The sequence below is a fragment of the Adelges cooleyi genome, unplaced genomic scaffold (assembly GCF_023614345.1).
Source record: "Adelges cooleyi isolate 19-005CV unplaced genomic scaffold, UGA_ACOO_1.1 ACOO_flye_CR_arks_rails_tigmint_CR_PRNA_30, whole genome shotgun sequence".
Lineage (NCBI taxonomy): Eukaryota > Metazoa > Arthropoda > Insecta > Hemiptera > Adelgidae > Adelges > Adelges cooleyi.
In genome coordinates, this window is record NW_026095971.1 from 19,109,796 (window position 1) to 19,212,765 (window position 102,970).

Consider the following 102,970-nt stretch of genomic DNA (forward strand, 5'->3'; position numbering starts at 1 on the left):
CCTTTCCATAAATTAAATTAAAATTAAAAATACCTCCCCAACAATTTACAACTGAAATTATTATTATTACTACTTACAGGTAATGTAATATTGTACCTATGTTTCGACTATCAAAATCATATAAAATGAGTTTATATTGTATTGTTATGTATATACAATAAGAAAAACTACAACTTGAATATTTTGAATCGCTTATCCTTAAAATATGTTTTTTTCAGCTTGCTTAAGTAAACAGTGTAATAAAACATTTTTTTCTAAGAATACTTATGAAAAAAAATATATAAGTTAATATATGTAAGTTTTTAGCATGAAAAACTAGGTGGCTAAGGGAAGCTTTTTTTAAATTAAGCAAAATGACGGCCTCTGAAAGTTTATGTATGTATTTTAAGGGAAAAAGCGCTCATTTATTGTTTATAAAACCACAAATTATTGATCCTTTGATTAAGCATTAGTTTTTCATGCCTAGAATATGCTGTACACATTTCATTGGAATCCGTCGAGTGGTAAAATTTAGCACTTCCTCTAATATTATATACCACAATATAATAACCACTATCGTCTAAAAAATGTTCACTAGGCGAGTGTCTTTATGATTAAAATAATTTAAAGCACACTGAAAATATATACAATATTCTAAAAAAAAAAAAAATTAAAAAGGAAAAAAAAAAAGAGTACAATTTAATGATGTACTTAACGTTATTATGGTAAGGACACTTTTCCTAATGTTAGAAGTTGTGAAGATACATTTCGAATTTTTTCTACTCCCTTTATTATAATAATTGTAAGAGTATAATATAATCTAATTTTGTATGTTAAGTCCATTACCCCTTCCTTTCAATCAACGGCTTGTGTAACTCTCAGTCCAAGGGCGGACTGGGCTTAGAACGGTGGGTAAAAAAAGATTTCTACCCTAAAAGAATTAAAATAAAAATCAATATGATAAAACGTATCAGATCCAGATGTACCCCGTCGGACTATGATATATATTAAACGGCGGGACTTTACCTATTATACTTGTACGTGTCGCTTTTTTAGCGAATTCAATAGAGACTGATGCGGGCCTTTATTAAATTAAACACTATTATTATTTATTTATGTATTTTGCTCGGAGGGAGCGAGAAATAAATTGAAAAAAAAAGGAAATGTATAATATAATATTTCGAATATAAAAAACGGCACATTACAATAATAACAAGTAATGTAATATTATTATATACAAATGAACGGCAATCACCTTTGGCCAAACCGTGCTTACCGTGTAGGTAATAATAATATAGGTATACACGGGAGTGCTACGTGGCTGCGTGCGTTTTTTTAACTGTTTAACGCCGAATAAAACATCAGCTACGACGTACATGTACATTTATACTTAGGCCAACGCATAGACACACACGTGTATAATATATTTATATATATATGTATAGGGAAAACGGCAAACAATAAAAGTGACAAATTTATGAGCCGCCCGGACCCCTTTCCGCGCGGCGACCACGACCGACGACTCCGCCGAAACTTCTTCCTTTGTCTCCACTTACTCACTCTCACCCCGCCGAGCCAATAAATTACACCGCTCTTTTTCTCGTCATCTCTCCCTTTTACCCGCACCTCCCCTCCGGGGCCGCGCCACCCCTTGCCCCGAAACCTTCCCCGGCCGTGTGCTCGTCCTCGTCTCCGACCTTAACTACCGGCGGCGGCGGCGGCGTGCACGGGGGGGGGGGTGTCGCCCATAGAGCGCAATTTTTTGGTAATTATCATATTGGATTGGCCGGCATTCACTGTACACGGCGTGGCTCTAACCCTGCGCCCCCGGGCGGTGCCCTCGTAATTCATAAATTTACGACCCGACCGTCATACGCTGCCAACTCCGGGATTTATGTCCAACGATTGGCGACGTTTCTTCCCATCGCCGGTAGTACGGTTCACCCCGCCGTACGCGCGTGTACCTACCTACCTACCTATCTATCTACTCTATCTCTTTCTCGTTTGAAAGGCAAGAAAAATACTATACCGACACACAAACGAGTAACACAGTATAACGACTTCCGATTGATGGTTATTGTCTACAAAACAGCTCTGCACTTAACCGCAGTGCGTGCAGTGTGCTAACTACGCGTCTTAAAATGTGTCAACCGGTAGTTGCCCTAAACGGAGTAGGTAATTTACTATACTCTACTGACTATACTTGTCTGTGTTTGATGTCAGTGCAGATTATTTACACTACTTTTCCACGATTTATTCGAATAATTTGTTTTATAATAATTAATATTTTATTAATAACATTGATACAAAAATTGTCTTCCTATATATATTTACTGGTTTTATGTAAATGTAGTACATAAAAAATGGTAGTACTTAAAAAAAGCACTTACAAACTTTTCAAGTATTAAAATAGGTTTAAGAGGACGTCATACATCAACCCCCATTTGAGTTAGGGATAGGAAATTTTTCGCAAATTCTTAACTTTATCTTAGTCCTATCGTCGGCTTTTTATTTTACTATTAACCCAACATTCACATTATTCATTTAAATTCTGACATTTTTTTAACTCTTTTACCGCTGCTTGTAAATTAGAAAACTTATTAACAACCTCCGACCCCTACAAGTTTTTTCAATATTAATTAATTACAATATCGATTGATTAATTTTTAAACATCAGAGCAGTGGGACACTCCTAGGTAGGTACTTAATTAAATGTAAAGTTTAAAGGTCACACTTTTAGATTCTTGGGCGCAAACCCACATTCAATCATTGGGAGTGCTTAAGCTCTACAATTAGCAATATATACCTTATAAGTATACCTACATAGAAATATTGGGGTTGCTAAACCGTTGTATAGAGGCGTACCTGTTGTTACCCCTGAGCTTTGTACCTACCTATGTTTCAGATTATTTAATTTATCAAAATCGAAAGAAAACAGCTGTCAAACGGTCTTATCCTGCGGACGTTCTGTGTGCCATTCGGAAGTCGGTTTTCAAGAACTATGAACTATGGATTTAGACTTGCTAGAATTGGATATTAATGACAAAGTATCGCAGCACGAATATTGTACTACATACCTATTATACATACGACCGAATGTGTGTGTAAACTCGAGTTATAGCCAAATCGAATAATGCAGTATTACAATAATTAATTCCGGAAACGGAATTGCAGATGTGTCACACACGCACAACATGGCCGGTATAGGAAATTAAACTTAACGGCGTCCAAATCCAACCCCTTATCCGCATTAATACAGTTTATTGTAATTTATTTTCATTTTTAACGAAGAGAAAAATAATAATACCAACGTTTATAAATCATAATTACGGCGTTGCCTGAATCGTATAAAATAATAAAAGACATGTTTGATACTTATACTCGTTTAATTTATAAGCGTTTACCCGTTCGCTAATTTATTATTATTATTATTAATTTTTTTTTTACAGAGGGTATATCGTATATTGTTTTTATAGTGAAATATTTTACACAAAAAAAAAAACGGTACCATTGTTCCTATCGAAAGCGACAACATAATATAAGGGAACATTCATTGTTGCCAATAATTTAATTACATTAGTTTAGATGTCTTGCAAGTGTTGTGTGTTGTGGTAAAATACAGCAAAGCAGTCGAGGACTGTCCGTAAATCGAATAGCTACTAACTGAGCAAGTGGTTTGAAAAAATTAAACATTGGGTCTTGGGTATGACGAGAAGGTTATTTTTTTTTACCAAATTCCATTAAGGCGATTGAAAGCGGGATCACTCCTACTTAGGATAGTAGTCGACATTTTGACTAGTTTTTTGGTCTAAAGTACCATAAAAATGGCGTTTAGAGTTAAAAATAATACCTATTGAAGCTTATGCAAATTAATCTGTAAATAAAATGACATTTATTAAAACCCTCTTTTTTCTTAAATATTGCCTATGTAGTACTCCTTAAAACCCGTCCGCTTTCAATCAGCTTAAGCTTTAATCGTTTAGTTTTATTTGTTCCCACAATATCACATTGCAGACTTATAAAAAATATTTCCAATAAGCTAAGTATATAAACTAAAATAACTGTAGTTATATAGGTAACTAAGGTTTTAAGTAATTATATATACTTTTACATGTGATAAGTGTAACGCTCAAAGCGTTATCGACTAATACCTCAAAAGCTTTTATAGGATAATTAATGGCACATTTAGTAGTCCAATGATTAAACTTGACAAAGACTTGGCTTAAATACATTTTCAAAAGTTTGATTTTTCTTAAAACATGTTGGTTAGATAAAGACTGGGGATTGAAATAAAGATTGTCTTGAATTTATTTATTAAATATAATATAATAAAATATTAATTTCAAATCCCACGTTAACAGTAATATTTATTCTATATGGTTACAACGTTTACATTAAATAAATAGGTACATCATTAACAAGGATTTTTTTTTTTTTTTAATAGGGGGAGGGAGTGAAAATATTTACATCCCAAACTATAGTTACTGAAATCGTCCATCGTCGCTTAATTTTGTCTTGTGGAGCTTTAACAGGAATCTGTATCTTCACCATTTTTCTGGGAGCTTTTTACACCTTCATGTTGTGCATTTGGTTGCATCTGGAAAGAACAAGCGCGGCATAAGCATGATAAACCTGTATTAAGTATCGCAGGTACAGGTCACCGGCGTCTGTCACTATTCAGTTTTACTTGTTGGCATAATATTTTATAACGAAGACACCCGTCTTATACCTATTAAGACATACTCTGGCGGGCACGAATCCGTGATAGAAACCCCAGATAACGGTGCCACGATGGCCGTAGGTCGACACTTGGATCATGACCGTTCGGTTTAATTGGCGTGTACTATCCGGTATGTGTGTATGGTAGTTATTATTATGCTAAACACGATCTGGCTTGTGGCTTCAAAAATATATGCTATAAATCTTGACCACGATCGAAAGTTGAAACCCAATTTTATGGTATAACAAACGAATTTCATATTTTGGCAGAGAAAATTAGTCAGTTAGCTTACCACCCCTAGCTCACCTCCCCCCGGGTACATTACTTATTAAGAACCATTAAAGTATAGGTTACCAAATAATAGAGATTGAACTCGACCGTCGACTATGACAAAAATATGGCGAATCATCCCCCCACTCCCGGGGGGTGATAGCCGGTAGTTCTTTAATTCCATTTGGCAGTAGGGGGTGAGGGGAGGTAGAGTAGATAGAATAAAATATATTCGGTGGGTCGTGCACATGTTTTATAATCTGATCGACTAACGAATCGTAGAACGCTGCTTAATGGGTTGTTTATTTTTTTTTTTTTAAGTAAAAAACCATTTACGTCTAAAAAAAAAACCGTCGGCTATCCGCTTGGAAGTCGTTCGACAAGAAATATATATATATATATATTTTTCTTTTTCGAATTTATGATATCGCGCTGTCGTCCGTCACACAGTTTTAGTCCTAGGTATATATATATATATATATATATATATATATGTTGTATTAACCTATATGGGTTGCGCGTATGTGAGTATAATGAAAGTTTTTTTTATTTTTTTATTTTATATAAAGGGCCGCTTCTTCTCGCCGTTGACTGTGGTTTGCACTTAGTCCGACCGAACATAAAGATGCCAACGCGCTCACCCCACGGCTGTGTATAAGATGCCGGGACAAGACGACAAGAGCGGCACGGACGCGTGGGTCTGGCCAGGCTTCTCGATTATACCGTTTTTTATTTGTATTTTTTATACACACACATACGAGATCCTTACAGCGCAGCGCACATACTACACATATTATAATCCTCTGCCCCGTGCTAAGTTATTGCCTCCTTATTCATTATCGGTCTCCATTATCGGCCCGTAAACAATGCGTCAATATTGTCAACGTCTTGAATACACATTATATAAGATATTATATTATATTGTATATAATATATATATATATTGTATTCGCATCTCTTTGCCCACGTCTCTCAAAGCACCGTCGATAAGTGCGGGATAAGTTAGGGGAAGTCGTGTGATCAACAGTTTCCACTCGTTGGTTCTAGTCCAGCCTAATATACAGGGTGTTCAGGACATCATTGCCCAACCGATTGTTTGATGATATCTAAAGTTTTTGTGATACTTATTGTATTGACCTACTATTCATTCGACAATCAATTTTATACATTTTGTTCTCTAATTTTCAATGATATATTTGGATTATTGATTATCATTTTCGTGGGAAACTTGCTGGATCGAAAAAACGATTAAACTATATAATTTAGATTTAGAAACCGGTTTTGAAAAAAAATAACTATTTCGATTTGAATACATTGTTGAACATATTTTATCCGTCAAAAAGTAAAAATATAATTTGTTCCATTACTCAAAACACTTAATTGCACCGTCCTTGGAAGCCTTGTACGTTCCCTATTAAAGAAAACATTTTAAGAATCAGTTTTACATAAACTCCTTTAAATGAAAGTGGTGAAATATATTTTTGTGTTAAAACACAAAAAAACCAAAACAAAAATGATTTACTCTGTGGTCCTTAATGGATTTGGGGCAGGTCAAAACTTTTGCCTCACTCTTTGAAAAACTGAATTGATCATCGATAAATATGTATGTAGACAAGTACCAGTATTTGTATTATAGAGATTCCTATAATGAAACGTCATTGGACAAACAAGCGAGGTCAGGAGCTGGCTGTTAGTTCTAAAATTATAGTATATAATTTAATTCTGTGGATTACCAAGTACTAACAGGAACATAATATTATTGTCCATCGTTTCAAGTTCTGTCCAGTAATAAAATGTGGAGTCGCAGACGTCCAAAAATAATTTTGACTCGACTGGCACGTCATGTCATTACGATTTTAAGAATATAATACATTACTTTGTATATAAATGTTTGACAATATAATATTGTATAGTCGTAAAAAATTAACTTTGGTCCCGACAAAACTGGATTCAGCCCAAATTGTCAAAAATACATTTACACTATTATAAGTTGTACGTGTTCAAGTACCTCCAAGAAGATTATAACAAGACATTCTACAGCTACTTTTATTGCTTGTCGCCGTTAAATCGTAGTGTTATTAATAAAACTCTTCTTACAGTAAAGTACAATAATTATACTACTAAAACTACTTTTATTGAGTTCTATCAGGACACACACTGTGTGTAATACAAGTTCTGTTACAAGCTATAAATGAATAATAAACACTTCAATAGTAGTAACACTCTGTAGTTAGTACAAAACTATTTGGGTAATATTGTACATTATACGACAAAATATAATATGTTTAACAGTTTTATCTGAAGATTATTTAACACCCTAATAGAGTAACGTATAAATGTATTTCAATAATTTAGTTTTTTTTTTAACTGAGAACTAACTACCTAAAGTTTGATTTGGAAAATTTATAATAATTTATATTATGACAAACAAAAATAAGATTAATTTTATAATTATATATAGAGTAGGGCTAGGATGTAGTAGCATTGATAAAAATTAACAAACACAATGAAACATTTTTGTTTACAAATAAATGAGTTTCCTCTATGTGGAGTTACAAAAGGTACAAATGATGTTTCTTGTTTTTGATTGTATACCAATAGTAATATGTCTTAAGTTCAAATTGAAATTTGCTACTTCCCATGATACGTTACTATGATTGAATAAATTGCGTAATAATATGATGTAAAAATATTTTTTTTATAAACTGTCATGGAATATCTTAGAGAAATAACATCTAAATTTTTGTTTAATTAAATATATATATTTCGAATAAACTATTTGGTAAAATTTAACAAAAATAATTATTACAATATTTGAAGATAACATTATAATTCAACATTAAATAAAAAAAATTAACAAATTATATAAAAACAAAGAGTAAATGTAATATAAAACAAAACAATATTTTAACAATTCAAGTGGCTATTAAGTATTAATTTGTAACATAAGGCGTATTAGCAATATATATAATTGTAATATAATTTAAATGAAATTCGTTGTTAATTTGTTTTTGTTCATTTTAATATTTCATGTGGCACATATTTTACCCTGGTTATAACTAATTGTGAACTTCTCACATTTAAACAGACTTTAATTGTTTCACACTTATGTATGTTAAATTCGTTAAAACCGAATTTACTATTCTATTTGAAATTTGTTAATGAAAATTGACACTATCTAAATTCTTATAATTGTATACAACAGTATATTGTATGCAGTTGGGTTATCATTGTAAATCTATGAATAAATATATCTATCTATCTATCTATATATCTATGAATAACTTAGTAAATGTTTTAAACTGTAACTATTTTATATTAGTTTATATTATATAGTATACTATTTTTTTAAATAATATTTATGAATACACGTTTTGTTTGTTACTGCAGTAACTTTTTAGCCAATAGCATTATAACAAGATTTAATTATATTAAATAAACATTTGATTTTCTAGCCTAATAATACGTTAGCAATAAAGCATACGATATTGAATAAATACTGTTGGCCAAAGCCTAAATGAAATTTTGAACTTATATAATAAAAGGTGATCAAAATTACAAACAAGTTTGCTCAAAACTCCTTCAACAATAATATAACGAAACAATCAAATAAATTAAACAATTTTAAATTTAACACTAACCAAAAATATATGGGTGTTTGTAAATAATGTAATATATTAATTAGTTAAAAATTCAAAAGTTTGTCATGGATTGAGATAATACTAAACTTTGATTTTAACCAACGACGAGGGCAGTCAAACACTTTTTGTAATCTCCAGACGTGTCATCCTGTAACAAAAATATAAATATAAATATTGCAAAACCCTCTAAACAACTTTTGTTAGTATCTCGTAAATCAGTGGCATGCACAATCTACTGAGAAGTAATTTAGTTGTTGGTTTTTGTTGCATACGACTAAAAATAAGGTTTAATTTGCCTACAAATATTCGTTCAAGCAACAAAGAAAAAATAATATTGCAAACAAACGACCCCGTTAATGCAAAACACCTTAGTTGAAATTAAAAATTCCTTGTTAATTAATGTTATTAACCTCTTTAACATTATCGTTCTTCTGTTACTTTTAATATTAGTAATCCAAAAAATATATATATATATTGGACTTGCATAAACAGTCGATAAATAGTATTAATTTTTGTATATTAACATTACTCATGTTAGCATTTTGTCTCTCCTCATTTTTTTAATTTAGTGATAAAAGGCTTATGAATGTTAGCTCAAAAACTTTACTATCTTTATCTTATAAAATTACTTAGGCTTATGATCTATGGGTAGGAATTTTTAAATCAAAAAGGAAAATATATTTTATTATTAATTATATATTGAGTAATTTCAATGTTAATGTGATCACTGACTCTACCAATGGCATTTAATGTGTTAAGTTACATAAATTTTGACTGCAACCAAAAAAAAGAAAGGCATTATTAATAGCAATTGCTATTAATAATGCCTTTCTTTTTAATAATAATAATAATTATGTGTGATATTTTTTTTTTATCAAATAGATGGATTACTTCTGAATCAACATGCCTGGAACTTACCATAAATGTATCCGACTGTTATTTCCCATAGATAAATAAGAAACAAAAGGATGTAATATTATTATTTTTTGCCTACTCAATTTGTTATCTACTATGCAACTATAATCAACTACAAATAGACATCCCACGTACTGGTATAAACATTGACACAAATTAGTCATTTTTGGCTCTTAGAAATTTAGAATATAAAGCCTTACAGGTGCCAAGCTGACCTTGAGTATAAGAGATTGAGAACTAGACAGTAGAGAAATACGTTTTCAAAATTTGTATATTGCTATGAACTATTTATGTGTAGTAATTCAGTGGTATAATTCATGATAGTTATATTAAGATTTTAGACTGAACACCACAACAACAAATATTATTTAGTTAACTCTTCATTAGGCGGATGGTCTATGGTTGTAGCTCAGTCACACTATGAAATGTGACCGAAAATCATGCGACTAACAGAGGGCTCAAATGAACAGAAATATAATTGAAAAACCGCAATTCTTACCGCAATGTCGGCTTCCAGTGATTTACCATACAAAGACATATAAGCATTCTTGATGTCGACCATATCAATTTCGCAACGAGTAGCAACAATTCTGATCAACGCTCTATCGTCGGTTCCAAATCCAGCCAAACTTTCGTGCAAACGTTTAGCAAAGAAAGCACTCTTGTCCCTCACAGATTTAACTAAAATATAAAATTTGTTACACTTAAAATATAACAACGGTAATGTATAACTCACCAATAGCTCTGAGTCCGCTTTCAATGTCCCCACTGAATTCGTTCTTAATAACATCTTCGAAATCTCGTCCAACCAAACGGTGATATTCTAAAAATACTTGTGTTAATTGAGTGTAGCTACGACTACATAACACCATGTTGAATGTCGACTCATCAGTTCCCAGTTGAAGTTCCCCTATAAAATAAAAATAAAAATAGTTAAGAATATAAAAATTGTAATATTGTTTCTTTGAATATAACACAGATATTTTTATGGTTAATACAAATAATAAGCATACCAGCTTTCAGTAAGTTCTGAGCGTCTACTTGGGCCGATGCGACATCAACAGCAGTACTTTCAGAACGACGTCCTTGACATAACGAAACTAAAAGGCGACGGAAACTTCCAGATGTTTCTCCGTGAAGATCATTTTCCAAATCACTTCCAAAAACTTTAATTTTAAAATTATTATTAAATTTTCCATGTAATAAAAAATATATCATGCATAAATTGCAAAAATTGTTTTTTTACGTCTGTGATAAGCCGATTTGATGTTCAGAATTTCAGAGTTAGAAGCAGTGCATATGATTTCAACGACTGTTTCTTCATTTGTTCCAACACCATCCATAGCATTATGCAATTCCTTTGCTAGATAATCATAAGTGGGAGTCATGAGAGCAACTACCAAGTCCTCTAACTTGTCACCCAATTCACTTTTTAAATCCGAAATTAAATCCTTAAATAAAACAAATATGCAATATTACTCTCATTAGCCTCTCGCCATTTATTAAAAAGGCAAAAGCTTTCATGTTGGTCTCTTACTATAAATAAACCCACTTGAAATAGATTGATATTTTAATGTAGAAAAAAAACTATACTTTGGTAATGATTTTTTTTTTTTTTAATACATACTTTTCCATACATAGTCTTGAAATGCATAGCAATTTCTTGCCTTTGAGCATTGACTCTATGAGCCAATACATTGATGATTGCCTTTTCATCGGTTCCAAAGCCTTTCATTGCCTTACGCAATATTTCAGCATCTTGGCGAGCATCAAAGGGATTAGCTGGGCGAACAGTTGGATTAGCCTAAAACAATATAAAGTTCAAATTGAATTCTAAAACTTTTACATAAAATTGTTAAACGAATAACAACAAAAAATATCATACCATTAAAAACTATTTTAACTGAAAAGGTATTGTTACAAGGGCTGCAAAAACAAAGCACTAATAAGTTATAAACTCCTAAATGACAAACCACAATTGGATAAGTTGCATTTATAAAATTAGACTATTATAAGCATGATAGTGATTTCTGGAAAATGTACTATTTAATATTGTTTAATACTGATCTTACTTATATAGAAAATTTAAGCAGTTGTACAGCAATGATTATAGAAACCTCACCTTTTTAGAGACTTGCGAGCTACCCACTGGTTGATAATGAGCAGGACTTGTCATAGGTGGATACTGTGCTCGGGGTGGAACTTGATGACCAGCTCCAAAACCACCAGCAGTCACATTCGGATAAGAAGACGGCACTTGTTGTGAGCCAGGATATCCGGCTTGTGGTGGGTACCCTGCAGCTTGAGGTAGATATCCAGGAGCTGGTGTAGACCCGGGTAATGCGGATGGATACCCTGCAGACTGGGGTGGATATCCAGGAGCTGGTGGATATGCAGATGGATAGGGTTGACTTGGGGCATACTGACCGGGTTGTTGTGGCGGGTATTGACCAGGTTGTTGAGGCGGGTATTGACCAGGTTGTTGGGGCGGGTATTGACCAAATGGTTGGGAAGGATATGCACCAGGCTGAGGAGCATAACCTGGCTGAGAGGGATACGGACTAGTTTGTGGATAGCCAGATGTTGGTGGGTAGCCTGTAGGGTTAGACGGTAATGGCTGTTGCGCTCCAGGTTGGCCAGGGTATCCCTAACAATAAAAATAGACTTATATAATCAAATACTTAGTATTTATGGAACAAACTACTTAATATACTACCAAATATTAATTATAAGCACACAAACATACAGATTGATCCACTACGGACTTGTTAAATTAAAAAAATTAAATTTATATTTATTTATGTATGTTGCTCATAATTAGTTTTAATATTTATAAATGTATTAGCTTTTTCGTTTCCCTTATAGATACATAATATTATTTTAACACATATTATATTTACCTGATTGTTTGGTGGGTATCCTGGATAACTCATAATAATAACAATAATGTATTTCTCGCACAATTAATAAGGACAGTCCAATTGACTGAAAACCCAAAATATCACAATAACAACGAAGTGGATAAGATCCGATTCACGGTATTCTGTATGCGAGTTGGTTTACTTATATAATTATAAAACTAGTACTCATTAATATAATAGTCTTGAACGTTAAACGTTTGTTGATCGTTTATCAGAAAACTGAACAGAGTAGATAACAATGACTATATTATAATGACTAATGACGGTATTCTTGAAATAGTGGTCTGCCGTCTGTGGGGGGCGAACCGCGAAGTAAGGATGGGCCGAACAATCGACATACCATAGTATCGATAACTATAACATAAAATATCGATATATTTTAATATTTACAACAGCTGGATGATAGTATCGATATATTTGTACCGTACGCCAATTCCTAATATTCTCACCACAAACTATCTTAGTTCGTGTTTCTCACAATATAGTATCAGGTATCTACGTACGTATAGTAGGCCAAAATCGATAGTGAGCTATCGATATTTTTGTTATTGCTATCGATTTAATAATAGCATGTCGATACCAAAAGCAAATTTTCATTTATTCTGTGCCAAAAGTATCGATATTTCACCATCGTCTTTGCCCCACCTGTAAATGCTGTTTATTTTATAGTTACTTTGTACAGAATGAATCATCAAAGCTTAAGACGGAAGACACTACTTTTTTTTTTAAATAATCGCAGTTCTGTAGTTTTCCTTCTTGGAGACACTCGAGTTTATGTTGTCTTACAATATTAGACAATATTCAATTTTTTTATCTTGTTTATTTTTTCTAGAGCTCTATCAATTTTCAACATTTAAATGATAACGAATATATTTAATTACTTTTTTGAAATTAAGATTAATTTGCCGAAAATGATGACTGTAGGAAGGATGGAGTGTAGTATTATTTATAACTATCCACATTACTCTGCCGCACCCCACCCCTCCCGTCATTAATTTGAAACTTAAATAACGTTAAAATAAAACAAAAATAAGACAATTACTTGGTCCTGTTGCCTCACTAGAAAGTAATGTAAAAAAACATTATTTTGTTAACAAGAAAACATAAGCACATATTTTATAATAAGTTAAAGGCGGATTTTGTTGTGTATAAACATTGATAAAACTAACAAACACAATAAAACAATTTTGTATACAAAATAATGGAAAAAAAGTTTCCTTTCTTGTGGGGGATACACAAAATGTTAATGATATTTTATATCATAATAGTACTACGTTTTATGTTTAAATTGTATTTGCTACTTCCCATGATACGTTACTATGATTGAATAAATTGCATAATAATATGATGTAAAAATATTTTCTTTATAAACTGTAATGGAATATCTTAGAAAAATGACATCTGAATTTTCGTTTAATTAAATATATATATTTTGAATAAACTATTTGGTAAAATTTAACAAGAATAATTATTACAATATTTGAAGATAACATAATAAATCACATTTAAGTACAAAAAATAAACAATTTATAAAAACACAGAGTAAATGTAATATAAAATAAAACAATATTTTAACAATTCAAGTATTAAAGATTAGTTTGTAACATAAGGCGTCTTATTTAAAAATTGTAATATAATTTAATTGAAATTCATTGTTAATTTTAATATTTCATGTGGCACATATTTTACCCTGATTATAACTAACTGTGAACTTTACACATACAGACTTTAATTGTTTCACAGTTGTGTTAAATTCATGGAAACAAAATTTATAATTCTATTTGTGATTTGTTAATGAAAATTGACACTATTTAAATTCTTATAATTGTATACACCAGTATATTGTATGCAGTTGGGTTATTATTGTAAATCTATGAACAAATATTTATAATATAGTAAATTTGTTAAACACAATAAGTTGTTGTTGTAACTGAGTACAACAGCAAGTGTTATAATTTAGAATATCTTAAATTATCAACAAGAATATACTATTTTTTTTAAACAAAATTAATAAACATATATTTTTTTGTTACTGCAGAAACTTTTAGCCAATAGCATTATAACAAGATTTAATTATATTAAATAAACATTTGATTTACGACCCTAACAATATGTTAAGAATAAAACACACAAATTCGAATAAATACTGATGGTTAAAGCCCAAATGCAACTCCTTAGTTATATAATAAAATGTCTTTAACAATATAATAATGAAACAATCATAATATATGGGTGCTGGTAATAATGAAATACATTAATTAGAAAAAAATTCAGTGTTTAATATCGATTGAGGTAATATTAAATTTTGATTTTAACCAACGACGAGGGCAGTCAAACACTTTTTGTAATCTCCAGACGTGTCATCCTGTAACAAAAATATAAATAAATATTGCAAAACTCTCTTAACAACTATTTTAGTATATTCTAAATCAGTAGCATTCAAATTCTACCGAGGTACAATTTGTTTTTGATCCATAGGGTCACCCGATAATATTATCAGGTAATAAATAAAACTGACTAAAAAAAAAAATGTTTTTCATTTCTTAAGTTACTACAATTTAAACAACAAAATTGAATAACTTCACAAGGCGGGACTTCTAGGATCATTCACTCAACCAATGGCATCAAATTTGTTGTTACTTAAATTTCGACAGCAAACAAAAAATAAATAAATGCATTACTTATTGCAATATTGTGTGATAAATTTGTTTTTGTATCAAACCACAGATGGGTTACTTCAGAAACAACCTGCCTATAACTTACCATAAATGTATCAGACTGTTATTTGCCCATCAATAAATAAGAAACAAAATTATGCAAATATTTTTTTTTTTTCTACTAAATTTGTTGTCTACTATTCAACTATACCAACTACACATAGATAGCCTTACAAGGAAAATCAGCAGTAAAATTGTATAACTAGTGCACAAATAAAAAATGTTGGAGGGGGGCTCTTTTAGATTTAGAATGTGAAGCCCTTTTTAGTTGCCAGACTGACATTGAGTATAAGGAATTAGGAGCCAGACAGTATAGAATCACGGTTTCTAATTTTTATACTTCTATAAGCTATTTATGTGTAGTGATTTAATGATATAACTGATAATAGTTATATTAAGATGTTAGAAAGAACACAACAAAAAAGATTATTTAGTTCACAATTGATCACAAATAAATTGAAAACCCATATTTCTTACCGCAATGTCGGCTTCCAGTGATTTACCATACAAAGACATATAAGCATTCTTTATGTCAACCATATCAATTTCGCAGCGAGTAGCAACAATTCTAATCAACGCTCTATCGTTGGTTCCAAATCCAGCCATACTTTCGTGCAAACGTTTAGCAAAGAAAGTACTCTTGTCTCTCACAGATTTAACTAAAAAATAAATTAAAAAATAAAATGTGTTCACACTTAAAATATAACAACCGTAATGTATAACTCACCAATAGCTTTTAGTCCGCTTTCAATGTCCCCACTGAATTCACTTTTAATAACATCTTCAAAGTCTCGTCCGGTCAAACGGTGATATTCTAAAAATACTTGTTGTAATTGAGTGTAACTACGAGTACATAACACCATGTTGAATGCTGACTCGTCAGTTCCAAGTTGAAGTTCACCTATATATTTAAAGAAAACAGTTAAAAGTATTAAAATTGTAATATTTCTATTTTGTTATAAACACAAATACTTTTATGATAAATAAAAAATATATGTATACCAGCTGACAGTAAATTCTGAGCATCTACTTGGGCCGATGCGACGTCAACAGCAGTATTTTCAGAACGACGTCCTTGACATAACGAAACTAAGAGTCTACGGAAACTTCCAGACGTTTCTCCGCGAAGATCTTTTTCCAAATCGCTTCCGAAAACTTTAATTTTAAAATTATTATTAAATATTCTATGTAATAAAAAATGTATCATGCACAAATTTCAAAAATGTTTTTTACGTCTATGATAAGCCGATTTGATGTTAAGAATTTCAGAGTTAGAAGCGGTGCAAATAATTTCAATGACTGTTTCTTCATTTGTTCCAACACCTTCCATGGCATAACGCAATTCCTTTGCTAGATAATCAAAAGTGGGAGTCATGAGAGCTACTACCAAGTCTTCAAACTTTCCACTCAATTCACTCTTCAAATCCGAAATTAAATCCTAAAATAAAAAAAATGATGTAAAAATTAACATTAATCTCATTAGCCTGTAGACAAAAAAAATACAAAAGCCATTAAATGAAGAAAAATAAATTTTAATACTTTGAATGCTAATAGTTATAATTTTTTTAATTTATAAGTATTTTTTTCTTTTAATACATACTTTTCCATACATAGTCTTGAAATGCACAGCAATATCTTGCCTTTGAGCATTGACTCTATGAGCCAATACATTGATGATTGCCTTTTCATCGGTTCCAAAGCCTTTCATTGCCTTACGCAATATTTCAGCATCTCGTTGAGCATCAAAGGGGTTAGCTGGGCGAACAGTTGGATTAGCCTAAAAACAATATAAATTTCAAATTGAATTCTAAAATTTTTACATAAAATTGTTAAACGAATAATAATATTATAACAACAAAAAATATTATACCATTACTTATTTAGAACTATTTTAACTGAAAAGGTATTGTTACTAGGGCTGCAAACACAAAACACTAATATGTTATAAACTCCTAAATGACATACTACAAATGAATAAGTTGCATTTACAAAATTAGACTTGTAAAAGCAAAAAAGGGCGTTTTCAAAACATGCACTTTAACGATAACTAACAAAGTAGTTAATTATTTTAAATAGATATTATCATCAAAACAAGGACATGCAATAATTAATTTAGCTAATGGAAAAATACAATAAATGATTATTCAACACTAATGGAATTATTTTAATTAAATAACGATATATGAAAATGGTTTAAAAATAAATCTTAGAAATAGATAAATTTTTTATTGATTATGAATTTACAGTCATGTTTTTTTAGCTATCAAGTAATTTTTTATTTATATGGTGTGTCCTGGGGAAGAGGATTTATGCTGCGCTGACTTTCTGTTATCTTCTATACCAGTTGAGTGGCTATTTCTTTCTTCAGATGAATGCCCATCTAGCGAGAGAAATGGCCAGGGACTGAGATTAAAACTACACCTAGTGGTCTAGAAGCACTGTCGCGTTAATCCTCTTCGCCACGGCATCATACTATCAAGTATACTAATCAATAATTTATTTATAAATTATTAATATAGCTTACATAATAATATACCCATAACATAAATTATATAATATGAAAAATAAACATTACTAAATAATTCAAACACTAGCTCAGCTTCTTAGGATAGTTTTAAAAATGTATTATTTAAAATTGTTTAGCATTGATCGTACCACATAGAACATTTAAGTAGTTGTAAAACAAATGATTACAGAATCCTCACCTTTTTAGGGACTGGTGAGCTACCCACTGGTTGATAATGAGCAGGAGTAGTTATGGGTGGATACTGTGCTTGGGGTGGAAGTTGATGACCAGCTCCAAAACCACCAGCAGTCATATTTGGATAAGAAGACGGCAGTTGTTGTGAGCCAGGATATCCGGCTTGTGGTGGATACCCTGCAGGTTGGGATGGATATCCAGGAGCTGGTGTAGGCCCGGGTAATGTGGATGGGTACCCTGCAGACTGGGGTGGATATCCAGGAGCTGGTGGATATGCAGATGGATAGGGTTGACTTGGGGCATACTGACCGGGTTGTTGTGGCGGGTATTGACCAGGTTGTTGTGGTGGGTATTGACCGAATGGCTGAGAAGGATATGCACTAGGTTGAGGAGGATAACCAGGCTGAGAGGGGTACGGATTAGTTTGTGGATAGCCAGATGTTGGTGGGTAGCCTGTAGGGTTAGACGGATATGGCTGTTGCGCTCCAGGTTGGCCAGGGTATCCCTAACAAAAAAATACACTTTTATAATTAAATACTTAGTATTTATGGAAACATATTACTTTATAAACTAACAAATAATAATTATAAATACACAAACATACAGGTTGATCCACTAACTATGGACTTGTAAAAAAATTTATATTTATTTAATATGTATGTTGACAAAAAAAAAAAACCTCGTAATTTATCAAATAGTACTAAAAAATTAACTCTTTTAAATTATTACAAAAAAAAAAAACTTCAAAAGATTGTTGTTTTTAGGTATATTAGGAATATCATTAAAAGAACAAAAAAAATAATCTGGACCATAACCTGATTTATTGTGTTTAGTAAAATATTATCTCAAGATCAAACTTTTTAAACTAATGTTGGTTGAAAACATTTTTTCTTATAAACATGTACATTTAAAGAGATAGAAATGGGGGGAGCAGAAAGAGATGATGATGAGTGATACAGGAAGAAACTTGATGTGTCATACAAGATGAATCATAAATTAAGTCCTTGAAAATTCTATAGTCTGTATACTACCTCCACATAGAATATCGAAAACAATTTTAATTGTATAATTGTACATTGCATAATAATAGATTTTCATATAGATTTGTCATTTGATAATTAAATAGTATTCACAAATGTTTTTTAAAGTTATATTCATGACTAAATAAACAGGCTCGATTGCTAGATTACAAAATTTACCGTTTGTTGCTTATTTGCCCCAGTCATGGTTCATGTTATTATGTTTTAACTTATAACTGAATGATGTTATAACTTATAATGAGGAATTAACATGGTAAAATACTTCTTTTCTAAGTATGCAATGTTTTTTCTGTGTGGTATTATCTAGCAACCATGTCTGTTTGTTTAGTCATGGATATACTCATAACTAGGTATGGTAAAAAAGATTATAGTTCACCAAGAATAGTCATACTAGAAGAGAGCTGTTTCATTACTTGAATAATATACTTACATTAAAAATATTAGCTTTTCAATATTATTTGTTTACACATTGAGTATAAATTTTGTTTGTAAAGTCCATACATTTTTTAAAAGATTGTTTACAGTTTTAGAAAATACATATACTATCACAGAATAGATACTGCGCAAAAGTTTCTAAAACCTTGATTGTAAAATATTAAACATTAACAAGTTACTAAACAACTTAATTTGATCTAGAAAATATTTACTTTGCAGTGCTTAAAGACACACTCCATATTGTAAATTATTATTTACATTCTTAGACATTTATTTGTATTTATACCCTTATTTTTTTAATTATTACTAAATTAGTGTAATTTTTTTATTTAATTAGTTTTACTTTAATTATTATTTTACATGATTTTCCAATATTCGAGAATTATTATTAGTATTATGTACTGCTATAGAACACTACTCTACTATTCCAACACTATTTCCATCCCTTATGAATTTATATAATTATAAATTATTAGTGTTACTATACTACTACAATCATAATATATAAATAATATATTAGTACTGGTAAGTATACTATGTCATATGACAACCCATCTATTGGGCAGTTCCTAACTAGCTGGAGCCAACGTGTTAAGGCTATTAGGTATTTTGATAACTTTCGGTATACATGGGATAGTTATCAAAATATTAGTATTTCAACACATTAAATATTTAACACATTCAGCCAACACAATTTTATTTCAATTATAACCAATGAATTTTCTAAGTGTTGAATATTTTATTTAAATAATGTATTGGAACTACATATTTGATTATATGTATTAGTGTCAATATTATAAATGTAATAGTTTTTATAGTAGGTAAAAAAAAAAAAAAAAATGGTAGCTCTTTAGTTCCCTTATTGATACATAATATAAATTTAATAAATATATAATAGAATTATATTTACCTGATTGTGTGGTGGGTATCCTGGATAACTCATAGTAACAATAATAACACAAAATTATTTCTCAAACAATTAATAAGGACAGCCACAATAATAACGAAGTGGATAATAGTATAATATTCGACTTGCGGCACTTATTCAATAAAAAAAAAATTTAAGTGAATCGGTTTACTCATATAATTATTGCAGGTACTGATTAATATTAGGTCGTCGTCACTATTCACGTTTGCGGTTTGACGTTTGTTTATCAGAAAACTTAACAGGTTGATGACTAATAAATTGACCATGGTTATCTACTCGGACAGCTGTTTTTTTTGTAAATTGAGAGGCGAACCGCGAAGGCAGCAGCTGTTCTCGCATGCGTCATGCCATGGAAGTAGAATATAATATATTCCTAAATGGTTCTGCACTGAAACCATGGTTGCGGTTACAGTTGAACCATACAATCTACAGAACATATGATATTTTGTTGATAGAAATTGATTACGGTTGCGGAGCGAAGCCGAACTTGTGTGTATTATAAATGTGTTGTGTTTTGGGCGGAGTCCTTTTAGCGGTGCCAGTATTAACTATTAATTTTCTCGGGTCGTTGTGAATGATATATTTTTCTTGTAATCATCCAATTCAATTATTCCAACGGCGTTCGACAAAATAAACCGAAAATGAGATTGCGGTCAGTAATAGGATACACGTTTTTCGGATCAGCGTCCACACTAATATCGTTTTTGATACTGTTCTACTTGTTGACTGGAAAGGGCGAACAGATCAGTATAGGATGGTTTTTGGCCAACACTTCTCCGTATATGTGGGCTGTACTCGGCATATCCCTTGCAGTGTCACTGTCAGTTGTTGGCGCAGCTCTCGGAATACATACAACAGGCGTGAGTATCGTCGGCGGAGGAGTGAAAGCGCCACGCATCAAAACTAAAAACTTGATCTCGGTCATCTTCTGTGAGGCCGTTGCTATTTATGGACTCATCACGGCCATCGTCATGTCCGGACAACTGGAATCATTCACAGACAATGCAGACACTTTAGATTCAATAAGAGAACAAAATTGGACGGCCGGTTACTTAATATTTGCGGCTGGTTTAAGCGTGGGCTTAGTAAATTTATTCTGTGGAATCGCTGTTGGCGTTGTGGGTTCCGGTGCCGCATTGGCAGACGCTGCCAATTCTTCACTTTTTGTTAAAATCTTAATTGTTGAAATCTTTGGAAGTGCTATTGGTCTCTTTGGCCTGATAGTTGGAATTTACATTGTTTCCAAGGTGAAGATGGGTGATAAATAAACTTTGACTACATGTGTATTTGTATTAATTATATTTATATTAAAAAAAACTTGTATAACAATTAGATGTTTTGGAATATGTTAAAATCTTCCAATAGTATCAATCTTCAGTTATTGTTATATCATTTTAGTACATATAATTTAAAAAGTTCCACTCACTCATAAAAATAGAAATCATTATGTAAGTTATCATTTTGTTACTTGTGTATAATTTATTTTTGTAAAATAGTTGTACCTATTAATGTGAGTTTTGAAAAATTATTTTTAAATAAACTTAATTATCTTTTACTTATGCTCTGTTTCAAAAATAGTTATAATGTTTTGGTTTGCTTGTAATCCTTTACTTTGTAGATAATTAACGATGTGGTAGAGTAATGTTTTAATAGTTTAATAATCCTATGCGTTATAATTATATTTGTTTTGTCAAAGTTGATAAATTAAACTTGGATAAAACATCATAAATTCTACATTAAACACAAACTTGCACTTTTATGTAAAAAAAAAAAAAAACATTCCATGTGTTCGTATATGAATAAAAATCATTATTTAACTCTAAAAATTGGTTTATTTTTTGTCTTATATTTATTACATAATATTAATTACTCGTAATATACAACTAAATGTATTACAAAATGAGATTTACATTTTCCAATATTTCTTGTACATACAAATTTAAAATGCAAACAATAATTAGTTGCTAAAATCATTTATATATATAAAAAAAAAAACTAATAAACAAATATAGGAAAACTTGTTTTAATACAAATTAATTATGTCCTATTTCATTAATCGATCTTGTAGTTTTGTCAAATATTTGTTTACCAGTTGGGAATGCATCTTTTTTACTTAAGACAACTTTTTTATGAGCGTGGGAAAGGTATCCTCGAAGTGTGCCTCTGTAAATTAAATTAACCAATAAAGACTGTGCTTGGTCAAAATTTGTTTCTGGATCATCGAACTTCCTGAGAATGGCAGCAATTTGTTCTACGGGGATAATGTGGTTTTTGGCAATAAGAAAGCTGAAAAAAAAGTTGACAATTTTTTTTGTAAGTTTTATAATTGTACAAGAATTTAAATTAGTAATAATGGTCACTTACAATTTTTTTAGTAGGTTTCTGTATACAAGATTTAACAATTTTTGTAGGACTAAGTAAACCCCACATTTCATATAGTATACTTCGTTGGTATCTATACATTCTCTGAACTTTCTAACATTGCCCATTTTCAAGTAATCCGACAGTTCACCAAATAATTCCAAATCGTATTTTTTTAGAAGACTTTTCGACGGCATTACACCCTATAATACATGAAATATTAAGAAATCTCATCAACACAGGATTATTTATTTAATAGGGGTAATATAAAACATTTACTATACCTGTAACATATTTAAAGGTATTAATTTCTTTAGTATTAGTTTTTTGTTTTTTACTGAACACTTGTGGCAGCTTTCAAATGCTAGTGTCAAATTTTCTCGCGCTAAAATATTAATTGACGATTAATTATTTGGTACAGTACAGAACATATTGTATTGTATTTTTAAAGTAAAACACATTTCTATTAGTATAATATAAACATATTACACACAATAACAGTTACACAGAAAATAAATATTATAATGAACCTAGTTATTTAGAAGTTGCTTTACGATTTGAGAAAAGTAAGAACTACAAGTTATGATAAGTGCTATTTGTATACGTTGTTTATAAAACTAACCATCGTTAAATTTCCCTTCAAAAATTTCCTTGCATCCAGTAAAGTAGTAGAACGTCACAAAATGGGCTACAGGAAAAATATTTTTGTCGGGGCACATGAAAATAGTTTTAGTTAGGCCAGTGGTCAAATGAAACTTCTTGATTTTATGATATACTTGTAACATTTGATTGACTATAAACATTATTGTCCAGCGTTTAGTAAGGCGCGAAGGAGCCCGACTGAAAACATTTCAATAATTACGATATCAACAAAAGAATAAAATAACCGTTTTTTGTTTTATTTTTAAAAGACTTACATGTCTCCAGAACAAATGCGAAAATACATCATCATCACATCGATAAACTTTTTTTGAAAATCGTTATATCTCTCTAACTTGATATTTTTTTTTGTAGAGTCAAATTTATCATAAGCATTCAAGAGATATCTCAGATCCACACAAATCTAAAATAATTTTTATTGCTATAAGTCAACTAGACATAATTTAATTGTTAAGGAAAATATTACTGTATTAGCAAGTGGAACCATCCAATTTTCATTTTCCGAAGTTTGAAGATATTTAACAATATTTTGCAAAATTGCCAACTGTCCTTTAAATGCTTCATCGTATTTTTGTTCTTCGATTGATTTTAATACACTGTAAATAATTTATTTTTTAATAATTGAATACAATGTACACTTTATTAATACATTATATTAACTAACAACACAAATTATTTTTTAATAAACAGCTAGTAAATTATAATATTAGTAATAATGTAAATAGAGTTTAAAACTGAGACTTAAGCATATTATAGTGATATCTGTTTTGATACAATATCATATTAAAAATTTAGAAAACATATTATTAGTTTGGAAGCAGACCACAATGTTTCTCAACATTAGAAAAAGTTAAACAACTTGCTGTAATTTTATAGAACTATTTATGATATACATATACACTTTGACATAACACTATAAAACGTTTCATTAACAACATTACTCATTCGATATGATCTTATCATGTTTATAGTAAAAAATGTTAAAACATCTTCTCCCTTGTAGGATAAATACTCTTATTTTTAATAAGTTTAGGAGGAAAGAAGTACGAAATATTAACAATTAACATTCACAACAATGAGCAAATCTTAACAACAGCTCAATTGATCTTCAAAACAAATCAGTGATGTCCAAGAATAGTTATAGACAATCTCTCAATGTCAACTTGATGTTAAACCTAACCTACCTAACTGAACCGATTCTCGAGTTTGATGCTGCGAATAAAATATCTTCTTGGTTACAGGATGTCGAAAAAATAAAATAATTTCATGTAACAGTGGAACACACTTATATCTTACTTTAAATGTAGTATAATTTCATTTTCAAAATCTAGCTCATTTTCTTCTGCAATTTTTTGTAGGTAATCAACACTGTTTTTTTCGTTCCATTTTTTTGATGGATTATTTCTTAGCGAAAAGAAATTCTGTGTACAATAAGTATTATTGTAATAGTTGTTCATGTAAAATGATTAAAATTAAAATGTATAATTACCGCCAATTCGGAGCTATTTTCATCATTATAAAATGTGGTTGTCTAAAATAAATAAAGGTATATAGTTTTCAATGTTATATTAATTAAAAGCTGACTAAAATCAATAATTTTTACCGATAAAACATAATCCTTCGTGTACATAATGATATTTTAATTTTTGTTTTTTAGCATAAATTGCAGAATTTTAACCATAGATCAACATGTTACAAATTTTGTAAACCAAATGAAAGGAAATCAATTTTTTTCCTAATTATAGTAGTGTTTATTTGAAATGAAATGTTGAACTGTTAGAAAATTTTAAATATGATAGGTATAATATGATTTCTTAATTTTTATCAAGTCGGCCCGAAAAATTCCCTTGCAGTTTGATAAGAATGAATAAGAAACAAAAACAGGGGTTCATAAAACGATGAATAAAAATAGTTTACAAATACCGGTTTATTTCATCAAGTAAAATCATTACATATAAGCGCGCCAATTTCAAATTTTTATAATTATTACAGAAATATGTATAATAGGTATTTATGTTTTTTAATTTTCTATAATGGTAATACAGGATGATCATTTTATCGTGAACCACTCAATATCTCATAGGGTTTTAATAAGAAATTAAATTTTTTTTTCATATTATTTTTATACAATGTGATCTCAAAATTGTTAGTACATTATTTTCAATTAAAAAAGTTTATGAAATGTATGGGTTACCATAAGTTTCAAAAGTTGCTATCAAAAAAACTATGTTGGAAGTAAAATAATTACTTGAGTTAAATTTAAGAAAAGATATATATTTGTATTAATGACTTAACATTAGATTTTAAGACTTCAATATTCTCAGAGGTGGTATTGAAGAACTATTATTTCTGAAAGTGACAAAATTGTTTAATTTTGGTAATTCGAAAGATAGCCCTCCCCTGAATCAAAATCCTGGCAACACCAACTGTTTTAATTTAGGTGAAACTGTGAGTGTGATTGGGATTCTATATTGTACCAATAGATAGTTTTACATCATCATTGTGAATCGAGTGTTTAAAAATACACTCGTTAAACTATGACTATATTTATCATAAAATATGTTTTATAAAATGGCACGCACAAAATAATATATCTGCACATATAGTACAGAAAACGTTATACTACAAAAATTTAACAAAATTACTTATCCACACTGAGACGAGGTACAAAAAGTACATATTAAGTATACATTCGCTATGAATCATCTTTAACGGTTTGTTTTTTTTTATCAAAAACTAGTGTTTTTTTCGCTTTTGGTTTGGTTGTTTGCGTAGGTAACATATTCGAATGTTTGAACTATTTTCTTGCATGACCGTAGAACTCTGATTTCCAATAACCTTATATAGTGAATAACTTTCTACATTTTTTCTACATTAAGATTTTAGATATTATTCTATTAAATAATTATACTATTGTAGACATTTACAATTATTATTATTACTTAATATTACATTTAATTTGATTGTATAGAAACAATACTGTTTTCTTAACTGCGACATATTTTATAAATGTATAAATATAATAATAACAACCAAACATTTAACCACCTACCAAAAAAAAAGATGAAGGGAGGGAAGTGCCCCCCTCTCCTTTGCCATCCTGGGTTTGCCTTTGTACTAAGGATGATTCTTTAAGGTCTTAACCTTAGAAGACATTATTTTCACGGAAAATATTAATATACCGAACATTACTTTTTCCAATACTTGAATCAAGTACATATATTAATAAATTAATGACCGTTTGTTATCTGCTACTCGTACTTAAGTAAATAACTTTAAAACTGTTTATTCAAAATCGGTTATCGACCAGTCAATATTTTTAGCAAATTATGCTTAACTTAAAAACTCAACAAAATATAAACGTTACTATTTAAGTTTCAAAAGTTGATAAAGCTCTAGAAAATACTAAAAAATATTTGAATTTCAATGTTGTTGTATATAATAATAAAGCAAAAACAAAAATGTTTTCAAAAAGAAACACTACAGAGTGTCAATTATTTTAAGAGTTAACTAGTGTAGGGCGTTAAAAAAAATCACCTGGTATGTAACCCCTTTCATAAACAAACATGACATTTCTTCCTTTCCTTAATAAATAACAGAAAACTGAACATTACGAGAAACATACAAATTACTTCTTAACTTTTTTATGACCGATTTGACTAATGTATTGTGCTAAATTATTAAAATGTTTATTAACATTATAAAACAAACTCAAAAGAACAACTTAGTCGTCAAAACTTATAATTAATTTTTTTTTTTTATACAAATTGGCCTAACCTAACCTAACTACTCTTAAACGATCTATAATTGGTCTATTATATAGATTAAACGTATGTTTTTTTATTATAAAAACATTTTGTAAAAAAAACCTTTTAATTTTCAAATAATAAATAATACAATTTTGCCTGTGGGCTGAGGGTCATAATAATAACCCTCAGGTAATAATGACTTATGATTATGATCTGTTCGGAGAATTATAGATGACACTTCATTAGTAAACTCTACTCTCGATTCAAGAGAATCTTTATTCACTGATAAATATAACAGTTTTACATAATACCGATAATTCGTAAAGTTTTTATGAATTTTTGTTTGTGCCAGCCAAAAACATATTTTTTAAATGTACATTTGTTTCAGATATTACAAATTATTTCTCAAAATAATATTATGATCACAAAAATATTAAGTACATTCGATGAACATTTCATACATAAATTTTAATAGGAATAAATAATTAATTGATTATTTAATTATTTAATTGTGTAATTGCTGAAGATTTATTAAATATAATACATGTAATAAAATAGTTGTGTGTATATTTTTATAAATTTTCCTTACACATACTCACAAAAAGTCAGTGTGTTAAATGTTATACACGCCTATATTTCAATATTATCAGTAACTATAAGAGATAATAAGTCGTTTTCAAGTTTATTGTAAAAAGCTTTTCAAAAAGATACAAAATATAAATTTTATCTAATTGTAAATTCATCTTTGGTTACGCAGATCTCTGTAACCGATTAACGGATATTATTACTTCAGTCTTGTTACTTGTTAGAATCATCTTAGCACGTAGAAGTGCAGTAAAGAGTTTTAGAACTTTATTCATTTTATACAGATCCTTAGAGTTGTATATAATAAGTAAATAAAATGTTGAAACGTATAAATAAAAATATTATTCATATATATATATTTTTTTAATTATTCTATTAGAGACCCGTTTTGCGCATCGCAAGTTAAATTTTTAAAGTAAATAAATAAGTTAACAAAACTTATGGTACGTGATACTAGGCGTAGGCACGTTATTAACGTTAATGAACGGTATTAGGATATCCTGATGTTCCAGGACGGGCTTTTGCGTTAGTTGTACTTCGAACCTATTAAATAGTTTGTTTATCTCTTTTCGTAATTTTTAATGTTTTATTCGATATTTTGAAAACATTTCTTCTATTTTCTAGATGGTAGTTAGTAATTAAGTACTAACTAGTACTAATTGTGGCTACTAGTTTAATAATTCAATGTTATTTACTATAAATTCGAGAAAATGTTTTCTATTACAATTTGATGCAAGCTAATTAATTAGTCCTTTCCTTCACTTTATCACCTAGTGTTATGTTAGTAAATCCAAAATTGTATAATCAAGCCTAGTACTAAATTAATATATGACTTAATAAGTTACCGGAAAAGCAACTATTTATTAACTTGAATATCGAAAGCAAATTTTATAAGAATCTAAATGGCGTATTTCGGTTGATGTTGGTTTCAACCAATTAGGTTCAAGATTTGTACCCGTGTATGCCTATTAAACGACACAACATAATGGCGGTACTATTATTATTAAATATAACCAATTAATAGTATAGTATTCAACCTATCTAGATCACGAGTATATTATATTTTCGGTATGAATAACAAAAACACATTTTGTTATTTTCATATTATGATGCATAGGCTGTGGCTTTTAAAACACTTGTCTATGAAGAGCTTGTTATTGTAAAAGGTTCACAGCTGGTTTTCATTGTATACTTAATTTCGAACTTGAGTCTTGTATTCTACATAAAAAAACGAAATATTCAAAACACTTGTACTCCTTGGTGTTGTAATAAAAAATGGTAAGAAATCCCCAAAAATTGATTTTTCAAAATTATTGAAGTTTAAATTTTAGGATTGGTGGCAGAGTGTAGAGTAGAGAAATTGTTTTTCTTCATGCTAGAATAGCAGTTGTTTCCTATACCAATAGTATGATCATTTATGTTTGTTTTTCACAACTGCTGTACATACTCGAATTTCAGAAACATAATACTAGGTGCGAATAAACTATTTTAAAATATGTGTATTCAATGATAATTTATGATTGTTGTTCACAATTTTTGTTTTTACTTGAAATGCGTCAGAAATATAAAACTGTAAAAAGAAATGCAAAATAACAATAAGGACATATTCATTTCCTAGGAGTTCTCACAAGCGTCAAGTACATATTTTGCTTTACAATGTTTTCAAAAAATATTATACTACTTTTGTTTGTCGTGAGTTTTACAGTGAAAAGTATTACCGCAGGTAGTGGAGAGATAGTGGAAGCTGCTACTAGTGAGGTATGTATCTAAAGTTCAAAAATATTTAAAAGCTTCAATTATACAAAATATTTTTTTACAATTTATTATTAGCGGATAGTGGATGATGGTTCTACGAGTACAGGGGTATGTATTTAAACATTCAGAAAAACTTAAAAGTATTACATGGTCAAAATTACATAAAGACCTATTGCAATAAAATATGGTAACTTATTTATGAGATTGTTAGGAATATTGTATGAATAATATGTAACCAGAGTTGTGCAAATTCTTAGGGTAAAATTTTATGTGTATAAAAAATTGTCTTCCTATGTATTAAAATTTTATATACAAGGTGGCCGACAATGATTTGAAAAATAAAATAATTTTTATTCTAATGAATATTTTTGAGATTTTTTTTTAAAAATAATTTATACTTTTTTGCGCTATAGCACCATGGTTTTTATTGCACTTACCTGTTTTACTTTTTATAGTAATTTTTTTTTTTTCTTATTGCGTTTTTTTATTTTTTTTCAAGATATCCGTTTTATTCAAAATATTTTTTAAAAAAGAATTGGTAAAAAAAATTGTATTGTTATTCATCCGTTCTAAAGTTATATTTATTTGAAAGTGAGGATGATTGGTGACGGGAGGAGGAGTGCGGTAGGTAACGCGCGCAGATAAAAATAACTCTACGCAGTTAACTTTTGAAAAAAAATTAAAATATATAATAAAAAAATTAAAAAAAAGTAAAACGGGTAAGTGCAGTAAAAACCATGGAGCTTATAGTGCAAATGAGTATACAATTATTAACATAAAACAATTTCAATATTTTTCACTAGAACAAAAGTTATTTCATCTGTCAATTCATTGTGGACCACTCTGTGTATATTATACTGGTTTTAAACATTTTCAAAATAAAGTATATTTAGCAGTTTAGATTCACCTTGCGTACGGTCGCGGTTATTTTATCTCTCGCGCTCAGTGTAGTTACCCGTCTATATTTAACTCCTACACGTAGTCGTTTTAGAGCTTCAATTTTACGTTCGTCTATCATACTTGACGCCATTTGCTCAATCTAAAGGACCCTCCTGGGTTCTTTTGGATGGTCAAACCTAAACTAAGAGGGGGGGGGAGCTCCATATCCCCCCCCCCCTATTACTCGTATGTCCACGCTAAGCAACTCAGATTTAAGCATTTCAGATGATTCATCACGTCACTCGGGTAAGACAAATCCCAGTTCTAGTAATACAAAATCTCCTACTAGTCCTCTACCAAAAAAACCTAAAAACATCGCGACCTCTTCGCAAGTTCTCTCTCAGCCCTCTCGAAGACCGGCAAGGAGTTGGACTCCCCTGAAGTGATATTGGTTATGCCGCATAACACGCACCTAGTCACCGCAAATTCAGCCAGCATGTCTTCCCCTAACGCGACTGCGTATAGGCAATCAAACGATCATGTATGCTTTCCACTTAACTATTCGGGTCCCCTGCATATTTTGATAGCATCGTCATCCAGTGATAATAACCTCGGCAACTTTCAACCAGTCAAACTTGGTAAACTGTTTCCCAAAATGTTCTCCGGTATTCTCAATATCAATCCCACCGGCTCTAAGCGTGTCAAAATCACATTCGATTCCGCCGTGTATAACGCCAATTTATGTCTCTCTTCAAGATCTCTTGCCGAACATGGACTTATTGCCAGTATCCCTAATACATTGTTATATTGTATGGGTATCATTCGCTTAGACAAAATCGTCTCCGAAGAAGAGTTTTGGGAAAGCTATGAATGCCCAACCAAAGTGATCTCCTTTCGCCGAATCAACGACAAAAAAGACAACAAACTGATTGCTACTAACTTGGTGGAGCTAAAATTCTTATCAAATACTCTTCCTACTAAGCTTTCTATTTTTAAAGTTCTTTTTGATGTATCGCCTAGCATCCGTTTACCTGAACAATGCCTCAAGTGCCTTCGTTTCGACCACACATTTAAATTTTGTCGTAGCAAAGAGCGATGCAGTCATTGTGGAATTTTTGATCATGGCGAATCTTCATGGAATGTTAAAGAGACCTCACCCCCCCCCCCCCGTGTGCATTTTCTGCAAACTGAATCATCCATCTACAGACCGTTCCTGCTCTGAATGGACCATCCAGAAAGACATCAAAAAGATCATGGCCGCAAATAACGTTTCTTTTTCAGAAGCATCATTAATTAAGCGATCGCGTATAACTAATAAAGCGTTTACTTTTTCCGATGTCACTAAAAATGTTAATACACCTACTGTTAATGTCGTTGCTCATCCCCCCTCATTCCCGGCCCTCTTTCAATTTTCCAACGCCTACATCCCATCCAAACATAGTCATAAATCTATTGAAGGTGCTTCAAGGAAAAGGAAAAACGTATCCCCCACTCCATCATTCCCTCCTCTTCCTTCAAACAACAACAGATCCATCTCTCCAAATGGCAGTTTCCTTAATTATATGGAACATTATCATTTTGCCAACAATGATTACCCTAATTAGGTAGAAGCTTTTGCTCAAATTCTCTCTCGTTCGCTCTCGTTCGATCCTTCTTCTTTCACATCTCCTTCAACGCTCCAGTCTGTCATTGAATCATCCCTTTTTAATCTCCCTTCCTCAACCATCGACGATGACGATACATACTAATTCCGATACCATCCATCCTTTTTTTTCATATTCTCCAATGGAATGTTAGAAGTTTACTCCCACGTTTACAAGACTTTTCCTTTCTTCTTTCTAACCAAAAATGTTCTTTCGCTTTACTCTCCGAGACCTGACTTTTCCAGAACAAACCACTTTCCTTACCACATTTTAATATTATACATTCAGACCGCTGTGATGGATACAGTGGCGTCGCCATTGCCTCCCATCAATTCATAAAAATTAACCAAATAGTACTAGATGCTCAATTTCAATCTTCCCTCCTTGATCACTCTATCGATCTAGTCGGTATTGAGACGTTCACTAACTCATCTTCTCCTATCTCTCTTTGGTCTATTTATATTCGCCCATCCTCCAACCCTCCTCCTCGTCTCATTGACAAAATCTCCAGTTTAGTCTCTTCCTATTCGATTTTAGGGGGGGACTTAAACGGTCACCATCCCTCATGGGGTGCCCAGAATCTTAATCACCGTGGCAATTTGACTTTTCCCTCCATCTCCGCCCTTAATCTTTGTATCCTCAACACAGGAGAGCCGACTCTGGCTAACCGCCCCCCCCCTCGCTGACTTAACCGTGGATATTACCATATCATCTCCTACCCTTTCATAGCTATCACGTGGTCAGTTCTTGATTGTACGCACGGCAGCAATCATGTAATATTCAAAAAATTATTTAGTATTTTCAAAAAACTATTTATGGCCAGCTTTCTTTGATTTTAAAACACTGTGCGACGCGTTCAAAAAATATAGAGCTTCTGGCTCACTTGTGGATTTAAGATTATATTAACTTCATTTAGTTTTATGGACTTACTTTTTGTTTGTTTTTCATCATTTTATATTTATCATTGAAATCATGTTATTACTGTTACCTCATGTCAATAATGTAACCTTACATTTACTGTTTAATTGTTGAGCCAAATATTTTATAATAATTAGGGTAAAATAAAAATTTAAAAAGTTTAAAAAAAATTTTTACGAAACAATATTTCAAAATATAGATACTTGGAAAAAAACCCTAACAAACTATTTAAAACATTTTTAAAAAAATTATTTGATTATTAAATTTGTAATTATTTCTATAACTTTTTATTTGAAAAACTATCTTTGAAATAATAAATAGAATAATTATTTTGAAAATTACTTAAATTAATTTTTAAAGTATTTAGAAAATCTTTTATTTGAGTAATTATTTCTAAAATTATTCAAGTAAAAGATTATTTAGATAAATTTTTATTCGTATAATATACAAATCTGATTGTGAGTTTTAGGGTATACACAATTTTTTTTTATTTTCACCAATCATAACGAATATTCTTAGTAGGCACTATTACTAGGCTTAAAAGACATTATGATAGTTATTATTTTCGGCTAAATCAACTTTGATGAATTATCGGTGAAATTCATAAAAGTTTTTTCGCATTATTTATTCCATACACTTTAATATTATATGTAGAATTAAAGTTTTTAATTTAAGTTTTTCTAATGTTTTTCATATTTTTTCATCTGTATAGGAATTCAGCATTGACTTTCTAACAAAAACACAGAATAAACACACAACAATTTGAAAAATAACATCATATGTTTCATGCTTTAAATGTATAAAGAAAAATCGTTTTGCATTTTTCAGACTTTTTTAATCTTTTAATTCAGTAGAAACCCAATTTATTGTATTTTCCAACATTTTTTTTACACGTCATACTATATTCTTTAATAAGCGATTTTCAAAAAATGTATTTCATGTAACATACTAGGATGTAAACGATGAACGACAAGTGAAATTACGTACGACGACGATAAGAATGGTTTAAGTTCCCTCAAAAATCAAACAAAACAAGTACTTAGGGGAAAAAAATATAAGAGGATCCCAGTGCAAAAAAAATGTTTTCGCATTTATCTGATGATTTTAATTTTTTTTTACTTTTTAACTCTACTTATTCCCTTTAATGATAAAACGATTCGGAAAAAATTAACTGTAAAAAATATTTTAGAATAAAAAACTGAAAGACATGACAGACGAGCAATGGGCAAATTTATTTAAACAGTATGATACCGATGAGGATGGTATAATCTCCCCAAAGGAATTTCAGAATTTGGTATTCAATGAGTTCAGTGGATTCCTCACAGTTCACGATGCAGATATATATAAAACTTTAATTTCAAAGGGTAATATTAAAAATAAAATAATGTTCTACGATAAACAATTCTACAAATGTCATAATTATTTTCAGATAAAAGTAAAACAGAATTGGAAATGTTGAAAAACATGAAACCGATAATATATTTATTGACAAAGGTTTGTATTCAGTTATATTATTGTTACTATACTGGGAGATGAATTTTTAAAGGTTTTCATTTAAAAAAAGTGTATTTTTAATACCTACTGTAAAATATTATAAAATACCCAAGTTTTACAATCTTCCAGAGGGTTTACAAATTTTAGAAATTTTAATGATAACGTAAATATACGTACTATTAATAATAAAAATAATAATATTAATGATAGTATTATTATTTAAATTTTGGGCACAAAATCCCTGTTATATAATATTTCAAATATTTAAAAGTAATATATTAAAAGTAGAAAAAATTGAACACGGACAGACGCTTCATACTCAATATTTAAGTATATTTGTATATAATAGATGTTCTTAAGATATAAAAAACATTTCAAAGTCCTACATCTAAAAAATGAAAAATAAAATAAATGTAATTTATTATTTTATTAATTATTTATTTAAATGAAATATTATTATATTTGAAATAACAGTAAAATAATATTAAGATGTTTTTTGTACAAAATTATATTAGAAATGATGAATTACTTTATTATAGAATATTTAATACGAAACACTTTTTAACAATGTACAGTATTATTATAACGAAGTATAATTTTTAAATCTATCCGAACTTTAAACGCCCTCAAACTTCCACCACTCCAACCAACGACCCAAACGGTTTTGGTGTAACGGATTTTTATAAAAGGATAATCGGTCGTAATGAGTATGGTTCGGACAGAAATAAAATAATTATTTTATCAACAAATATACAAATATTTGTATTACGTTCATTTTATACTTTCTTCAATAGTAATTAATAATATTCATACATCGAGATGTCTATCAAAAAGCTATATATACCATAAAATCTGTGTTTTACAACGATTGCGTGTCCCGTGACACACACAGTTTTTATTTTTTTATAGTGACTTAAAAAAAGAAAATATGAGGATAAAAAGTTTATAGAACTTTTATAACTTCAAAAGTAACCGTCCAAAATTAGTTATACACCAGTCAAAATTCTCCACAAATTATTCCCAATTAAAAAAGATAATTAAGTCCACATTTAAGATATAAAAATCAAAAAACTAACAAGAAAAATACAATTTTGACTGTATTAATTTTGAATCATTTTGTGTAATATTTGTTGCATCCAAGCCTTACAAAAGAAGTCATTTCTTAATTGCCATAATATTCGTTTCTTAATTTTTTTTTAGAGAATTAGTAAAGTGGAGATTGGAAACGTCAACAAAAATGACACTTATTCAAAAGAATCTTTCGTGGAAGTAATAAAAGAAAATGAACAAGCTAGAAAACTGTTCTCAGACGAGAATGAAATTTCAGAAATTCTAAATCTGATTAGTCAAAAAGGTAGTAAAAAACTTAACTACCTATTGAATTCTGTTTTTAAATTATTCACAAACTGTTTACAGTAGAATGGCCAATTGATTTGGCGAAGCTCGAAGAATTATTAAAAATGATTAAGACTTCGCAAATGGTTAGAAGTTATAGTTATAATATTATTTTACTTTATCAGTATGATTAATTTTTCTACCTTATCTTAGAGCTTATCAAAAAATATAAATATTATAACAATATATAATGTGTTTCTTAACATGTTTAGATAGTACAGTGTTACGAGGAATTTTGTGAACTCGCCAAGGACCAAGATGGCCGTATTCCCGTTAATGACTTTGTTAAAGCATGGATCGAGGATGATTCAAATGAAACAGAATTTGATTTATCAGACAATGAGGAATCATCCATTAACGAAAAATTCACTAAAATTATCAAGAACGGGGATTTAGACCGTAATACATGAGAACAACACTGTAGTGGAAATTATTATTAATTAACATTACATTTTTTCCAGGCAACGGTTTCATTGATTTTTATGAATATCTGATATTAATGAGTAATGATTATAACCTGGACGGAGATTTAGAGATGTCACTTGATAACAAAACTCTACTCTCGATTCAAGAGAATCTTTAATCATTGAAAAATATAACAGTTTTACATAAATACCAATAATTTGTAAGGTTTTTAGTATTTTTTTTTTTTTTATGCAAGCCAAGAACATATTTAAAAAATGTATATTTGTTTCAGATATTACAAATTGACTCTAAAATAACATTAAAGAATACACTATGCGCCAAAATATAAAGTACATTCGATGAACATTTCAGACATAAATTTTAATAGAGATAAATAATTAATTGATTATTTAATTATTTAATTGTGTTATTGCTGAAGATTGATTAAATATAATACATGTAATAAAATATTTATGTGTATATTTTTGAAATTTTTCATACCCATATTCACAAAAAAATTTTTTTTTCATATTGTTGTTATACAATGTGATCTCAATTTAAATTATTAATAATGACAAGGAACAATTACATTTTATTTGTTCCGGAACAAATATCAAAGGAACGAGTTCCGGGTATTTGTTCCGGAACGAATATCTTGAGGAACGAGTTCCGGGTATTTGTTCCGGAACGAATATCTTGAGGAACGAGTTCCGGGTATTTGTTCCGGAACGAATATCTCGAGGAACGAGTTCCGGGTATTTGTTCCGGAACGATTACAACAGGGAGTTATAAAGGAACATGTTCCGGAATTAGTTCCGAACCCCTGGTTAAAATTATTGTCTGTAAAATACTTGTTATTGTAATGGGGCCACTGCTGGTGTTCTTTTAATATTTCATTTCAAACTTTAGACTTGTAATTCACATAAAAAAAGGAAATGTGGAAAACACTTGTACTCCTTCTAAGAGTTATAATGAATAATAGTAAAAGTTAAAAAAAATAACTGGTTCGTCCTCATAACCGGGAAACCCCGAAAATATTGACCGGTTTTTCAAACGTCATTTTTGGTTTGCTATATATTTGTGAAAATTTTTTAAAATTTTTAGATTACTTTGATTAGGTATTCCATTATTGACACATGTTCTCAACATGGTTTTAAAATCGGAAAATAGTATTATAATATTGTAAAAATATGAAACATTGTTTTGTTGTTTTACAAATAACATTGTCTTTTGCGTCATACTTTAATAACACTTGTTACATTATGTATATTGTATGTGATCGGTTATTTTTGCTTTAGTCATAAGTTTTATAATAAGCTAAAAAAATAATTTGCTTGGTAAATTATATCTATATGGTTATTCAAACGCCTTATTTGATTTGCTATAATATTTTAGCGAAAAATGTTTAAAATTTTTAGAGAACGTTGGCGCAATTTAAAGGTTTAATAATCTAGAAATTAGTTTAATAATGGATCTAACATACATTATATACCTATAATACGGTGAAAAAAAATCAAGTCAGTGTTTAAAAAAAAAAAAAAATTGTAATAAAATGTTTTTAAATGTGTTAAATGAGTTATCGTTTTCCTTAAAAACGGCTTATTTTTGCAGTACTTTTGGTTTTCCCTAAAATCTTAGGAGCATGTTTGTTCAGTTGTCTATATGGACTGTGTAAAGCGTAGTATTTAACTCAACTTTTTCGAAAATGTGACCAACACCACTATGGCTTAACCGCTCAATTAGTTAATAACAAATAAAAACAAAGCCAGTAAAGTGGGGTTGTGGCATAGTACAGACGGAGCATAGTGAAGACGAAATGGTCGCGGGTATATTAAATTATAGGTATTTTGTATAAAATTTATTCTCGGTGTGAACAGTGAAACACAAAAATACATTTTGTTTTTTTTCATATTACTTGATTGCTTAGTTTAGAAGGTATTAGATATATACGTTATAATATTCAGTGGTTTTTTGTTCGTTTTATTTTTTAGTATACATAGGCCGTAGCTATTTAAAATATTGGCTCAGAAGAGCCTGTTTATTGTAATAGGGTCACAGCTGGTTTTCTTTAATATTTAATATCTAACTTTAGTTCTGTATTACACATAAAACAGCGAGATATTGAAAACACTTATACTTCATCCTCAAAACCATTAAAATCTGAAGAAAAATGACCAATTTTCAACCAAAAACTCGATTTGTTATAATATCAGCGCAAAAATTTTTAAAAATATTTAGACAATATGGATTAGGCATGCCTTTATTGACACATGACCTCAAACCCGGTAGGGGGGGTTATTTTGTATGCGCAATTTTAGTATTTAAGAGCTCATTTTTTCATGTTTTAAATAGACATTTGGATTCATTCAATTTTAGTTAAATCTTTTGTTTATTCACAAAAGCAAATTTAAATAATCAGAAAAACAAACAATAAAACAAGATATGGTCATTTCACCCCACCCCCCCCCCCCCAGCCCGCATCGTTTATTAATATTTTAATGTCACAATTATTTGTTTGCAAAAAACCCATATTCCCCTTCGCGAGGCGGGCTCACATAATAAAATTACAAGGTTACAATTTTAATTATTTACACTCTAATCCTATTCTTCATCCTCGCTTCTTGGTACGCCGCACAGCGCTCACTACCGGGGTAGTAGTCAAAGGCCAAGGCCTGATCTTTGCATACCACACAATGCGGCAGAGCCGTACATTGGACTGCATGGTGATCCGCCCCACCACTTGATAAGCAAAGACCAGTTGTATTTGGCCCTTTACACTCCCGCGCACAGTGACCGTACCCGTGGCACTTGTAGCATCTGTCGAGACGAAGCCGAAGCTTCACCTGACAGCGTACAAGCCCCTCGTCGAGTAGGCGGCCTACCTTGTCCAACTGCAGCTCGAGTGCACGCGGGACTCTGATGATGGCCACCACCAAAGCCGGGCACGACTCGGACTACAGTTACTCCTAACTCCGCTCTTGGAAGACATTGTAATGCTTCCTCCACCTCCTTGGCCGTCGCCTCCTCTTCAAGGTCGCTGTCGACAAGCACCATTCCGGCGGAGCTTGTCGACAGCGTCACCGTTACCTCTTCTCCATGGCTTTGATGTCTAGGCCAAGAGCCTGGACGTTCACGCTCACTTTAATTTTACATGCCACGGAAACGTACGTTTGCCTAGTTCCCGGCCTGATCACCAATACCACTGCCTTTGCTGCGATGGCACGCCTCGCCAACTGCCTATTGTTAGGCGGGGGTTTCGGTGCACCACCCACATTGGCCCTTCTCGGTTGTTTGGTGTACTCTTCCATGGTCTTCGTTTTCTTCTTCTTCCTCTATTTCTTTTTAACTTTTTTTCTTCTCGTCTTCCTTCATGTGTTCTTCCCTCCTGTCCTTCACCCGGGTCTGCTTCCGCGGCGTACTCTCTACTTGGGGCCGCTCGAAATTGGCCTCCAAATGTCGAAGCGACACCTCCACATGCCCGATCGCAATACGGGTTAGTCGTACTGTCAGACTATCGACGGCTTGATGTTTCTCAAACACTTTTTCCACGTGCATATCGACCTCCTTTGATTGCATTAAAAAGGATTTTGGCAGATCTTTAACTCGCACGTGCACGTTGGTGTGCTTAAGGCAGTATTTGGACAAATCTTCTAAGTCTTGTTTCATTTGCGCATAGGCAATCTGCATATCCACTAATTCGTCCCCGAGCTGCTGAATCACACTTTGTCGGTCGTTTTCTCCAATGTTTCCAGTTCTAATTTCTAAGTCTTTGTCCGTGTTGCCACCCCCCCCCCCAAATCCGTGGGGGCCTGAGTCGGGGGTACTAGTTCCGTTTTTGTTTTGAGCCATCATTTTGGTTTTGAGTGTCCTTCTCGTTAAGTGAAAAAAAACAACTTAGTAAAACTGTATAAATTGTATTTGTAAAATACAACAGCTCTCTTAACGTAAAAGACTTAAAAAATGTGTGATACCAACAGTTATTACTCTCGTATTTCTTTCGTCTACATTATAAAATGATACAAAACGTACCATCGATTTTTGTAAATTACATAAATTTTAACTAAAATTAAAATGTATACATATTTAGAATAAAAAAAAACCCAAAAGTGACTTGAACACTATAGTCTATATATGTGGATTTGGAATACTTTTATAGGTTTACTAACTTAAAATGTTATGTTATATTATAATCACAGAAGAAGAAGAATTCAAAAAACATTTTTTTAACAAAATTGGAAATTATTCATTTCCCTCTTCTTTTTTTAAGACGCTAACACTACTCCATAAGGAAGGGGTCAAACCTATAGATCCAAAATCATATACAGTTAGGACTTGTTTTTTCGTATCGTTTTGATGTTTTACAAATAACATTGTCTTTTGAGTCGTACCCTAATAAAACGGTTTCTACATATTCTGAACAAACACTTGCAAAATAATGTATATATTGTACGGGATCGGTTGTTTTTGCTTTTGACATAGGCTTTAATATAAGATAAAAAAGTAGTTTTCTTGGTAATCCATGACTATAAGTATAAATCAATATAAATTTATTAAAATTAGATAGAGTACCTAGTTAAGTACGTACATTGTACAATGATATAATTTCAACTTTGTTGATTGAAAAATAACTACAATGTGTACACGGTATAACACTATAACAGTAATTTGTGTACTCAACACGGTTAAAATGTAGTGACATAACGTTTGGTCATAGACTAAATTACAGTTAGTGTATAGACTACTAATGTAATTATATATTATCCATTATTGTTAACGTTTAACCTTTTGTTCGTTATAAGATATTTTATCTTTTATGCGGTTATTTATGAATACATTTTTTTTCTATTATCTAGGTAATAGTTTTAAGTTTTAACTCAACGCAAAGCTGGTGTTTTTTTGTCTGTATCTAACTTTGAAACGGCTGAATTGACTTTAGGATGGGCGGCAGAGTGTAGAGTAGAGATATTTTTTCTTCGTGCTTGAATAGCTATTGTTTTTTTATACCAATTATAAAAAAATGTAAAATGGTTTTTCACGACTGTTGTACATACTCGAAACTATATTAAAAACATAAAACTTGGTGCACAAAAACGGTTTTTGAATATGTATTCAAAGATAATTTATGATTGTTGTTCACAATTTTTGTTTTTACTCGAAATACGTCAGAAATACAAAACTATAAAGAGAAACGCAAAATAACAATAAGAATATGTTCATTTCCTAGCAGTTCTCATACGCGTCAAGTACATATTTTGCATTACAATGTTTTCAAAAAATATTTTACTTCTTTTGTGTGTCGTGTGTTGTAAATGTAGTACCACGGGTCATGGAAAAATGCCAGCAGGCATAGCGAACTTTGCTACTAGTGTGGTATGTACAAACATTCAGAAATATTTAAAAGCTTAAAGTATACAAAATATATTTTTTTCAATTTATTATTAGCGGATAACGGATGAAGGTTCTTCGAGTTCGGTGGTATGTATCTTAACATTCAGAAATACTTAAAAGCTTATAGTTTACTTGGCCAAAGTAACATAAAGACCTATAGCAATTAAATATAGATGGTAACTTTTTTTTGAGATTGTTAGGATTATTGTATGAATAATATTGTAAGCAGAGTAGTGCAAATTCTTATTAGAATAAAACATTTTTTTAATAAAAAATTGTCTTTATGTTTGAAATAATTACTAGAATAATTACTGTAATTATTTTTAAAGTAATTTAATTAAAAGTTTATTTAGATAATGTTCTATTCGAAAGATATACAAATCTGAATGTAAGTTATTAAGGTATACACAATTTTATTTTATTTTCACCAATCATAACAAATTTAGCATAACAGCATAGAAATATTTTTTTTTCTTATCTCGTCATCATTAATAGGCTTAAAAGACATTATGATAATAATTATTTTCGGCTAAATCAACTTTGATGAATTATCGGTGAAATTCATACAAGTATTTTTGCATTATTTATTTGATTCACTTTAATTTGTATAGAATAAAATGTGTTTATTCGGGTTTTTAAATTTTTGTCATATTTCATCTGTACTGAATTCAGCAGTGAGTTTCTAACAAAAGCACAGAGTAAACACATTCAAATTTGAAAAATAACATAATTAGTTTTTTGTTTTAAATGCATAAAAGGAACACGTTTTGCGTTATTTAAATTTCTAAACGTTTTAATTTAGTAGAAACCCGATTTTCGTAAGTTCCAATACTCTTTTACACGTCATACTATTTTCTCAAATTAGTGATTTTAAAAAAATGTGTTGCGTGTAACTAACTAGGATGTAAACAATGAATGGCAAGTGAAATTTACAAATTACGATGGTGATAAGCATTGTTTAAGTACTCAATAAATTAAACAAAATAAGCACTCAGGGGAGAAAATATAATATGTTTCTAGTGCAAAAAAATAATGTTTCACTTTTTTTCCGATGGTTTTAAAAGTTTTGTACTTTTTAACTCTACTTATTCCCTTTCTTGATAAAAGGATTAGCATAAAATTAACTGTACATAATATTCTAGAATACAATTCTGAATGACATCACAGACGAGCAATTGAAAACTGCATTTATCAAGTACGATCTCAAAATGAGTTCAATCTCCCCAGAGCAATTACAGAAACTAATTTTCACTCAGTTCTACGGATTCATCACCATTCGCCATGCAAAGTTATATACAAAGTTACTTTTTACAAAGAGTAATATAAGAAATAAAACAATGTTCTACGATAAAATTATTCTAAAAATGTCATAATTATTTTCAGATAACAATAAAATAGATTTGAATCTGTTGATAAAAATGAAACCGATAATTTTTTTTTTGACAAAGGTTTGTACCGTTTTATTATTGTTGCTATACAGAGTGATTTTTTTATTATTGGCCACTTAATATCTCATAAAGTTTAATGAGAAATTCAAATTTTTTTTTCATATTGTTTTGATACAATATGATCTCAATTTTTCACAACTTTTTTTGTTTTTACTCCCCTCTCAAATTTTTACTGGTCGATAAAAAGTTTAAAGTTTAGGGCAGGAGGAAAGGTGGAGTGTAGTATTATTTTTTATCAACGCGCATTTCTCAACTGCACTAATTCCATCCCATCATAAATTTAAACTCTCATATCTTTAAAAATAGTTGTCTTTAACTGGTTATCAATCAGCCAAAATTTTTAGTACATTATTCTAATTTTAAAAAGTTAATAAAATATGTGTTATTAGTTAAGTTATTAAAAGTTGCTATTACCCTGAACAGGGTGATTCATTTTTTATAGTTTTTCCTTAAAAAAATGTATTTATATTACTGTGAAATATTATAGAACACCAAAGTTAAACAATTTTCCAAAAGGTATACCAACTTGAGAAATTTTAATGATAGTGTATATATTTTACTAACATTTTAAGATGAGAATTACAAGCTTAAGATGTTTGGACGCTTATTCACTCTATTTACTTTTCCTATTTTGTATATATATTTTGTTGCATCTAAGACTTATAAAAAATGTAGTTTCTCAATTGACATAATATGCGTTTCTTATATTTTTTTAGCAAGATAATGTAGTGGATATTAAACACATTAATGTCACTTTTACGAGTGTATCATTCGTGGAAGACATAAAGACAACTCCAGATGCTAATATATTGTTCTTAAACGATAATGAAATTTCAGAAATAATACATCTTAATGGTCAAAAAAGTAGTAAAAAACTTAACTACCTAATGAATGTTGTTTTTAATTATCTACATACCGTTTACAGGAAATTCTCTAATTAAATGGACAAATTCATTGGAAATAGGAAATATGGTGGGGAATTCGGTGTTGGTTAGTAGTTATAATTTAAATATTATTTTTACTTTATCTGTATGATTGATCATTCTACCTTATCTTAAAACTTATCAAAAAATACAAATATTATAAAAATATAATGTGTATCTTAAAACTTTTAGATGGTTAGTATATACATGGGATTTTGTGATATTGAAAAAAACCGAGATGGCGCTATAGTCGTTAATACTCTGGTTAATGCATGGATCCGCGGCAAAGCTAAGAAACCGGCCAATGAAGACCTTAAAACAATAATCATGGATATTATCATGGCTGGGGATTTAAACCGTAAATACTTAAGAACGACATTGTTGTGGAAATTATTATTAATTAACATTAATTTTTTTCCAGACGACGGTTTAATTGATTTTTATGAATATATGGTAATGATGTGTAAAGATTATAGGAGGATTCTCTTCGATGAGTGATGTCATCTCATAACTAAACTCTACTCTCGATTCCAGAGAATCTTAAATCATTGAAAACTATAACAGTTTTACAGAATACTAATAATTTGTAAAGTTTTTATTAATTCATTTTTTTTTTTTTTGCTAGCCAAAAACCTATTTTAAAAATATATATTTGTTTCAGATATTACAAATTTTTCCTCAAAATAATATTAATGAATACACTTAAATAGGGATAAACGGTTGTCAACAATCAATCGGTCATTTAATTAATTTGTGTTACTGCTGAAGATTTAATAAATACAATACATGTCATAAAATATTTGTGTGTATATTTTTATAAATCTTTCTTACCCATACTCACAAAAAGTCAGTGTGTAAAATGTTATACACGCCTATATTTCAATATTATCATTAATTATAAGAGTGTGGCGGACTTATTGTATAATATCATCAGCTACCGCGCCACCTGTATGAAGTTGATAACAAAACCACATTTCGTCGCTATATTCATGACGTACCGCGATCAACGATAATATACACATGACCGGTATTTATTTGTAATATTTTCTTCACCCTTACTTGTATTTTTATTCTGTACCGTTGCGTACCTTTTTTTCATGTAAAACTTTATTATTATTTGTTGGTTAACCGTGTGCAATTATTTTAATAAACTATTGTTCTTTGTATTATTATAATCAACCTCTTTTTATATTTAATAGTTTAACTAACACGGGTTAAAAACCACAAAGAGATAATAATAATAACAGTAAAAGTTAAAAAAAAACAACTACTTCCTCAAAACCGTGAAAGATAACCGGATTTTCAACCGTCATGTTTGGTTTGCTATAATATATAAGATATAATCTTAGTGAAATTTTTTAAACATTTTTAAAGAACATTGATTAGGCTTGCCTCGTTTGACACATGACCTTAAACTTTTGGATTCTTTCAATTTTAGTTAAACTTTTGTTTATACACAAAAGCAAATTCAAACAATCAGAAAAATAAATAATAAAACAAGATATGGTTAAAAAACAACTTAGTAAGAAAAACGTAAAACTGTATAAATACAACAGCTCTCCTTAAAAATGTGTGATACCAACAGTTGTTTGTCTTTTGTCTACACTGTATAATGGTACAAAACGTATCGTCGATTTTTGTGTATTACAGGAATTTTAACTAGAATTAAAATGTATACATATTTATAATAAAAAAAAACCCAAAAAGTGACTTGAACACTACATAATATGTGGATTTTCAATATTATTATAGGTGTACAAACTTAAAATTTAGTGTAAGACCTGTACATAATCACAAAAGAAAAATAACTCAAAAAGTTTTTCAGCCGAGTCTGCAACCACGAAAGATCATTTTCATGTCTCGTTGAAGTACCGAATAAATTTAGATTAGTTGTGGAATTATAATTTTAAAAAAAAAATTTCATGGAGCTTCCAGATACAGCGTAAGCCAAGGAGATTAAAAAAATTTTTATAATCAATTTTCTGGCTAAAATTGTAGTGTTTATTATCTGGCCAAAAGTAACTTAACATAGAGAATTAAACTATTTTCAACGTTAAACGTACAACATATCTTATCTTATCTCATATCAGATAAAAGCGTAACGCTTTTTTTTGGCAACACTTTTTTTCGGTTATGTACCGGCTAATTCTCACCCCTATCTGCTACCCTTTATCTCCCGTCCCCAACCCCATCTCCGTGTGGTAACGCTTTTTTGATAACGCTTTTTTCGTTACGCTTTTTTGATAACGTTTTTTTCGTTACGCTTTTTCAATTACGTGCCAGGGGCCCTATTCTGAACGCCATACGAACGGTTCGTATACGGTGGAGTCCGTATACGAACATTTACTATACGGAAAAAAAAATCGCCGTTAGAACATGATATACGGACCGTCCGGACGGTTCGTATGTACGGTCAGCTTTATTCTCCGTGTACTTTTTATGCACATTAGTCATTACATCAGTGGCGTAATTTGGTCATGTTTTTTTTTGGGGGGGGGGGATAAAATAAAAATTGCATACATTTTACTCATCACCCCTTCCCTCCCCCAATTTTTTTTGGTATGTATCATAAGAACAGCTTAATACAACCATTGTGATATGTAAAACGTCATGGGGGGGATGATAAGACACTCAAATCTCCCCCTTAATTACGCCTCTACATTACATCTACAGAATAATCTATATTGTATTTAAAAAGAAAAGTGATAACAGCCAACAATATGTTTACTTCCATTTAAATAAAAAATGTATTTTATGTTATATTGTTCTAAAATATAAACAGAAAAAAAATGTTTTATGTATAGTTTAAATACGAATGTATTATGCATTAGTCATGATAACAACAAATTATTTAAATTATGTACAAATTTTTATTACATTAAAAAGGTGTATTTTATAAGATACAACGTCAAATTATTTGCTATTTAGAAATATGCATCCACATATTATAATAGTTTTATCAAATAGCTAAACAATTAGGTATTAATATATTAAAATAAGAAAGCAATGTTGTATTTTATTACAGCAGATTATAAACATGAACAACTAAATTGTGTTTAGAAATCGAATTAAAAAATGTGTTCTAACACCGTTAGCTTAAAAAACTAATTACAACCATAAAATAATAATAGTGCACTAATTAGTTACTATTAAAAATTTTTTTAAAATATGGTAAATTTTCAAAAGTTAAGTATGCATTTTTTTACTTTACTTGTAAAACTATTAGTTCTACATTTAAACATAATATAATGTAACATAAATATTAAGTATATATCATTTCAATGTAGTTTCATGTTAATTTGTTTATGTAAGAATTTACAATGTATAGAATGTTGCTACTATAACTTGTCTTATTCGACGACCTACCAAAAGTTCATTGTTACGATTTTCGTGATTTGGCCTATTTTCATTTATAATAACCATTGGTGGAATAATTCCAAAATCTACATCTTCAACTTCGAGTGGTTCATTTACTACTAATGGTACATTGTCATTGATGCACAAATTATGCAGCATTATACAACTTTTTATAATTTTAGATGCTTTACTCGGTGAATAATGTAGTACTCGGTGTTTGAGGAGACATCTGTTATACATTTAATCATTAATTATATAAGTAAATTATATTATATGCAAGCCCAACAGCCATAATAACAATATATAAATAGTTTACCGAAAACGCATCTTCAAAACTCCATTGCATCTCTCAATGGTAGATCTAACACGACAAAACGTCTCGTTGTATGCAGCTTCCGGGGACCCGATAAGTGGGTTTAAAAATGGTGTCATCAACCACGGTCGGAGTGCATAACCTGAATTCCCTTAATAAAAATGAATTTAATTTTTGTATGAACTATTTAGTTTTACTTGCTTTATTATTTGATTTTTATTTTATAAAAAATTCAATTTATTTTACAAATTCGTGCAAATAAATAACACACCATATAACATGTATGACGTTCCATTTTTATGTAAATATTCCATGAGCTCCTTAACATTGCTTTGATTCCAAATATGGGATTCATGAACCGAACCGGGATACTGAGTACACTCACTTAAAATCCGTAAATTGACGTCGCAAATCTAATTTACAATTACAACTTCATAGTTCAAATATTCGAGATTGTAATACAAAGAAAATGGTTAATATAATATATAACTTGTACATAAATATTAATTTTGTGTTTGCATATTATCTATTGCGTGGTCGCAAGTACTGCTATGAATATTATAAAAAATAAATTATTTTTAAAAATGTGCGTATCACCATATTGCTTTCTTATTTTTTGATGCATTTCTAGTTCTTATTTAAGACATTTTGAGGCCTTCAGTGTTATAACGAACTAAGCTACAAATTTTATTTTTAATTAATATAAGTATTAATTTATATTTATATTAACCCCAAAATTATTAATATTTATATTAATTAACGATTAAGATTATATTTGTGATCTTAATTAAACGTCAATAAAAATTACAATTAATGATTTCCTAACATCTCCCATTTAGATTAAATATTGTTTTACTTAAAATTTTCCTAAATAAACCTAAGTTATTGCTAAAATAATAAAAATGGGGTTATTATTTTAAATAGGACATAAAACCATACATTTTTAAATAATGCCAAATTGTACCATTTGTATTCAAATTATTATTATTCAAAATATTATTAATTATTAATAATTATTGTTATTAATAATAATAATTATTATTAAAAATATTAATCATATTTCAATACTTCTTATATAAAATAACGTAATTGATGGTAATATGACAAGGCATACGATAAGACTATACGGAACCCGGTTCACATGGCTATGACCATCCGTTGGAGATCCGTATAGAATTGTTCTAATATGAGGAGTTTAGTATCATAATCTATTTTTAACGTGTCGTTAGAACTATCGATTCGTATACGAAACAATCCGTATACGGAACATATTTTTTTAGGTATACGATCGTCTTAGGGTATACGGACACAAAATATTTTTACATGTAATATTATATACCATTTTTTCCACCGTACATACGAACCGTCCGTATATTGTGTTCTAACGGCGATTTTTTTTTCCGTATGGTAAATGTTCGTATACGAACCGTTCGTATAGCGTTCAGAATAGGGCCCCAGAGCTAAGGCATGAAAATGTCAAAAACAAAGCCAGTAAAGTGGGGTTGTGGCATAGTACAGACGGAGCATAGTGAAGACGAAATGGTCGCGGGTATATTAAATTATAGGTATTTTGTATAATATTTATTCTCGGTGTGAACAGTGAAACACAAAAACACATTTTGTTTTTTTTCATATTACTTGATTGCTTAGTTTAGAAGGTATTAGATATATACGTTATAATATTCAGTGGTTTTTTGTTCGTTTTATTTTGTTTTAGGCTTTAGGATTACGTAGGCCGTAGCTGTTAAAAATATTGTCTCAGAAGAGCTTGTTATTGTAATAGGGTCACAGCTGGTGTTCTTTTAAAATTTAATTTCAAATTTTAGTCTTGTACTACACAAGACCGAATTGTTGAATACATTTGTACTCCTTCTAAGAGTTATAATGAATAATAGTAAAATGATTCCCTTATACTAAAAACCTGGAAAAACCCCTAAAAATTGACAGTTTTTTAAACGCAATATTTGATTTTCTGTAATATCGTCGCGGACATTTTTAGTAAATATAAATATATATTCTACTTTGTGTACTTAAAACTGATAAATGTATATTTTGAAGAAATTCGGGTACCTATACAAACATGACGTTCAGTTATACTCTAGATGTTAGTGTATAAAGTCAATATAAAGTCTATACTATAGACTATTAATACGATTTTATAATTTATCTATCACTTTTTGCTTTCTTGATTTTTAAGTAATTTAAGTAACTTAAAGAATTTTTTGTAAAAAAAAAAAAAATTCTAGACACTAAAAATGTGTAGATAGATATTTGTCTTAATACATATAAAAACATTATAGGTTGATCGGATTTCTTACCCATACTCACAAAAGTCTGTCTGTAGAATGTTATAAACGCCTATATTTCAATATTATCATAAACTTTAAGGGATAAAGAGTTGTTTAAAGCTCATTGTAAAGTGCCTTTCGAGAATATACAAAATACTGGCCCGTTATTAACGGTAATGGACGGTGTTAGGATATCCTAATATTCCAGGACGGGCTTCTGCATTAGTTGTATTTCGAACCTTTACTTGATAATAAGTATATCAATTAGTACTAATTGTGACTACTAGTTTAATCTTTCAATTTTACTTGCTATGAATTCGAAAAAATGTTCTATTTTAATTTGATGCAAGCTAATTAATCCTTTCCGTCACTAATCACCTAGTATTATGTTAATAATTCCAAAATTGTATAATCAAATCTAATATTTTTGGTGTGCTATATCTTCACCACCTTGACTTAAACCCCCTTAATTAGTTATTCAAAAATAATAACATTGTAAGGGAAGTGGGGTAAGGGCATAGTAGTGACAGAGCGTAATGACGATGGAAAGGTCACGGGTATATTATATTATAGGTATGAAACACAAAAAAACATTTTGTATATATATTTTCGGTGTAAATAACAAAACCACATTTTGTTTTTTTATATTAGGATACATAGGCCATGGCTGTTAAAATACTTGTCTATGAAGAGCTTGTTATTGTAATAGGGTCACAGCAGGTGTTCTTTGTATACTTAGTTTCATATTTTAGTCTTGTATAACACTAAAAACAAGAGATATTAAAAACACATGTACTCCTTCTTGGAGTTGCAATAAAATATGGTAAAAACCCCCAAAAATTGACCGGTTTTTCAAACGCCATACTTGATTTGCTATAATGTCTTCGCGAAAGTTTTTTAACATTTTTAGAGAACATTGGCGCAATTTAAGGATTTAAGATCTGCCAATTAGTCCAAAGATAGGTCCAACATACGCCTATATTACGGGAAATAAAAAATCTAGTCAATATTTTGTATATTTCAAATAAAACATCTGGATTATTTCAATTTCAGCAAAACTTTTGTTTACACAAAGACTAACTATACATGTATTATTACATTATGAACACAATAATAAAAAAAAAACATTTTTTAAGTAGTATTATTGGTTTTTATACAAAATTTGTATTCGCTATAATATTTGTAACAATAAGGCACTATCATGCAAGTATAATCAAACAATCAGAAACACAAATAATATAACAAGATATGGCCAAAAAACTACTTAGTAAAAAAAGTAAAACTGTACTAATTGTATTTGTAAAATACAACAGCTTTCTTAAGGGGGCTCCATATAGACCATTTTTAAGGAGTTTTGTATAGGCAATATTGAAGAAAAAATTGGTTTAAATAAATTTCGACCATGTCAATAAATTTATCGGTTAATTTGTATAAGCTTCAAGGTATTATTTTTAATTTAAACCATTTTGTCTATGAGTAAAAGCCATTTTAGTTAATACAACATACATTTTTTATTCCATCGCACAGGCTCAACCAGTAATCTGATAAGTAATATAAAAAAAGATTTGAATTTGTCATGAAATTTACTTGAGATCGGTCGACGTACTTTTTTGATATTTTATTTCTACTATGTATAAAACACGTTTGAACATTTTATAAAATTTCAACATTTTAAAATAAAATTTAGAAAGGGTTAAAATTAAAAATTGAAAAAAGTACCTCTACCGATCCTAAGTAAACTTCATGACAAATTCAAATCTGTTTTTAGATTGCTTATCGAATCACTGGTTAGGCCTGTGCGATTGAATGAAAATTATGTGTTTTGACTGAAAAAATGGTCTGTATGGAGCCCCCTTAACGTAAAAGACTTGAAAAATGTGTTATTCCAACAGTGGTTTGTCTATTGTCTATATTATAAAATGTTACAAAACTTATCGTCGATTTTGTATATTACAGAAATTTTAACTATAATTTAAATGTATACAAATTTATAATAAAAAGAAACCCAAAAAGTGACTTGAACACTATATGTGGATTTTGAATACTATTATAGGTATACAAACTTGAAATTTAGTATATGACCTATTATATAATCACAAAAGAAGAATAACTCAAAAACATTTTTTTTAACAAAATTGGAAATTATCCACCCCTCTTTTTCCCAGACCATAACCCAACCCCATAAGTAAGGGGTCAAATGGAAACATAATGTCAAAAGTTGAAATAAGTGACCTCTAAAACATATAGTTTGAACTATTTGAAGCCTGTCTGAGTAAAGTCCTGAATTTTTTTTTGCGTCTGTAGACACGAAACATTTTTAAATAATTTAAACATAATGAAAAAATTTAATCAAACTTTCTTTAGCCACGCAGATCTAGAAAAAGATTTCTATTTCTAGATCAAATCTATCAGAACCGATGAACAGATATTGTTTTTTGTCTATTCCTAGGTAGCAATTTTAACTCAATGCAAATGTTTTTTTTGTCTAAGTTAACTAAACAAATACGTTAAACAATTTATTTAAATGTTAACCTATTTTATATTTAATTAACTTTTTTAATTAAGACTAATTTTCTGAACATGTTGACTCCTAAATAACTAGTTTTGTATAATTATTTTAAAAATTATTAAAGTTTAAATTTTAGGACAGATGGCAGAGCGGAGAGTAGAGGTATTTTTTTTTCTTCATGCTAAAGTTAATAGCAGTTGTTTCCTATACGAATTGTAAGATAATTTATGATTGTTTTTCACAACTGCTGTACATACTCGAAACTACGTCAGAAACATAATACTAGGTGCGAATATACTATTTTAAAATATGTGTATTCAATGATAATTTATGATTGTTGTTCTCAATTTTTGTTTTTTCTTGAAATACATCAGAAGTATAAAACTGTAAAAAGAAACGCAAAATAACAATAAGAATATTTTGATTTCCTAGCAGTTCTCATACGCGTCAAGTACATATTTTGCATTACAATGTTTTCAAAAAGTATTATACTTCTTTTGTGTGTCGTGAGTTTTACAGTGAAAAGTATTACCGCAAGTAATGGAGAGATACCAGCAGGGACAGTGGAAACCGCAAGTAGTGGAGATATACCAGCAGGAACGGTGGAAACCGCAAGTAGTGGAGAGATACCAGCAGAGAAAGAAGAAACTGCTACTAGTGAGGTATGTATCTAAAGTTAAAAAATATTTAAAAGCTTCAATTATACAACATTTTTTTTTTAAATTAATTATTAGCGGATAGTGGATGATGGTTCTACGAGTACAGGGGTATGTATTTGAACATTCAGAAATAGTTAAAAGCTTAATATACATGGTCAAAATTACATAAAGACCTATTGCAATAAAATATAGATGGTAACTTATTTATGAGAATATTGTATGAATAATATGTAAGCAGAGTTGTGCAAATTCTTAGGATAAAATGTTATTTGTATAAAAAATTGTCTTCCTATATATTAATATTTTATATACAGAGTGGCCCACAATGATTTGAAAAATAAAATAATTTTTATTCTAATGAATATTTTTGAGATTTTTTTTTAAAAATAATTTATACTTTTTTGCGCTATAGCACCATGGTTTTTATTGCACTTACCTGTTTTACTTTTTATAATAATGTTTTTGTTTTTTTTAATGCATTTTAAAATTTTTTTTCAAGATAGCCATTTTATTCAAAATATTTTTTTATAAAAGAACTGGTAAAAAAAATTTGTATTTTTATTCATCCGTTTTAAAGTTATATTCATTTGGAAGTGAGGATGACTGGTGACGGGAGGAGGAGTGCGGTAGGTAACGCGCGCAGATAAAAATAACTCTACGCAGTTAACTTTTGAAAAAAAATTAAAATATATAATAAAAAAATTAAAAAAAAGTAAAACAGGTAAGTGCAGTAAAAACCGTGGGGCTTATAGTGCAAATGAGTATACATAATATTATTAACATAAAAAAATGTCAATATTATTCACTAGAACAAAAGTTATTTCATCTGTCAAATCATTGTGGGCCACTGTATATATTATACTGGTTTTAAAAATGTTCTAAATAAAGTATATATAGGTTTTATACGAAACAATATTTCAAAATATAGTTACTTGGAAAAAATCCTTACAAACTATTAAAATAATATTTAAAAAAATTATTTGATAATTAAATTTGAAATTATTTCAATAACTTTTTATTTGAAAAACTACGTTTGAAATAATAAATAGAATAATTATTTTGAAAATAACTTAAATTATTTGTAAAAGTATTCAGAAAATCTTTTATTCGAATAATTATTTCTAAAATTATTCAAGTAAAAGATTATTTAGATAAAGTTTTATTCGGGTGATATACAAATCTGATTGTAAGTTATTGGGGTATACACAATTTTATCTGAGCGCACGGCAGTGCGCCGGCCAAGTTCCAGGAATGCCAGTGTATCTTTACACAAACCAATTCAACCGGTATTTCGAACTCTCATATATCTGCTACTTCTTAAGATAGGCTTTTAGAATTTGAAATCTAAATTAATCTTAAATAGTTTAGGACACTGTCTAAAATTGAGGCCTTAATATTTAGCCGTTTTAAAATGGGAGGATTTCAAAATATGCATTTTTATCACTCACTCACTCATCATCAAAATTATAAGACACTTCCCGAATAGATAGAAACGTGAAATTTGGCACAAAGGTGTGTCTTATAGTGTAAGTAAAGGGAAAAATCTGAAAATTGCAATTTTCTCAAAATGAATGCGCCAGGTGGGGATTAATGACTTTCGCCGCGCTACTGCAGGTACAGGGCGCTGTTGATGCCCACGTCTCTAGTCAGCCATCATTTGGTCGTAGTTTGTGTCTTTGATAATTCGCGTTCACATGTATAACAGTGTAGCAGTGTTTTTTGTTCTAGTTACGTTTGTCCCGCGGTGTATTAAAAAGTGTAATATTACACCTAAACGTTTAGGTTTCGTTTATACGTCTATAATACTAAAAAACTAGATTTATAGTGGCTACTTGTATAAATTCTAGCTTCACTACAAAGTGTAGTATTATGTACATATATACATTATATATACATATACATTATGTACATATCTACGTAGTTAATATAACAACACGTAAAAACAAAAGAAAATCTACAGCATACAATATCCATTCAATGCCTCGTAAGAAAAAAAAGCTACTGAAGCCCGCAAAAAGGAATGATATCCCCAACAAAAACCTAACAGTGAAAAAAGGCCAAGTTCTAGACCCCATCCCAAAAATGTCAGCCTATCAAAGTAGTGATATCTACATTGTGGCCAAGTCTGCTATTTCTTTAGTTCATTACCACACTTCACGCCTACTTTCATGAGCAACACTGCTCTTTTATTTGTATTGCTTAACACTTGGCCAGTTTCTGAATTAAGCATGAAACATCATTATCAAATGTACTCACTTAGAAGTTATGTGGGTGATGGGAAGAAGAGAACTCAGAAAAAAAGAAAAAGGTTCAGATTCCCTCTCCAAAGAGTCAACCAATCAAGTAGTGGTATCTACATTGCGGCCAAGTCTGTTCTATGCTTCATTCAGAAAGGTCATGTTTCATTCACAAACTGGCCAAATGTTAAGCAATACAAATAAAAGAGCAGTGTTGCTCATGAAAGTAGGAGTGAAGTGTGGTAATGAACTGAAGAAATAGCAGACTTGGCCACAATGTAGATATCACTACATTGATAGGCTGACATTTCTGGGAGGGGGTCTAGAACTTGGCCTTTTTTCACTGTTAGGTTTTTGTTGGGGATTTTATTTTCACCAATCATAGCGAATATTTAGTAGCATAGAAATATTTGTTTTTTCTTATCTCGTCACTATTACTAGGCTTAAAAGACATTATGATAGTTATTATTTTCAGCTAAATCAACTTTGATGAATTATCGGTGAAATTCATAAAAGTTTTTTTTGCATTATTTATTCAATACACTTTAGTATAATATATAGAATTAAGGCGGTATCACAGCTACGTCGTCTGTCGTGTCGTGTGCCTTATATCGTCTTCTGATTGGCCGTTGTAATCACGGTATCATTGAGTAACAATGACCTACCGGGTTATTGCTAGAGTTGAGCTGAGCTCAACTTTTGTATCGTGTGGTATGTGTGGTTAAAGTTTGGTAGCCGCGGTCAATTGATTTTTTATCAATTATCAATTTGAACATATTTATTACTATCACTATCTGCATTAAATGCCGGTTTGTCATTGATGGGCCGTATACGGTATACTTAGAAGTAACTATTTTATCAAATTTAAATGTATTTCGCGAGTACTCTATGGCATTCACTGATTAGGTCACCACGATAGATAATTACCAAATTGGTATTGAACAGTTACCATTAGTAACCTTAAGTGGCCACGCCCACTTCTTAAATCGCACGACATGATAGACAACGTAGCTGTGATACCGCCTTTAAAGTTTTTAATTTAAGTTTTTCTAATGCTTTTCATATTTTTTATCTGTATAGGAATTCAGCAGTGAGTTTCTAACAAAAACACAGAATAAACATAAAAACAATTTGAAAATAACATATATGTTTCATGTTTTAAATGTATAAAGAAAAATCGTTTTGCATTTTTCAGATTTTTTTAATCTTTTAATTCAGTAGAAACCCAATTTATTGTATTTTCCAACATTTTTTTTACACGTCATACTATATTCTTTAATAAGCGTTTTTTAAAAAATGTATTTCATGTAACATACTAGGATGTAAACGATGAACGACAAGTGAAATTACGTACGACGACGATAAGAATGGTTTAAGTTCCCTCAAAAATCAAACAAAACAAGTACTTAGGGGAAAAAATATAAGAGGATCCCAGTGCAAAAAAAAATGTTTTCGCATTTATCTGATGATTACAATTTTTTTTTACTTTTTTACTCTACTTATTCCCTTTAATGATAAAACGACTCGAATAAAATGAACTGTAAATAATATTTTAGAATAAAAAACTGAAAGACATGACAGATGAGCAATGGGCAAATTTATTTAAACAGTATGATACCGATGAGGATGGTATAATCTCCCCAAAAGAATTTCAGAATTTGGTATTCAATGAGTTCAGTGGATTCCTCACAGTTCACGATGCAGATATATATAAAACTTTAATTTCAAAGGGTAATATTAAAAATAAAATAATGTTCTACGATAAACAATCTACAAATGTCATAATTATTTTCAGATAAAAGTAAAACAGAATTGGAAATGTTTAAAAACATGAAACCGATAATATATTTATTGACAAAGGTTTGTATTCAGTTATATTATTGTTACTATACTAGGAGATCAATTTTTAAAGTTTTTCGTTTAAAAAAAATGTATTTTTAATACTGTAAAATATTATAAAATACCTAAGTCTTACAATTTTCTAGAAGGTCAACAAACTTTAGAAATTTTAATGATAACGTCAATATACGTACTATTAATAATAAAATAATAATAATGTTAATGATAGTATTATTATTTAAATGTTGGACACAAAATCCCTGTTATATAATATTTAAAATATTTAAAAGTAACATATTAAAAGTAGAAACAATTGAACACAGACAGGCGCTTCATACTCAATATTTGAGTATATTTGTATATAATATATATTCTTAAGATATAGAAAACATTTCAAAGTCCTACATCTAAAAAATAAAAAATAAAATAAATATAATTTAATAATTTTATTAATTATTTATTTAGTTGAAATATTATTATATTTGAAATAACAGTAAAATAATATTAAGATATTTTTTGTATAAAATTATGTTAGAAATGTTTGAATTACTTTATTATAGAATATTTAATACGAATCACTTTTAAACAATGTACAATATTATTATAATAAAGTACAGTTTTCAAATCTATCCGAACTTTAAACGCCCTCAAACTTCCACCACTCCAACCAACGGCCCAAACGGTTTTGGTGTAACGGATTTTTATAAAAGGATAATCGGTCGTAATGAGTATGGTTCGGACAGAAATAAAATAATTATTTTATCAACAAATATACAAATATTTGTATTACGTTAATTTTATACTTTCTTCAATAGTAATTAATAATATTCATACATCGAGATGTCTATCAAAAAGCTATATATACCATAAAATCTGTGTTTTACAACGATTGCGTGTCCCGTGACACACACAGTTTTTATTTTTTTATAGTGCCTTAAGAAAAGAAAATATGAGTATAAAAAGTTTATAGAACTTTTATAACTTCAAAAGTAACTGTCCAGAATTAGTTATAGACCAGTCAAAATTCTCCGCAAATTATTCCCAATTTATTTATTTATTCGTATGAATATAATATTCGTATGGCGTATTTGACCGGAAGGGCTATAGTTAACTTTATGCCAGTTCGGTCGCCGGTCGCCATTTCTGCTGTGCATATCGGGTGTTGATGGTGTGGGTCGCCGCTAAAAATCCGGGTGGTCACCCATCCGGGTTCAAGCAGCAACGGCCACAGCTTAACCAATTCCCAATTAAAAAAGATAATTAAGTCCACATTTAAGATATAAAAATCAAAAAACTAACAAGAAAAATACGATTTTGACTGTATTAATTTTGAATCATTTTGTATAATATTTGTTGCATCCAAGCCTTACAAAAGAAGTCATTTCTTAATTGGCATAATATTCGTTTCTTAATTTTTTTTTAGAGAACAAGTAAAGTGGAGATTGGAAACGTCAACAAAAATGACACTTATTCAAAAGAATCTTTCGTGGAAGTAATAAAAGAAAATGAACAAGCTAGACAACTGTTCTCAGACGCGAATGAAATTTCAGAAATTCTAAATCTGATTAGTCAAAAAGGTAGTAAAAAACTTAACTACCTATTGAATTTTGTTTTTAAATTATCCACAAACTGTTTATAGTAAAATGGCCAATTAATTGGACGAAGCTCGAGGAAATATTAAAAATGGTGGCGGATTCGTTAATGGTCAGTAGTAATAATTTTAATATTATTTTTACTTTATTAGTATGATTGATTCTACCTTATCTTAGAGCTTATCAGAAAATATAAATATTATAAACATGTTATGTGTTTCTTAAAATATTTAGATGGTAGAGTATTACGAGGGATTTTGTAAAATCGACCAGGACCAAGATGGTCGTATTGCCGTTGAAGACATGGTTAAAGCATTGATCGACGATGATTCAGATGAATCAGCCAATGAGAAATTAGTCAATAAGGAATCAGCCAATGAGGAATTAGCCCATGAGGAAGTAGACAATGAGGAATCAGCCGATGAGAAATTAGCCTATGAGGAATCAGTCAATGAGGAATCAGCCAATGAGGAAGTAGACAATAAGGAATCAACCGATGAGGAATTAGCCTATGAGGAATCATCCATTATCGAAACAATCACTAAAATTATCAAGAATGGGGATTTAGACCGTAAATACTTAAGATCAACATTTTAGCGGAAATTATTATTAATTAACATTACATTTTTTCCAGGCAATGGTTTCATTGATTTTTATGAATATCTGATATTAATGAGTAATGATTATAACCTGGACGGAGATTTAGAGATGTCACTTGATAACATAACTCTACTCTCGATTCAAGAGAATCTTTAATCATTGAAAAATATAACAATTTTACATAAATACCAATAATTTGTAAAGTTTTTAAGAATTTTTGTTTGTGCAAGCCAAGAACATATTTTAAAAATGTATATCTGTTTCAGATAGTACAAATAGACTGCAAAAAGAATATTGAAGAATGCACTATGCACCAGGATATTAAGTACATTCGATGAACATTTCATACATACATTTAAATAGAAATACACGGTTGTCAATCAATCAATTATTTAATTAATTTGTGTAACTGCTGAAGATTTAATAAAAATAACACATGTAATAAAATTTTTTGGGTGTATATTTTTTTAATATTTCTCACCCATACTCACAAAAAACTAGTGTGTTAAATTATGTAAACGCCTATATTTAAATTTTCTATATTTAGTACTATAAGAGAAAAAGAGTTGATTTCAAGATTTTCTAGAATATACAAAATATAAATTTTATCTAAATTCATCTTTGGTTACGCAGATCTCTGTAACCAATTAAAGGGCGTCGCACCGGTGATGTTCAGTGGTAAAAACATGTTTAAGCAGACTAAAAATAACTCGCTTAATTTTGGTTTTATAGTAAAAGCACCCATTATAAAATTACAAAAAACAATATTCCGGAGGGCAAGACGGTGCGTTTTTTTAAAAAAAATATATTTTTGAAAAGTTACAGTCATTTAAAAATGTTAAAATAGTCGCTATTTCTAAACTATGTATTGAGCGTTATACTTAGAATAATGAAAAAACCGTCTTGCCCTCCGAAATATTGTTTTCTTTTAATTTTATAATGGGTGCTTTTACTCCAAATCCAAAATTAAGCGAGTTATTTTCAGTCTGCTTAAACAAGTAGAGATGAAAAAACATTTTTAAATCGCTTTCAAGGATGCTGTGAAAAATCAAAAAATAAATTAACCATCAAAATAGAGTCCTAGTTATTGAACTCATAATTACACATCACAGTTTAACCATTAAATTAATAATTTGTAAAAAATTGCTTATACATTACTCTTTAAAAATGGGCAGTGCGACGCCCTCTTAACGGATATTGTTGTTTAAGGTCTTGTTACTTGTTAAAATCATCTTGACATGAAAAAGTGCACTAAAGAGTTTTAGATCTTCATCTGATATAGTTCATTCACTACAGATCTTTCCAGTTGTATATCATAAATAAATCAAATGTTGGAACGTATACATAAGAAAATTATTCTGCCGGTGGCCCATTTTGCGAATCGCAAGTTAAGTGTTTAAAGTAAATTATTAATTAACACAACTTTTGGTACGTGGTACTGGGCGTAGGCACGTTATTAACAGTAATGAACGGTGTTGGGATATCTGTTCCAGGACGGGGTTGGGCGTTAGTAGTACTTCGAGCCTATTAAATAGTTCGTTTATTTCTTAATTGTAATTTTTTAATCTTTCATTCGTTATTTTGAATACATTTTTTTCTATATTCCCTAGATAGTAAATAGTCATTGAAACTAAATGCAAAGCTGGTGTTTTTTTGTGTCTGTATCTAACTTTTAAAACGCTGAATTAATTTACTTGATTAGTAAGTCTATCAATCAGTATTAATTGTGACTACTAGTTATTATATACATTAATATATGACTTAATAAGTTACCTGAAAAAGCTACTATTTATTAACTTGAATACCAAAAGCAAATTTGATAAGAGTCTACATGGAAAGTAGCAGATCTCGGTTGATGTTGGTTTCAACCAATTAATCGTGGAGTCGGCAAAACGTGCGTTAGTCTGCCATTTTAGAATTTAAGAGCTGGAAATTAGTCTGATAATAGAAAATAGGTCATAAAAGAATTTTAGTAAAACTTTACACAAATGCTAACTATACATTTATTATTATATTATTAACACAATAATAAAAATATTCGTTAGAACAAAAGTTATTTCATTTGTCGAATCAAAGTGAAACACCCTGAATATATTCTCGGTATGAACCACAAAAACACATTTTGTTTTTTCATATTAGGATACATAGGCCGTGGCTGTTTAAATACTTGTCTATGAAGAGCTTGTTATTGTAATAGGGTCATAGCTAGTGTACTTTTAATATTTCATTTCAAACTTTAGTTTTGTACTACACAAAAAAAAACGAAATATTGAAAAATTCTTGTTCTCCTTACAGGAGTTATAATATATGGTAACTAGGAATATATAAATACAAAAGATATACGTATCTTTAGTATTATAATTGGTTTTTATACAAAAATTTATATTCGCTATAATATAGTACATATAGTTGTATAATGTAGTTATAATATAGTTAGTATAATATTGTTCTATTACAACAGGGGAGGTGATGCTAAACCTTCTCAAGATCTCCCCTGTAAATAGTGTGTTCTCAGAGTATTTTCAAAGCTACAACTTTACTAAGTACCCAACGAACACACGAAACGAATTAGCATCAAACCGACAGCCAAACGTCCAGGACCTCCTGGCTTTATCGGCATAAACAGCCCTTTTCAGGGCTACCCTGACGTGCGCAGCCACCGCGTAAAGAGTAGAAAAAACAAAATTCCTTACAAAAAAAATTCAAAAAACAAAATCTTAAAACCTTATACAGTCAGCGAAAAATACAAGGAATCACAAAGAACAACACGATTAGTGTACCTAAATGTTGAAGGTTTGACTAGGGCAAAGTCTGATATCTTAGGCACAACGTTTAACCAAAACGTTAAAGAACAACATATAAATCCCGTGCCGGGAATGAACACTCCATTGGTATATCTAGGGGAAACCTTATAATATATTTGAATTTTATACTTATATATGTCTTGTCTTGTATTTTTAGCAGTAGGTTATAAATGTATTTTTCACTGTTCATTCTTTGTCAATTGTTATCAGTGTCATTTTGTATATTTAACTTTACTTAAAGCCGAATGGCGTTTATTATACCAACAGTTATTTGTCTTTTGCCCACATTATCAAACAATACAAAACGTATCGTCGATTTTCGTACAATAAAGACTTTTTAACAAGAATTAAAATGTATACATATTTAGAATAAAAAAAACCCAAAAAGTGTCATGAACATTATACATGTGGATTTTGAATACTATTGTTTTATTGAAAAAAAGCCAACTTTAATGTTCATTAACAAAGTATTTATGATATAAGATATTTAAACATGTTTTAAGGATTTGGTTATTATGGTTTTTACAATTTTTTTTTATTTATGATTACGGCAACAAAAGTTAATTTATCGAAATAAAATCACAATTGTAAAAAATAAAAATATGAAACTATGTTCTTATTTACATGAGAGTTATATTTTTGGAAACGTGTATAGTTTTGTTGTTTAACAAATAACATTTTGAGTCGTACCCTAATAAAACTGTTTCTACATATGCTGAACAACCACTTGCTAAATAATGTATATTGTACGGGATTGGTTACTTTTGCTTTGGACATAAGTTTTAAAATAAGAAAAAAAATAATTTGCTTAGTAATCCATGTCTATATGTATAAATTGATACAAATTTATTAACTATAATAGAGTACCTAATACAAATTTTAAATCAATTTTTATTAGCCACGCAGATCTAGAAATTAATTTCTATTTCTAGATCAAATCTATCAGAACCGATGAACGGATATTGTTATTTAAGGTCTTGTTAGAATTATCTTGGCATGCATTAGTGCAGTAATCAGGGCCGGACATAGAGGGGGGTGTGGGGGGGGGGGGGTTGACACCCCCACTCGGAAAACTCAAGTTTATACAATCGGCATATTCGGAACAAAAAGTCGGTTATAACCCCCATAAAATTATACAAATAACATATTTATTTTTTTATTTTATAAAAGTATGTAGGTACATAATTTTTATTGGAATCTGGCGACTGAATAGTAAATAGTCGGCACACAGAGGACGACAATACGAAAATATAATTTTAGTTTTTAGTATAAGAAAAAAACAATGCATTTTCGGTTATTCCCGATTTTAGCAGAAGTATTATTATTTGTTTATAATAACTGTGGTGTATATTATTTCAAACTATGTTCGGTCATGGGACCTATTGGTCTATTGTAAACAAACATTCTATCCCTCTATAAGTATATATTTTTATTTTCATCAATCCGATCGACTTTGTAAAGATATTACATTTCCTCCTATTTCTTAGGTTGTCCAAAAAAACAGTGGCCGTCGTTATCTCGGTTAAATTGCAGTTTCAACTGCAATACGTTATAATTATGTTAAATAAATTCAAACATTTTTAAAATAATGCTTTTAAAGTAGGGCTCAAACTGTTTTAGTATTGGTGACTGAGATCTGAAAATTTAGTAATAGATAAATTTGTTAGCTGCCTAAAGTATTTCTATGCTCCGAAAAACATTTTAAAAATCAAAAAATTTCTACACAATTTATAACAATATCACATCATTATCATTTTTCTTCTTATTCTTTTAAAAATAATAAAAAATGACCCTCATGATTTAAACTCCACCAGAGATATTCTCGATGTAATTGATTTGGAAGAAATAACAAAGAAATAGTCCGCATTAAAAAAAACACCGTATTAAAGTTTAACTTTTGATGGTTTTTTTACTTGTACTATCTAAATTTGTTTGTATTAATTAATACTTAAAAAAATAATAATTTTCAACAATTATTAATTCCAATTAATTTTAGCAAAAAATTGTGACTTGTGATGTAAAATGTCATAAAATATTTACCAAAGTACCCAAATATTTTAGTCGGTAATTAAAATTTTAAAGTCGGCATCTTCATTTTGACACCCCCCCTCCCCTTGCATATTTCTTAGCACCGGCCCTGGCAGTATTGATTTATATAACTTTATCTGATATAGTTAATTTACTACAGATATTTATACCATAAATAAGTAAATCAAAAGTTAAAACGTACACATACAAATATTTGTTATACATTTGTTTTAAATAATCCTGAAGACGACCGGTTTGACGGATCGTAAGTCAAATGTTTAAAGTAAATTAATAAAAATAAATACATAAATAAACAGAACTTTTGGTCAGTGGTAATGTGTGTAAGCCCGTTTATTAAAGTTAACGAACGGTGTTAGAATATCTTGATATGCCAAGACGGGGTTGCGTGTTATAGTTGTACTCGGTATCCTGCAGTGTTAGGCCAAATCGTTATCTATGTAGATAAAAAGGTCGAAAAACGAATAAAGGTAAAAATATATTCAACGTTTTCGAATAAAATTAAAAATAATTTGTTTACATCTGTCTTATTCGTAATTTTTAATCTTGTGTTGTTTTTTTATCTCTTATAAGATTATATTTATCTTTTATAGGAATATGTAGAAGCATTGTTTTTTGTCTATTCCTTGGTAGTAATTTTAACTCGATGCAAAGCTGATGTTTTTTTTGTCTCAGTTTACTGATCAAATATGTTCAACAATTTATTTATAAGTTAACCTATATACTAGTATTTAATTAACTTTTTTAATTAAAACTAATTTGCTGAACATTTTGACAGCTCAATAACTAGTTTTGAATAATTATTTTCAAAATTATCAAAGTTTAAATTTTAGGATTGGTGGCAGAGTGTAGAGTAGAGATACTGTTTTCTTCATTTTAGAATAGCAGTTGTTTCCTATACCTATATTGTAAGATAATTTATGACTGTTGTTCCCAATTTTTGTTTTTCTGAAAATACGTCAGCAACATAAAACTGTAAAAAGAAACGCAAATTAACAATAAGGAAATTTTTATTTCTTAGCCGTTTACATAGGCGTCAAGTACATATTTTGCATTACAATGTTTTCAAAAAATATTATACTACTTTTGTGTGTCATGTGTTTTATAGTAAAAAGTAATACTACATGTACAAGAACGATATTATCGTATGTATTAAATTTGTTTGATAAAGGAAAGATAAGCGATATAGAAGCTTTTACGGTGGTATGTATCTAAAATTCAGAAATATTTAAAAGATTATAGTATACAGGGCCAAAAAGATATTAAGACCTTTTACAAAACAATATAGATAGTAAGATATTTTTGAGATTGTTAGGATTATTGTATGAATAATACTGTAAGCAGAGTTGAGCAAATTCTTATTAGAATAAAATGATATTTGAATAAAAAACTGTCTTCTAATGTATTTCACTTTTCAAAAACTGCATTTCATGTAAGATACTATGATGTAAACAATGAATGGCAAGTAAAGTTTAACAAGTAGGTACGTAGTAAAGTAAGTTTCTAGTGCAAAAAAATAATGTTTTCGCCTTTGTCAGATGATTTTAAAATGTTTTTACTTTTTAACTCGACTTATTCCCTTTATTGATAAAACGATTCGAATAAAATGTACTATAAATAATATTCTAGAATAAAAATCTGAATGTCATCACAGACGAGCAATGGAAAAATATATTTATCAAGTATGATACCGATAACGATACTTTAATCTCCCCAAAGGAATTACAGAAACTAGTATTCGATAAGTTTAACGGATTCCTCACCGTTAGCCATGCAGAGATATATACAAATTTACTTAAATCAAAGGGTATTATTATTAAAATAAAAAAATAATTATTATTATTAAAATAAAACAATGTTCTACGATAATATAATTTTAAAAATGTCATAATTATTTTCAGATAACAATAAAATAGACTTGGAAAAGTTGAAAAAAATGAAACCGATAATATATTTTTTGACAATGGTTTGTTCGATTTTATTACTATTTATAAAAAATGTATTTACACTACTGTAAAATAATATAAAATACCCAAGTATTACAATTTTCCAGAAGGCCTACCAACTTTAGAAAACATTTTTAGTTGAGAATAACTACCTTTTTTCACTCTAGAATTTTCTTTATACTTAATTTGCTTAAACTAAACTATAAGTTGAACCTTTCATCAAATACAAAAATCTATATTATAATTTGATCATTGATGATATAATTGAACAAATTTCAGTTTTATTAATAACGAGGAATATACTTTAAAAATATGAAGTATAACTATTGTACATGTATGGGGACTTAAAAAAAGAAAAGGCGAGGATAACTTTAAACTATTAAAGTAAAACTTTAAAGTATTAGAATTTTTATAACTTAAAAAGCAACCCTCCAAAACTTGTTCTAGACCAGAAAAAATTCTCAGCAAATTATTCCCATTTAAAAAAGTTTAGTATATAAGTCCACATTGAAGATATAAAAATCGACAGATAAACAAGAAAAATAAAAATTTGAGTGTATTATTCTAAATAAATAACTTTGTATAATATTTGTTGCATCTAAGCCTTACAAAAAAATCTAATTTGACATAATGTACGTTTCTAATATTTTTTTTAGAAAAAAAGTTTAGTTGAGAATGAAAACGTCAACAAAAATGACATTTTTTCGATAGAATCTTTCGTGAAAATAATAAAGAGAAATGCCAATGCTAAAATACTGTTCCCAGACAGTATTATTTATTTATTTAAATGAAATATTATTATATTTGAAATAACAGTAAAATAATATTCTGATACTTTTTGTACAAAATTATGTTAGAAATGTTTGAATTACTTTATTATAGAATATTTAATACGAAACACTTTTAAACAATGTACGATATTATTATAATAAAGTACAGTTTTCAAATCTATCCGAACTTTAAACGCCCTCAAACTTCCACCACTCTAACCAACGGCCCAAACGGTTTTGGTGTAACGGATTTTTATAAAGGGATGATCAGTCGAATTGAGTATGGTTCGGACAGAAATAAAATAATTATTTTATCAACAAATATACAAATATTTGTATTACGTTAATTTTATACTTTCTTCAATAGTAATCAATAATATTCATACATTGAGATGTCTATCAAAAAGCTATATTTACCATAAAATCTGTGTATTACAACGATTGCGTGTCCCGTGACACACACAGTTTTTATTTTTTTTTAGTGCCTTAAGAAAAGAAAATATGAGTATAAAAAGTTTATAGAACTTTTATAACTTCAAAAGTAACTGTCCAAAATTAGTTATAGACCAGTCAAAATTCTCCGCAAATTATTCCCAATTTATTTATTTATTCGTATGAATATAATATTCGTATGGCGTATTTGACCGGGAGGGCTATAGCTAACTTTATGCCAGTTCGGTCGCCAGAGAGTGCATGGCAGTTCTGCCGTGCATATCGGGGGTTGATGGTGTGGGTCGCCGCTAAAAATCCGGGTGGTCACCCATCCGGGTTCAAGCAGCAACGGCCACAGCTTAACCAATTCCCAATTAAAAAAGATAATTAAGTCCACATTTAAGATATAAAAATCAAAAAACTAACAAGAAAAATACGATTTTGACTGTATTAATTTTGAATCATTTTGTATAATATTTGTTGCATCCAAGCCTTACAAAAGAAGTCATTTCTTAATTGGCATAATATTCGTTTCTTAATTTTTTTTTAGAGAACAAGTAAAGTGGAGATTGGAAACGTCAACAAAAATGACACTTATTCAAAAGAATCTTTCGTGGAAGTAATAAAAGAAAATAAACAAGCTAGAAAACTGTTCTCAGACGAGAATGAAATTTCAGAAATTCTAAATCTGATTAGTCAAAAAGGTAGTAAAAAACTTAACTACCTATTGAATTTTGTTTTTAAATTATCCACAAACTGTTTATAGTAAAATGGCCAATTAATTGGACGAAGCTCGAGGAAATATTAAAAATGGTGGCGGATTCGTTAATGGTCAGTAGTAATAATTTTAATATTATTTTTACTTTATTAGTATGATTGATTCTACCTTATCTTAGAGCTTATCAGAAAATATAAATATTATAAACATGTTATGTGTTTCTTAAAATATTTAGATGGTACATATATACGAGGGATTTTGTAAAATCGACCAGGATGAAGATGGCGTTATAAACGTTGATGACCTGGTTAAAGCTTGGATTGGCAATGATTCAGAGGAATCAGCCGCTGAGGTATCAGACACTGAGAAATCAGCCAATGAAGAACCAGTCACTAAAATGATCATGGATGGAGATTTAAACCGTAAATACTTAAGAACTAAATTGTAGTGAAAATTATTATTAAATATTAATTAACATTCAACTTTTTACAGGCGACGGTTTGATTGATTTTTATGAATATATGCTAATAATGAGTAATCAGTGATGTCACCTCAAACTAAACTCTACTCTTGTCAGTAACCAATCGGTTATGTAAATAATTTGTATAACTGCTGAAGATTTAATAAACATCATAAATGTAATAAAATATTTGTTATTCACAAAAAGTGTGTTAAATATTATAGGCGCCTATATTTTAATATTATCATAAACTATAAGAGATAAGAGTTGATTTAAAGCCCAGATCTTTTCAAGAAGATACAAAATATAAATTAAACAATTGAATTTGTATTCGCTATAATATAGTTCGTATAGTTGTATAATGTAGATATGATATAGTTAGTATATTATTGTTTTATTACAAGAACAATCAGCATCCGAGTACCTGGTACCAGCAGCCTTCATTAATTTTTTTATGTACAAAGTCAAATCAATTAATCAAATTTTTCTTTAAATGCACCTCACACCAGGATGATGTTACTCGCAAATGAGCCGACCGAACTTTACCTACCCACCGCTATTAATTAATGTACTTTTGCTATTATTATGTCATCATCTATGTTGGTCAGTTTTCTTCCTATGTTTTTGAATACTATACTCTTTTATTGCATGTATTGTATTTTTAGCAATAGGTTATAAATGTATTTTTCACATTTCATTCTTTGTCAATTGTTATCGGTGTTATTGTGTATATTTAACTTTACCTAAATCCGATTGGCGTTTATTATATATAAATATAAAATATAAAATAAATAATATTTGCAACAATATAGTACTATACCTTTGACGTTAGAGGTTTTGTTGTATTGTACTCTGAGTAAAATTGTTCACAGTTATCATTTTCCTCAAACAGCTCATTTTTGCAGTACAGTGGTTTTACACTCAAAAGTCACGAGTATGCTTGTTCAGTTGTCTATATGACCTGAAACAATTGTAGTATTCAGCCTAGATAACTGATTTTTGAAAATTTTTTATGTGGCTGGCTGAACAATACTTAACTCAACTTTAAACTATAGCTTTAAACCCTTTTTAATTATTATTAACAAATAAAAACAAAGACAGTAAAGTAGGGTCGGGGCATAGCAGGGACGGAGCATAAAGAAGACAGGAAGGTCAGGGGTATATCTATAGGTATGTAAAACAAAAAACATTTTGTTTACATAATTTCGGTGTAAATCACAAAAACCGATTTTGTTTTTTTCATATTATTAAGCAAGGCCGTGGCTTTTAAAATACTTATCTATGAAGAGCTTGTTATTGTAAAAGGGTCACAGCTGGTTTTCTTTGTATACTTAATATCAAACTTGAGTCTTGTATTCCACAAAAAAAACGAAATATTGAAAACTCCTTCTTGGAGCTGCAATAAAAAATGGTAAAAAAACCCAAAAAATTGACCGGTTTTTCAACCGCCATATTTGATTTGCTAAAATTTTAAAAGCGGGCGTGCTGGTGTTCTTATGAAATATTTCATTTAAAACTTAAGTCTTGTACTACACATAAAAAACCGAAATATTAAAAAAACTTGTACTCCTTCTAAGAGTTATAAAATAGTTAAAGTTAAAAAAGACAACTACTTCATCCTCAAAACCGGGAAAACATACTATTATTATTGAATATTATAAGCAATTAATGGTATAGTATTCAACCTATCTAGGTCACGGGTATATTATATTTTTTTTATAAATATTTTTTTATGAAACATAAAAAAATATTTAAATATGTATGCAATATATTCTCGGTGTGAATCATAAAACAAATTTTGTTTTTTTCATATTGTTTATTGCTTGGCTGAGAAGGTATATACGTTATAATATTTAGTTGTTTTTTGTTCTTTATAATTATTTTTAGGATACATAAACCGTGGCTGTTTAAACAGTTGTCTATAAAGTGCTTGTTGTTGTAATAGAGTCACAGCTGGTTTTTTTTTGATATTTAATTTCAAATTTTAGTCTTGTACTGCACATAAAAAAAACGAAATATTGTTGTATATAATCTGACCTATTTTGAAGCCTGTTAGAGTAAAATCCTGACTTTAAGCTTCCAAAAATTATTGGTCTTTTGTCTACATAATAAAATGATACAAAACGTATCGTCAATTTTTGTACAATACAGTCGTTTTAACTAGAATTAAAATGAATATATATGTATAATAAAAAAAACTCAAAAAGTGACTTGAACACTATATGTGGATTTTGAGTACTATTATAGATTTACAAACTTGAAAATTATTATACGTATAGTATTATCACAAAAGGATAATAACTCAAAAAACATTTTTTTAACAAAATTGGGAATTATCTACACCCTTCCCTTCTCCAAGACACTGACCATAACCCTTTAAGTAAGGGGTCAAATGGAAAAATAATTTTATAAGTTGATATCAGTGATTAAAAAAAAAAAAATTTGACCTATTTTAAAGCCTGACTTCTAGCTTCGATGATATAGCTGAGATTGTATTGCTTTTAGAATGATGTGGTTTTTTTTGTGTCTGTAAAGTGTAAACACAATAATTTTATTTTTTATTTGTGTAGGACCTCATTTAAGTAATAGTTGTTTTTTTCTATGCCTATTGTAAGATAATTTATAACTGTTTTTCACAAATGTTGTACACACTTGAAACTAGGTCAGAAAAATAAAATGTTAGGCGAAAAAGTTGTTTTAAAATATGTATTCAAAAATAATTTATGATTGTTGTTCACAGATTTTTTATTTTTTTTTACCCGAAATATGTTGGAAATATAAGGTTGTAAAACAACAATAAGAAACATTTTCATTTCCTAGCAGTTCTCATACTCGTCAAGTACATATTTTGCATTACAATGTTTTCAAAAAATATTATGCTACTTTTGTGGGTCGTGTGTTTTACAGTGAAAAATAGTGACGCAGGTATAGTATCGAATGTCTTAAACGGATATTATTATTTAAGGTCTTGCAACTTGTTAGAATCATCTTGGCATGTAAAAGTGCAGTAAAGAGTTTTAGAACTTTATCAGATATATAGATCCATAGAGTTGAATATTATGGCGATACTATTATTATTGAATATTCTAACCAATTAATGGTATAGTATTCAACCTATTTAGGTCACATGTATATTATATTATAGGTATGAAACACAAAAAAACAATTTGAATATAATTTATTCTCGGTGTGATTCACAAAAACACATTTTGTTTTTTTCATATTGTTTATTGCTTGGCTGAGAAGGTATATACGTTATAATATTTAGTTGTTTTTTGTTCTTTATAATTATGTTTAGGATACATAAGCCGTGGCTGTTTAAACAGTTGTCTATAAAGTGCTTGTTATTGTAATAGAGTCACAGCTGGGTTTTTTTTGATATTTAATTTCAAATTTTAGTCTTGTACTGCACATAAAAAAAACGAAATATTGTTGGCATCACATTTGTTGTATATAATCTGATTTATTTTGAAGCCTGTTAAAGTAAAATCCTGACTTTTAGCTTCCAACAATTATTGGTTTTTTTAACCACCATCTATGATTTGTTATAATATCTTCGCGAAAAATGTTTAAAATAGTTAGAGAACATTGGCGCAATTTAAAGTTTAAGATCTAGAAATTAGTCTAAGATAGGTCTAACATATACCTATAATACGGGTAAAATAAATTCTAGTCCACACTTAGTTGATGAACAAAAAGTACATGTTATGTGATTCTTTCAATTTTAGTAAAACTTTGGTTTACACAAAAGCTAGCTATACATTTATAATTATGTTGTGAACACAATAATTAAATATATGGGAACTAGAAAACAAGATATTATACGTATCTGAAAAAATATTTTTTAAGAATTATTATTGGTTTTTATACAAAATTAGTATTCGCTATAATATTCGTAACAATATGGTACTATCATGCAAGAAAATTCAAACAATTAGAAACACAAATAGTAAACTTAAAATAGTGTGATACCAATAGTTATTGGTCTTTTGTCTACATAATAAAATGATACAAAACGTATCGTCGATTTTTGTATAATACAGTCGTTTTAACTAGAATTAAAATGAATATATATTTATAAAAAATAGAGCCCAAAAAATGACTTGAACTGACTATGTAGATTTTGTATACTATTATAGGTTTACAAACTTGAAATTTAGTATACATACGTATAGTATTATCACAAAAGGAGAATTTTTTTTTTTTTTTTTTATTTATTAAAGAGTATTTACAATCTATGCTGCAAGGCATAATAAGCAAATAGTTACATTGTTATATATACAGAGAGAGGGAAAAAAAAATAAACAAATAGAAACGGTGATTTGATATGAGGAGGGAGGCTATCCAGTAATAGAACCCAACGTGATTTTTGTTCTAATTATTTTTAATTAGATTAATTTGAATTATTGTATTAACAGATCTCGACACCAATGTCTTCGGAGTCGGCGAGGTGGATTTCCGGGGAGTGAATTAGAAGCAAGTTGAGATATTAAAGGGTTAGAATGAGTGTGTAATTTGGAATGAAATTTTTTGTAGTGTTTTATGGCTAAGTGGTTTATTGGTTCTATTTTAAAGTCATTTTGAAGTGTGCAGTTTGATACATACCATGGGGCAGAAGAGATAATACGTAGAGTGATAGATTGGAAAGCTTGTAAGGTACGAAGTTGGGATGGTTTTGCACATCCCCAAATTTGGATTGCATATGCCCAAATAGGCCTTAATAGGGATTTGTATATAATAATTTTATTGTGGAAAGGTAATTTTGATTTGAGGATTGGACGTAGTAAATGGAGTCTGCTGTTGAGAATTTTTCTTTTAGATTTAATGTGGGAGCCCCAAGTTAATCGTTTGTCGAGTGTGACACCAAGATATTTGACTTCCGAGGATATTGGAATAAGTATTCCTTGGAATTGGGGAGGGGGTGGAACAGATTTTTTTAGTGTGAAGGGAACGTACACAGATTTATCTGGATTAATTTTAATTCTCCAATTAGATGACCAGGAATCAATTAGATTTAAGTGAGTTTGAAGGAAATTGGAAGTAACTTCTGGATCATTTCCTGGGGAGAGTATTGCAGTGTCGTCTGCATAAGTAGCCATAATAGTGTTTGGTGTTTTTGGAATGTCAGCCGTAAAAACATTAAATAGATCAGGGGAGAGGTCACTGCCCTGGGGCACTCCTGCTTTAATTTGGTGGTATGGTGAAAAGGAATTACCATATCTGACTCTATAACTTCTATTTTCTAAGTAAGAACGAATTATTAAGTAATATGGGGCAGGTAGAAACAATTTGAGTTTGAAGAGTAGGCCTTCATGCCATACACGGTCAAAGGCCTGGGCCACATCCAAAAATACCCCTGGACAATATTGTTTTTTTTCAAAAGAAGAACAAATTTGATCTGTTAGTCTGTGAATTTGGTGAACAGTCGAGTGATTGGATCTAAAGCCAAATTGGGAATTAGGAATTATGTTGTGGGCATGTAATATTGGTCTTATCCTTATGAGTATAATTTTCTCAAACAATTTGGCGAGAGTTGGGAGTAAGCTGATAGGTCTATAGGAAGTAATCTCATTTTTTGATTTGTTGGGTTTGGGGATAACAATTATTGTGGATATTTTCCATATTAATGGAAAATAAGAAATTCGCAGCATGGAATTAAAAATATAAGTTATTAGAACAATTGTTTTTTTTTGGCAAATTTTTGAGGATTTTGTTAGTTATGAGGTCATGTCCTGGTGATTTCCCTTCTTTTAATTTATTTATTAAAAATTTGATTTCACTTGGTGAGGTAAAAGGAGAATTAACTCGAAAAAAATTTGTTTAACAAAATTGGAAAATATCTACCCCTTTCCCTTCTCCAAGACCCTGGCCACAACCCTTTAAGTAAGGGGTTAAATGGAAAAATAATGTTATAAGTTGAAATCAGTGATTTTGAAAACATGTAATTTGACCTGTTTTAAAGCCTGACTTCTAGCTTCGATGATATAGCTGAGAAGGTATTGGTTTTAGAATGATGTGTTTTTTTTTTGTGTCTATAAACACAATTTTATTCCTGTGGCCGAGTTATTTGTGTAGGACCTCTATAGATATCATGTAAGAATAGCTGTTGTTTTCTATAAAATATATACCTATTGTAAGATATTTTATGATTATTTTTCACCACTGTTGTACATACTCGAAACTACGTCAAACACATATATCTTGTTGCGAAAAAACTGTTTTTAGAATATGTATTCAAAGATAATTTATGATTGTTGTTCACGATTATTTTTTACTCGAAATATAAAACTTTAAAAAGAAACTCAAAACAACAATAAGAATATTTTTATTTTCTAGCAGTTCTCATATTCGTCAAGTATATATTTTGAAATACAATGTTTTCAAAAAGTATTATACTTCTTTTGTGTGTCGCGTGTTGTATAGAGAGAAATAGTACCGCAGGTACAGGAAACATATTAACGTATGGCTCAAATTTATTTGGTATAGGAAAGATAAACGATAGAGCAGAAAAAGCTCTTACGGTGTTAGCGGATGAAGATTCTACGAGAACGGTGGTATGTATCTAAACATTCAGAAATATTGAAAAGCTAAAATAACATCCATCGCAATCAAATTTATTGTAAGCAGAATTGTGCAAATTCTTATTTGAATACAATTTTATTGTAATAAAAAATTGCCTTCCCATATTTATATAAATAATAGTTTTAAATATAGTATACTTTGGATTTATACAAAATAATGTTTCAAAATATAGTTACTTGAAAAAAAAACCTTGCAAACCAGTTAAATAATATTATTAAAAATTATTTGATAGTTAAATTTAAAATTATGTCAATACTTTTTATTCGAAAAACTTTGTTTGAAATTATAAGAAAAATTGTTTTGAAAATTATTTTAATTATTTATATAAAGTTTTAGTTGAAGTTTTATTTGAATGATATACAAATCTGATTGTAAGTTATTAAGTTGTAAGGTATACACAATTTTATTTTATTTTCACCAATCATAACGAATATTTTGTAACATAAGAATATTTGTTTCTTCTTATCTCGTCCGAAACTTAACTATTATTAGATTTAAAGACATTATGATAATACTTATATTCGGCTACCAAATCAATAATGATGAATTATCGGTGAAATTCATACAAGTATTTTTGCATTATTATTTTTTTTCTTTATTTTACATATACGATCTATACAGTTTTAGTACAATAAGTATATATGATGACACAGGTAAATTATAAACATTGAAAGTATGAAAAGAGAAGCCGTGCACTGACAACACTCTTATTAACGTCATTTTTTAATTAATTGATAGTGAGAAGGTCTTTGCACCACTTCCTTTTAAGTCTTTTTGGTGGGTTGTTGGGCATTGAGGGTAATGTGAGATTATTTACAAGGGGGTTTGGGTGATTTTGAAGAGAATTGTGGTAACGTCTGTAGTAGTCTTTGGCAACTTGTGTTATTGTTTTTATTTGTAAATCAGAGTGTAGAGTATGGTTTGATATATAAGGTGGTGCATTAGTGATGAGACGGAGTATTTTATTCTGTGAGACTTGTATTTTGTTAAGGTTCGAATTCTTAGCTGAGCCCCATACAAATTTGGACTCCGTAAGAGTTTATAAACGGTTAGTTTTGTGTGAAGGGGCAACTTCGAGTTAGAATGAAGAAATCTTCTCAGAATGTTAAGACGTAAGTTTAGTTTAATTTTGGTGGAGTGTATGAGGTGTGCCCAGTTTAGCTTTTTGTCAAAGTGTACCCCAAGGTATTTGATGAGGGTATTTGGACATTGTTTAGAGTAACGTGAGGGCAGATTCCTTGTTTGAGAGTGAATGTAATATGGCAGGATTTAGTTTCATTAATTTTGATTTTCCAATCAGTGTACCAGGTTTGAAGACTATTGAGGTGTGATTGCAAGTAATGAGAAGCAATTTGGGGGTCATTATGAACAGAAAGGATTGCTTTATCTTCGGCAAGTTCTGCTACGGTTGTGTTTAGATGGGTAGGTTAATCGGATGTAAATATGTTGAAGAGAAGAGGAGCAGAAATAGCACCTTGAGGTACCCCTGCTTTTATTTCAGATATGGTTGAAAGAGTTGTGCGGTAACGTACTGTAAATTGTCGTTCATCAAGGTAAGATTGAAAGAGTAAGTAGTAGTGTGGAGGTGGAATTTGTTTCAGTTTAAAAAGAAGACCTGATGGTCTTCTTTTATCATACCATACTCGGTCGAAAGCTTGCACAACGTCCAAAAAAACAGCAATGCAATATTGTTTATTTTCAAGTGATGAGGCGACTGTATCTGTTCAACGATTTATTTGTTAGATTGTAGAATGTCTGTTACGGAAATCTAACTGCGTGTTTGTAATAATTTTTGTCTTAACTATGATCGGTTTAATTATTTTTAGGAATAGTTTTTCAAATACTTTAGAAAAGAAAGGGAGAAGACTGATAGGTCTATAGGATGAGGGGTACTCCGGTGGCTTACCAGGTTTGAGTACAACTATTATTACAGAGAGCTTCCACTGCAGCGGAAAGTATGAGAGGCGAAGTATGGAATTAAATATAAATATATGTGAGAAGAATAAGTGTTTTTTTGGGGAGATGCTTAGCGACCTCGTATGTGATCAAGTCGAAACCAGGAGATTTTTTAGTGGGAAATGTAGATATGCAATGTTTAACTTCGGCTGGAGAGAAAGATTTGGGAGGTAGTGTCAATTGGAGTGGGGATAATAAGAAGTTTTGTATTTTATTAAGAAATTCAGTATTTTTTGCAGTTTCGTGGGGCTTAAAAACATTTTTAAGTGCTTTTTGAAAAGTTCTGCTTTTTCCTGATCATTTGCGGCCCATGAAACCATCTTCATTTCTAAGTGGAAAGAATGTAGGTTTGTCTTTTACGGCTTGTTTGGTGGTTTTCCATAGAGATCCGTCATGCGCGGAAAGGGAAGCTAAATAGTTTGAGTAATACTTGCTTCTGAAGTTTGCCAGTAATCTTTTAAGGCGGCATTATTTATTCTATGCACTTTAATATGTATAGAACAAATGTTTTTTATTCTGTTTTTCTAATTTTTGTCATATTTCATGTGTACTGAATTTAGCAGTGAGTGCGTCTAACCAAAGCACAGAATAAACCCATACTTATTTAAAAAAATAAAATCATTTGTTTTATGTTTTAAAAGCATAAAAGAAAAGCTATTTACATTTTTCAGATTTTTTTTTACGTTTTTATTTAGTAAATACCCGATTTTCGTGTGATTCAAAATTTGTTTACCTACTCAACCTAACCTAACAAGCGTAAGGTTGTTTGGTTAACTCGGCTTATTCCCTTTTCTGGATAAACGGATTCGCATAAAATGAACTGTACATTATACTTTAGAAAAAAAATCTGGATGACATCACAGACAAGCAATGGGACAATTTATTAAACCATTATGGTACCGAGCAGAATGGTTCAATCTCCCCAAAGGGATTACAAAAACTAGTATTCGATGAGTTCAGGGGATTCCTCACAGCTCGCCATGCAGAGATATATGCAAAATTACTTAATGCAAAGGGTAAAATTAAAAATAAAATAATGTTCTACGATAAAATCATTCAACATATTTCATATGTTTTTTTTTTCAGATAACTATAAAATTGAATTGGAACAATTGAAAAAAATGAAACCGATAATATATTTCTTGACATTGGTTTGTTCAATTTTTTTATTGTTGCTTAAAAATGTATTTATACTACTGAGAAATATTATAAAATACCCAAGTTTTAACATTTTTGAGAAAGTCTACCAAATTTAGAAATTTTAACGATAACGTAAATATTTCCTAACAGTTTAATTTGATAATAACTAACTCAAGATGTTTAAAAGGTGTATTCACTTTAGAATTTTCCTTCTTATTAATTTCAGTTTTATTAATAACGAGTAATAGACGTTAGAAGTCTGAAATATCATTTTTGTATATTGTCTTAAGAGAAGGAAAGATGATGATAAAGAAGTTTAAAGTATTAGAACTTTTGTGAATTCAAAAGTAAATGTCCAAAATTAATTATAGATCGGACAAAACTCTCAGCAAATTATTCCTCATTAAAAAAGTTAATTAAGTATACAAGGTGTTATACCTTAATAACTTATGGTGAACCGTTTAATATCTCACTGGGTTTATGAAGAAATTACATTTTTTTCTTTACCTATTGTATTAATGCATTGTTACCTTAATTTATTACCTTTTTTTTGTTAATATCTCCCTCTCAACTTAATTTTTTTGAAAGCAACTTTTGTAACTTAAATAGTAACGCATACTTTTCATTAACTTTTTTAATTGAAAATAATGTACTAAAAAGTTTTTATAACCAGTTTGGGATAACTATTTTTGAAGTTAGTGTATTACTATAAATTTGAGTGTATTATTCTTAATGGAGGAGGAGTAGTGGCCGAGTGGGTAAGGCGGCAGTGTGTTAGCGCTCACTGTCGCCGGTTCGACACTCGGTCACAGGCGCTCCGTTTGCTGGGTGAGCAATCGTCCGGTAAAAAGGAACCGCCATCCCCCTCTCCGGCGACGGATTGACAACCCGTCCCAGAAGCGAATTCGTCAAGAAACCATCTCATGATGGCAGCGTTGGGCCTTCATAGCCCGTTAAGCTACATGATGATGATGATTATTCTTAATGAATCATTTTTTTATAATATTTGTTGCATCTTAGCCATACAAAAAAAGTCAGTATTAAATTGACATAATATGCGTTTCTTATATTTTTTTAGAAAGAAAGTTTAGTGGAGAATGAAAACGTTAACAAAAATGAAACTTTTTCGAGAGAGTCTTCCGTGAATATAATAAAGAAAAATGCAGATGCTAAAATACTGTTCTCAGACGAGAATGAAATTTCAGAAATACTAGATCTTATTGGTCAAAATGGTAGTAAAAAACTTAACTACCAATTAAATTTTGTTTTTTCAATTATCCATTAACTGTTTACAGAAAATTCTAGAATAGAATGGACGAAGCTCGAAGAAATATTAAAAATGGTGGCAGATTCGCTATCGGTTAGTAGTTATAATTTCAATCCAATTTTTACTTTATCAGTATGATTGATCATTCTACCACAGAATAACAGGACTCAGAAAGGAATATCAAAAGGTTTATCAAAAAATATAAATATTATAAAAGTATAATGTGTTTCTTAAAACTTCTAGATGGCATATATATACAAGGGATTTAGTATAACCGACAAAGACGAAGATGGTGTTAGAGACGTTAATGACCGGGTTAATGTATGGATGGGCACTGATTCAGAAAAAAATGATACCTCTGAGGAATCAGCTGTTAAAATATCAGTCACTAAAATGATCATGGAGGGAGATTTAAACCGTAAATACTTAAGATTCACATTATTAATGAAAATTGTTATTAATTAACATTACAATTTTTCCAGACGACGGTTTGATTGATTTTTATGAATATATGGTAAAATTCAGTAATGATTTTAAGCAGCTCAGAGCATTCAATGATGTCACCTCATAACTAAACTCTATTCTCGATTCAAGAGAATATTTATTCATTGAAAAATATAACAATTTTACAATATACCAATAATTTGTAATACTTTTAGTAATTTTTTGTTTATTGTAAGCCAAAAACATATTTTAAAAATGTATATTTGTTTCAGATATTACAAATTAACTCTCAAAATAATACTAAAGAATACACTATGCACATGAATATTAAGTACATTCGATGAACATTTCATACATGCATTTCAATAGGGATAAACGGTTGCCAATAATCAATCGATTATTAATTTAATTATTTGTGTAACTGCTGAAGATTTATTAAATACATGTAATAAAATATTTGTGTGTATCTTTTTAAAAATGGTCTTACCCATACTCACAAAAAGTCTGTGTGTTAAATGTTATAAAATCCTATTTCAATATAATCATTAACTATGTAAGAGATAAAAAGTTTATTTTAAGTCCATTGTACAGAGTTTTTCAAGAAGATAGAAAATATAAATTTTATCTAAAGTCAACTTTGGTTTCGCAGATCTGTGTTACCGATTAACGGATATTATTATTTAAGGTCTTACAACTTGTTAGAATCATCTTAGCATGTAAAAGTGCAGTAAAGAGTTTTAGAACTTTATCAGATATATAGATCCATAGAGTTGAATATAATGGCGATACCATTATTATTCAATATTCTAACCAATTAATGGTATAGTATTCAACCTTTTTAGGTCACATGTATATTATATTATAGGTATGAAACACAAAAAAATATTTTGTATGCAATAAATTCTCGGTGTGAATCATAAAAACACATTTTGTTTTTTTTCATATTGTTTATTGCTTGGCTGAGAAGGTATATACGTTATAATATTAAGTTGTTTTTGTTCTTTATAATTTTTTTTATGATACATAAGCCGTGGCTGTTTAAACAGTTGTCTATAAAGTGCTTGTTATTGTAATAGAGTCACAGCTGGGTTTTTTTTGATATTTAATTTCAAATTTTAGTCTTGTACTGCACATAAAAAAAACGAAATATTGTTTGCATCACATTTATTGTATATATTCTGACCTATTTTGAAGCCTGTTAGAGTAAAATCCTGACTTTTAGCTTCCAAAAATTATTGGTCTTTTGTCTACATAATAAAATTATACAAAACGTATCGTCAATTTTTGTACAATACAGTCGTTTTAACTAGAATTAAAATGAATATATATGTATAATAAAAAAAACTCAAAAAGTGACTTGAACACTATATGTGGATTTTGAGTACTATTATAGATTTACAAACTTGAAATTTAGTATACGTATAGTATTATCACAAAAGGAGATTAATTCAAAAACATTTTTTTAACAAAATTGGAAATTATCTACACCCTTCCCTTCTCCAAGACACTGACCATAACCCTTTAAGTAAGTGGTCAAATGGAAAAATAATTTTATAATTGGATATCAGTGATTTTGAAAACATATAATTTTGACCTATTTTAAAGCCTGACTTCTAGCTTCGATGATATAGCTGAGATTGTATTGCTTTTAGAATGATGTGGTTTTTTTTGTGTCTGTAAAGTGTAAACACAATAATTTTATTTTTTATTTGTGTAGGACCTCATTTAAATAATAGTTGTTTTTTTCTATGCCTATTGTAAGATAATTTATAATTGTTTTTCACAAATGTTGTACACACTTGAAACTAGGTCAGAAAAATAAAATGTTAGACGAAAAAGTTGTTTTAAAATATGTATTCAAAAATAATTTATGTTTGTTGTTCACAGATTTTTTATTTTTTTTTACCCGAAATATGTTGGAAATATAAGGTTGTAAAACAACAATAAGAAACATTTTCATTTCCTAGCAGTTCTCATACTCGTCAAGTACATATTTTGCATTACAATGTTTTCAAAAAATATTATGCTACTTTTGTGGGTCGTGTGTTTTACAGTGAAAAATAGTGACGCAGGTATAGTATCGAATGTCTTAAATTTATTTGGTAAAGGAAAGATAAACAATATAGCGGAAGAAGCGGATTCTACGAGTACGGTGGTATGTATCTAAAATTAAATAATATTTGTAAACTTCTAGTATTCATGGCCAATATAACAAAAACCCTATTGAAATAAAATATTGATGATAACATATTTTCGAGATAGTTAGAATTATTGTATAAATAATATTGTAAGCAGAGTTGTGCAAATTCGTATTAGAATAAAATGTTATTTGAACAAAAAATTGGCCAAAGGATATACTGGTTTTATTTTTTTTTTTGTAAATAAAATATGAATTAGATTAATAGTTCAGGCAAATTAGATCCAATTTTGGCAAAAAGCGGGAAAAATTTTGGAAAGGTGAATTTTGGTATACATCTTAAGTGAAAGGTCCTTAATAACATACTAAAAGTCCCCTAAGATCGGACGCTAGAGCGAGCTTTGTGTCAACAAAATCAGTTTTTCGCAAATAACTTGTTATTTTTTAAGGTTAGAAGATAAATACTAAACATTTTATTGTAGAAGAGATAATTATCTATAAAAAAGGTATTTATACATTTTTTTGTGGGAACAATATTTACTTAGATAATTGCACATAAAGTATCATTGTATTGGAAACTTATTTTATTTTTATTAGATATAAATAAGTGCACATTTTATCATTGTCTGATTTGATATTATATGAACGACTATCAGTATTAAACCTATTATTATTGTTATTGTTATGATTATCGCAAGTCAGTTACCTTAAGTCATAGTCGCATGCGGGCTGTGTTGTTGAGCTTATCGCATGAACACGTCGCGTATTATTTTCGGTATTACATTATTATTTTATTTGCATATTGCAATTTTAAGTAGAATTTTAATAAAACTGAATTTTTGACACAATGTCTTCAAGTACGTGTTTCATTTGTGAAAAGCTAATAACATCGGAAAGTAACGTGGTGACTTTAAAATCGAATGGAATAGATTCAGTAATAAATGCGAGTAAACAAAGACTTGACGATAAGTGGTTAAAATTTTCCGAAAATATGAAAGCACATATAAAATGTCGAAAGGATTACACCCGCCCTCAAAGCGTTAAAGTCACAATCAATGCAGTTAATGAATCTAACGAATTAACTGGTACAAGTTATATATCACCAACAAAATGAAAATTAAGGTCAGCTATATCAGAGTTTAATTTTAGTTTCAATGTATGTTTTGTGACGGAGTCATAGATGACGAGTTTTTTAAAAGAGAGAAAAAATAAACATTGAAAAACGGAGGCAAATTCACGAAGTCCAAAGTTTAGAAGTACGGACTTCAATTTTGGATATGGCGAGAAAGAGAGTTGATGATTGGGGTAAGAAGATTGTTAATCGTATTTGTAATGTGTTTGATTTAGTAGCTGCTGAGGCTAAATATCACGGTGACTGCCACAAAACGTTTTTTGCTTTGCCTAGACATGGAATAAAATGTGGTAGACCAGAAAGTGAGGCACTGAATTTTGCGATGGAAAAAAATATTCAACATTTTGGAAAGTAGTGATGAATGTCAATATGCAGTTGAAGATTTAATAAAAGAGGTAAAAGATGATGGTTATGAGCTTGAAATAAAGTCCGTTATTGCTCGTTTAAAACACAAATATAAAGATGACATTATAGTGTTAACTTCTAAAACACAAAAAACCACTATTTGTTTTCGTAATACCGGTTATAAGATTTTAACTAATCAATGGTACAATGAAAAAAAAAAGATGAAACGGAAGACAGATTACGGGTTGTAGAGACTGCAGCTAAAATTATAAGGGAATAAATTAGGTCCCAAGTTTATGAGTTAGATACATAATCCTTCATCTGACAATTTTTTGTGTGATTTACAAAATCAAATTCCTAAAGCATTAAACTTATATATCAAAACGCTCATTAAAGAAAAAAAACAAAAAAATGAAAATAAATTACATAGGAAACGCACCGCTGCAGCTCATATTATTATATCTGCTGCTAGACCTAGGTCATTTCATTCTCCATTACTAATAGGAACCTCCATTAAAATTATGTAATTGTAATAATATAATCTAAAATAATCTGCCTTTGTTGTGTAATAATTATTAAAAAATAGTGTGAATTTTATAAATTTAAGTAACAAATATTTATAAAAAAAACGTGTCAGACAATTACGGACGCCATAAAACACAGGTTTCCAATACATTGATACTTAATGTGCAATTATCTAAGTAAATATTGTTCCAAAAAAAAAATGTATAAATACCTTTTTTATAGATAATTATTTCTTCTACAATAAAGTATATATCAATGCAATAAAGTGTTTATCTTTTAATCTTAAAAAATAACAAGTTATTTGCAAAAAACTGATTTTGTTGACACAAAGCGCGCTCTAGCGGAGCTAGCAGGCGTCCGATCTTAAAGGACTTTTAGTATGTTATAAGGACCCTTCACTTAAGGTGTACAACAAAATTCAGCTTTCCAACATTTTTTTCCGCTATTTTTTCTTATTTTCCTGGACTATAATACGGAATAATTAATCAAAGTATAGTTGCATGAATAAAAAAAACTTACAAACTATTTAAAAAATATTTTTAAAAATTATTTGATAATAAAATTTGAAATTATTAATTAAACTTTTCAATCGAAAAACTATATCTGAAAATATTAGAATAATTGTTGTGAAAATTATTGACGATCATTTTTAATTTCTTTTTACTTTTTAACTCGACTTATTCCCTTTCTGGATAAAAGGATTCGCATAAAATGAACTGTACATTATACTTTAGAAAAGAAATGTGGATGACACTACAGACAAGCAATGGGCAAATTTATTTAACCAGCATGATACCGATGAGAATGGTTCACTCTCCTTAATAGAATTTCAGAAACTAGTATTCGATGAGTTCGACGGATTCATCACCGTTAGCCATGCAGAGATATATTCAAAATTACTTAATTCAAAGGGTAATATTATAATTAAAACAATTTTCTACGATAAATCACTTAACAAATATCATAATTATTTTCAGATAATAAAAAAATTAATTTGGAGCAGTTGAAAAAATGGACACCGATAATATTTTTTTTGACAATGGTTTGTATTCAGTTTTATTATTGTTACTATATTGGGAGATCCATTTTTAAAGTTTTCCCTTTTGAAAAAAATGTATTTATACTACTGTATTAGAACTTTTATAACTTCAAAAGTAACTGTCCAAAACTAGTTATAGACCAGACAACATTTTCGGCAAATAATTCCCAATTTTAAAAGTTACTTAAATATTTAAGGCCACATCGATACTTTAGAGCACACAAGTGCTATGTCCATTTTTTTCAAAATCGTAATTTTGGTGTTCCTGAATTCTTGATAAAAAACTGAATCAAATGAGCCCGAAATCACGATTTTGAAAAAAAATGGACATAACACTTGTGTGCTCTAAAGTATTGACATTTAAGAAATAAAAATCGATAGATACCAGGAAAAATACAAACTTGAGTGTATTAATCTTGATGAACCATTTTGTATAATATTTGTTGCATCTAAGCCTTACAAAAAAAAAGTCATCATTAAATTGACATAATATGCGTTTCTTTAATTTTGTTTAGACTAGTTTAGCGAAGAAAGTTTACCACTACAAAAAGCTCACTTATTCGAGGGAGTTATTCGTGGAAAAATTAAAGAATAATGCAGTAGCTCAAAAACTGTTCTGAGACGAGGACGAATACTCAGATATACTAGATCTTATTGGTAAAAACAAAAGTAAACAAGCTGCCTATTGACATTTTTTTTTTTTAATTTTCCACCAACTGTTTACAGTACAATGGCCAATTAAACCGATGAGGCTCGACGAAATTTATAACATGTTTGGCGATTCACTAGCGGTTAGTAGTTATTATTTTTTTACTTTAGTACTGCAGTATGAGTGATCATACTACGTGGAGAATAAACAGAAGGGTATTTTAACGTTTATCAAAAAACCGCCAGTCATATTGAGTTTTAGCCAGTGATGCAAAAACTCAGGTACTTCCTTTTTTTTTTAATTTTGCTGCGACACAGTTTAGCCAGAATGAACAAAAATTGAGAATTTCCCTACACCCATTTTTGTACATATATATAACGTCAAGTTTTTCACATTCGTAGTGAATTTTAATTTTACTATTTAATAATCAAATATTTTAATATTAAAGTAAATAGTATACAAAAAAGATTCTCAACTTTTCGAATAATAATTACGCATTTTGTTTTAAGACATATAATAATATGTGTTTCTTAAAACATTTAGATGTTCAATATATACGAGGGATTTTGTGAAATGGACAAGGACAAAGATGGCTTTATTCCCATTAATGACCTGGTTGAAGGAGGGGTCGACATTGGTTCAAAAAAGGCTGAAATCACTAAAATGATCATGGGGGAGGATTTAAACGGTAAAAACATTAAAAACAACATTGTAGTGGAAATTATTATTAATTAACATTAAAATTTTTCCAGGTGACGGTTTGATCGATTTTCATGAATACATGCAAATGACGAGCAATATGTATAAGCAGAACGGAGAACCAGAGACGTAACCTCATAACTAAACTCTACTCTCGACTCAAATGAATATTAGGCATTGAAAAATGTAACAGTTTTAAGTACCAATAATTTGTGAAGATTTTAGTAATTTTGGATTTTTTGAAAACCAAATACATATTTTAAAAATGTATATTTGTTTCAGATATTTCAAATGATTTCTCAAAATAACATTAAGGAATACACTATGCACAAGAATTAATATTGTACGTTTGATGAAAACTTCATACATACATTTCAATAGATATTTCAAACCGGTTGTCGATAATCAATAAATTATTTAATTACTTTGTACAACTGCTGAAGATTAAAAAAATATTATAAAATATTTGTTTGCATATTTTTAAGTTTTCTATTATACTTTGATACATACAAATTAGTCCTTTGTTTTACCTTATCACCTTATATTGTATTAATAAACCTATAAAGTTTATAATAAAAGCTAATATTAAATTAATATGTTATGACTTTATAAGTTACCTGAAAAGAATTCTATCATTTATTATCATTGTGCCTCTATACTAATTAACGGTTTTACTGTTTGCTTCTACTTCCTTCTTTTAATGAGTTATCTTCAGCGTTAGAGTTTTTTTCTGTAAGTTTTTGTCTTTTACAAAGTTGCTTTGTACAGTGAACTCTCAATAACATGTTCACAGTTATCGTTTTCCTCTTAGCGATACATATTTCTTTTATTCAACACTTTTACCTCAATGCTATCATTGCCTTGATCATGTAACTGATTCAAATAATAAATACATTTTTCTACTCGATACTTAAATATTCTAAAATAAAAATCCATATCATAATGACTTCGGAACTGAGCAACAAGAGATATTTTACAAGTACGATACCAATACTGTTAGTTCACTGATAGAGTGTGCCACAAGACTGTACATTTGTATATTAATATATTTTATTCACCTATCTTTGATGACTAGTGGATAAAATTCTGTATGTTAAGCATATGCATATTTTGTATTAGTCAAATCCAGAGTATTTATAAAATATTGAAAACATTTGTACTCATTCTAGGAGATATATTGAAATATAGAAAAAATGACGCTCTTATCCTCAAAACCTGGAAAACCCAAAACAACTGACCGATTTTTCAACCGCCATCATTCATTTGCTATAATAATCGTCGCAAAAAGATGTTTGGCGCAATTTAAGTAATAATCCAAATCTGGTTATGGACCAGTCAAAATTTTCAGAAAATTATTCTTATTAAAATGGCTATCTTGATTTTTTTTTTAAATGTAACAAAAAATATTATTTTAGTATTAAGTAAAATAGTTATGTGAAAAAAAAATGGTGCTTATAGCGCAAATGAATAGAAATTAATTTAAAAAATAATCTTAAAAATATTTACTAGAACAAAAGTTATTTCATTTGTCGAATCATTGTGGAACAGCCTGTATTCTCGGTGTGAATAACAAAAACACATTTTGAGGATAGATATGCCATAGCTGTAAAAAATAATTGTCAATGAAGAGCTACTTATTGTAATTGGGCCACAGCTGGTGATTTTTTAGTATTTAATTTCAAACTTTAGTCTTGTACTACACATAAAAAAGCGAAATATTGAAAATACTTGTACTCCTTCTAGGAACAATCAGTGTTGTTTATTAAGTGTCCCGAGACCAAAATGTCATCCCACGTGTCAAAAACTGTTTAAAGTACAATTTCTATGTACCTACGATGTATGAAACACATGTGATAAGTTAAGATGATGGATATTTTTGAAAATCCAAACTCTCATTAAACTATTTTGATCCCTTGAATCGTAAGAGTACTTTCGCAATCACTTTGCCCAAGTTCATTTCTTATATCTGCGGAAATCATTAATAATCAAACTCGAGTTAAAATCTATATTATAAAAGCTTGTATTTTTACGATGCTTCCAGTATTGTGTAAAATAATTATTTGAATTAACTTTAGGAACCACCGACTGTAAAAAACACTAAAAATTAAATTGTTTGTTAATACACTGACATTTTTTATAATCAAAGGTGGTTTTTTGGTTTTTTAATTATTTTATAGAATTGTGTCTATAGTGTTTATTTATCTACTACTATTTTGTCGGAATTTTCGGCCACAAAATACATAATATACCATTATTTAATGTGCAATAATTTGCTAACAGTCTTTAAACTCCAACAAATATATCAACAATATTGCTTAGGGAATAAATCATATATTTCATTGAAATATTGTATAATACAAAATAAATCTCGATGTCGCTAATTGTTTGGGAGGTCTGGCTTTGATGAATGTTGAAGATTTTTTTTTTTAATTTAAACGTCTCGAGTAATAAAACATAGTTGACCTATTTTTCTGTTCAAAGCAAGCGTAAAGCAATAGTAAGGACATAATAAATGTATTTTATTAATACACAGTAGTATGTTGTTCATTTGATATGTTGTTATCATTTGTGTATTTATATTTTAAATAAATATTAAATTATCTCAGTTAACTGAACAACTACGTTAAACAATTGTTTTAAATGTTAACCTATATATTTAATTAAGACTAATTTGCTGAACCCTTTGACGGGTCAATAACTTGTTTTGAATAATTATTTTCAAAATTATTAAAGTTTAAACTTTAGGACGGGTGGCAGAGTGTAGAGTAGAGATATTTCTTTCTTCATGCTAGAATAGCTGCTGTTTTCCATACCTATTGTAAGATAATTTATAATTGTTTTTCACAAATGTTATACTCACTTGAAACTAGGTCAGAAAAATAAAATGTTGTTTGAGAAAATGTGTTCAAAAATATTTTATGATTGTTGTTCACAATTTTTGTTTTTACTCGAAATACGTCAAAAATATAAAACTGCGAAAAAACCACAAAATAACAATAAGAATATTACATTTCCTAGCAGTTCTCATACGCGCCAAGTACATATTTTGCATTACAATGTTTTCAAAAAATATTATACTACTTTTCTGTGCCGTGTGTTGTATAGACAAAAATAGTACCGAAGGTAGTAGAGATACAATAGTAGAGATACCAGTAGAGATAGTGGAAACTGCTACTAGTGTGGTATGTATTTAAGTTCAGTAATATTTAAAAGCCTATAGTATAAAAAATAATTTGTTTACAATTTATTATTAGCGGAACGAGGATGAAGGTTCTACGAGTACGGTGGTATGTATCTAAACATTCAGAAATATTTGAAAGATAGTATAATATACAAGGCCAAAATTACATAAAGACCTATTGCTATAAAATACATACGACAACATATTTTCTATAAAGGTTGTTAGGATTATTGTTTGGATAATATTGTAAGTAGAATAGTGCAAATACTTATTCGAATAAAATGTTATTAGAATAAAAAAATGTCTCCCCATATTTATATACTAGTTTTATAATTATAGTATATTTTGGATTTGTAAAAAACAATGTTTTAGGATATAGTTACTTGAAAAAAAAACACTTACAAACTATTTAAATAATATTATTTGAAATTATTTCATCAACTTTTTATTCTAAAAACTATGTTTGAAATAATAAATATAATAATTATTTTGAAAGTTACTTTAACTATTTCTAAAATTATTCAAGTAAAAGATTATTTAGATAAAGTTGTATTCGAATGATATATAAATCTGATTCAAAGTTATTAAGGTATACATATATTTATTTTATTTGCACCAGTCACAACGAATATTTAGTAGAATAGAAATATTTGTTTATTCTTATCTCTTCACTTTTACTAGGCTTAAAATACATTATAATAATAATTATTTTCGGCTAAACCAATAATGATGAATTATCGGTGAAATTCATTCAAGTATTTATAAATTATTTATTCCATACACATTAATATGTAAAGAATAAACGTTTTTTATTCTGTTTTTCTAATTTTTGCCATATTTAGTAATTTTATAATATTTTAAAAAACAAACTCAAACAAATTGAGTTCAGTATTATGCAATGTATGTGTCACACACTAATATTGAACCAAATTTAAATTACCAAAAAACTTACAATATATTATAACATTATCTGAAATGTTATCTAATAGATTTATTAGAGACTTTGTTGAATAGGGTTCACGCTTTTCTTTTTAGTAAAAAATTAAAGATGTTTAACATTTTTTAAAATTGTAGTTAATTTTAGATTGTTTTCAAAGTAATTGTCACTTTAAATAAGATTTGCTAAAATTGATTGGTAAATTGTTATTGAAGTAAAAATATCTTTTTATTTTTAGTTCACTTTTTTACTATTTTTTAGAAAAGCATGATTTTAAAATTTTTTTTTATTTATTCAATATTTTTTTACTTTTTAGTCCTATAAAGGGTACTTACTAATTGGTGAATAGATGACTAAATTTTTGTTGGAAAATTTGAAAAAAAAATGTTTAGTGAAATGACCCCCCCATATCGACCCCCGGCATTTGCGAACTGCATGTATGGGTCCCAATATTTGGACAGAACATTGTATTGTCATCCAAAATGAGTGTCTGGGTTAAATTTCAACGTTCTACGATATCAGGAAATGGGTTAAATTAATTTTGGAAGATTGAAAAAACATGAAATTTTTGTAAAATTACCTCCACATACCATACTTTTTACTTATTAACTAGACTTCTCCCCTTTCTTGATAAAACGATTCGAATAAAATGAACTGTAAATCATATTCTAGAATAAAAATCTGAATGACATCACAGACGAACAATTGAAAAATGCATTTATCAAGTACGATATCAATAAAAGTGGTTCAATCTCCCCAAAAGAATTACAGAAACTAGTATTTGAAGAGTTCAACGGATTCGTCACCGTTCGCCTAGCAGAGATATATACAAATTTACTTAATGCAAAGGGTAATATTTAAAATAAAACAATGTTCTACGATAAAATCACTCTACAAATGTGATAATTATTTTCAGATAAGAATAAAGTAGAATTGGAACACTTGCTACAAATGAAACCGATAATATTTTTTTTGACAATGGTTTGTTCAGTTTTATTATTGTTGCTCTGTATAGTTGAAAAAATGTATTTATATTACTACTATGAAATATTATAAAATACCCAAGTCTTACAATTTTCCAGACTAACTTATGAAATTTTAATGATAACGTAAATATTTAACTGAAATTTTAAATTGAGAATAACTAGCACAAGATGTTTGAAGGTTTATTCACTCTAAAATTGTCCTTCTTATTAATTTTAGTTTTATTAATAACGAAGAATAGACTTTATAATCTGAAGTAGTATTTTTGAATAATGCCTTAAGAGAAGATGAGGATAAAAAAGTTAACAATATTACAACTTTTATAACTTCAAAAGTAACTGTCCAAAATAAGTTATAAAACAGTCAAAATTCTCAGCAAAATATTCCTAATGAAAAAAGTTAATTAAGTATATAAGTCCACATTAAAGATATAAAAATCGATAGATCACCAAGAAAATATACGAATTTGAGTGTATTTATACTTAATGAATCATTTTGTATAATATTTGTTGCAGCTTAGTCTTTCAAAAAAAGTCATTATAAAATTGACATAATATGCGTTTCTTATATTTTTTTTTTAGAAAAAAAGTTTTGTGGATAACAAAAAGGTCAACAAAACTAAGACTTTTTCGAGAGAATCTTTCGTGAAAAACATAAAGAAAGTTGAACAAGCTAAAATACTGTTCCCAGACGATAGTGAAATTTCAGAAATACTAGATCTATTTAATCTAAAAGACAGTAAAATCCTTAACTACCTAATGAATTTCTGTTTTTTAATTATCTACAAACTGTTTACAGAAAATTCACGAATTGAATGGACGAAGTTCCAGGAATAATGAAAATGGTGGTGGATTCGATAATGGTTAGTAGTTATAATTTTAATATTATTTTTACTTTATTAATATGATCATTCTACCTTATCTTGGTCAAGTTTTTCATACTCGTAGTGAATTTTACTTTTAATAATTAAATATTATTAGTAGTAGTACATAGAGTAGATTCGCGTGTAAATTACATATTTAAACAAATAATGATTACGCATTTTGTTTTAAAACATAATATATAATGTGTTTCTTAAAATGTATAGACGGCACGTATGTACAAGGATTTTTGCATAATTGACAAGGACGAAAATGGCGTTATAAAAGTTAATGACCTGATTAAAGCATGGATCGGCAATGATTCAAGAATTTCCTCAGATGAATCAGACTTAGAAGATTTAGTCACTGAGCAAGCAGCCATTAAAGCATCGGTCACTAAAATGATCATAGATGGGGATTTAAACGGTAAATACTTTTGAACAACATTGTAGTGGTAATTATTATAAGTTAACATTAACATTTTTCCAGGCGACGGTTTGATTAATTTTTATGAATACATGCTAATAATGGTTAATGATTATAAGCTGTTCGGAGAACCGGAGATGTACCCTCATGACTAAACTCTACTCTCGACTCAAGATAATAATATTTATTGAAAAATATAACAGTTTTTATGCTAAACATTTTTAAAGTTATAGTCATTTTTGATTTTTGGAAAACCAAATACAAATATTAAAAATGTATATTTGTTTAAAATTCAAATAAATAATTTGTACAATTGCTGAAGATTAAATAATTATAATAAATGTATTAAAATATTCGCTTGCATATTTTTAATTTGTCCATTATACTTTGATGCATACATATTAGTCCTTTGCTTTACCTTATTACCTTATATTATGTTAATAACCTAAAAAGTTTATAATAAAACCTAATATTAAATAATATTAATATATTATGAATTTATTAGTTACCTACTTAAAAATAATTCTATGTTTTTTTTAACTTGAATATCGAAAGCAATTTTATATGATAAAGTCTGTATGGAATATTGCAGAAATCAGTTTATGTTGGTTCTCCCACATGGACATCTCGTGGAAAATCCCAATCCAACTTTGCGTTATCATTCACCATAATTGTGTCTTTATACTAATTAACGGTTTTACTGTTTGCTTCTACTTCCTTCTTTTAATGAGTTATCTTCAGCGTTAGAGTTTTTTTCTGTAAGTTTTTGTCCTTTACAAAGTTGCTTTGTACAGTGAACTCTCAATAACATGTTCACAGTTATCGTTTTCCTCTAAGCGGCACATCTTTCTTTTATTCGACACTTTTACATCAATGTTATGATTGCCTTGATTATGTAACTGATTCAAATAATAAATACATTTTTCTACTCGATGTTTAAATATTCTAGAATACAAATCCAAGTCTGAATGACTTCGAAACCGTGCAATGGCAAGAGATATTTAACAATAACGAATCCAATACTGTCAGTTTACTGATAGAGTGCGCCACAAGACTGTCTGCAAAGCAACTATAATAGTACTTTTGTACTTTTATATTTACCTATCTTTAATGACTAGTGGATACAATTCTATAGATTTAGCATATGTACTTGTTTTCTTAGTCAAATTTAAAGTATTTGTTGAAATAATCAAACTGGTATAGGAGGGGGGCAATCACCCTCTGGATATTTATTTGTGTATGTAGTATGTATCTATATCTACTAATAACTAACTAATCATCTTCGTTAAACGAATTGCATGCGTTCTGTTTCTAAGGAGTTTTGTATAGGCAATCTTTGAGAAAAATAGGTTTTAATAAATTTAGACCATGTCAATTAATTTACCGGTTAATTTGTATAAGTTTTAGGGTATTATTTTTATTTTAAATAATCTTTTTTATGGGTAAAAGCCATTTTGGTTTATTTTAGACCAAAAAGTCAGACTAAATTTCGACTATATTATATGATGATGGTCCAATTTTAATTCTGTAAAGAGATCGAGTTCTTTGGCTAATTTTCCACGTTATGTAAGAAGCCGATTTTTATTTTAAATGTTTAGTTCTTGGAAATAAATCAATTATATTTGCCATTTTTTTAATACTTAAACCCAATTTTTTTTTATAAAAATAGCAAAAAACAAAAATCTGTATCCTACATAACCCAGTAAAGTTGCTAAACAAGTCGAATATATATTTATAGAATTGAAATAGGATCTTACTAAGTAGAGGTAATTTTATCTAGTTTTTAGGTCTAAAACGTTCAAAAACCAGACCACATACAATAATAGAAATGTAGTGATCAATAATTTGTATGCTTATGTGATGTCATACATACATTTTTTTTATTCTATCCCCCCCCCCCTCCAAGGGGATAGAGTAAATACACCCATCCGAGTGATTTTTATAAACAGACTCTTTTTTAAGGGTCATACCCAAACAAAAAGTTGATTGAACAATACACACAAATGATGACTTGATATTTTTTTTAAAGTGAGGAGGGAAGAAGCAACCCGATAATATTTGTTTAACTCTAAAACTCTTAATATGTTTAACCACAAACAATTTTCATTTTATAGATAGGTGTAGCAAAATTATCGGTTTAAAACTAACATCTTCAAAAATTCAAATTCCAATTCTTGATTTGTACGCATCAAATTTTAATAATGTACCTACATACTTTGTTCAAATTTTTATTTTAGAATATTTTTGTTTCCAAATATTTTATTTTATATCTAATGGGTTTAAGATAAGAAGTATTGGTCAGGTATACATAATTTTAGTACCCCTTAGGTCTGTTGTGCCTATGGACAAAGCCCCAATCAGGTGTCGTATTCTTATGGACCCACCCTAATGTGAAAGTCTAGTTCCGCTTATACAAAACCGTTTTTCGTTTGCTCGTCATAAATATAATAAATAAAATATACTTACCAAATAAAGGGTGGAGAGGGGTGAAGTGCCCCCTGCCTTCTTGGGCTTCCACCACTGACACGGCATTCAGCAGTCACGTCTAACACCTAGGCTTCGTGGAAGACCACTGCCGTTTCTCTGTGTTGACAAATTTTTGTTTTGATTTAAGTTTGATAAATTTATACTCTATTTAAAAAGGATGATTCGTTAAGGTCTTATTCTTATAAAACTTATTTTCACGAAGAAATGAGAATGTTAATATTCAAAAAATTATTTTTTTCCAATACTTAAATCGAGTACCAATGTTAATAAAATTAATGTCTGTTTGTAATCTGCTATTCGTACATAAGTAAAAATTTGTAGTTTAATCAATAACTTAATATTTATGTAACTATTAATTCTTGATCGTATCGTGTTATTGTAGCAATCAAAAATTAAAAACAATTATTTTTTGTTATCTAATTTTTTTTAAAAACAAAAATATTAAATTTAAAGTGTATTTAACAATATAATTAGTTACTGTTTAAAAAAAGTATTTTTGTAGGATATTCAAGTATTTTTTAAAAACAATTAGGTGTTTGTCATTTGGATTGTTTTTCAACTCGTATCAAGTTGTATCCAAAAATACTAGCGTTGATAATAATATAGTTATACACTATAGTTAACATTTCTCTGTACTTGTTCAAGGGCCAAGTTGCTATGTATAACATTCAATCTTTTAAGTTTCACTTCATAAACAGATTTAACTTTAAAACCTTCAGATTGATATCTTGATCAACAAGTATCTACCAGTAATAATTGTGTCTAGTTAGCGCTTTGTTGGGAGGGGGGTGTGGAATTAGAATAATTTTACTTTTTCACTCTTAAAAATAGAGACCACCCCGTCCCAAAAAAAAAAATGATTGCATTCTTTTTATCTTTTAATTTTATTTACTATCAATTGGTGAACCTTAGTTCTGATCGAATGGACATTTTTATAAAATCATTTAAAAGGCATGCGCTTTTTTTAAAAACACTGTTCTCAGATCAAAATATCATCCTACTTCTTCGCCTAAGAGTTCGTTTTGACTGTGCTTGATTTAGACTGTGCTGGTTTTGATTGTGCTTTGTTTGGACTTTGGTGGTTAAAACTTTGATGAATTCTTACTATTTCCATATTCGCATCAAAGCGTTTGATTGTGATAATATCACAGCGAGGTTTAAAAATGTATATGACCTAAGCTTTATCTGTACAAAACCAAGTATATAATCATTTTATAAACACATTTTTTATAAATATTTTGTTTGAGATTTCCTTGTAAGTATTTACGCAAATTACAGTCTATTATTTTAAAACAATTTAAACAGCGTCAAAAACTCTAGTCACTAATAATCAAACTCCAGTTAAAACTTCTATTATATAAGGTTGTATTATTACGTTGCTTACAAAAAAGTGTAAAATAATTATTTCAATTATATTTAAGAAACCCTGAGTTTGTTAATACACTGAATTTTTATAATGTAATGTGGGTTTTTAGTATTTCTAATATTTGATAGAATTTGTTCACTAGTGTTGATTTATGTTTTTGGAATTTTAGGTCATAAAGTAAACAGTACACCATTATTTAATGTGCAATAATTTTAAACTCCATAAGTATATTAACAATTGGTATTGCTTAGGGAATAAATCAAATATTTAATTAAAATATTGTAGAATATAAAACAAAAACATTGATATCGCTTATTGTTTGTGGGGTCTGGCTTTGATGAATTTTTTTTTTTTTTTAATTTAACGTCTCGAGCAGTAAAATATTGTCGAAAATGTAAAGGATTAGTAAGAACATAATAAATATATTTTCATAGTAAACAATAGTATGTTGTTCTTATGATTTGTTGTTATCATTTGTGTGCTTATATTTTAAATAAATATTAATTCTCTTTGCGCAATGTATTATGTCATTTTCCAATAACGTGTAAACATAGAAAAACAGACCCAGAACACGCATGTATGACGTTCAATACTTAAACAAAAAAACGCTGTTTTCTTAAAGGCTACTTGCTTGAATAGCTGTTGTTTTCTATATCGTAAGATAATTTATGATTGTTTTTCACGACTGTTTGTACGTACTTGAAACTACGTCTGAAAAAATAAAATTTGTTGCGAAAAAGCTGTTTTAGAATAGAAGATAATTTATGATGGTTGTTTACAATTTATGTTTTTACTCGAAATACGTAAAAAATATAAAGCTGTAAAACGAAACGCAGAACAACAATAAGAACATTTTCATTTGGCAACAGGTCTCATACGCACCAAGTACATACATTTTAAAATACAATGTTATCAAAAATTAATATTATACTACTTTTGTGCGCCGTGTGTTGTATAGACAAAAGTAGTACCGAAGTTAGTAGAGCTATACCAGTAGAGTTAGTGGAAACTGCTACTAGTGTGGTATGTATTAAAGTTCAGATAATATATTTAAAAGCTTATAGTATACAAAATAATTGTTTTATAATTTATCATTAGCGAAAAGAGGATGAAGATTCTACGAGTACGGTGGTATGTATCTAAACATTTAGGAATATTTAAAAGCTATACATGGTCAAAATACCATAAAAATCGATTGCAATGAAATACATACGATAACATATTTTCTAAAAAGGTTGTTAAGATTCTTATTCGAATAATACGCTATTCGAACAAAATGTTATTCGAATAATTATTTTAGAAATTATTTGAAAAATTTGTTAACAATTTATTCGAATAAAATATTGTCCTCCCATATAGAATATGTGTATTTTAAATATTTTATAAATGTAGTATATATTAGTTTTATAAGAAATAATGTTTTAAAATACAAACTATTTAAATAATATTTTTAAAAATTATTCGAATAATAAAAATAAAAACTAATTGAATATCTTTTTATTTAAATAATTATGCTTTGAATTATCAAACACAAAATAAACACATAAAAATCTGAAAAACTGCATATTTTTATGTTTTAAATGTAAAAAAGAAACAGTTTTTGGATTCTTTAGATTTTTTTTTTTTTAGTATAAACCCGATTTTCTTGTTTCCCAAAATGTTTTAGTACTATTTTCTTAAATAAGTGATTTTCAAAAAATGCATTTCATGTAATATACTAGGATGTAAACGATGAACTGCAAGTAAATTTAACAAGTACGACAATATAAGGATGGTTTAAGTACCCCCAATAACAAAAAAAATAAGTACTTAAAAGGAAAAAATTATAAAACGTTTCTAGTGCAAAAAAATTATGTTTTCGCTTTTAACCGATGATTTTTAAATTTGATTACTTTTTAACTCTACTTATTCCCTTTCTTGATAAAAAGATTCAATAAAATGACTGTACATAATTTTCTAGAATATAAATCTAGATGAAATCACAGACGATCAATGGAAAAGTATATTTATCAAGCACGATACCGATAAAAGTGGTTTAATCTCTTCAAAAGAATTACAGAAACTAGTATTCGATGAGTTCAACGGATTTCTCCCCGTTGACCATGCAGATATATATACAAAGAAAATTAATTTAAATGGTAATATTAAATATAAAACAATGTTCTACGATAAAATCACTCTACATATGTCATAATTATTTTCAGATAATACAAATATAAATTTGGAACAGTTGAAAAAATGGTCACCGATAATATTTTTTTTGACAATGGTTTGTTCAGTTTTATTATTATTACTATACAGGGTGATCCATTTTCCATAATTTTTCCTTTTTAAAAAACATTTATTTATATTACTGTAAAATATTATAAATTACTCAAGTTTTAAAATTTTCCAGAAGGTCTACAAACTTTAAAATTTTTAATGATAACCAAACTAACATTTTTAGGTAAGAATAAGTAGCTCAAGATGTTTAAAAGTTTTTTCACTCTAGAATTTCCTTCTTATTAAATTGGTTACTTCAACCAAATTATAAGTTGAACCTTTCATCAAATACAAAACAAAATCTATATTATGTTTTGATCATTGACGATTTAAAACTTGAAACTTTGTTTTATTAATAACGAGAAATAGACTTTAAAAATCTTAAGTATTTTTTTTGTATAGTAACTTAAAAGAAGGAAAGATGAGGATAATGAGGTTTAAAGTATTAGAATTTTTTTAACTTCGAAAGTAATTGTCCAAAACTAGTTATAGACCAGACAAAATCCTCAGCAATTTTGTTCCAATTAAAAAAATTATTTAAGTATACAAGTTATTAGTGTATTTGTTGCATCTAAGCCTTATACAAAAACGTCATTATTAAATTGACTTAATATGCGTTTCTTTTATTTCATTTTAGAAAGAAAGTTTTGTGGAGAATGAAAACGTCAACGAAAATGACACTTTTTCGAGTGAATCTTTCGTGGAAGTAATAAAGAGAAATACAGATGCTAAAATACTGTTCCCAGACGGGGAAGGAATTTCAGAATTACTAGATCTTAATGGTAAAAACGGTAGTAAACATCTTAACTACCTATTGAATTTTCTTTTAATTATTCACAAACGGTTTACAGTAAAATGGCCAATAAAATGGACGAGGGTCGAGGAAATATTAAAAATGTTTGCGGATACGGTAGCGGTTAGTAGTAATTATTTTAATATTATTTTTAGTTAAGTACTTCAGTATGAGTGATCATATTACTACAGAATAAACAGAAGGGAATCTTATAGCTTATCAAAAAATATAAATATTTAAAAAAAATATTGTGTTTTTTAACATTTCTAGGTGGCAAATATATACAAGGGATTTTGTATAATTGACGAAGACCATGATGGCTTTATTGGCGTTGATGAACTTGTTAAAGCATTGAGCGAAATTGATTCAGACAAGGCCATTGAAGAATTAGACTCTGAGGAATCAGCCATTAAAGCCAAAAAATCAGTCACTAAAATGATCATGGAGGGGGATATAAACGGTAAATACTTAAGAACAACATTGTAGTGAAATTATTATTAATTAACGTTAACATTTTTCCAGGCGACGGTTTGATCGAGTTTTATGAATATATGCTGGTAATGAATAATGATTATAAGCAGTTCAAAGAATCAAATATGAACTTTTATAACTAAACTCTACTCTCGACTCAAGAGAATATTTATTCATTGAAAATTATAACAGTTTTACAGAATATCAATAGTTTGTAAAATTTTTAGAATAGTTTATGTTTATGCAAGCCGAAACCATGTTTTAAAAATGTATACTTGTTTCAGATATTACAAATTATTTCTCAAAATAATATAAAAAGAATACACTTACCTAAATAGGATTAAACGGTTGTCAATAATCAATCGGTTATTTAATTAATTTGTGTACATGCTGAAGATTTAATAAATATAATACATGTAATAAAATATTCGTGTTAAAAGTTTTCTTTCATACTTAGTTGCATACAAATTAGTCATTTTCTTTACTTTATCACCTAATATTATGTTAATAACCTAAAAGGTTTACAAGTATTGATCCTTTAAAGGTCAAGAATACTCCGACGAGACACAATGATCATCTTGCAGGTGGTTTTCTGATATAGTACTCCTTCGAAAAAAGTAACTATTTCCTTTCTTCTTAAAATAAATAAACTTCAGCGTTAGAGGTTTTTGACATCTTCATGTCTTAGCTCTGGCACATAACCGAAAAAGTGTTTAGAAAAACCGTTTTCGACACGGAGATGGGGTTGGGGGGTGGTAAAGGCGTTGGGGTGGTGAAGGGAATGTGGGTTGGGTGCACAGACTTTTATACTAACTAGATAAGGTACTCGGGGAGTTTTAAATTGGCGGTAGTGAAGTCAAGCTTATCACGCGACCATGTTTTCGGTTGGCAAATAATTTATAATCACATAGAATCTGTATAATTTGTTTAATATGTGTTTAATAACCACAAATAAATAATAAGTAAAGACCTTTATTAAGTGGGTACGACATTTGCCGTAATCGGTAATACACTTCATAGTAAAAAGATGAAATGTTTTGCCAACCCAAATAATGACGCGTACTCTTTATGATGCTTCATGTGATAATAGGAGTACCTTATCTAGTTAGTATAAAAGTCTGTGGTTGGGTGTGGCTATCATGCTGTTATCTGGTAAGAGATGGGGGGGGGGGGTGGAAACGGGGATAAGAGATATGAAATAGGGGTAAGAGATATGAGATAGGGGGTAGAGGATATGGGGTAAGAGATAGGGAGTAGGAGATAGGGGGCGAAATTTATTCGGTAATTCGACGAGACATGAAAATGCTCTTTCGTGGTTGGAGAATCGGCTGAAAAACTTTTTTCTGTACGTTTTGGTCTTTTACAAAGTTGCTTTATACAGTGAACTCTCAATATAATGTTCACAGTCAACGTTTACGATACCGATAATGATAGTTTACTGATAGAGTGAGCCACAATACTGTCCACAAAGCAACTTTTATAGTAGGTACTTTTGTATATTAATAATTTCTACGTATCTTTGATGACGGATGGACAAAATTCTATATATTTAGAATATGCGTATGTCTTATTAGTCAAATCTAGATTATTTGATTGAAAAATCAAACTGGTACAGGTGGTGCAATCGCCCCCCCCTCCCCTAATATTTATATGTGTGCGTAGTATGTATCTATATCCACAGGTATATATTACAATTAGATAGCCGACAATTAGATATATTCCAAAAATACATAGTAGGTCCAACTAAAAGTCTGGTTATTCGGTCTGGTAATAGTCGGGTCACAATGAACTTGTAGTTGAAATTACTAATTCACATTTGTTCCTGTAATCATTTGGTTGAGCCAATTGTTTATTTAGTTCTTCACGCTAGAAATTTTTCGTGTCCCTATATTATCCTATATTTTAAGTACGACCAATTATGAATAATTTTCTTTTTAGTAAGGAAGAGGTTTACATATCAAAAGTAAAAATATTATGGATAATATTATAAATGTTTTAAAATAATTTTTAATTTTTAGTTTTTCTTTTTAAAAATATTTACAATTAATTAGTTTGGAAACTATTATGTGTCGAATAACATTTAAATGGATATAATATACAATATTTAACAAATGTTATTCAAGCTTTATAGAAACAGTTGTATTAAAGTATGACGCAAATGGCAATATTATTTGAATAATAACAGACCGTTCATATTTCTAAAAAACACCAGAGACGGGTAAAATATATCTCTAGAAAAAAAAAATTTTGGTTAGCGTTTTACAAAATATTTCTTCAACATTTAAAATATTTCCGATATTATTAGAACCAAATAAGTCAAAATGTTGTATTTATTATTATACAGATCCTCAAGTCAGAGTATCACGGTATAAATTATCACGGTAAAATTAATTTTGTCGCTTATTGTTTGGGGGTCTTTGGAGAATTTCAAAATTTTGACGTCCCGAGTAAAAACATATTGTTGACCTATTTTTCTGTTCAAAGCAAGCGTAAAGCATTAGTAAGGTCATAACAAATCTATTTGATAGACAATTTTGTCACTTATTGATTTATGTTATCGAATTTTTCGACCATAAGTACACAATATACTATTATTTAATGTGCAATAATTTTCTACCAGCTTTTGAACTCCAAAAGTATATTAACAATTGGTATTGCCTAAGAAATAAATCAAATATTTTATTAAAATATTGTATAATATAAAATAAATCTTGATGTTACTTATTGTTTGGGGGGTCTGGCTTTGGTGAATATCAAAATTTTAACGTCCCGAGTAAAAACATATTGCCGACCTATTTTTCTGTTCAAAGCAAGCGTAAAGCATTAGTAAGGTCATAATAAATGTATT

General features: G+C 29.2%; 8 protein-coding genes and 2 long non-coding RNA genes across 25 annotated transcripts; 7 read left to right on the plus strand and 3 right to left on the minus strand.

Annotated features, from left to right (window-relative positions):
* Positions 1-7,863: 7,863 nt before the first annotated feature.
* Positions 7,864-20,496, minus strand: LOC126839021 (annexin B9-like). 9 transcript variants are annotated; one of them, XM_050573927.1, is made up of 9 exons: positions 12,612-12,742; positions 12,426-12,510; positions 11,648-12,172; positions 11,153-11,329; positions 10,772-10,976; positions 10,539-10,691; positions 10,262-10,435; positions 10,025-10,206; positions 7,864-8,758 (listed from the first exon to the last, which is right to left on the minus strand). In XM_050573927.1, exons 2-9 carry the CDS (start codon positions 12,456-12,458, stop codon positions 8,705-8,707), a joined length of 1,503 nt encoding a protein of 500 aa, XP_050429884.1. In that variant the 5' UTR covers positions 12,459-12,510; positions 12,612-12,742; the 3' UTR covers positions 7,864-8,704. The 9 variants fall into 9 exon arrangements, with proteins under 9 accessions (XP_050429884.1, XP_050429885.1, XP_050429883.1 ...); XM_050573928.1 differs by lacking the exons at positions 12,426-12,510; positions 12,612-12,742 and adding an exon at positions 20,250-20,496; XM_050573926.1 differs by having other exon boundaries at positions 12,426-12,746.
* A 245-nt stretch (positions 20,497-20,741) lies between these two features.
* Positions 20,742-21,923, plus strand: LOC126839031 (V-type proton ATPase 21 kDa proteolipid subunit c''). The gene has a single exon (XM_050573950.1). The coding sequence runs from the start codon at positions 20,909-20,911 to the stop codon at positions 21,533-21,535; it is 627 nt and encodes a 208-aa protein (XP_050429907.1). The 5' UTR covers positions 20,742-20,908; the 3' UTR covers positions 21,536-21,923.
* A 207-nt stretch (positions 21,924-22,130) lies between these two features.
* Positions 22,131-25,087, minus strand: LOC126839022 (PCI domain-containing protein 2). The gene is made up of 9 exons (XM_050573935.1): positions 24,892-25,087; positions 24,778-24,819; positions 24,585-24,709; positions 23,755-23,884; positions 23,546-23,691; positions 23,251-23,468; positions 22,913-23,013; positions 22,632-22,831; positions 22,131-22,553 (listed from the first exon to the last, which is right to left on the minus strand). The coding sequence occupies exons 1-9, from the start codon at positions 24,916-24,918 to the stop codon at positions 22,301-22,303; spliced, it is 1,242 nt and encodes a 413-aa protein (XP_050429892.1). The 5' UTR covers positions 24,919-25,087; the 3' UTR covers positions 22,131-22,300.
* Positions 25,088-25,283: 196 nt separating this feature from the next.
* Positions 25,284-36,502, plus strand: LOC126839026 (uncharacterized). 2 transcript variants are annotated; one of them, XM_050573945.1, is made up of 10 exons: positions 25,284-25,295; positions 29,241-29,380; positions 29,453-29,485; positions 34,007-34,181; positions 34,247-34,311; positions 35,512-35,665; positions 35,728-35,792; positions 35,919-36,105; positions 36,168-36,331; positions 36,404-36,502. In XM_050573945.1, exons 2-9 carry the CDS (start codon positions 29,279-29,281, stop codon positions 36,287-36,289), a joined length of 903 nt encoding a protein of 300 aa, XP_050429902.1. In that variant the 5' UTR covers positions 25,284-25,295; positions 29,241-29,278; the 3' UTR covers positions 36,290-36,331; positions 36,404-36,502. The 2 variants fall into 2 exon arrangements, with proteins under 2 accessions (XP_050429902.1, XP_050429903.1); XM_050573946.1 differs by having other exon boundaries at positions 35,731-35,792.
* A 4,841-nt stretch (positions 36,503-41,343) lies between these two features.
* Positions 41,344-44,593, plus strand: LOC126839030 (uncharacterized). The gene is made up of 9 exons (XM_050573949.1): positions 41,344-41,481; positions 41,554-41,586; positions 42,642-42,816; positions 42,883-42,947; positions 43,664-43,811; positions 43,873-43,937; positions 44,063-44,228; positions 44,292-44,456; positions 44,532-44,593. The coding sequence occupies exons 1-8, from the start codon at positions 41,374-41,376 to the stop codon at positions 44,366-44,368; spliced, it is 837 nt and encodes a 278-aa protein (XP_050429906.1). The 5' UTR covers positions 41,344-41,373; the 3' UTR covers positions 44,369-44,456; positions 44,532-44,593.
* A 2,702-nt stretch (positions 44,594-47,295) lies between these two features.
* Positions 47,296-69,388, minus strand: LOC126839033 (uncharacterized). The gene is made up of 4 exons (XR_007685768.1): positions 69,261-69,388; positions 47,812-47,953; positions 47,544-47,691; positions 47,296-47,456 (listed from the first exon to the last, which is right to left on the minus strand). It is a non-coding gene; the product is annotated as an uncharacterized LOC126839033 (long non-coding RNA).
* Positions 52,728-68,548, plus strand: LOC126839024 (uncharacterized). Of its 4 annotated transcripts, XM_050573936.1 has the most exons (9): positions 52,728-52,999; positions 53,072-53,104; positions 56,790-56,964; positions 57,029-57,093; positions 58,496-58,649; positions 58,712-58,776; positions 58,899-59,235; positions 59,299-59,462; positions 59,531-59,673. In XM_050573936.1, exons 1-8 carry the CDS (start codon positions 52,808-52,810, stop codon positions 59,418-59,420), a joined length of 1,143 nt encoding a protein of 380 aa, XP_050429893.1. In that variant the 5' UTR covers positions 52,728-52,807; the 3' UTR covers positions 59,421-59,462; positions 59,531-59,673. The 4 variants fall into 4 exon arrangements, with proteins under 4 accessions (XP_050429893.1, XP_050429896.1, XP_050429895.1 ...); XM_050573939.1 differs by lacking the exons at positions 58,899-59,235; positions 59,299-59,462; positions 59,531-59,673 and adding exons at positions 68,216-68,402; positions 68,473-68,548; XM_050573938.1 differs by lacking the exons at positions 58,712-58,776; positions 58,899-59,235; positions 59,299-59,462; positions 59,531-59,673 and adding exons at positions 68,029-68,093; positions 68,216-68,402; positions 68,473-68,548.
* A 1,878-nt stretch (positions 69,389-71,266) lies between the features above and the next one.
* On the plus strand, positions 71,267-79,999 carry LOC126839029 (calcium-dependent protein kinase 3-like). The gene is made up of 8 exons (XM_050573948.1): positions 71,267-71,365; positions 74,927-74,994; positions 77,817-77,994; positions 78,065-78,129; positions 79,197-79,350; positions 79,414-79,478; positions 79,629-79,803; positions 79,868-79,999. The coding sequence occupies exons 1-8, from the start codon at positions 71,299-71,301 to the stop codon at positions 79,954-79,956; spliced, it is 861 nt and encodes a 286-aa protein (XP_050429905.1). The 5' UTR covers positions 71,267-71,298; the 3' UTR covers positions 79,957-79,999.
* A 1,814-nt stretch (positions 80,000-81,813) lies between these two features.
* On the plus strand, positions 81,814-100,535 carry LOC126839027 (uncharacterized). 4 transcript variants are annotated; one of them, XR_007685764.1, is made up of 9 exons: positions 97,427-97,619; positions 97,695-97,727; positions 98,557-98,734; positions 98,801-98,865; positions 99,496-99,640; positions 99,710-99,774; positions 99,922-100,111; positions 100,174-100,332; positions 100,407-100,532. XR_007685764.1 is itself a non-coding variant. In XM_050573947.1 (8 exons), the coding sequence occupies exons 1-8, from the start codon at positions 97,503-97,505 to the stop codon at positions 100,263-100,265; spliced, it is 885 nt and encodes a 294-aa protein (XP_050429904.1). In that variant the 5' UTR covers positions 97,427-97,502; the 3' UTR covers positions 100,266-100,400. The 4 variants fall into 4 exon arrangements, 1 of the variants encoding a protein (XP_050429904.1); XR_007685765.1 differs by having other exon boundaries at positions 100,174-100,336; positions 100,407-100,516; XR_007685766.1 differs by lacking the exons at positions 97,427-97,619; positions 97,695-97,727; positions 98,557-98,734; positions 98,801-98,865 and adding exons at positions 81,814-81,984; positions 84,703-84,880; positions 84,946-85,010 and having other exon boundaries at positions 100,407-100,535.
* Positions 85,549-86,756, plus strand: LOC126839032 (uncharacterized). Its single transcript, XR_007685767.1, has 5 exons — positions 85,549-85,664; positions 85,734-85,798; positions 86,200-86,344; positions 86,409-86,541; positions 86,638-86,756. It is a non-coding gene; the product is annotated as an uncharacterized LOC126839032 (long non-coding RNA).
* Positions 100,536-102,970: the final 2,435 nt, after the last annotated feature.

Bases quoted from the DNA above. Each gene is read 5' to 3' on its own strand.
- LOC126839021 (XM_050573928.1), bottom strand. From the start codon at position 20,282: ATGAGTTATCCAGGATACCCACCACACAATCAG. The intron at 12,173-20,249 runs GTAAATATAATT...TTTTATTGTTAG, and splicing joins GATACCCACCACACAATCAG to GGATACCCTGGCCAACCTGG. The intron at 10,692-10,771 runs GTAAAAAAACAA...TTAAAATTAAAG, and splicing joins CAAATCGGCTTATCACAGAC to TTTTTGGAAGTGATTTGGAA.
- LOC126839031 (XM_050573950.1), top strand. From the start codon at position 20,909: ATGAGATTGCGGTCAGTAATAGGATACACGTTTTTCGGATCAGCGTCC.
- LOC126839022 (XM_050573935.1), bottom strand. From the start codon at position 24,918: ATGTACACGAAGGATTATGTTTTATCG. The intron at 24,820-24,891 runs GTAAAAATTATT...TATTTATTTTAG, and splicing joins CGAAGGATTATGTTTTATCG to ACAACCACATTTTATAATGA. The intron at 22,554-22,631 runs GTAAGTGACCAT...CTTTTTTTTCAG, and splicing joins AGAAACCTACTAAAAAAATT to CTTTCTTATTGCCAAAAACC.
- LOC126839026 (XM_050573945.1), top strand. From the start codon at position 29,279: ATGTTTTCAAAAAATATTATACTACTTTTGTTTGTCGTGAGTTTTACA. The intron at 34,182-34,246 runs GTAATATTAAAA...AATTATTTTCAG, and splicing joins TAAAACTTTAATTTCAAAGG to ATAAAAGTAAAACAGAATTG. The intron at 34,312-35,511 runs GTTTGTATTCAG...ATTTTTTTTTAG, and splicing joins TAATATATTTATTGACAAAG to AGAATTAGTAAAGTGGAGAT.
- LOC126839030 (XM_050573949.1), top strand. From the start codon at position 41,374: ATGTTTTCAAAAAATATTTTACTTCTTTTGTGTGTCGTGTGTTGTAAA. The intron at 41,587-42,641 runs GTATGTATCTTA...ATAATATTCTAG, and splicing joins AAGGTTCTTCGAGTTCGGTG to AATACAATTCTGAATGACAT. The intron at 43,812-43,872 runs GTAGTAAAAAAC...TACCGTTTACAG, and splicing joins ACATCTTAATGGTCAAAAAA to GAAATTCTCTAATTAAATGG.
- LOC126839024 (XM_050573936.1), top strand. From the start codon at position 52,808: ATGTTTTCAAAAAGTATTATACTTCTTTTGTGTGTCGTGAGTTTTACA. The intron at 58,650-58,711 runs GTAGTAAAAAAC...AACTGTTTATAG, and splicing joins AAATCTGATTAGTCAAAAAG to TAAAATGGCCAATTAATTGG. The intron at 58,777-58,898 runs GTCAGTAGTAAT...TAAAATATTTAG, and splicing joins TGGTGGCGGATTCGTTAATG to ATGGTAGAGTATTACGAGGG.
- LOC126839029 (XM_050573948.1), top strand. From the start codon at position 71,299: ATGTTTTCAAAAAATATTATGCTACTTTTGTGGGTCGTGTGTTTTACA. The intron at 78,130-79,196 runs GTTTGTTCAATT...ATATTTTTTTAG, and splicing joins TAATATATTTCTTGACATTG to AAAGAAAGTTTAGTGGAGAA. The intron at 79,479-79,628 runs GTTAGTAGTTAT...TAAAACTTCTAG, and splicing joins TGGTGGCAGATTCGCTATCG to ATGGCATATATATACAAGGG.
- LOC126839027 (XM_050573947.1), top strand. From the start codon at position 97,503: ATGTTATCAAAAATTAATATTATACTACTTTTGTGCGCCGTGTGTTGT. The intron at 97,620-97,694 runs GTATGTATTAAA...ATTTATCATTAG, and splicing joins TGGAAACTGCTACTAGTGTG to CGAAAAGAGGATGAAGATTC. The intron at 97,728-98,556 runs GTATGTATCTAA...ATAATTTTCTAG, and splicing joins AAGATTCTACGAGTACGGTG to AATATAAATCTAGATGAAAT.